Source organism: Taurulus bubalis (assembly GCF_910589615.1).
Source record: "Taurulus bubalis genome assembly, chromosome: 19".
NCBI classification, from domain to species: Eukaryota; Metazoa; Chordata; class Actinopteri; order Perciformes; family Cottidae; genus Taurulus; species Taurulus bubalis.
In genome coordinates, this window is record NC_136607.1 from 8571185 (window position 1) to 8715363 (window position 144179).

The 144179-nt window shown below is 43.6% G+C and overlaps 2 protein-coding genes across 2 annotated transcripts; one reads left to right on the forward strand and one right to left on the reverse strand.

Annotated features, from left to right (window-relative positions):
• Window positions 1-21037: 21037 nt before the first annotated feature.
• efna5a (ephrin-A5a) lies at window positions 21038-83848 on the forward strand (the record flags this gene model as incomplete). The annotated part of the gene is made up of 5 exons (XM_079234823.1): window positions 21038-21162; window positions 75493-75785; window positions 81882-81947; window positions 82049-82129; window positions 82413-83848. The coding sequence occupies 5 exons, from the start codon at window positions 21038-21040 to the stop codon at window positions 82535-82537; spliced, it is 690 nt and encodes a 229-aa protein (XP_079090949.1). The 3' UTR covers window positions 82538-83848.
• Window positions 83849-140999: 57151 nt separating this feature from the next.
• Window positions 141000-141656, reverse strand: LOC306751355 (growth arrest and DNA damage-inducible protein GADD45 gamma-like; the record flags this gene model as incomplete). Its single annotated transcript, XM_079234920.1, has 3 exons — window positions 141000-141116; window positions 141234-141441; window positions 141556-141656. The coding sequence occupies 3 exons, from the start codon at window positions 141654-141656 to the stop codon at window positions 141000-141002; spliced, it is 426 nt and encodes a 141-aa protein (XP_079091046.1).
• Window positions 141657-144179: the final 2523 nt, after the last annotated feature.

Genomic DNA, 144179 nt, shown 5'->3' on the forward strand with positions numbered 1-144179 from the left:
AGCTCTTCGGCCCTAAACAGAGCTGAGTGTTAGGGTCGCGTAAACTCTCAGGGAGAAAAGACTCTTTTGAAATGGGGACGTGGCACAGCTTCGGGTTCAATCACCGGGATATAAAATGTAGCCAGTGTCCTCTCACGGAGCTAACGAGAGCCGAGCCACGACCTCTGACCCGAGCGTGCGAAGGTTCACCACACTCATGTGAAGTAAAGAGCTATTAACAAGGAGGCCATTGCTAATGAGGACCCCCGTCTGGATGTTCGAGGCAAGCTCGGCCTGTGGAATGTGGACCCCTCATGTGCTCGGGGAGAAGTTGGTACCACGCGCTCTCGTGACACTGGATAAGGTGACATTACATTACACAATACGTTGCTTTCTAGGAATTTAGATGGAACTGTGTGGGAGTATTAAAGCAGCTCATTACAGGCATCATTGAGGAGTGTGAGGAGTAATAGTAATATCATGTTGAGACAACTTCTGGTCAGACCTCCATGACAGTTGGTGCTCATGTTTCCCAGCAGATGATTCCTAATGCCAATGGTGACCCACTGTCCTTTCCTGTAGTGATGTCATCAGGTCGTATATTTCTCTTCGACGTGCCTTTTGGCCTATGACAAGGTATGTCAAAAGCGGTTTCCCAGATTTCAATAAAACCTCATGGTCCCCTGAGGTCGACAAATTATTTTGGTGACCCAGAGCACCTTCCTGTAGCACCACGGTCGAGCCAAAATATCAATGTGTTTTGGCAGGTACGCTCAATTCCTACTGACTTACTCCTTGTCCATATTGTCCTTGGGTCGGGTCTGTGCATCTATATGTCTAATAACGAAGTGGATCCAAGTGGGCTCCTCTTCAGTTCCAGTCACAAGGTCACAAAGTAAATCATATTCATTGCAGAAGGCAAACTGTGCAGGAACAATTACTTTTTGCTGCCCTGCTCATTGATTGGGGGGGGAGAGATGAGTGTATTCATGTTGCATTTCTACTGGTCATGGTCTTTGATGTGCACAAGACGTATCAAAATCTAGGGTGACCAGGTGCCCTTGGTGCTCCTCCATTATTTGTCATCTCTCTCCCCTCATTTCTGGTCATCTATCTCTACTGTCATCTCTCTGATGAAAATATAACAACAAGATGAATGCCATGCTCCCCACGGATGGAGGTTGGAGCCTTTGAGTGCATTCACCTTTTACAAAATCTTACTTAAACACAAATTTGACATTTTAAAGATGAAGCTTAAGATATTACATATTCCAACAATTAAATTGCCGTGAGATGTGATGCTTGCATCCATCCTCCCATGTTGATAAACAATTTAGATTTTAATAACCCCACGGTGCCACCCTGTACAAGTAGTACACTTTTGTAACGAACCGGTAGCAGACCTTTTTTTCAGGAGGGGAGCTTGATCAGAGTTGTTACAATAACTATGACAACAACAATATTAACTATTTGCCTGAAGTGCCCTCTATTAATTTATGTCTCTGTGTTGCATGTGTGTGCATTATTTTTTTCCGCATTTGTGTGAGGGTGTGCATGCATGACTAAACACATCCACATGTGCCGCTCCAGGCCTCGCGTGGTTATGATTTAATTTGCCCCATCTGAATGTGGCTTCTGTCTGAGCTGATATGAGCTAACTGGATTCCAAGTATCTCATCGTGGTTATTAGATTACAGTTCATTATCCCGTGAACTCACACCATCCTGTGCTGCTGACATTCAGGCACTAGGCGGCGACGCAGCTCACATGGGGGGAGGGGTGAGGAGGGGGGTTTCGTCCTATTGTGTCTAAAGCAGTGATAATGATGATGTCATCTCCCCTTAGGCCGCCGGACCCCTGTTGATCACGGATACAAAAGTGACAGCAATACTTGTGAGATATAGTGTAGATCCCATCCATCTGAAGTGTTAATTATTATGAGCACATACAAATGACTATTTGCTTCTCCTGGTACCTGGAACCTGAATTACCGGTGACAGAGGAGGACGACAGCAGCACAGTGGCTTCAGAGAGAAAAAGTAAGACGTTGAACTCTTGACAAGCGCGGCTTAGTGCCGATATGTAAACAGCTGCAATGAGCCGCAGAGACGACAACAATACCGCCTTGAGGCAGAAACAAACAGTGACGAGACAATTACTGCACACAGTCAAGCAGGAGGCTCTTGTGCCAGGAGTTTGATCAGGTGGGCCGGACAAACACAGAAAGACAAACAAAGATAGTTGTACTACGTCATTTATTTCAACGTATCCTCATTCAACGGCTCGGATTATATCTAACAAAAAGGGATTTCTCATTTTTCGTGCGTTTTCCTATAAAAAGCAACACGTCTCAATGTCCGCTTGTTACCTGCTAACGATCTTTTTTTTATAAACTTCCGTCTTCACAGCAAACCACTGAGTTAGTTTTAGGCAGGAAAACTACTTGGTTAGGTACAGGAAACATTTGTTAAATATTTAGTTAGTTTTAGATTAGATTAGTTAGTTAGTTAGGTTTAGGAGTAGATCATGAAATGATCGGTGTTTGGCTTAAAATAGCCACGGAACTGGTTCTATATATATCTATGTATATGTATATATATTTCCCTCTCTCTCTCGCTCTCTCTCTCTCTCTCTCTCTCTCTCTCTATATATATATATATATATATATATATATATATATATATATATATATATATATATATATATATATGTTTGTGTATATGTATACATATTTATAATTGTTGTACACACATCAGATACAGAACAGAGCTTCAAAAGGCCAAAATATTCCGTACCCATTCTAAAACGGTGAGTTTTACTTTCTCCATGCACTCTGAACACATGGCACATATGCTGTGTGTTAGCAAGTTAGTGAAATAAAAAGCCATCCAGCTGTCGAAATATTTTATCAATGATGTGCCGACCAACACTCACCATGCACCCCGACCACCACGTTACTAACTGTGTGCTGTACAAGCACTTAGCAGTGTGGACAGGGACAAAATAAAAAGCTGTTGCTGAATTCCACATATCCCGTTTCATTGACACAGGACCTCATTTTTGAGAAAACAGGTTTGCGTCCACGCAACCTTCTGCCCCGTTGTTACACCTTCCAGGATTCAGGTGTATTCAACAGAAAAGCACTCAGCAATTGGCTGAATCAGAGATCTCCGCAGTTCATCTCCACGACCAAAAGCGACTCTGACCAGTGTACCGCCATCAATGTGTCCGCCGCTGTTGTGTCTGACGGTTGCCACATAATGGATGGCCGGGGGCGGCAGAGTAAACAGGGGGCGTGAGCCGTGTGCGGGGGAGGTCAGACACGCTGATTTATGGCCTCTGTGATAAATCACCCCCTCTTTCAGGAAGGAGGTCACCGTCGGATCCTCCTGAGTGAGGAGCATCTGTGGATTCAGCTGTGGCCTCCGTGACCTGCAGGCTGCGCCGGCGACGCAGCCTGGAGCCTCGGTGCCAACCCAACACTCCTTCTACTCCTTCTCACTCATCTCCTCCTCATCCTCCCACTTTCTACCCTCCTTCGCCCCCTCCTCCCTCCTCCTCCTCCTGCTGCTGGAGCACTTTTCTTTTGTCATGCTTCTCCCGCTCTTCACTCTCGTGTTCCTCGTTCTCCCCTCACTCTAACATCTTTGTCCCCCTGCTGTTATTTCTCCTCGAGTTTCACAAAACCCTCTTTCTCCTCTTACACGTTTTATCTTGGCCTCCACCTTCACGTCCTTTTCTTTTTTCACAGACCCGTTTTCCTCCCCCTCCCTCCCTCCCCCGCATAATTTTCTTGCTCTCTCACCTCTTTCTGCTCCTTCACCTTTCATTCCTCATCCTTTCTCACCAGTCACAACTGCTCTCCTCTATCACCTGCCCCCCTCCCCCACTGAATTAGATAACATGCATTAAGGCTCACTTAGTCACCATTTAAGTGTCTGTTGCAAACACCTCAACAGACGGGCCGAGAACATGCAACAAAAGGGGGATATTTTCTAAGGCCGTCCCTAATTGACATTCGAGGAGCAACATTTTCCACATGTGCAATTTTTTTTTAGGAATTGAATATATTTATTAAGACTGTAAATAAATACATAAATGAAAATCAATTAGCCTAGATGCAGTTCATTTTATCCGTTCTTTTGTTTATTTTAGATAAGTGTGCATTCATCCCTCAAGAAGAAGTCTTTGTGCATGGCAAGAAATATCATATCCCGCAGTCTGACGTTGCCACCTCCCCCAAAAACATCGGTGATTGAATTACTTTCTGTGAAACTTTTAAACTTCTTCGATAAGATCCTTTCTAAAATGAATTACAGCGACTTCATGTGTTGAAATCCTGTCGCGTTGGACTGGACCTGCTGTGAGACGTTAAAAGTCAGGAAGGATACAAGCAGGAGGTCACTGCGGCAGCCATGAAACAGAAACTCTTGTGTAGAACAACACCGCTGCAATTTCTGCTGTGCTGAGTGGTGAGCGTCAGTTACGTAACTCAATAATGCGTCTTTTAATTTGCGTTTCTCCGTCGGTCTCCTGCTCACGCTGCGCTTGTCCAATAAAACAGTGGCCGACTGCAGATTTTACACCTGCTTGTCCCAGATGTAACATTTCAGATGCAATTTTGTCTGCCGTGGGGGTCTGTCTGCAGTGATGAATCAGCTGCTGAGGGCATTTGTATGAACTTCATATTTTGCACCTCTGAACAGGAACGCCTGAAGATGCAAACCGAACGAGACCAAAGCATTACGGCGGAGTGCGCGCTACGCTTAAGTACGCCATTACTAACACACGTGACGTCAGGTGACTGCGGTGATGACGACGGTATTGTTTTTGGGCAAATTAAAATGAATACATATTTTAGTGTTGATGGTGCTCAGCAACGTCATGTCAAGAGGCGGCCATTTCTGATGACGAGGGCACAGCTGGACTTTTGTTGGTTTTGATTTGCATTTCTATTATATATTACACCGATTTCCAATACAAGGGGTGTGTCGCTCAAATATCAGTCTTAGTCCTGTTTCCTCGTATTTCTAAATATATATAAAAAATAGATATAGTGTCATAATCTTTTCCTGGACATAAAGTATTTTGGTTTCAGTTTCAGTTCACAATGTGTGCCCGCCGCTGGTATCCAAGGGGTCACGTGAATGTCGATTTGGGAGTCGCTGGCAAACGATGCTGTCGTTTAAGTGTAAGGACAAGACGTCGGATTAAATCTCACTTTATGTTATCTCTCGTTCCGCGATGAGCTGGTTCTGTATCAGAACCAGCTCCCATTGATATTGATATTGTGCGATTTAGACGTTGCTGTTAAAGATAATAGTCACTCTATTCACATTTGTGGAGGCTGATTGGGGTCCAAATCAAGAATTATGGGGGAGGAGTCCGAAAAATCCCTTCGCAAACCTCATGGTGAGTTCAGTCCCAGCCACTCAGCCGCTGACAGATTGAAGGTAGCGTTCTGCGATCAATGTCCCTCATCAGTATGGAGCGGCTGATCCTCTCTGTCCCGTCCTCCACGTCTCCCGTTGTGTCGCTTTCAAAACACATAGGATGGGGCAGTATTCACACGGGAGAGACACATGTTTTGTGTTGTCATGCTGGATGCCACGTTTTCTGACATTCCTGGCATGCGCATGTGATGCTGTGCTACGGAGCAGAAATCCCCTCGCTGGTGTGTGTGTCTGTGTGTGTTTGTTTGTGTGTCACCGGACCCTGTCATTTCATTACAGGTCACACTAATCTAATCATCCAGCTGTGAGCCCAGTGTGCAGGCGTTTATGAAAGGGTCTGCAGTGCTGCAGAGCACAGACCTCAGTCTGTCGCCACGTTACCTTTTGCTCTGTATGACAAACTGTGTCTGGGCCGACTCCGATAGCCTGCAGCCGTTTCCCAGGCTGATTACTGTGGGAGCGCGAGCGGCCTTTGCTTCCATGTGGACACCTCACCAGCTCCGGTTAGACATGCACGTGCAAACAAGGGGTCACGTCGGGTTCTATCTACAATAAAACCCGGGGGATGTCCAGGTGTGATGGAGGACAGAGGCGTCTCAGAGATAAAGCTGTTATCGGTGTGACTTACAGGACTGGACAGCTCTCCTCCCTGAAAATCATATTGACAGGAAATGCGACTCCCTCAGATGAACTGTGCGGCGTCTCGTCTGGCTTATCGTCCCGCTCGGGCAGCTGATACAGGTTTTCTCAGGCTCAATCAGCTGAGCGGCTTGAGGTAAAAGAGATCAATACTTTTCATTTTTAACACAGAGGCAATATCGACCGTCTGAAAGCGGGCTCTTCAGTGGGCACGGAGAGGCTCTCTGCGCCGCGATAAGAGGCGTATTATTTTAATCATCATCATCTTTCATCCGCTCCTCTCTTATCTGTCGCCGTTGCACAGGAAGATGCGGGTGAGGAGCGGGCGGCAAGGCGGTGGCTGCGGAGTCACAGAGGCACGTTGGTTGACTCATCTCTGTTCTTTTTTTCCTTTTTTTATGCTCTTTGTTGAATTAAAGCCGCAGCTAATAGGATGACATGCTATGCCAGGTTGTGAAAACATCCCGGCGTTGGTTCATGAACACAAAGCTACGTCACTGATGTGCACGCAGCAAGAAGTCACGCCTCTGGTGTTTAAAGGGCGGGTCCATGCATGTTCTTTTCTTTCTAATGGACAGATGCACTCAGCAATTAGCAAAGACGGGAGTCACAGAAGGAAGCAAATCAATACGGTTAGGAGTAATGTGAACCCTATCACTAGCTGAGTCAAGGGTTAGTTCAGATTTTTTCAGAAGGGGTTGTATGTATACTCTCATTTTCTGCGAGGTAGAATTGCTGTTTTTGTGAATGGAGTCTTGTGGCTTTGAGGAGAGAGATTTAACATATTCAGCTCATCATGGAAAAGGACTGTCTGAAGGCAAGAGCAGGTGTGGACATGAGCAGCAGCATAACCAAGTTTACAATGGCTTCAAAGCCACCAGACGCCATTTCACGAAAGTAGCCGGGCTACCGGCTACTTTCGGTTAGTTTTCGGTTAGTTTGTTTGCGTTATTGAGGGACTTTTGAATCCAAAAGTAAAATGGCGCCCCACACAGCCATTTTTTTTTTGTAGGTTTTCCTGTCTGTTTCTCCAAACTTGGAGCATGGCGCTGGCCATCTAAGTCCCTGTAGGTATTGATTCACACGGACTATGGGGAAGGATGTATATACAGTATATGTAGAACGTTGTCATGCAGGAATCTATTTCAGGGAAAAGGTTTTGGGGAAAACATCATATACATTGTTCTGCAAAATATGATGTTCAGATTTGATTACAGAAGAAACACCACAGAATTATACAAGAACTTAAAATATACAAATAAAGATATAACAGACCTCCGCAGGAATCCACCCCGCTGCAGTGCCGTTCAGCAAGGCCTTAAATCCCCTCTCCGTGTGGAGCTGCTGACGCGGCGATGTGACCCGCTAGTGGAAGGAGGCGAGTGAAGAATACTTTCAACGTCACCATCAGCTGTATACTGACAGAGAGACGTGTAAACACACAGAGGAGCCACGGGACAATGTAACGGCCTCATTATCATGATAAAAAAAACAATGTATGTAATCAAGACCACGTCCACATCCACACTCGATGAAGCCCTAATGTTGAAGAATAAATTGTGCGATCTTGTACCCTGATGGAGATCAGAACAGCCGCGTTCCATCACAGAGAAAGAAACAAACTGCATATTGTAATTTTATTCATTGACCAAATTGGCAGATGAAATACAAACCATATTCGTAAAGTGGCAATAAGAGGCAGAGGCAATACAAAGCTAATGGCTCTGCTAGCGCAGCAGGGTTTATTATTTCACTGCAGTAATAGACTCTCAAGGACAAACTATTGCTCAGAACTGGCCATAATGTTTGCAGAAAATCACATAATTATTCTGAGAGATGGAATGATGTGAACTCCAGCCGCCTGTATATTTCTGCATTTAAAGTTTTCACGGTCTTACGAGTGCTGGATCAACAGCACAAGCACATAAAACCCTTTTCAAACCATTGAGGACACTCTCAAAAGATGGCAGCTCTAAAACATGAAGTTCTCATTGCAATAAACTGGTACATTGAAAATGTACAGAACCCACATGGCAATACTAACAGTCCTGAAATGTTGAAAAAGGATTGATTGTGTGATGTAGAAGATTCATTTGCTGAACCACTCTCCAGTTCCAGCTTCTAAAATCTAAGGATTTGCCTTTTTTTAATAAGATTGAAAATTTAATATGTTGGGGCTTTGCGCTGTTGTTGTCATTTTGGAATCTATCTATTTCTGTTTTGTTTTTTTCAGAACTATCTTTTGTTTATAAATAAACATTTGATATTGAAATGACAATGATTTGTTCAAAATGCTAGACGGCTGAACGCGTTTCAATTGAAACGAGATTAAAAAGATAGTGTTATTGGGAAAATGTCAATACAAAAAACAAACAAAAAACAGAATTTTGAAAGTGGACACTTTAAAAAGAAATATCTATGACAGTGTGTGTTGTAAAGTAATAATATATAGTATTTGGGGTTTATTTTTCCTTTTTGGCAATGACACACTGGGGTTCCATACATAGTAGGCCAGTTATGGTAATAACGACTTCTCTGATCAGGTTGACAATGCTGCACACAGCGTCTCTCTTTGCAATGTAAAGCCAAATAGTCAGTCAGCCCTCCTGCAGCCTCTTCATTGTGAGAATGGGTGTGATGGAGGAAACAGTCCTCTCGCATAATCGAAAGTCAAAGAAGGAACGACGGCTGCATGGAGAGAAAACAGAGAGAGAGGTGACTCGTTTGCTCCTTTGTTTCCACCAAGGTGACAAGAGAGACTAATGCCATGGGTGTAATTGTCATCATCGTCAGTAGATTGAGCCTTGACCTCGTCCTCATCGCTCAATTAGACAGAGTTTTCACTCTGGAAGAAGAGAGTTTTGAAAATGCTTCACCCCAACCAAGCTTCCTTTGTAGATGAAATAGATTGAGTTCTGTCCTCGGTGACCCGGCGAACTTCAGTCCATTATGGAAGTCTTTTGTTTTCTCCTGACACGGTTACAATAACCAGGCACCTCAACGCTGTGGAGCGCTGATTACCTTGAGCTATCACTACCAGCTCCCATTCAACTTTTCTATGAGTCCTGTCAGCCGCATCCATTGTGTGACACAAACCAGGGCCGGAGAGGAATTTGCTCACTTTGTATATTCCTGCTGTCAGGTAAATGTCAACGTCACCGTGTCATTCTCACATCCACGCTTTCTTGAGCCAAAACGGGGCGACGGTTCCTTTAACGCTTCACTGTAATCTTTCTGTTGAAACACGAAAGATAAAGCGGCAGAGATTTGTACAGAAGAGACCTCTCCTGGCCCCTGCTTCCACTCCAGGCAGCCCCCAGCAGATTTACCCAATAAAACCTCGCCGACTATTCACCAGCGAGGGCTTTCGGGATTCTAAAAGGAGATTAACCAAACAAATACATCACCTCGAGAGGCTAAATCTGTCTTCAAGGAGACTGGTGAGGGACGAGCCTCGGTGCGGAGCAAATAAAAACAACGAATGAGACCGCAGTGTCCGTTTGTGACAGCAGGGTGAAGTGATGCCACTGAAGGCATCATGTGACTTGGAAATCACACATTTCATCTTTACAGCAATCAATGTGTCACTCACTGTTGAAGTGTCCTTGAGCAATAAAGCTGCAAAAGAAACCTGTCGGGAGCCTCCACTCCTTTGGTATGCGTGACCTTCACTGAGTAATAGATCAGAATAAAATCGATATTTTGCTTTGCAAAGAGCCACGTAACTCAAAAACCTCAAATTGTCATCTTTAAACGTTGGTTTAACGTGTTCAGCTAGTAAGAGGTTTTTATTCATTTTTTGGCAGCTTTTTCAGAAACCAATTAGATAGTATGACAAGCCCATCTCTGTCAGTAAAAGAAAAAAATCTGAGATAAAAACTCAAATAGAAAGTCGAAAATTCAAAATTATGATATAGAAAGTCATAATTATGAGATATAATTTCGACTTCCTATCTCATAATTGTGACTTTTTATCTGATAATTTTGTCGTTTACTGGCAGAAATGGGCTTCCATTAGATAGAGACAGAGCTAAATAAAAAAAAAGTAAAGGTCTCCCTTACTGTCAGGAGCTGAGTTCATAATTTGGAGACTGAAGGCAAACACACCAGTTCCCTGGGCTTCCTTCCCTTTCTTGTCCCTCCTTAATTCTTTTCACTTACTTGTATCACATTTTGTCACAGGCGGTTGCTTATTTATGTTTGCAGAGTTCGTTGTCGAGAGAAGATGTTTCCTTTGGGTGTTTCGTGATTTGCTTTGTGATTTGCTCCTCTACATATCTTTTTCTATGCCTTACTCAGATGGATGCATTTCATTTTTGTGTTGCAGAAGCGGTTTTAAGAAGCTCTGCCATCAACTGTCACATTGATCTTTCTTGAATGGTACTTCACTGGTGTATAGTAAGCTGGAATCCTCGGAAATAGAGCAATTAAAAAAAAAATTTGGAGGCTTGTTTGAAGTTATAAACTTCCATGTATACAGAATTATTTTAGTTTTTTTCCAGGGTTCGTTTGGAGGCCCTTGGCCCTTGCCGATGCACCTGGCAGTGACGTATGTCAGCTCCTGCTTTTTTGCCATTTCTGCTTCAGAAAACTATATTTAGCTCGGCAGCTGCATTTGGTGAGCGGGTGACTGCAGGCGAAGACTACAAGAGGGAAAGTCTCATGATACTTGGATTTAATTTCAGCCACTGTTGGAGGCTCAAAAGTCTCCAGTTGTACAAGAACAACGCTGCTATTTAATAATTAATAGCCTTGATCAAAACTCCATCATGCTGGCGTGACACATAAATAGACCTAAGACTTGACTCACAACTCACCCCTTGTTGACTTCAGAGAGCCTTTCAAAGATTGTTAGGCGCTGAACATTTCTGAAGAAAGACGGCCCAAAGAGCAGAAAACGTCTTACTCATGGTTATTTAATGAACTCACAACCGGCTTGCATGATAGCTTTTTGCAACCATGCATATGATGCAATGAAGTTGGTCATGTTATCAACACCCCGTCATGTGGCAAAGAGACAAATCTCACAGTTTTGCCTGTGAAAATACAGCCGCCGTGCTGTTGAGTCTCCAAATGTATTTGCCAGGAAATGTAAATCAGCTCCCTTTGGTGTATTGTTTCGTTTATTTCATGATTATTTTTATTCAGAGGTCCAAGACAATAACAGAGATTCCTTTCCTCACTGGAAGATGGAGTCAGTGGCCAACATGCAGATATTTTTGCCGCTCCCTCTCCACTGAGTCCCGGCTGTGCCGCTCTGCTGGGCTGGCACAGACGCTTGTGATCCATCATTACCAGCCACAGGCAATGCAGAGTCACCTCAGCCCTGCACTTCTCAGCAGGCCGTCTGCTAATTAGGAGAAGCAGAGTGTTGGGAAAGAGCTGCGGTGCAATAACATCGACAAGTTATGCATGCGTGCCCGACATAAAGCGAGGATATTTCAGATTTAGCTCAGTGACGGGGACGGTTACATCTGCCGTTATATCAGAAGTGTTGTCCTTAAATGAGACTGCTGGAAAAAGCAGGAAATGAAATGTTTAATCCAGGAGATAACATTAAGGACATTATGACACAAAATATTCCTTTTTTTGGGGGGGGCTGCATATTCATGGAGCTCTTCATATTCGTGGCAGATCAACACTTGCAGGCTACATTTCTGAAAACCACCTGCCACATAATGTGCTTTTCCTCAGGACAGGGAAACGTCAGTAAATCTTGATGACTGCTTTTAGGTGATCTTCGGAGTGACATTGTCTGTGTCGCCTGCATACCGGTGTTGCCGCTCCTCCCACCAATGCCTGGCAGCCAGTTCCTGTTGGCTGTTTGACAGTTTCACGAGGATCTGGTATGAGTATGGCTGACAACTCATATTTGGTGCTCCTGGGATATGATTTATCCACACTTGTCAGGTCTGAATGTTGTAATTTAATAAAATCCTGGGAGAAAAATACGAGCGCTTCAAGCACTTCTTCATTTACTTGCAGCTGCACTCTGAGGTGTAGTGCAGTGATGTATTTAGCAGCTGAGCAATTGTGCAAAACATTCTAAACATGCAGCGATTGATTTATGAATGATCTAAAGTTGTATAATATATATGAACTACAGGAGCTTTTTCTCTTCTTTTTTTCTCCAAAAAGATTGACCTTGTCCTGAGGCAAGATGCAGTGTGTGTGTGTGTGTGTGTGTGTGTGTGTGTGTGTGTGTGTGTGTGTGTGTGTGTGTGTGTGTGTGTGTGTGTGAATGCACATGATCCGGCCAGCTGACATTCAGGATAAACCTGTTCCTAATTGGCTGGTTTCTGTTTGATGTGAGCTCTCCTGATGTAGGAGACTGGGCTCCTGACATCATCAAGTAGATTGTCTGGCGCTCCAGTATCAGATTGTGTTCTCTCTGTTGAAACAACAGCGACCACTGCTTGAGGGCTGCATTTTATACAACATGTACACATGTATGTGGACGTGTGAGCTTGGTGGCTCATGTGGTGCATTTCAGTTCATGGCAAAAGGTGTTGGATTGGCTGAGGGCCAGTCATGTTCTGTAATCGCCAACCTGGAAAAACAATTTATTCTTTTTGAAAATGTATTAATCTTAGCCGAGTGAGTTTTTCATAAAAGGCATAAATAAAATGTGACTTGACATTCAAACCACAATATGATTTATTCAGAAAAAGTATAGAATAATCTTAGTTGCTGTATGTAAAAAAAGGAAATTCTAAAAGACACAAAATTAAAAACTAAAATATTATTATTGATTCTAGTACTGATAATTATTTCTTATTGGTCTTATGAGTTGGAGCTGAAACAATCAGTTGTCCAGCTTCTCACATGTACATATTTGCTATATATGTATATATATATATATATATATATATATATATATATATATATATATATATATATATATATATATATATATATATATATATTTGCATATTTGCTCTAAGTCATGACTTGCTTTATATTTTTGAACTCATATCTCAGTTTGCGATTTTGGACTGAACAAAAAAAGCTGTTATATTATTTCAGCTTGAGCTCGAGGAAATTGTTATGGGCACTTTATCACATTTTTCTGATTATAGACAAAACTAATACTCATTAGCCAAAACGATAATGAAAATAATCATTAGTTTTGAGTCTCATTGGGACAACCAGTTTGTTTCCAAATTGCTGCTCTGGTTATGTTTGAATCGAGAGTCCCTCATGAAAAGTATCACATACCTACCTCAACACTCCGGATGGAAATAGTTTATTTGTGCTGCTGAGTGTCTTTGCATGCTCTACCCCTATATTGCTGAGCAATAGATGTTTCCATTATGATTTTGGGGGCCCTTCCTCAGGCCGACCGCAGCACAAGTCATTTATTTGCAAAAGGCCACCAGCTTTATTGAAAAGGGTCTGTTTCATTTTCACACAGATCTTCCCAGAGGGGGATCAGATATCTGTCGGAAGCAGAGCCAGACAATGTACTCCCTCCTGTCCCTCTCGCTTCCATGACCATGCCGGGTCATGATCATAGCCCACCAACGCATTCATCCGGCAGAGACACGCGAGCTGATGAGTCCTTTCGATCATCGCCGTCCGATCAATTTCCCCATGCGCGGCGTCATTTTGTTTTGCCAGGCTGATTTTTTTATTTCATTATTATATATAATGAATGAAAGGCTAAGCTTATTTCCAGACCTTTTCATTCGAAGAACCAAAATGTGTAAGTGCTGCGAGTATAATTAATCACTTTGATGGAGATTTACTCAATGAGCAACTTCAAAGGGTCGTTTCCTGCTTTTGTTTACAAGTCCCTAATACTGTGCAGCATGTTCTCCAAGTGGGGCTAAAATACTCAATATATGTAAATATCTTTCGTGATTTTCCATTCTGCCTTTTATTACTCTCCCCAAATCTAATCTCGACTCCTACGGTTTTAGAAATAATCTAATTTTAGGGTGACACAATTTTGTTATGAGAATGGGAGAGAGTGGATTGATTGAAAGGGCAATAAGGGGCCGATCAATGAGCAGATGAGCGCCGGACATTCAGCTCCATGGCGTGTGACTTCCCGAGGCAGGTTCAGCTTCGATTGGGATAACACCCTCTCATTTAGTCCCCTAGAGCAGGGACTCTTCCTGGTTCTCGAGGTCTGCTCTGGGCCGAGGGCAGAATGAAAGCGAGGCACCTCTTGGCCTTAGCAGAGGACATTTGTTGAATTGTAGAAATGTTGGTCAACCAGATGACCACTTGAACTGGAACTGGGTTGACCAGCGGTTCACCATTGCGGACTAGAAGGGCGAATTAATTTGCGCACTGTGAAACCGAACCAGACTAAATGGAAAACAAACCAAAAAGTATCAATCCCACTCTGTGTGGGACTATAGCCAAATGAGAGCATGGCTTGGGAAAGCACCGCTTGTTGGCCGAAGGAACGGCGCTGCTAGAGATGAGTCTCTCCAGGGACGAGGCACAACAAGCTGCTAACGACCGAGACAGGTCCGGGAACATTATTGATGCTTTGTGCTCCAAAGGGGGCGAAGGGCATAAGAAAGTAAGTATGTATAAAAGGGTACTTGGGGGCACTTAAATGAACTACAAAGACACTGTGGTTGACCAGAGGGGGCACACTTTGTGTTTTTGGTGTGTCATTTCGACAAAGACATACACATGTATACGAATGCTACAAATAAAGTGGGCAGTTCTCCCCACCGCCGCCCTCTGCACACACGCCACTGGTATAAAATGTACAAATCTGGTAGGCACCCCTACCTCCCCCTCCACCACCAGCATAGCAAGCATTCCAGTGTCAGCAGCCCTCTGTCTGAATGACTTTAAGCAGGGCAGGCTCCACGGGTCACAGGCGTTACTTACCTACATGCAGGGAAACATCACAATGAAAACACTGATGAGGAGAAGTTTTTCCTCCATAAAAACACACAAGGTGTGTGTGTGTGTGTCTTTGTCAGAACTTACACACGCTCTTTGGCTTTTGTGTGCCAAGTGTGAGTTTGTGTATTTGTACTTGCAGAGGTCATGTATACAAAAAGAGTTCAACCAGGTGCCACACACAGACCTGCAAGTGCAGATCGGACAGGAATAACTCAGACCTCCCACGTCTTTGTGGCCTTAAGTCAGCCTGTCATCGTGCATCTTCTTCACATCGCTCTTCTCTCAACCTCGGGTTCACCTTAATTTGTATATTTTTCACCATGGGCCAAATCTTTTATAGGAGAAGGCTGTTCTTCTCTCGACCCTCAACGTCTACGCTCTGCACGGGGCTGCATGCAAAGGCCAGCTGGGAAGGTTCACACCGGTGTTTTAGACAGAGCGATGGAGACGGTGAGAAGGAAGAATAAACCGCTCCCTTGGGGGAGAGATAAACATTTACTTTTTCATGAGGAGATGTCGATAGCATTATGAGCAGGAGGGAAAGGGAGAAAAAAAAGAAGGTGAAAGTAAAAGTAAGTCGAATGGACAGTAATAGTAGAAAGGATGGATAGAAAGGGACAATGTATTCCAATAACAATGGCTGACCTGAGATTCTTATTTTTCTCAAACACAGCAGAGTAGGGCCTGTAGAAAGTTAAGTGGTCATAACCACTACCAGACATTCATCTGCAGGAGGAAGAAGCACAGCAAGATTTAATTTGTTTTAAATGGAAAAATTGAAAGTGCAGCACAGTCCGATCTCCCAGAAATTACTTTTGTAGGAAAAATGATGTTTGCAATGTTTGCAACTGATATATAGTAACAATTCTAGCCTGTAGAAAGGCAGTTGTGACCTTAACTTTATCATCAACGAGGATAAGAGCATAAACCATACAGCGTTAACAGGCTTTCACTATTATTGTCCAATTATAGGTCAATTATTAATGTCTGAAGTATAAATTAAGGCAGTATACTACAATGTGTCAATGTATTACATGTGAATAGTGCATGTACAGGAGTGGAAGGAGGTGATAATGAATGAACACATTGCTACACATTAGGTGTTTGAAACTTCTGCACAAAAGAAAAAAAACAAGAGGTGAACAAAATCACACATTTGTGTTTCCGGCATGTTTGGTGTACCGAATAAAGCGCCGGACACCAGGCGTTGTAGTTTTGACACCTGATTTGGATTGAGTTTTCGTCTTATTTTGAAAAGAAATCTTCAGTTGAATTTGTTGGTCTCATGTTTAGGTCTTCTATAGCATTTTGAAGCTACAGCTTTAGCAATCTCTGTTGTGCGCAGTCAACAGTGTCGTTGTTGTCTACCGCGTGGTTACTTCCCCTCTGTTTGTGTCTGCATCCAGTTGGCATCCGTATTCAGTGTTCTATCCCACCAAGTCCTCATATATATGTATATATACATATACACGTCCAAAACAAAAACAACCCACGAAAGCCCCCAAAACATATACACTAGAGGGGCACTCAGACCTCCACCTAGGCTGTTTCCAAAAGTGGAAACAAAAATGATGTGTGTAAAATGTAATGGGCTCTTCCTTGGCCCGTGCTACACCCAGTCGGCCGGTAGGTTTCCTGTAATTCTGTAGACAGACAAAAAAAAGGAAAAAAAGCAAAAACATGACCTCATTGGCGAGTGAAACACCTGAACGGATGCTGTGGAAATATTATAAGCCATTTAAAAAAAGGGAAGCAAACAAGACAATAATCCTAAATCACAATTTAGAGGAAAGAGATGTCCTCTGAGTGCAATGTGTTAAGAAATCTTTCTTCTTTTTTTGCCAAATCAACCTCCGTGCAGATCTTCATACAACAGTGATAAAATATCTCTGCTGAAAACTCAAAGTAATCAACAACAAAATATAAACAACTCAAGTGATTACAGAAGATCTTAACTGGTGTTAAGATAAAGAAAACAACATACTGAAACCGATTTTTCTTTGCAGAGCCGGGGCGAGATTACAGCGTGTTTGCCGGCTGCTAATGGAAGAGGACTGAGGGGCTGTGATGGCCGTGTCACAACGTAAACACTCAGTGGCACTTTGATGCCGCTGGTTTATTACAGATTGCATTCATAAACAAAAGCACAAAAATATATATTTAAAAAAAAGCCAGCTCTCGTTGTCGATGCCCCCACTCTGCTCGCCTCGCAGCACATCTGTGACGCAGTGTTCTGTGACAAATATAAATCTGTGGTGATATACACTTCAGGTGGGGATCTGGTTCCTCCGTGCATGCGACAATCCACTCATAAGGCCACGAGGAGCATTAGGATGCACCGCCGTGCGCGCAGCCCCACTGACCCTAATTTATAATGCCTTCATTGTCTTGGCCAACACAGACGTATATCAGGCGTAAATGAAGTAGGACAGGCACTTTAGCTGGGGAGATGAGGTGATTATAGCTCATGGATTAGTCTGCCTGGGTGAGGTGGATGATCAGCCTGACACGCGTGCGCACACACACACACACACACACACACACACACACACACGTGCACACTCACGAAAAAAAACCTCAGACCTGCAGGTTTGTGTATACACACACATTCATGCATTTACAGGACACACACGTGCATGCAGGCACACACAGACACACACACACACACACACACACACACACACACACAGACACAGACACACACACATGACTTCACTTCACTGTAGCACCCAAACAAACGCAGTGTGACGTGGATTTACTGTAAACAAAGCCCACGGGGAGATGATCATGCTGCCAGCCAGTTTGGGTTCAGTTGGCTCAGTGATGTGATGCTTCGTGGCGTACAGCAGGTGCATGTCTCTGGGATGTTCATGCTTTTTATTTTAGGTAGTGTTTTTTTTAGGTTTTCTTTGTGGATATAGATACAGTTGAGTGTTTCGTGAAGCCAGACTAGCAGCAAAGCCAGGCTTATTTCAGTAGTTTAGCCTTATTTTTTTAGGAAATGGTTTCATAAAGGCGGTTTTAGTTAGTCTGGCCTAAGATACTTAGGCCAGACTTACCCTCCAGAAGTGTCACATTTTGATATTAACTGGACAAAGGCTTTTATTTATATATATATATATATATATATATATATATATATATATATATATATATATATATATATATATATATATATATATATATATATATATATATATATAATATTCACAGAATTAGAATAGCAGCAAACTACTATTAGCCATATAAAGAAATGGAGTAAAGTCTACCTGAGCAGAGAATGTAGTCTCTCTCTCTCTTATTTTCTGCATAATAAAAACACAAAATATCACCTGACTGTGGTGCTTTATAATATGCTGATATATTGTATCTAAAAGTTAACTTTAACGTTGTTAATATTAGTATTATGGTTAGTTTTTGCAGTAATATACCACTGTTTACATTATGGAAGATGAATAAAAAGCCACGTACACGAAAATAACATCCACCTTCTCAGTATAAAAGGTAATTGTTGCATACCAACCCACTGAAGAGGCAGTGTGAACTTTAGCCACTGTGCCAATAAAACATATACAGATCAAATTAAACCATGTAAAGCATTGGATGTGATATGCCCTTTCTATTTCATTTCATTTTGCAGGTGATCACCTCAGAGCTTGCGTACTGGTTAAATAAAAAACCTCATGATTTGAAAAAGTATTTCCACCCATCCATCTTTAGTGATGCTTCTGTAGAAGCAATTTCATTTAGGTGCCCTGAGAAGCCCAGTAGTTTTGAAATAACTGTACACACCGTAGCATTCTGGGGCTCAACAGACAGAGAGGAATCGTGAACCAGCCGAGATGGAGTTCAACGAGCCTGTTCAGGTGGAATAAATCAGGCTGTTTGTGAACAGAAGGAGTGAGGAGACTGTTTAGTGTCTCTGTAAAGTTTACAATCCTCCTTGTTGAGCCCAGCGGCCCTGAGACCGGCTCCCTCAGTGGCTCCGTTGTTATGAGGAGGATTAGGCTGAAGTCGGTCTGTATCTGCTCCGACTCACTAATGGACTTTCTCCAAACTCAACCTAAATACTTATTATTTTTTTAATGGTTTAAATGTTCTCTTCTTCAGTGTGTTGAATCCTTGCTAAAGAGATCCGAAGGCGATTCCTGATGGTTTCCCCATGACCACCACTACGTGGCGCACTGAGCCACTGCACACGGCTCACTGTGGCTCTACAGCCCTGCAGCCTGAGGGAGGCCAAGTCGGAAATGTCTGTGAAACAAATGTGTGGCTGAGGGGGAAAAAAATAACTTTAAATATTATTTAGAGGCAAAATAGAGGAAATGAAAGCATTGTGCTTCTTTGCCGATAATGAGATGTGTGGCTTGTGAGGTAATTTGGTGCAGAATGGAAATTTTGTTTCCCCCCACACACAAACAACTGGAAATTCATGCCAGCTGAGATACATAACTGGTTTCAAGGCAATGTTAAAGGACCGTCTGGAAACCAGAAGGAACCCATTTCTTGTGTCAGGGAGCACTGCGTTTACTGAAAACACAATTAATTGTCAGACAATTCCTTAAAAAAAACAAAAAAAAAGGAGTTAAATTGCATTGAAAACAGCTGAACTTTGGTTCTGACTCATTTTAATGAAATCAAAGTTATGGGCAAACGTTACACTGATTGAGATCAAGTTAAATTAAGTTCAACCAGGGAAAGAAAAGAGCTCGTTGTGCAGCATGTTTGTGAAATGATCTGGGATCTGTCCGCCGGCCTGGGAAGCAGATACACCCCCCCCCCCCCCCCCTACCCCTCCAGCATCACCCTCCCACCCCCCTGGGAGGAGGGATGTTGTTTTTATAAACGAAACGCCCGTCATTCAAAACCCAAGCCAATGAGCCTCTGAGCAACCGTGAAACTGTACTCTGCAAGAAATGTCAGAGGCAACAAACAGCCCCCACAAGGATGGAGTTTATGACAACTGAGAACTAATGTATCAATTTCAAAAAACAGAATGGTGAGATTGCCTCCTGCCGCTCTGCTTTTGGGAGGAATGTCTGCAACTTGAGAAAACGTGAAGCTGCATCTCAAAAGTGGGAACGGAGCAGATATATTATTTATTTTTTTGCATAATTATTTAATTTATCCCCAGAAGATTCAACAGTCTCCGAGATTAAACGCCACAACTGCAAAAGACGAGCATTTTTTGCAGTGTGCCCCGGCTGGCACAGTAGGAGAGAGAGAGAGAGAGAGAGAGAGAGAGAGAGAGAGCGAGGGGGGAGAGAGGGGGTGGAGGAAGGGGGGTTGGTCCGGGAGAGCATGGCAGCAGCAGCAGCAGCAGCAGCAGCAGCGCTGCAGACTCGGTTGGCTTCCTCCACGTTGACAACACCGCTTCTCGCGCGCTCTCGGTGATGTCGCGGAGCCGCTCGCCAGGGGACGTTTAACCCGGAGGTTCGTGCGTGTTTACGCAGAGAGGTTTGATTTTTGATAAAACATTTTTGACCCTCCTCTGTGCGTGCGCTTGTTGTTTCGGCAGAGGGGGCAGACAGACGCGCTCGGGCTGCTGCGGGTTCAGCCGGAGCCGAGGAAGCTGCTGGTTCGAGTCTCCTTCTTTCGGGGTGATTCACACACGAGAGAGAGAGAGCCGGAGAGCGCGACGCCACAAGGACTGCGTTCCTGCGCTGTTTATCTGTTACATTCATTATTTGTTTTTTAAATATATATACATATATATCTCCCCCCTCACTGCGCACCTCGTCTCCGGGAAATTGGAGGCGAGTTGGAGAAACAGTTCGCGGAGTTGCGCCGGCGGAAGATTGTTCAGGCAGAAAGAAGCACTATTTCTCCTGAAGTAGAACTGGTTTGGTGCAAAGTCATTCTGACTGTCAGAACGCAGAGTGAGCAGGACATCGCCGTTTTTTTCTTATTTTTGTGTTTTTTTTTAAAAGGAGAGAAAGACATTTCATTGAGTCCCCAAACATCCGACCAGGGGTCTACACCTGTAAAGCGGACCAAGCGTTTCGCCGCCACATCCGCCAGAACACCTTACAACCTGATCCACAGGACGGGGACCGTACTCGACTTGGCTTCCGCGGAGTTCCAGAGCCAGAATGCCGCAGGTGGCAATGCTCCTCTTCCTCTTCCTCGTCGTAGTGGTGTGCGTGTACGGCCAGGACCCGGCTTCCAAGGTGGTGTCCGACCGCTACGCCGTCTACTGGAACCGGACCAACCCCAAGTAAGTACCCCGCTCCCCGAGTACAGGAACACCGGCACACACACACACACACACACACCGGCTCGACCCCTCGCCGTTATCCGGTTGAAGCTGCGCTCTCACCGGGTTACAGTAGTTTGAACGTTGAGTGACTGGAGGTACAGTGTGTGCCGTGTGCAGCATCACAAGAAGCCCCCCACGGTTGGAGAAGCTCAACAGAACGTCACTTTATATATTTACAATTTAAAAGCCAACCTGCCATTACATGCATTTGCAACAATGCATATGGTGGGAGCACATCTGCTTTGCATTACCACCGTGATGAACTCGTCTGCGGCACACACAACGTTGATCAAATGTGTGTGTGTGTGTGTGTGTGTGTGTGTGTGTGTGTGTGTGTGTGTGTGTGTGTGTGTGTGTGTGTGTGTGTGTGTGTGTGTGTCAGGTCCACTGCAACATGTATATGTGCCGTATTCACAGGTCGTTATTGTGATGATACAGTTTAATAATCCTCCGCGTCGGAATCAGTTTGGGAATTTCCCGAGCGGCATGAATCAGACACGACAAAGGGACACAAGCGTTATTACGCGCTATTACGCGCTTATGTTCAGTGTGTGCCGCACGTTCAGGTCGAGAATGAAACACACGAGGAGCGCAGGCACAGATGCATTCGGCTGTCTCTTCCAGTCTGCCGCCGTGGATTAGAATTGACATGATTGTTTTTGTGGTGCCAAAGGGGGGATGCATCCAGTAGCACTATGGATCATATTTGTCTTTGTAAAGTTCGAGTTTATGTGGAGCGCTGCTTCGCTCAGAAAGTTTATTTGCTGACTCAAAACATGCAGTTAAAAACTTCAAATCGCTTCCTGTTTTTTTTTTTATAAAAGTTTGTTCATACAGTCCAGATCCTTCAGTTGAAATACCAAAGTCACATTTCTGTCCTGAGTGTGTCAGGGCACCTCCCTGGGTGACTCAGTGCCTCACTCTTGGCACTTGAGCACATGGTGATATAATGAGTGTGTGTCACTTTGAATCAGTTGGAATATTTTTGCTGTTGGCTGCAGTTTTGGCATGAGTCAAAAACAAAAAACAAAAAGAATAGAATGGTTCATCGACATTTGCTCAGGGACAAGAAACTGGTCTGTTGAGCTGCAGGGGAGTTGCACTTTTAATGATGCAAATGCAAATGTTGTGGTGGCTTCAAAGGCTGGTGGAGTTCCTGCTCTGCTAACAGACAGATATCTGAGTCTGATAACAGCTTTCTGTCCCACTCAGAGGCTGCAGGTTGTTCTTTTTTCTCTCTCTCTCCTTCTCTCTTGGCCTTCCAACAGTTCCCAGTTCCCAAGTCTGGTTTCTTGGTTGCCATGCTCCCCCATCCAAGTGTCCCCTCCTCCTCCTCCTCCTCCTCCTCCTCCTCCTTGTCCTCCATCTCTTCCAGCCCCTCCCGGCCCACGCTGGGGCAGACAATAAGGGGGTACACAGGGGCATTTCAGCAGCGGCCAAGGCTCAGCGTGGCGCTCGGTCTTGTGAGAGATCCACACATGCTGAGGTCACACACTTGGTAGTAACCAGGCAAGTTGCGGGTTAAGCAGCACAGAGGGGACCCGTTGTCAGGGTCAAAACCGGGGCAGTACCGCCGGCCATGGGGCCCGGTGGCGGCCCCGGCGCGGCACCCCGCCTGGGCTTTGTCTCTGCAGAATGGGGGCTAAATAAATGAGTAACTCTAAATGACTGTCTCCTTTTCTCATTCATGACTTTAATCTAAACCTGACCCCGGCTGTATAATGTAGAAGCCCCCTCCCCGTCCCCCTCCTGACCTGCAGCAGAACCTAGCAGTATTCCGTGCGAGCTCGCGGGCCCTCGGCCCCCTGCTGTTTAATGTAACCATACTCAGCATCGGAGCCCCAGGAACCTGCTGCGGTTCAGTCCCAACTTCCAGATGAGCTTTCGTACCCCCCTCTCCTGCCTTCTCCGCTGCATATTCGACCAAAGTGGGGAGAAATGGCATCCGGAGCAGCAGTCCATACTCAGCCATTCATGAAATCCCCTACAGGAGCTCTGGAATTGAAATGGGAAGTGAATCGTGAAAAATGGAAATGCAATGACATTTTCATGCTTTTCTATTGTTTCAAAGGGGCTGAAAAGAGCCTCTATTTTTTGTGGGTAATTTAGATAAACATGCATACATGTTTGCTGCACTTTCATCTGGGGGGGCGGGGGGGCATCTTCTTGCGCTGATGCTTGTTGCTGATTAGGCTCAGACCAGCAGGAGGAAGAGAGGAGGAGGAGGAGGAGGAGGAGGGAGACTTACAGCCCTGAGGATGGTTCAGCTTCGCCTGGAGTTTGAAAAGCTTCCACTGACAGCGAGTAGCTGTGCTAGTATAAGATACTTAATGAGATTAAGTGAAACTCCAGTATCATGGAGCCTCGTTAGAAAGAAAGTGCGGAGACACGATTGATTGATTGATTGACTGAGAGGGCTTCAGATAATTGTGCCATTTTGGTATTTATTCGTAACTCCCTCGGTGTCAAGGCTGCAGTAAAAGCTTTCGCATTGTTCGCTCTCCTCTGAGTCAGTCCATTAGTCAAAGTGTGCACATGAGTAGCTGTGGCGGTTTGGAAAGTCTTGGCGAGCTCCTAATTTGGATATATTCCTGAAGAAGATGTGTAAAGAGTGTACTTGGCAAACGCCTTTTAGTTGTAGAACCAGAATGATTTCAGATATTGTCAGAATAATGAAGAGCAACGTGTATCTACAAAGTTTATAAGCTGAGGGTACAGTACGTCAACTTTTCTGGGGTGAAAAAGTAGACACCGCCTCCCCCCTCTAGTGGACCGTTCCACCCCCAACCTTCTGAGAAAGGACTGCATTGTGCAACATGTAGAGCAGAACCAGTTTCTTCACAACTTGTTGACATTTCCAACAACAGACTCTTTAATGATAAACTAAAAACACCTGATGGCTCATTAGAAAGTGAGAAACAGATTTTTGTTTTAAATGCAATGAAGGAACAGCAAACTGTGGTACGTGGCACCATACAAGCTGAGCCGTAGACACTGTGGTTTTATTGTGACAGTGAAGGATAATGTGGAGCTGCTGTTATGCTGCGTGGGCCTTGTGCCATTGACAAGGACAGAGTTAAGTTGTAACAAATGATTATTGAATAATTTATAGAAAGATCAGAGGCTGTGGTGTCAGTAGCTAGTTGCTGTTGTCTGATCTATGTAGTATTAATAATGTATCTATTAAATATTAGTTACAAGTTTCTAACACCTTCTATAGTTTGCCTATTAGAAAGTTGTAAATGTTAAAAAAAAGTTCTCAATACAGCCTATTAAAGACCTTTGGAGTATGAACAAAGGATATAACAATAATAAAGCCATTAGTTGCAATTGATAAACCTTTTATTGTGTGCCTTATCATAAGTTTATAGCATTTATCCTTTTTTTGGTGATTCATAAAATGCTATTAACCATCAATAAAGCCATTAGTTATGGCTTATAAAGCCAGCATTAAGTATGCCATATAAGAAAGTGGCAACGAGACAAGAAAACAAAACCCGTAAAATAATTTGAAAAAACTGTAGCGTTTCGTGGTGGAAAAGCTCATGTAGGAAAAAATGAGTCACAGATGTTCCTTGTCAGCTTCGCCGTCTGTGGCGGCAACCAAATGATGGCATAAAGTGTATGAGCGGGGTATTTACTGCTGCTCTGACAAGGAGCTATTAGTGAATTCCCTGCTCACCAGCTATTTAGCTGCTTCATTAAAACCCACCCTGGTCCATATGGTCCGCACGCAGGCGTTGCCGAGGCCCAAGGTGTTTATTTGCTGCTGATAGGTGGGATCAACGGAGAATCGGGGCCGAGTTCCGTCCCTAATCTCCCAAGCTGTTTGTGTCTCCGACGCCATGGAAACTGATACCCCCTCGTCATCAAAGAAGCTCATTGGGTGGGACTAAGGACCTGACAGCTGGGGGAGAGGGATTCCAGCATTCAGCGAGAGCACCGTCACCCCAGGGGTTTCCTTTAATCCCTGATAATGCCCATCCAAAGCTTCCCCCAGCAGATGCAACATATTTCTCCATTAGACAATCAAAGAGTTGCTTCAGAGGCCAGTTTGCATGTGTGATAGAAGGGTGGTTATTGACTTTAAAAGGCCTCTGATGTTCTTCACCGGATGTACTTGATTGCCTTTTTTTTGGTTAAGTTCTACCTCAGAAAATGGGAGCCAGCTCCTCGACTTGACACTTGGCCCACATTTCTTTAAATAGCGACCTCCGCTATTTGCTTTTCCTCCTCTGCTCTCTTTTTAATCTCCACTTAAAGAAACAATACTTCATTTCTCCCCCTCGGTGGCGAGCCGATGTTGTGATAGTTTCCCAGTGGCATTGTGAGTTGCCCCGTTCGCATTGTTCCCACTGTTTACCCTCGCTTTCCCCTCTCAGCCTTCTCCCGGGCTCCCTGCCGCTCGGTTCCGCTTGGATAAAAAAAAAAACGGACAAAAAAAAAGAAAGGGAAACCACGTCCAAATATTGACTGGGTCTCAGGACCGCGGCCCTCTCCCAGGCGCTGGCACCGAGCGCCTGAAAGGCCGCCATTGTTCCGCTCGTACTCAGTGGCCCGTAGCTGGCTTTTCGCTGTGCAGGGAGACACACTGGGAGGAGGAGGCGACGGGAGAGGTGGCTGTGGAGAGCGTGCATATGTTATCCGAGGTGGGGAAGGGGGATTAGAGCAGGAGGGACAATACAGTCGCGGGGGTGAGAGAAACTTCCTCATAAGAGGCCAGAGGCTACGACGGGGGGGTGGGGGACAGTGTTCAGGGCCGCGGAGTCCCGGGGAGGGGTCAGAAATGTTTCCACTCTGAGGAAGTGTCAATCACGAAAAGGCATCAAAGACAGAGAGAGCTGACTGAATGTGATTTCCTTCAGAGAGGGTTCAGAAACTATCAATAAACTGAAGATGAGAGGCTTCTTATCTGAGGTTTACCTTCCATTTTATTACAAAGTGCAGGAGCATTAAGCCTCCCCGCATGCACTCCAGTCTCTCAGCGCCCGAAATGAAAGAGCAGATAGGACGTCTCCTTCGTATCGCGAAGGTTTGAGACCACTCGCTGGACTTTAATCAGTCGTACCTTCCAGAATGCACTTAATAAGGACTCGGCTTTCTGCAGAGGGGGAGGTGGGGAGGTGGGGTGGAGGTCCTGCGGCGACGACCCCGTCATTCCCCGCGCTCTCTCCGACCCCGCCTGCAGAGAGAAGCGGCCCCGGCCCTCCCCCTACGCCCTGACTAACAAGGCGAGGGCCCTCAGGCTGCCGGGCGTGATTGACAGGAAGTAGTGACGAGAGGTTACTAATACGTGTGGCCGCTTTATTGGTCCTCGGCGACGTTCCTCTCAGGCTCCGGCACAGCAACTGGGGTTACGATCACTGCGTTGCGAGTTGGTGCTTGTTCTTGTTACGACGAGAGTTTCCATCTTGAAAACGTATTTTATTATCATCGTCGCCAAAGTCTCTTTTTCCATTAGGGCCAGCACATCCGCCGGTACAGCACGATTACGTCAACCAAACTCTAAGAGAAGTCAACTTGTTTCTAGAATTTTCTAGAATTTAGTGTCAGTTGGTTGCCAGAATAAAGTAAATCACTGAACTCTGCCCATGCAGCATCATTCCCTACGGTTCTGATGCCATTTTTCTTTTACTTCAATCATTTTCTCGAGCGAAGTCTCGCTCTCTCGAAAGAAGACTGAATAAGGTAAAGCACTGAATTGAAATAAAGAAAAACATTACTTCCTATTGAATTAAAGGAAAAACGTAATAATGTTTCAGATACAAATATATATATTTTTTTAGATACAGACAGTATCTTGAAAGAAGAAAGAAAGCAGATCACAGCAGTAGAATCAACGGATCACATAGATTTTTTTACTGTAAAATATATGAAACAAATCACTGTTACACTGTTACTCAGAATTTTGGAGAATTGATTGTCAGTATCTTGAAAAGGAGAGAGGTGGAGGTAAATTGCTGCACCAGAATCACTTAAATATCTATTTAGAAATAAACCTATCAATGCAGCACAAAGTCACTTCTTCTGTCAACATCTTGATATTCTTGATCTAAAAAACCTGAAGTAAATCTGTCAGCAATATGGTTATTTCAACTGGTTTTCAATACATTTATAAACCTCTTTCAAGAAATCATCATCTTGAGAGAAAAAAAAAATGTCCTGAAAAAAATCATTGAATTCAAATTCACTGAAAATGTGAAATGGAAAACCGGTTGAAATGATTTTCAGATTCTTTTCAAGTATTTGAGACATTTGCTACTTTCCTAACCCATCGTGTCCGCACCAGATACGGTGAGAGTTTGGCATCCTGTGTTTGATATGCGCGACACTCAATGGATTAGCGGGGGAAGAACTCTTCAGGCCTAATCTCAGTCTCACTCCGCTGCACAGAGGTTCACTTTTCTGCCGTTTTAATCTTGGCGGGGGCTTTCTTTTCTGTGTACGCTGTTTAAATGTGAGTGGTGAAATGGCATCCCCTGTGTCTTTGTAGGCACCGGTGAGGGTATTAGCAAAGAGGCTCTAAGGGGCTTAAGAGGTCAGCCCTCCCTTTGTGCGGAGACACAAAACACTTCCTGTGGGACCCTTCACCCCTCTCTGTTCTCCCCTCAGAAAGCCAGGCCCTGCCTGACCATTCACATTAATCAGCCTTAGCGCCTAATGACTGCAGTAAAGCTTCTAAAAACTGCCTCTAAAAAGATCCGAAAGAGCCACTAAGCTGCTAACAGACACACAGAATCAAAGACCGCAGGGTGGGTGCTCGGCCGTGCTAGAGGCCCTTTATAGTCTCATGGACCGCAAGGAAATAACCAAACGGGAGTTTTTTGAGAGTTTGTCGAGAGTAGAGTCCAAGGAGCGCTGTGCGATGCGCTCGTACTGTAAAATATACAATTGTACCAAGAAATCTTCTCTTCTAGTCGCTCTGGAAGTCTTCCAAGCTATTTTGCATTGATTATAGTGCAACTATTGGCCATATATGATGTGTTTTTCTCTTTTTTTAATTATTATTATTTGTTGTGAAACATGTTGAACTAATACACTCGACTGGTTCCAGCTCTAAAACTGTGACAAAAGCGGTCGTACTTAACAAATAAAGTGATGTATTAACCGGAAAAGTCAGAATAAGTCCGCAATGATGCCTGCATGTTGTGTTGTGTTTAAAAATGAGTAAAAGAACCCCAAATCCCCAACACAGACATATATGCAAGTGTGTGTGTGTGTGTGTATGTGTGTGTGTGTGTTACGCCGTGCCCAGGTGTGTCCAATGCTGCTGAATCAGGTCTGTAGCCCTGTAGAAGGAACCAAACAGAGGCAAGTGAGTTGATAAAAAGGAGATTTCTTTTTCTTTTTTTGTTGCAGCGTAGAAGTTAAAAGGTGCATTCCCATACTTCGTAGAGTGCATATGAAGGGTGACTGGCTTCAACATGGCTGTTGGGTGAACCAGCAGTGTTTTCTCTCTCACGTTAGAAGCGAGTGGCTGTTAGCGGTTGTTAAGCTTCACGTTGGACTCAAGGCTCTTGTGCGCCTGTGGTCCTGACTTGTTCGCCGCGATGTCTCCTCTGCTTTAAGACAAATGGAGGCAATGAGAGAATTGGCACGTCGGTCGACTTGAAATCAAATACAATTACGGCCGAAATGTCTATTGGCTCGAGCGTGATCATTTTGACGGCGAGGGCCAAAACCTCCAAGTAAATGTTTTGGGAAGTACATGTGGGTCACCGCGGCTTTTGGAGGGAGGCCTGGAACCAAAAGTTGCGTTTGTACCTCCTCGTCAGGGCGACGTTTCCTACATTTTAAACGGCTGCTGACTCGTAGCTTTTTTCTGTGTGTGTATCTTGGAAGAAATTTCGCTCTTCCAGTCAAGGTTTGGTGACTCGCGCGTGATTCACGTTGTCGGCACGTACGGACCAAAACCTCTCCGGATGAGGCAACAATCTGCTTTTCTGGGAGATGCCGCCACTGCCTAATTGCTTTTGTCCCCCCCCCCCCCCCAGTTCAAATGTCTGGTGTAATCATTGGGGTATGAGGCTTTATCGGCTCACGGTTTAGGAGCCGGACCACAACAGACGAGCAGCCCCGTTCTCGCTGGTTTCAGCCTCCCCGCCGTGCACGACTATTGGAAAAGGCAATTGTTGTGCGTCTGTGTGCGTGCGAGGATCAGTCGTTGTCGTCGCGTGAACTTGGTGTGACTTTGCGGGACCTTTCGTGTGGCCCCCTGGTCCGCCGGGACTCAAAGTGTTTCCTCCTGCTGGATTTCAGCACGCTCGGTGCTTTGCGACTCATGAAATATTAAAAAAGCTTGTTTGTGATCTCACGATACAGACAAACCTTCACACGCAACCAGAAGAAATCCAGGTCAGGACTTTAATGGAGAGGTCGACATCATGTCGGGTTTCCTTTTTTTTTTTAAGTTCTTTTTTTTTCTGGCCCGCGTTCCTTTTAGTGATGAATGGCTGCGATTAAATAGCTTTTTGGTATTTTATCGTCGCACAACTTTGAGTTGCGGGGTCATTAATTGAAATCTCAGACTGCCAGGATGTTGCACGCTTTCCACACACGTGGCTGACTTCTCCTCCTCTTCGCCTTTTCAATGCGCTGTGTGGCGGAGCGGGGAGCACACGGGCAGCCATTTTCCAAATTCGACTCCATTTTGTTTCAGGGGGGTGGAAAAAAAGTAGGTTACGAATCCTGGGACGTCACTTGAGCGTTTTCTGATCTTTTCTGATCCCACACTCCTACTCCTGCAAATAAATCTCATTCTTTTCCAGACACAAAGGACTTCTCGGAAGTCTTTTATGCCTTCTACCAAGTTCTTGAAGTCAGATTTTCAAAAAAATTAGAAACATATCAGAATGAAGTTAAAATGTGTTTTCGGATATCATGTCTTTCTTGATTTTTTTTTCTTTTTTCTTTCTTTCTTGATTCTATTGCAATGACCTGCTAAATTATTTTCAAAATATAGATTTAAAAAACTATTTATATTGATTTCTTTTGGACACGAGATGAATATTCTCTCATGAACGGACAGCATTAACCTTTTAGAAGAGCATTTAGATTTTAAGCTAGAATTTATATGATTCTGCAAATTGCTGACTAAAGAGATCCCCTGACTTGTGTTGCGTTGCCACTTAGCCTTATTTCATCAATTACTATTATCTCTGAAGGTAGACCAATAAAGATACAATTCGGGGCAAAACGAGGAGCAGCACTGAAAAAAAAAAAAAAAAAAAAATATCCACCTCTACAAACAAACAAAATTCAGTTTTGTTGTTGTTGTTTTTTCTCCAGAAATTGGCTGATAAACAATTTGATCTGATTTGAAATCTGGTCCAAAAGACGTGATTCAGATCCGTTCAGATGTTGGCGAGACGACTGCTGTGTTGTTTCTGGTCTCTTTCAAAGAACCAAACATCTAGTTTTCTTGAGATGTGCGTGAAGCACTTTTCACACTCGTATCTTGAGAGCAAATCATTTCACAAATCGATTACCTCGAAACAAGTTGAATAATGCGGTTTCACATTTTTTGCGTGTCGAGATTGTTCGTCTTCGATGGAGAATCTGATAATCCGTAAATTAGGTGAAATTAATTTTCACGACTGCTGAGTCGGCAAATTTTCTGCAACAACGTCTGCCACTGATTGACCTACTAACACAATGAATGAGGCCGTGATGTGTTTGTTTGTGGAGTGTGTCCCTGCCGTCCTGTTCGAGCTGGCACCGTGGCCCGCTCATATCGGCGGCGCGGCGCGGCGGGGAGCACGCTGGGCAGACGCTGCGAGCGCTAGCGCTGATGATCCCCTTTTATGTCTTGGCTCCATCAGGGCCCGGAGTTATTCTAGTGCATAATTGATGGAGGAGTTAGAATAGCAGAAGTAATGCGATGAGAGGGTGCAGCCAAGCGGAGCGAGGGATCGCGTGCGTGGGGCTGCAAACATTGCAGGGGACGAGAGGAGGGCATCTGGCGTAACAGGTCCCAGCGCTGAGCCGACACAGAATGTGCCGCCGGCTCAGCCAATCACAGCGCTCCTCTTCCCCGCCAATCAGGCGTCTCCACTCGAGTGGAGTACTACGTTCTCATGAATCGGGGCGAGAGGCTCCTTCGTTGTTGGTGCTTCTCTGGCGGCCTTCTCCTTCTTATTTGCGGGATTAAAGCCGATTCTGATGTATAATTGAAATAATGACATTTTACCGTGACCGGGAAAGGAATGTTGTAAATTACCGTCGGGGTGTTTTGGGCCTCAGAAGGCTTCCTTTGTCCCCGTTAGTGGGTTTCTGACGACGGCTTTGCGCTATGAGCAGTGACAGGGTGGATATCACACCTAGACGAGCACCTACAAAGAGAAACTAATGGCCCGACAAGCCGGTATTGTCTGTTGAACAAAAGGGACGAGGTCACCTGTCCCGTCCGGCTTCAAAGAGACGACGGACTCCGAGGGAACAAATAAAAGAACAGGAGTAGCGACGGGTTTACGCTAGCCCAAAGTTTCACTGTGATTTAGTGTCAGGAAGTTAGTTTTCTTTAAAGCAAAGAATTTGTCTGAAATTATCAATATAATCTGAAAAAATACAACATTTATTCACTTCAACAAATATACATTATGTGAATGATTTCCCCCAATAAGAAGATAAGTTAAGAGTTAAACAAAAATGATGAATAAACATTTTAAAAGAAACGAAAATGCTCACTAGTTAGTACTTAATGTACATATTTTTAGACTTGATGCACTTTTCAGAATTTTGTTGTTTCAACTTAACAAAAAAATCAAAAAACACTTCAGATCAGTCTTTAAGACCTAAGAATAAAAAACTAAAAACAAGAAGAAAATCTGGAGTTGAGATAAAAACACTTCTTTTTTAGTTCAAGCTCATTCATTTAAGAAAAGAGAGAATCAATTTTGTGAAATAACACACAATTAAAATCACGAAAATGACTTTTCAATCTGTAAAAAGAAAGATTCAAACTGGAAAATGTCCATTTGGAATAACTTGCATTGGAAAATAAGAAGTTTTTTTGCACCGTAATCACCGGAAAAATCTGGTCTCCTATTACCCCGACCAGACGACTCCTACGTACATGCAGCGTTTGTTGTGTGGCCATTTGTTTCATATTCGTTGTCTTAATATGCACAGCGTACATTAGACCCAGCTAATGGGAATTTATTGTAATTTCACAGGCAGTGAAAGTGTTCTTTTAATTATCCAGCAGCCAGCGTAATGAAAACAGTGAGTTGTGCAGAGTTTTGTGTGTGGCGGTGCAGACGGTAGCCGGTGGTGTCTGAAGTCGGCTCCGAAACATAGACCTGTCCAGCGGAGCACTTAGAGGCCACTGGACCGGGACTCTGCCTATTAAGATCATAAAATCCAGCTCATAAAGATGTTTTATTTGTTTCCTGAGTGTGCCGGCTGCTTAGGTTTCCATCAGAAGTCTTTATGGCTCACTGCTCATATTTCTGTCTCTGGATGGAGGTTACTATTAAGTTTTAGTGGTTTAGTTTACTTTTGTAAGTAGCAAAAGCGTGGTCACCAAAAGTTCACTAATTGTTTTTTGTTTTTGTTAATGGACTTTTTTATTTATTTATCCGCCAACTTTTGACATTTTTCACATTTTTCTGGTATGGTCATAATATCTACATTACAGGGAGAACCAATTAAAATGCAAGAATAATGTGTTCAACTTTTTAGATAAATATTAAAATCATTAGTGTGAAGAAAAGTTCCCCAAAGTATGTAAAACAAAATTATATGTGAATGTGTTTTATCAGATTATTTGCCTGCAACTACGTAGATATTCTATGTTACTCATAAATCATGGTTTATACACAATTTCTAAAAATGTTATTTATATTCTAAGTGACTTCAAAATATATTTTTAAATGTAAATCATTTTAAAATATGGTTTTCCTTTTTTATTGTAGCCTAAACAATATCATTTTCCATTAAATTTTCTTTAGAATGAAAATACAACAAATGCATAGGCCCTATTCATTACATTGTGATATGCTTTGTGTATGCATTTGCTTGCATTTGTAATATTGTATGTTTTCCAGTTTGTAATATTATGTTACAGTTACACTTACTTCAACCTATAATTAATTAATATTGTGTTTAAATGTACAGATTGTATTAATTTAATAGCATTTTAACAGTGAGACAAAAAATTTAATAAAAATCTGTCAATCTAGAAAATTTCAAATTTGTCGTAATCTATTCATTTATTATTTTTTTTTTTTACATTTGTAATAAAATTAAAATTTTGCATAGTTGTAGCCATGATTTAGGAAAATGAAGTCGGGATTGAACCTCGCTCTGATGTCGTTGGCTCTGGGTTTCACGTCAGCTTCATAATGGGCCCCTCTGAATATAGGCTGAAATAAAGCGGAAGTGTTGATCGAAGAAGAAGGGGAAAAAAAAGCGTTGAAGTCCTGTGACTGCTCATCTGGGTCACATGGTTCTTCCAGAAGTAATGCTGGTGAGGTCTAGACACGCGATACACGGGGGGGTTAGAGAAACACGCCGGCTAAGACGTCACACGCGTTCACCATCCACTCCTGCATGGAGGCAGGCCCGTTCTACATTTTGCCCAGCAACCCAGCAGGCTAGTGATATGTGGTGCTGTGGTGCAGCACCACCGCTTGACACACTTCTTCACTTTTCCAATCAGATATCGCATTGTTTTCTGATTGTTTCAAAGTACCATGAAGACTGCCCGACTATGAGGTTTGTGTTGAGATGATTAAAACCGTTTGAATAATTAGTCCCATCTTGAATTAAGAGTTTATTTGTATTTTTTACGAAGCAACTGTGACGACTGAAGCAGCAGCTGAGATGCCTTTTATTTATATTTGGTGATATTTTGTCGTTCTGAGACACAAAATGCTCCAAAATTAGGTTAGAAATTCTCCACACAACAGTAAAACTGGATAAATATGCAAATTTGTTCCAAACCCCCCTACCATCCCAAAAAAAAAGAAGAAGAAAAAAAAGAGATGGAAAACCAGGGAGGTGTGTCCTCTCAGAAAGTCACCAATCAGGATTAACCCATAACCCCGCGGCAGCCAATGAGGCGTGGAGCAGCTGTGCTCTCATTGGCTCGTTGAGCACAGATAACCAAAACCGTGCCACATACACCAGGGCAGAAATAACCCAGAATTCCTGTTGCCTGAAGGGAGCAGAGCTCTTAATGCAGCATGTTGAAGCCGCGCTTCAACATGCTGCTTTCTGGGGGATGTAAAGTGAAATGCCAACAACTATCTGAATTAATCACTATCTGTATGATGCCTATTCATCAAGGCAAGGACACACACACACACACACACACACACACACACACACATACACACACACACACACACACACACACACACACACACACACACACTCACGCACACACACACACTTGCAGAGTCCGCCACAGTGTAAACGTTAGAAGGTTAAAGGGAGCTGAGTTAGCTTTCTCTCGTTGGTGCTCCACTGCTTGCTCATTATCTCTTGCAGTGCTTCTCACATCTGTCTCTGTGTCATAGAACTCACAAATCGCCCGAATGTGGAGTAATGCTCCGGAAGTCTTTCGCTCGGGAATCTCCTAAAACGTGTAGAAGCACCAGACTTTGTATAAACCTGGTGAAATGACCAATTGATGCGTTACAGGGCCCTTAAAATGTTCTTGGCATAATCCAAAATGATGTTTACAGTGCTTTCAAATCACCCACATTTGCTACAGTATCAAATTGTGTTATGTGAGATCATCACACAATTTGTTGCAGTTTCAGAATTTACCGAAACGGCCTCAAAATTGTATGCTGGCCTTGTAAAATATCAGTTCATTTAATTTCCTTTAAAAAAAAAAAAGTATGCTCAAGCCGAAAGTTTGTTGGATGCGCCCAATTTTTTGGGGACAAATACGTTTTGACTGTGCCAAATTTAAGGATCTCCATGAAACAAGTGTATGTGTCATGAACTCAACATTTGTTACAGGGCTTGAACAATTCTCCCACAGTATACTATGGTGCACGCGGATCCTAAAATATGATGTAGTGTTCCTGAAATGTGTTGTGTGTGTGGTACTCCCGTAATTTTTTTTACAGCGTCGAAATCCACGGCAAAACAAAAATATATTCGTTCTATTAAAATCTCAATTTATAATATATACATTATCACATTTTTTATAAAACACAATTTTGTTATAGGAACAAAGAATCTCATTTACTGGGTTGAACAAAAATGCAGTTGTAATAATTGTATCCAGAAAATCCTAAAATGAAGGAGAGCGCCCTCAAAATGCATCAAGCTAGCACGCTTTAGCTTTCGTATTATCTTAAGACATTTTATCAGTGACGAACAAAGAAACGGTCTCTCTACACATCCAGTGCCCCCTCGGTGCCCTGAGCTGCCTCTCGCGTTAGCTCCTCTAACCCCGGCGTCCAGATGTTTTTCCTCCAGCTGCTGACTCCTGCTACTCCGCTATCAGATATGAGAAGCGATTAAAGCGTCTCAGACTTCACAGCTTTGTTCTTCTCCCTCCAAAAAAAAAAAAAATCCACGTCAGCTGACTCCTTCACCCTCGGCCAGGGTTGAGTCAAAGTCACCTCCTCCATGTGTGCGACATGCGAGCAGCGGCCATGCGGCCTCCTCACAACACTAGCGTCTCCAGTCTTTTCTCAGAATGCGAACCCGTTTTGAGAGTGAGGACCATTTCTTCTTTTTCTTCTTCTTCTTTAGAGAAAAACAAGTTTTGGTTGTGGTCCCGTACACGGAAAAGGTTCACACTCTGCACAGATGAATGTTGGTGGTGGTTTTAACGTGGCGGCGGGTTCTGTCGGCGCAGACACACATTTAATCTGCTGTGGAAAATGAGTCTGGAGACTTCGGGGAGACAGCGTGATTGCACACACACAGACACACACACACACACACACACACACACACACACCAACTCACAGGCCATGCATGTCTGTACACACACTGGCAAGCGCACACAGATGCAGACGCACACTTGTGAGCAAAGGGTGTCATATGCTTATCCTGTAAGTCAGCTGTTTGATCATAATTTGTGATTAATCAGCCATGAGAGCTTTTGAATTAAGAGCAGCTTTTCATGTCAGAGTAACTGCAGCCTAATCCGTCTGGCCTTTCCCAAACGCTTTATAGTTTAGCAGAGCAGATGACACAGAGCGGGGCGGCTCGGTGCCGGTGCTGGTTTGAGGGTGTCTTAGAACTGGAAAGTCGCCGGATTTAGTCCCAGCCGTGTCTGGAGCGCGATGAATTCCATCGATTTTAAAGGTGCATCGAGGTGGATATTTTATTACTCGGAAGCATCTGCTACACGCAATCCGAGTAGGTGAGGAATCTGCACTCTCCTTTGTCTGTAATGAACGTCTCAGGTATGCAGGTTGTAAGATTTACAGCAGGAAAGACAAGACGAAAAGGAACCAAACCCCAAAAGGAAGCGGTTCCATAAAGAGGTTAACGTCTGGAAGTGAGTGGGGAATGTAGAATAGCAGCGTTACTCCATGAACCGGCATAAGACCATCATCTAGGCCATGTAACAACAGCTAATATCCGGTCAGTGTCGTCAATTTACGATATCACTCATAAGACCTCTATGTAGACGGCAGCAGTCAATATGCTAACGTAGCTAACGTGGCTAGCAGTTTGTCCTGCCGGTTAAAGAAATCTGGTCAGTTTCCAGTCCAAACAAGGTGCCGCAGTCCGGGTACCTCTCAGGTAAAGCTTTTGTATTTTTTGCCCTTTTTAGTTTTGAAGAATACAGGAAATGTATTGATGGATTTTACGACATGAAGCATTTTTGGGAATCTCGTTTGCTGCAAGAGGATGTTGTTCATTGTGAACGGGGCTCTATTAAACAAAAAAGACGTACACATTTGGGTGCGTTTAAGATCAGAGGTGAAAATCAGTTTAACCCGATCTGTTTCCGATTAAAAGTCTGTGTATTCTAAAAACACAGATGCAAGCGAGACTTTCTTCCAATATTAGATCGCCTGACAGAGCGTCCAGTGTGGATACAGATACTCGGACAAACGCCTCTAGCTTGTGCAACCTTGCTTGTGTCGTTCCGCTGCAGGTCCAACAACACCTCTACGTGTACCCGCATGTCGGCCTGGTAGCCTTCACCGAGCCCGTTTCTCTCTGTATGTCTGAACGAAACAATTCCCCACTAATCTCATGAGTATCGCCGCCATTAAAACGCTTGAAACTCACCCAGCATGGCATGCCCTGGGCAGCGCGGTTCCCTCCCCGCCAATGTTTCTCCCACTGCCCTTTTGTTCCGCTCCAGAATGGAGTTGACGCGTGTGAAACCGAACGTGATACCAGGGGCCCGAGAGTTCATTATTCGCCGCCGTTCTCACGGGGCGAGTGAAAAATCAGTCCTTTGTGCCTGGGAAGAAAGAGCCTTCCTCTGACCTCATGGTTGCGCAGTGTAATGTCAAAAGGCCCCGAGGTTTGTGCGGTGTAGCCACACCCACTCTGTTGTGGAGCCGCCGTGGACTCCGACCAGGGTCTCCCCATCCCGGAGAGAGAAGAAAAAAAAACAGCCTCTTGTAAACAAATGTTTGGATCCCACATCGTATACCGCACTAATTGGACTTTGGCTGCTCAGAGGATCGTTTTTTCTTCTTCTTCCCCCTCCCAAATCCAAATAGTGCATTTTCTACATTCTCTGTCTACTGTCCACTTTGGAACCACACTCCAATTAGGCGCTCTCTTTTAACGGATATGTTAAAGATTTCTTTCCGTGCAGAATCAAACTGAGTCTGAATCAGGCGCCCTCCTCTGCTCGTCACGTCTCTCAAAGAGTTGATCGACTTCAAACACGTTTCAAAGCAACGGGGAGCCGGCCCTCACGTTCACTGCGGATCATGCACTGGTGGTGGATCTGAGGAGGCGTTCTCAAAGGTGACATAATGTCCCAGAGAAGGCTGCTTCCTTTATATATAGAATATCTTATTTTGCTAAAAATTCAACCCTACACACGGAGATCCATGAACATTTGATCAAGGGATTTTTGTCTGTTGTTAAGATCTAGACATCTTTAATTTGTCATATGTAAAAGACTGGTACAAATCATCCATACACGTATTTATTCTCCTTTTATTCTAGTGCAGCAATCTACCTCCACCTGTCTTCTTTTGAGATATTGATGTTCTAGAAACGTGTTTCTTTTCGTCTGATTTAACAAAACCAGACGTTTAGGGCTTAAACTCGTTTTTTTTTGCAGTTGCGGCACAATCCTTCTGTCCTGCATTCTTATTTCGTCTCGTTTCAAGATACGGAAAATATTCGCACTTATTTTAAGAACAAAACTCCGATAATAAACCAAAATGGCGAGCACAGAGTGCGATTTTGCTTTTGCAGCAGCTGCTAAACCCTTTGGTTTCCCCCCCCCCCCCCCACTGCTGACGTATCCAGACCCAACTCGAACCACAGGCACTATTGCAGTTTTCACAGCAAATCCCCGGTAACTGTGTGATATACGATAGTCCGCTTTAATCACTCATAATTATGACAAGACTCTGCCGAGCCGGCGCTCTCATGAGGTTGATTTTGGATGCAGCTCTGATGTTCCGTCCAGCGCCTCCGTCTTCCCGTCGTCTCCCACATCCCCCAGATAGCGCCGCCTTGTTAGCCAGGAATGTGGAAACGGCACATTTTCTGCTAAACTAAACCTTCATGGGAAAACGTTGCTTCTTCTGTGGACTAAGGACTGTTAATGGATTAAGTGGCTGCTGTTTTCCAAGCCTCCATGGTACCCTGGTTTATTCAAGCTAGGTGACCCCCCCCCCTTCTCCATCTGCGTGCAGGCTAATAGGCATGGCTAGCGTAGCTCAGCTTTAGACCCTGGTCCTCCGCCATGAACTTGGCTTTCCTGCCCCTCTTCACCCCATTCATGTCAGCAGGTCCTGGCAGTCTTGTTGGGCTTTTTGAGTGTGTTCACTTTGGACGGCGATGAAAGGAGTCGGGGGGAACACGGGATCTTAAATCATTTAATGAGGGGAGACAGGCAATGCTTTTGTCCAGCTTGTTCTGGGGCTGTGTCCAGCCAAAGGCCTCTAACGGGCTCTGACACCTCGCTCTGCTGCAGACCCCAGTGTGTGAGTGTGTGTGAGTGTGTGTGTGAGTGTGTTGGTGCTCCGCCAGCATTTCTCCGGCCTGCCTTGCTTCGGCGTTCAGACAATTTTTGTCCTACGTCTCAGCATTTCATTCACATTTCCTCACCAGCTCGGCATGTTTATTTGGTCTCAGCATATGTCGTGTCTTTGGGCAGCGGGAAGCATATTTATGTGTGTGTGTGTGTGGTTAGGGTTAAGTGGGAGGCAGAAAGAAGCCGTGTGATGTGTTAGGCAGCAGTGTGGAGGACGGGGTCGCTCCCTGCGGGTGTTTGGCCTCGGCCTGCAGTTAGCGTGTGCTGACTGAGCCGGAGCATGAAGGAAAAACCCAGAGAAGGAAATAAATAAACAAGTGGCGGCTGAGGTTTGTGTTTGGCCTTGAAGATTCTCACACACACTCCTGCTGATCCCATGAACTAAACAGACAATGGTGTTAACAATGGGTGTGTACGATCATCAGACTTTCCTAATGAGCCCCAAAATTACCTGAATCGGTTCTTCAGGATTCTCTTCAGAGTTTGGGTGGTTTCCACTACTCTGCACAGTCAAATTGTTAAAATAGCATCACGATATTATGAGCTGGGAACTTTCACACATTGTTCTAAGATGCTGTGCTGCACTTAACGTATTATAGTATCTGATTTATATATCTATTTTGGCCACCGGCTTGTTGACATCGTTTTTGGCGATGGAAGTGGAAAGTACCACAACTCAATATCAGTGTTTTTAATATATTTTTTAACCACTCAGCTGCTCATATTTCTGTACAAAATATCGTGCGTGATAATAACACTATGAGCTTCCCCTTGTTTTTCTTCCTTTTAGCCTAGTTTTGATTCATGAGGGTTATCTCCAACTGGTTTGGTTAGAAAAACATATTCCCCACAATAAAGCCTCTGTCAATATACCAGCTCAGCTCCAACTGTATGAGAGGCTGTCTGGATCAGAGTGTAGTAGCACCACTTGCCTGATAAAGATCACGAAGTCCGGGGCAATCAGGGGTCGGCTTTGTAGTCGAGGCCTCCGCCCTGTGACATCACAATCCAGGAAATCCCCCCCATCCCCAACCCCCTGCTTCCTCCATCTTCACATCAGCCCACTGCCCTCCACTCCACTCCAGCCTGGAGAAGAGCTGCTCTCCTTCTCTGCCGTCTACCTCCACTGCGACTTAAATCTGTTCACCCCACTCGGTCCATTTCCACCTCTGCGCTGCTCTTAACACTCTTCACCCTTCACCCGTGCGCCTTCCTCCCCCACCGTCTTCCTCTGACATTTCAAGGTGCGCATCAGCGCCGGGCTGGCGGTTTGGACTTGACACTTGCTCTCTCTCTCTCTCTCTCTCTCTCTCTCTCACTCGCGTGTTCATTGTCTACCACCACCTCCCTCTTACTCTCTCTTTCGCACATGCCACGCACACACACATTTCACACATGCTCGCACACAGACATACACCTATCTGGCAGGCTAGTGTTCAATTACAGGACACCCTTCACTGTTTCTCCTCCGTCCGAAATGAGTTTCGTGAACTCGTCTTCATTAGAACCGGTGCTTTCTTCGGAGGCCGGTGCGAGCGCCCTGGCACCAAGATGGACTCGGTTGAAACATTAACATATCGTCTGTAAACAGCCGTCGCTGCAGAGCTGCTGTGCACACATGTAGCTGTGCGTGTGTGTGTGTGTGTGTGTGTGTGTGTGATTGTGTGTCGCTTGCTGAAAAGCCAAGATTTATATGGCGTTCTCAATTTAGCTTCAGTGCAGCCGCTCCTTGGCTGTTAGACCTCACTGTTCCTTTCAGCTGGCTCAAGTCCGATTCTTTTCACAGGCCTCCAAAACAAGAAGAATGCTATGAAGTTCCCATGGTAAATCACGTCCACATTTACATTTTAGGCCTCATCCAGGGTGCAACGAGTACTGTGGGAGAGGCTGTGTTCAGACCCACTAATGGCACTGCATTAAAAAACCATAAGGGCTTGCACTGGTGTTACAAACACACAGCAGAAAGTACAGTTTGAAGGTAGATCAAACACTGACACATTTCACAGCAACTCTTACGAGACAAGGTTTTATGACTCTGGAAAGAAACAGTCAGTCATTTGCTCAGCTCTCTCTGTGTTTATGAGATAAAGAGCAGAGCTAGGTGATGAGCTAGCTCAAGAGAGCTTAATGAAATAAGACATTCAAATCCAGTCAGTTCGGAGATAAGACAGCACCAAGTAGAAGAAAAAATTAAATAACAGTAATTATTATAGTAAGAAAGGAGCGATACCCTACAAGGTATTCTACCTAGAATTAAATACGTTATTAAATTATGCAGATGAGCTTGGACCGCACTGCAGCCAAAGTTAAGCCAGGTTCTACTTTTTGCGGACGATGACGCCGTGTTCTTTGCTGTGGCAGCGCTCTGCTGCACCAACACAGCTCCAGATCCCTCAAAGTGAAGCCCGAGGCCCCGATGCTGACCTTTTGAACAAAGAGTACAAAGACTAGACACACACTTAAGTTTTACCCTATGAATTATAGATGTTCAAATGTAAAGTATTGATGGGGGGCCAATCGAAGATGTCTAGACACCCAAGTTAATTACAGCCTGCTTTCCTTTGAAAACTTTATTTAAATATCCAGTTGACATGTGACATCCGTGATTAAGTGTCACCATAAAGGAGATTTAATAAACTATATTAGTCCCAAAATTGTTATGTTTTTCACTTTCTATCTTTCTAAACATCCAATTCCCACAATACACATCAAAATACAGTGGACATTAGCTGGCCCATTAATCCAGGGAACTGGAAATTTACTGCAAACCAACCCTAATAATTGTTTATTTCACATTATTAACTTTCAGAATACAGAATACTTTTGATTAGAGATTCCAAACAAACATATTTGGGATTTAATATGAGTAATTTTTTTTCATTTGCTAAATCTTCATTATTTTAGTTTTATTATTTGTATATCCCAACTTCTGGCCCTTCTATGCCTCTATTTTATATCTCGCATCAAAAGCTGGACATTAAGAATCATAGTGGCTAAGGTTATCCTTAATAGGGACACATGTTTAGAGCTATAACCATTATTGATAATCCTGGAGCTAGTGCCATACAGTACGTATGTTTAACCCAATAAATTCAATTTTTTCAAATTTCAGATAAAAAAAAAAATCACCCCAAAAAATCGTAGACGCTTTTGTTCTTTTATTTGTTATAAAACACACTGCAAACATATTTCTTGATCTCGTTAAATAATACACTTTTTATCTCAAGTGCAAGTGGAGGCTATGAGGAGACTGAGCCCAGCTTGTTGAGCCACTGGTCTTTTGAGGATGTTTACTGCATTAAATGACAAGTTTATGTCAAAAAGAAAGTACATACCGAACCTAACCACAGTCCAAGTGGTGGCTGAGGAACACATCCCATTGCCAAGCGGCACACTGCCAGTCCTGCCACATCTGTGCCTCCGCAGCGTTTTTTTCTTCTACATTCCTCTCCCCAAAATATGTATGTTTCCAATCAGAGGGTCTTAAGCTCAAAGACAATAAGATCATGATTTTATCAGTTTTCTCTCCAATCAATTCAAGCTGAGCTTTTCTCAGGCTTTTCTCAAGTTATACAACTACTGTATGGAATGAATACTTTTTTTTCTCTTCAGTTTTGACTCAGATACTACACTATAAGACACTTTAATTTGTGAAAAGAAAGAAATAAAAGAAACACCAGACTGTGCAGGAGTGCCCTGTCAATGCGCTCAGATAAATATGGATTCCCGCCTCTGTGACCAGACTACAAACAGACATTGTGTACTTAGCTTTGCCGCCGTTTTGCATGGCGGTTGAATGGGTCGGCTCGACAGGCCGCTGGCCCATGAGAAACCCCCGACATGAAAGCCGTCGCCTGCACACCAAGGAAATTCTGCTGACACCTAATCACAAAAAGAGAGGGGCGAAGAAAAATCAGCCGGAGCCCACGGCGATCTCCGCGGGTTATCTTGAGGGAGCGTAACCTTTGTGACATTGATAGGATTGTGCACAAAAGAAGGCGCTTTGCTTGTGCGCACAACCAACACACACAACTTCACCAACGTCCTTTCATCCGCTTTCTTTTGGGTGCGTTGCGTTGCCGGGCTCCGGAGCAGCGGAGGTGATGGATGTCAGGTTGCCCTCTGTCGCTGTTCTACTCGACTCGCCTTAATGGACCTTTTTACAGACTAGAGTGAAATTGATGGGAAAACTAATCCCAAAAATAAAACCGAGGCCCTTTTCTTTGTCGCTCTTTTCTTAGGCTCTCAACCGCACGGCGCCTTATCAACACCCAATATTTTACACTCTGTAAAACCTCTCGTAAAAGATCTGGTTCTCTTTACCTCGCCCAGCCGGTCGCAGCTCGCGGAGCTGGGAGTTGAAGTCGTGCTGGAGGGCAACCAGTGCCTCACTTATTTCTCAATGTCTTTCTTTCTCCTCATCTGACGGAGCTTTCTCATGTCAGGCCAAACATGTGATTCCCTTTAACCGCTGCCCCGGAGCAGCTGATAGCCCAGAAATCTTCTCTCGGGCCTCGGCGGCCGTGGAAGCAGACGGAGACGCAACTGTTTATTTTATTTACTAGATATGGAAAGCGGCTATTTCTGGAGGAGGTGTAAGGCTGGCTTGATGAGGTGTTTAAATAGGGGGAGGGGATAAAGGCCAAGCTTAGGGCTCGGTGATGGCTGCACCCTTGATGGACTTGGTTTAACTTTTCTCCCTCTGGAGTCACATTTCTACTGGGAAAGAGATGGGCTTTTTACGTGTGGGACAAAGGCTCCAGACAGCGACAGAACCACACTAATAATTGAAATACGGCTACAGCTAATATTCATTTTTATTAACTGTTAGTTTGGCGATGATTTTTTCAGGAAATTGTGCAAAATGCACATCATAATTTACTTTTTCCGTCCGTCCAACAGTCCCAAATTCCATGTTAGGAAGGAGGGGGTTTAGCTGGTGACCACGTTACAAGCACCTCTGATGGCGCCTAATAATGCCATCGCATTGGAACGAAGAGTGGCAAGGGGAAGGAGAAGGAGAAGGATGGTGGGGGGGAGGAAGAGGAAGAGGAAGGAGCTGCACCTGAAGACCGCAGACCGAGGGAATCCATCAGATCTTCTTCTCTGTGTCAATATCTCCGCTGCGAGTCCGAGGTCCCGCCATGTGCACCGAATCAAGACCTAATCTCTCCGCCACCACTTCACCCACACTGCTCAGCCTCTGTGTGTGTGTGTGTGCGCGCGTGTGTGTGTGTGTGTGTGTGTGTGTGTGTGTGTGTGTGTGTGTGTGTGTGTGTGTGTGTGTGTGTGTGCGTGTGCACTGGATGATTTGACTCTGAAGTGCATTTGTTGATATCAGCGGCACTCCTACCCGAGTCATCACCTGTGGTGAATAACTGCGACACAACACAATTGGAGTAACTTGAATGTTTGTGTGTGTGTGTGTGTGTGTGTGTGTGTGTGTGTGTGTGTGTGTGTGTGTGTGTGTGTGTGTGTGTGCGTGTGTGTAATGACCCTGTGTGTCTTTATCACAGTGATCAGCATCTGGTTGAGAGATAACAGGACAAACAGGCAGCTGGAAGTCACTCAACACACACAGCCAGAGACGGACTCCTGTGCACACACAAGGGTTTGACTCTCAGCGTGAATGGATGATGTGATGTGTGTTGTTGTCTTTTCTGTTTCTGTTTTTTTTACAAAAGATGTAAGGTTCTCAATCACAATGTCGCCACTTAAAGTTGAGATTCATTTTTTTTCACTATTCTGTTTGTGTAATCCGCTTTCTCGCCGAGGGTTAGAAGAGAAGAGGCTTTTCCTCAAAGGTAAAACATAATAAAATGTATATGTGGGGTTATTTGTTGACTCTTAGCTTCGTGTTTACTGCATAGACAAAATATTATCTCTGAACTTCTCATTTAACTCTCTACAAGAAAGCAAAAAAAAATATTTTTCCTAAATGTAGAGCTATTCCTTTAAACCAGATCATTGAAAAATGAAAAAGCCACAACCACTCAACATTTTTGCTTTGACATGGTGCAACGTATCCTCATACAACGGTCTACAGAAAAATGTTCATATTTTTTCCTATACGAATGTCCACCAATGCGTATCAATGTCTGCTTGTTACATGCATTACAGCCTTGTAAAAATAAACTTTAGACACAACTCGGTTCGGTTTAGGGAAACCCCAAATGTTTCAATCCCATTTGGGTCTTTATCAAGTAATTATTCTGTGTAAATGTGCTCCTTTCCCTGTAAAGTTTCCAACACAATCACAGTTGTTCACATTTGAGGCATGGAGCTCATGCTAAACAGACTTACAGTCAAGGAAAAGTAAGTACTGACACCAGCGAGGGTCAGAGCAGCGGTGACAGAACGATGTGGCCCGTTGATGTAATGCAAGGTAAAGTTAAAAACCAACATCAAGGCGTTCATCGGTTTCCTCTCTCTGAATGCCATTCTGTGCCCTGATTTCAGTAGAGGTCACCCGGTCTTGACCCGCTGACCCTCCGTTCTTCAGCTGCGCACAAAAGCGTCGGACGTCACTCATACGGTCGCCTCCGACAACACACACACACACACACAGACCCTCTCCTCCCTCCCGTCCTGCAGCCATTGTCTAAATGTCATCTGGCAAACAAAACGTCCGTTCATACGGAGCCGGAACAAAACACAGCATCCTCCTTTCACACTGCGACCGGCAACCGCTTCCACCTTCTCCAAAACCCGGCTGTCTCGTTTCAGAGAACTCCTCACCCCAGATCAAAGAGGGTATCATCGCAAACATGGCAGAGATCCCAACCCTGATACCCATCCCGTGTGTGTGTGTGTGTGAGAGAGAGAGAGAGAGTGTGATTCGTGCATGCATGGTATGAAAACGCTCATTGTGGTCGTGCTAGTGTGCCTAATTAGTGTGTACACAACTATGTCAGTCGTCCTGTGATCTCCTCTTGTTCGACTGTTTGTGGGGCTCCATTGTGAGCCCAGTGGGAACGTCGAGGGAAATGCAGAGATCTGTGTGTACGTGTGTGTGTGTGTGAGTGTGTGTGTGCGTTATCAGAGACACACATCAGCATTCCTGTCTGTCTGGTTGCGGTCTCGTCTTCGTGTCACCCGCGAGCTCAGCGTCTCGGACGCCTCTTGATTTACGGCGGCTCCAGGATCGGGTGGCGCTGCTGCCCAGTGTGCCAGCCGGGGAGCCGGAGGAGTCGAGTTCAGCCCGGTTGTTTACTTTATGCCCTTTAATAACTTTAAACTTCACGTCCTCATCAGCTGGTCCAGTGCCAGGGCCTTTATCATCCAGCTCAGGGTCCGGTTTCCCCAAAGGCACCTGAAGGTCCCTTTTATTCAAGAAAGCACTTGAGTCACTCAGATGACGCTTGTGTCACCCAAAGAAATGCCATATTCTTTAAAAATGTATTTCTCACTGATTCTGATTTTGTCTTTCTCCATCAAAGTGGCTTAAAGATGATCATTTCTCCGTTAAGGGCGACGTGTACAGTATGTATGGAGCCTCGCACTTATGTGTCACATGTGTACCACAAAAAACATCTTGCTCTCCTTTGTGTCTTTTTTTTATATAAATGATGAATTAAGAATTTCACATTCACAGACATTGGCAAGTGCCAGATAGAGGAAAGAAAATGATGAGACTTTGATATGAAACTGCACAAAAATGCACAAATAACAGCCGGGGACCTCAGAGAGAAGACGTGTGTCTTTTGGTGCGACTTGGTGAGGGTCCCATTGTAACAAAGCTCGGTGAGTTCAAACTGTTGGAAGATTAACTTTGACTTGATCAAATGTTTTCTGTCCCCCCCTCCTCCCTCCATGCCTGCACTGTTTGCACAGATGAAAGAGCTTACTGAATGGGCTTTGTACTGGATGAGGGATAAGACTATTGTCTGGATTGAGCTTTTGCAGGAATGCCCAAGGATTTTCAGTTTACCTTGTCGCTGGTTCAGTTGCCGCGGAGGCAAACTGTTTGACTCTTTCTTTTTAACTTCTACAGCTTCTGATGAATGGATGCATTTAAAGAGGTCATTTGTGAACAAAATGTTCAATATGGGGTCAGAAAATAAATCCTTATTTCCAAGACATAGAGGCTCCACACCGCATCGCATTAGCAAGCATTGCTACCATGTGCTTTTTTTTAATAGTGTCTGATAAATTAATGCATTACGTGCTAAAAAAAACTCACTTGTTGGTGTTATATATACGAGAGCAGCCAAGGAGTGAAATGAGAGGCGGAGTTGCAATTCTTTGAAAGGAATCTTTATTTTCTGCTATTGATAGTGATCCAGATAATTCTGCTTTTTTTCCAGTTGATTAAAATCAGTTTTCTCAGCAAAACCTTTCATCAAAGCAAAGCTTGATCTCCCGTAAACACTTTATGTTGGCTGTGCCCTGTCGAAGCCCCACGCTGCCCTGTCCTGGTATTAAACCCCCCCCCCCAAAAAAAGCAGAGTATGTGTGCTGTATCCGGAGACAAAGCCACAGGAAGATAATGCAGAGGTGTGTTATCAGTCTTTGATGCTTTGGTATGGCCGTCTGAGTGTGTGTGAGTGTGTGCCCTCGCTTTATCAGCCCACAGAGATGTGAGAGGGGCCCGACCTTATCACAGTGTCCTCCCCTCTGGCTCTTGAGATCGTCAATAAAAAACACACACACACACCCCTAAACAAATCAGATCAGAGGAAATGCTCCAAAACAGTTCAATACATCCGTCAGTGACACTCTTTGATAGGACAGTGTGTGGTGACCCATCCAGACAGCCGATGTCGATGAGACGCTGGACGTCAATATGGTGGAGGGCGTGGCATTGTCCCCTCGTTGACCCGCGGTCGGTCAGGAGATGAGAGCCCACATGGGATTGTTCTCTGCTTGTTTACAGGTCAGTACTGTACGGCAAATATTCCACGTACTGAACGTATTTTACATCATGTCAGGAACAATAATAGCGAGCATTACCAAGCACTTTTTTTCCGCCGTCAGTATGATTTTAAATCAATATTGGATTGAAATGATATCAAATATTTGATTGAATCAAAATTGTGAGATAGGATGTTAGATCTCAGATGTGACTCAGCATGTGTTGCATGGCTGTGGATGATGGTGCACGCTTTGCACATCGATGTCTCTGTCTGCTTTGCACTGGAAAGCTAAATGTAGGAATCAATTGTCTGGGCAATAGATGGTATTTGTGGGCGTAGAGGAAACATTTTAATACTTCCTCCCACAAACTGAACTGTTGTCATAAGACATCATTAGTCGTTTTAAATGTTCTTCAATGAACCAGTTCAACATTTGTAGATCCGTTCCACATTTTATACAAATATTAAAGTCAATATTGTATCAAATTAAACTGAATTACAGCCTAAAGTTCCATTGGATATTTGCCGAGAGACTTAACATGAAATCACTGTGTGCTTAACTGGTTCGAGAGAATAATTACAACTGTCTGCTCACTGAGCAAACAAAGGGGTCTGTGCCCTAAAGCGCACTGCAAACATCTGAAGATTTCTGCCTAATTATATTAAACACATCAGATGTACAGGAGTCAGAGCACATGTCAGCGTTGCCGTTTCTCCTCTGAAGCCCTCGTAAAAAGGGTCGGGCTCTCATCATCGCCATGCCGGGATGTGTTGCTTCCCAGAGCTGGACGAAGTCTGCTATAGCGTTTGATTCAAGGCCGCTATTTTCTCCCAACACTTCTCAACCAGAGGAGTAGGCTTTAATTTAAGTGCTGTGTTTCTTAGCGACTGCAGTCATCTGTTTTGGAAGCGCAGCATGGAAGTCGTTCTGTAAACCCTGTGCACGTGTGACTTGTTAGCTACCATGGCTATTAGCCACGGTTAATTCCTCTCCGTCTCTTCGCCGAAGGCCCACTCGAGAGACACATAAAATACCCTGAGTGGAAAACTAAAAGCGATCGCACGTGACTCGGGTCGCTTCCTGACCGCCAGCTGCCCAGCGAAGCACATTTTGGTCATGACAAAGTCCTTGACATGCCTCACGGCCGCTGACACTGCGTTGCCGTGGAGAAAAAGGGACGTTCCTGGCTGTCACTCGGTCTTGATCAGCCTGAGATTTACAGTGACCTGACCCAGGGAAGACCATCACGGGGTGTCTGGAATTATCCCAGGTTGACTCCTCCAGGGAAGACTGCTGGAGGTCAGGGTGAGGGATGTAGATTTATATAGCCGGAGCTACATGCTGCACATGCTCTTTCTCCATTTAGCTAATGGGTCTGCTGTCATAATAACCGCACTTTCGGGGAGGAAGAGTTATTGCCTCATTGTCTTCCTACTGAAGTGGTTTGGGCTTTCTCTTGTTGGAAAGTAGCGGGAGCTGCGAGTCTGGTGCTTATGTAATGAGTGGAGGGATGGCCCGATGGCCCGTGGCTCCAGTGTCACATCATGCTGTTTGATTCCTGCACCGACACTGAAGACTTCGGGGCCGACTGACTGGCTGTAACATAATCATGTGGCGGAAACATGTCTGTTTTGGAAGGATATGCATCAAACAAAGGCCGCTACTTCCATATACAGAGTCCCATCTCTCCCGGCACGCCTTTGTTTAACTGTAAATCTGTAACGCGAATGCATTTTCTCCTATCGCTTTCCCGTCGTCAGTCTTTCAGCTGAAACATGTTCCTGGGGGTTTTTGTTGAAAATTTGTCTACTGCTGTTCCGGAAAGAAGAAGAAAAAAAATACACATGTCCTTTAGCCATGAACAAAAGCAATAATTTAGTTAGCAGCCAACAAGTACAGCTCCCATAGGGTACTTCACAATGCGCCAGTAGCTGAAGGGCAACACACACCAGCCGTGTCATTTGACGCCTGTAGCGCACACCAAATGTGCCGTGAAGACAGAAGATGTAGTCAAGGTTCAGCTGCATGCGCCCAATGTGATAGAGTTGTTGTTTTTTCAAGATTTCTGTCTGGACCCAGGATAATATAGTGAGTGGGCTAACATAGAAAACAACAGCCCCTGGTGTTTCTGATTCATGTCACACACGGCTGGTGTGCGTCGGCCTTAAAGGTTCTCTGTGGGACATTCAGAGCATTAATATAGCGACAAACAGTTATTAGCTACGTGGAGATATAGAGAGGTAATGTCTGCCTGGGCAGAGCATGGAGTCACTCTCCCTCTGTGTGTGTGTGTGTTGTAATCTGAGCTCCTCTGTGCTTTGTTCACATGGCCTGGTCGGCCACGTGTGCCTTTTAGTGCATGTTAGTGCATGTGAGCGTGCCCCACCTGTTAGCTGGCCGCTGACCCGTCGGCACAGTCGTGGAAGCGCAGCACTCAAACTCCGGTTCCCCCTCGGACGAACACTGTTAGCTCGGGCAGCACTGTTAGCGCCGTTTGCGCTGTTTGCTGCAAGCCAGCAGCTCGCCGTGTGGAGGCAATGGACGTGCTCGGAATTTCCGAGCACAAAAACAGACACAAAACTCCTAGTTTTATCTTAGTTGGGACGAGTGCTTATGTTTCCCTCAAACATTTCACTTCTGTTTTCACAAAAAAATCCTGACCCGCAACCATCACGGACATAATGTCTTCAGAGACAGCACAAATGGGCAGTATAACAACAACGCCATGCTCATTACCGTTTAATACGATCACACAGGTTAGTACACTGACAGTCCATGTCGGAGCCAAGGGCACATGCGGCCCGACAGCCAGGTCCGTGCAGCGAACATCTGTGCCACATTCCTCTCCCATTCACACAAATGTAAAGACAGCCTCCCGCTAAACCCCGAACACCACGGATTAGCAACGCCACGCTGGCTAACGGCACAATACAAAGTGTTGAGAGGAGCTAACAGGCGGTGTGCGCTGGTTGCACGGGGAGCAGGTGTGCGGGGGAAAAAACATTAAACACACATGCACACACACACACACATTCATTCATGCACTCCTCGTGTTCACCTTCAGATTCATAGGCGCATCGCAAACGGCACGTATGCCAGATGGGTGGTTACGGATCGACATGGGCCATGTGCCAGCAAGCGGCACGGTCATTAGAGGGAAGAGGGTGAGGGGAAGAGACGAGGAAGGGAGGGAGGAAGGAAGGAGGAAGTATAACTGCGAGGGGAAACCTAAACCTCCTGGGAGCCATTCGTCTCTCCGGCTCTGTGTATCACATTAGGAGGAAGATAAAACTTTATATTGTCTTAGATGAGATTTTAACTTTGTTTCAGACCGGGTCTCGCCCCCAGAATTAATGTTGGCCTCTGGACAAGCATCGAGCTGATGCGCCACTAAAAATCTCCACTGAGACCGATGCTAATTAAATTCTTTCAGGCAGTGTGACATCTCAGGTGCAGACTGCTGAGCGCCGAGGGATGCTGGAGTGAATGCAGTTTTCTGCCAACAGCTATTTCATCTGTAAGAATAGTGTATTAAGATAGTATTAAGCCTCTGTACTTTTTGTTATGGTAAAATGCGTCACAGATTATCCAAAAAGTGTTGAGTACAAAAAAATGGCAGTGATTGTCAGATCCGTAATCTGGGTTATGTATTGCTTTGGAGGATTGGAGTTTATTGGTGTCTGCATTCATCAAATCCAATATCAATTTCTACCCATTGAATCCAAATCCTTGTTTTACAAATCTAATTTGGTTAAGCCGTTAGCATTTGCAAGGAAAGTGTAAACCACTTGACAATCTGTTGTCATCTTTTGTCGGCACAGAATGCACAAACACTGCGGTTTTCAGTGGGAGCACAATTTATGTTACAACCTGAATGTGAGAAGATACAGAAGAAGATGAAGATGCTACTTCTTTCAGATATTGGATATCTAATTACCTTAATTAATTAAGAATGAATTAGGATGACCAACTCTAAATAGTGATATGATACACGTAAAAGTTTAAGATTCTCCTAAAATTTGACATCATCATCATCATCATCATCATCATCATCATCATCGCTGTCTACTTTCTGTGACATTTGTTAGCATCAGTTTGAGCAATTTAGCCAATTCTGGTATCCAGAGAACATTTACACAGCATTGGTAGTCTGGCTCCTTTAAGAAGAAAAAATAATTGTTTTGTTGAAGTAAGGAAATTACAAAAAAGTATAACTAATTCTCAGGTGTCACATTGGCGGCATAATCTTTTTCTAAATCAAGTTTCCAACGACATACGCAGCCCTAGCAACAGATGACAGTGTGAATTTATTGCTTCAATTTATTTTTTTATGGGCGTGTGTTTCTCTGTGTGTGTGTGAGTGTGCGTGTGGAGTGTTTATTTAGGTAGTAAATCCCCAGCGGCAGGGCCGAGGCTGGCAATGCGGCTGTGTGTCAGGACTTACTCATCGGTGTTTGGGGAAGGGATTATGAGGGATGAGAGACCCACATCCACACAGAAAAGGATGAAGGAAAACACAAGGAGAGTGAGAGAGTCCATTTACTCACTGCAGGCGTGTTCCCCTCCCGTCTCCTCTTCTCTATTGTTCTCCTGCGACACTTAGCGAGTGCTTTTTATCTGAAATCCCTCACCGTACCAGGCGTGCATGCATTTTTAGCACTGGTGGCTCCGCTGGGAATGCACCGCCAGCCCCAACCTCCCCTCTCAGCGCTGCCACCCTGGCGGAGGCGGTGCCAAGCTCTGCCAGTTGAGCTATGCAGGACCACACACACTTCTTTCCCCCTCGTTAGGCTTTCTTCTCCGCAGAAAGTTCTGTGAATTATTAGAGTAACGACTTGCTTTTTGTGGCAGCTGCCTGGGTCACGGTTGCACCACATGTCTCTAGTGTGTGTGTGTGTGTGTGTAGACTGTACGCGCCGCAGAGGGCTGCTGTGTGGTGAACAACTGTAGATTCATTTTTTTCTGAGTTTTAGACTTTAATCTGTCTCTAATAACAAATGGATCAAGTCACTGTGTGTAATTATGCTGGCATTGTTATCACCTTGTTAGTCTGTGTGTGTCATCAGGGCTAAATGTGGTCCTCGAGACGCCTACTGGAGCGGGAACTACCACAGAAGCAGATTTGAGTAATTTGACAGGTGTTTATATGTCTATCTGTGGAAAGACAGACATATAAATATAATCATTTTGTCACAACTGTCCAAGATGCAGTCTTTACTGGTTGTAGCTGAGATCAAAACGAAGGCTGAAATCAAGTAAGGACACCATAAGTAGAAGAGGCAGGAAGTAGCGCCATTGGCCCCACTGTACGCCCCTCTGCAGTTCCCTTTGTAGCCGTTTCAGCTCATTGTTTTGGTTTTGGAGCTCCTAACTTCACTGGTTTAGTTCCCCCTCACAGCATTTGTAGTATTTAGCTTAAAAAAAGCCAACATCAAGTGATATTTCCTTCATTCGCTCAGTGGCCAGAAACCTGCATCCCTCCAAAGGAATGCTAACGCTGCTTGGTGACTGCTAATGAGCTACCGCTTGCTAACAACGTAAAAAGTGATAATATATGCCACTGTTCACGGCCTGTTTTTTTCAAGCAAGTGTTAATACAAAATAAGTGTAAGTGGGGTGTAATATTTTTTTTGTTATACCTTTCACACTGAAGTCACACGATGAAATGATCAGCTTCTTGTAAGTGATGAAGTGAGGTGCAGTTAAAAACCTCCAACAAAGCTAATAAGTGGATCTGGATTATATTATTTTTGACTCAAAATCCACTCCTTAGGATGCACTTGTACTCCCATCAAGGCCCTGCCAGTAGTGTCTGCCAGGGCCAACTTGCCAAACAACAAGATATGGCAAATGAAAGGCGTGCTCTCCTCCATCACTCTATCACAGGTCCTCCACAGCTCGCCCCGAGCTGTCAGGCCCGAATCAAGGGAACAGATGAGAAACAAATGGGTTTTGTCAGAAACACATGGGGGAGTAAGATACGCTTATCAGGGCTTCAGTGGTGGGCTTCACCCAACGCACCTCCGCTGCCCCGAGCCACAGCTGCCCCCTCAACTCTCCCTTCCCTCCTGTTCGACTCTACCTGCCAGTTTATCTGAGGAATGTGGGAATGCGGCACGGAGGGGAAAGAGAAGAAGGGATGAAGGGAGGGGAAGGGATAAAGGGGAGAGGATGGAGTCCCTGGGTGCTGACAGGCCCGCTCTCCACGCCGACACCTTCTCTTGAGCCCAGGCGGATTAGAAGCCTCAGTGAAGGGCCAGGAGGCCCCTCCTCCATGACTCCCAGCCTCACACCATCCTCCACCAGTCCTCCCTCCTCTCCTGCCTTAAACCAGCCACCGTTTCCTATACTCTACGGGGTACTTAGGACGTGTAGCAGCTGTCACACGAAAGGAATAAAAACCTGGCATTCTTACGTTTTTTTTGCTGATGTAAACTGAAGCTGGCCCATCACGGCTTAAATTAAACATGGTTCAGCACCTTTGGCTGGCCAAAAGGGCCCAAAGTAGGTCATAGAAAATGTTTTGCCATACTTCCTGAGCTTTGTCTTTTGGGCAAACCCAAACATGTTAGTGGCATCATACTGGAGGCCATTTCAGCCAACCAGCTTGATCAAATGGTGCAATGCAACATCCAAGAGTTGATGTAACCAGCTTCATGCTTGAGAAACTCAAAACGCACCACGCGGTTCATGTTCCCATTACCTCCTCTTGTAGTTTTTCCTCGACACTTCTCAGAACGTCTAAATGTCTTTGATTCAACACTGACATCCAAAATCCTTTTGTGCCGAGTCATTGGTTCCCCCCCCCCCCCCCCCCTCAGGCCGCTTCTACCCCTCTGGCACATGTGTGTTCTTCTCCCACCGCTTGGACAAACACCGACTGCTCTTGTGCGGAGAAATCCACTCGGGGCCATTTAAAAGCTCATCGACTGTAACACCATCTCCTATTGTGCAGCGTTCGCTGTCAACGCCGTCCACTTAGCGCCGCCACAGATGCTCACACGGGCCCGCTGCTGGCACCGAACCTGTGACCTGTCACTTTGCGGGCCAGGGGGTCCCGCTGACCGCCGGGCCACCCCGATGTTCTCATCCGTTTGCGACGAGGCAGTGAGTGTTTCCGTCACGAGGAGAGGCCCAGAGGCGGCGCTGGCAGAGCCCGGGAGTGTTTGTGAGAGCGTGCTCGTGAGTGATTGAACGCAGCCCTCCGTGTTGTGCGTGTCAGAAGCAAAAGAATTGTGTCAAATATCAGCGATGTGCGCGCTGACTGAGTCCGATGAAAGACGCCTCGTTTGCGAGCTTTCAGTGTGTGTGCATCCAAATCTCTGGAGATGTGCTTGTGTGTGTGTGTACGTGTCTTTGTATGCATGCATCTGTGAGCTTCACTGCAGTGTTAATGAGAAGCAGAACAGCCTGGAGGTGTGTGTGTGTGTGTGTGTGTGTGTGTGTGTGTGTGTGTGTGTGTGTGTGTGTGTGTGTGTGTGTGTGTGTGTGTGTGTGCTCCCATCTCCGGTGTCAGATCATTGCCTCAAAGAGAGGAAGCAGAGAGGTGAATATTTATTCCAAAGAGGGGGATTTCCTCTTTATGAAGACAAATACAGGATGAGACAACGCCGGAGAGGATTTCACAATTAAAGACCCTCTGAAAGATTCATTAGCCGTTATTAAGATGTACTAGTTTCCCCGTTTTAATCATCTGCGCCGCGATCGTCCATCTTGTTTGTTCGCCGTTGCGTCCGAGAACAACAAACGCACGCTGACAAGCGAGCGTCTCGTGATTTAAGCATCGACTCATCACCAGGAAGCATTAAGTAGGAACGCATTCGTCTTAACGACAACCGCCGCGGGGACTTCCTGACAACAGTTTATGCGGGAACATGTGGTAAAATATAAACAGGAGCCCACATGCGATATACAAAGGCATGGCAAGACATACTGTACCATGCAGGGTAGACTATACATACACATATACATACACTGCTGCACATAAATATTCAATATTCTGGAACAGCGTGCTTATTATAGGCTGTATAAACATTACAGTTGACGGCGGCTGGGCGCTTAAACAACCGAAAAGTCAATTCTCTCCGCTCCTTCGTCTACCCTCTTCCTCAGCGATGAAGCCAAGTGAGCACAGCTGGTTTGTGACCCTTCAGTGGAGTCTCCCTCCCAGAATCCCCCTCTGTTTCCTCTGAGCAAGTACTTGGATTTTTAGCCAGATACTCGTGTGCAGGTGCAAGAATTTTGACTTTGGTTTCCAGAGATTCAGCGCTGATACGATGACTATATTGACACCGTTTTTATTTTTAACAGAAAAATTATGCACCATTTAAAAAAAAAAAAAAAAAAAAAAAAAAGAGAGAGGAGAGTGAGATTTGACAGGTGAGAAAGGTCAGAAAGCTCATTTGCATTCCCCTCATCTGCGTCTGAAACCTGCTCCACATCTGCTGCTAAGCTGAAAAGAGCAACGTTGTTCCTTCCAATTAAGACCCTCCAACACATCGCACTGTCCGTCTGCCGGCCGACGGCTTTGTCCGCCCGGACATCACTGTTTTCTGTCTGAGTGAAATGTGGCAGTCGTACAAATCTATTCGCACCGTTTAATAACGGCACAAACAATCAGAACAATCATTCGGCCGATTGCAGGCTGTGTAATCACCGTACAGGCCTCACATATTTCAATGGTACTTCTTTGTGAGCACTTTTCAGTATTTTGTTTCTAAAGGTACACTAGTCTACAATACACTATTCTACAAATCTAGAATTTGAAACTCTCCGACGTTGGGCCCCAGTTCGTAATATAAAACAAAACATTTTCAAATATCGATATCAGTTTTGGCCTCAAAGATCCAGGATAGAGCAGAGAACAGTTACTTTATGAATAGTTTTGAGTCGTTTAATCGTCACGCCCCATCGTGTTCAGGCCTCAATGCCTTTGTCGTCTAATTTACAACAATTAGAAATCCAGACCTGGACTCTTGACGTCACAGGTTTGCGCTGAAGCGACTTTGTTTCCCCCTCAAGACGCAGCATTTTGGAAATAAACTCTGGAGCGTTCCGGCTGCAACAGCCACCGGCCTCCGTCCAGCCCCGGCTCTTGTCACCTGACACCATCTGCATGCTAACAGGCCTGTGAGAGCCTCTTCAGGCCGGCACACACTGCAGAGCCCTGCTGCGCTGCCCGGTGACAAGCGTGGGGGGACGAGAGCCAGAAGGCACACAGGAATGCAGCAGACACTCTCTGTATGCATGTTAGTGTGTGTGTGTGCGTGCGTGCATGAGCGTGTGTGTGCGCGTGTTTCTCCCATTCCCTTCACTCGCTCGTTGAGAGCTATTCTTGTTGTTTTCTTAGTTTGTTTGCCTCTAGCTAACCAGCGTCTCTCCGAGAATGTCAACCAGCCTGCTGAAAAAGCCTTTCACTTCCTTTTTTATCTCACACCAGTTGCCCTTTTGCCTCTTCCTCCTTAAGGATCTTAATTATTATTTATTACGGGAGGATTTTATGACTGACTAAGTAGTGTAGTTGTCACCCAAGTTCATGTCAAGAACACTCGACGTTTAGGTAAGGAAACATAATGAAAACAGAATTAAATGGACAGTTCTTGGCTACTAGTTTGGTATTTAGTTACGTGAATGTGATTACAGTGGAGCCCAAGTTATACTTTGAGCGTCCATTAGCTGTCAAAACCAAATGATTGGCCCTGATATAGCCCTTCTGCTGCTGTAATTATAGATTATAATAATAATACAACACATCATACTTGTTGGGGATCAAATACTAAAGTCTTGGACTTATTTCGATTGTAATCTTGCAGCAACAGACAATGATAGAAGCAGAAAATCAATACTTTTTCAAAAAGCAGATACAATAGACGGTATCATTCCACCATGATTTAGAACAATAATGAAACTATTGATTAACAGGCCTGTACAATTTAATGGATTGATCAGAAACAGTGACACTAATCTAAAAGCTCATTTGAATGATATTTCAATCTCTATTACCAACTACATCAATGAGCTGTCAAGCCTACGTAGAAAGTTTATTGTTTTTACCTGTGTGTGCGTGTGTGTGTGTGTGTGTGCGTGTGTGTGTGTGTGTGTACTGTCACTCCTGACCTGAGCTCAATCATTCGAGGAGGCTTATGGGGCTTTGAGGCTTTACCTTTCTGTGAGAAAAGGCCAATCAGTCAGCCCGCCCTTGTCGGCCGCGGCCTCGGACCGTCTCATGCCGTCGGAAACCCAACAGGTCCGGGCACGTCACGCTCTCCGAAATAAACCACCTCACAAACACGCTGTCGAGCACGGGACACACTGTTTATCCAATGCGTTTCCTGCGACCTCGTACCACCCCGACGCACAAATACACACCTACTCAAACACAGAGCGGTCAGCGGAGCCACCTGTGTGTGTATAGTGGTCAGGCCGGAGCAGTTTGCTTTACCTGACTGATGATCGCTCGAGCTGTCGGAGCCGCGGCGAGGCTTTGTGGAGGTGGATTAGCCGGCCTGCAGTGCGGGGCTCGGGTTACTCCCTGGGTTAGGCTCGGCTATAGCGCCTAATGACAGAGGGAAAAGGTGCACACGGTGACCTGTAGGTGTTAAACTGAGACCTCCTCTCAACTGTGATGACCCGGCTCTGCCACCGGACAGGTCGAATGTGAGAGACGACGTCTCAACTCTCAGCACGTAACCGCTTTCCCCCTCGCCACCTCAAACAGCCGCAGTACCGCTACAGAATGGCGCCTCTTGGCTCATATATATATATATATATATATATATATATATATATAGTTTATATATAAGTTAATTTAAACTGAAGTCAATGGCAGCTGCCTCTTGGTCCATTACTCAGCTAATTGGTCATTAGGGTCTTCACTCTTTTTTTATGCTCATTTTTAGAGGGAACGGGATGTTAGTCAATAGCCATTACAGGAAAACTAGATTTTAAGGGATTGATCTGTGAAATGGGCCGCGACGTTACACTTTTTACGTTGGGTTGGTTTCCTGTCATTTCCTGCAAGGGGAGCAGGTGTAGTGCTGTTAGTTGTGAGGACGGCGCGGTTACGATTGAGACGCCGTTCAGGGCGGTACGCGCCAAAATAATTAAATATGATTACCTTCTATCGTAACCTAGAGAGTCATAAGTCAGTGCACAGCGGGTCGGCTGAACAAGCAATGATGTGGAATTAGTCTACAGGGAAGCATGCAATTCATTCATATGAAGTTTAAAGGAATAAATGAATAATGAATGTTTATCTAGATTTGAATGGAGCTTCAGAAGCATTCACATGGAGCTGACCTCACCGAAACGGTCTCAACTGTCCCTATTTGACCTATAATTAGCACCAAATTACACACAGTTGTTTAGGAATATGCATCCACCAAAGCACAGTGTCAACGGACATGGCATTGAAAATTTGCACACACACACACACACACACACACACATGCACAGACACACACAGACAGAAAGTGGGAGGGACGGGAAGGGGGGGAGGGGTTAGTGGGGTCCCAGCAGCTCATTTTCGTCCCACAGCTCCCCAACATTCTCTCCGTCTTGTTTGCGTGACAGCTTTCACCAGACGGCCTCCAAATAGTGGAACAACATTTGAGAAAATAGTAGATTTGATAAATGGTAATACTGACAGAGTTCAGGCATAGTGTACGTAAGCCTCAGTGTATATGCATGTGTCCACAGTGAGTTATGTTCTCTTTGATATTATTTAGTTTAACCCAGACAGTATTGTGTAGAATAACATCCAAATATTTTTGTCTCTGGGACTATAATGGCTCTGGTTAAACCGCTCAAAGCCTCCCTGTGCATGTAATTGGCCGTTGTGTGGAAGGTAAACACTATCTGAGAAGTGTTGAGCCTGTGAAGTGTTCCGTGTGTGTGTTTGTGATATTGTGGTGAGTGCTGTGAGTTCTACTGTGTGTGTGTGTGTGTGTGTGTGTGTGTGTGTGTAGGTGTGTGTGTGTGTTTGCGTTCTGAGTGATTTTAAACTCTGGCCCAGTTACCTAAACCATCTCTGTCACCCACACAGACGTTTTCCTTCAGTGGTCGCAGTTCACTTGGCGGTTAATGTCAACCGACTTTACAGGATTACTGCTAACCATATGTTTGACTTTTCTGGGTATTTCCTGATCAAGGATAATCTCTCAATTTTCCCATTTTCATTATACACTCGTGTTGATTTTACTCCACGCTGATGTTTGAGGATATTTTGGAGCTTTTGCTTTTGCCGTTTTATTATTTGTGCCTTATTTTGAAAAGCCTCAGCCTCACAAATACAGCCACAATCTCAATTGAAGCTGAAAAAAAATGAAAGCTTCACAAAGGCTTCAAGGATCTGAGCTATGTTTGGGCACCATGAACACAAAAGACATTTGAGATTCTCTGCATACATAAATTTGCCAATATCTGCGAGACTTCCCGATGTAATCAAAGTCACGTCAAAGTCAAGTTTGAATAGTCCTTGGAGGTTTTACGCCGTTCAAACGGGAGGAATACGTTTGTGTTCAGGGCACGAGGAGTCAAGTCATGACTTGCATCACGACACGGGCACTACACCATGATTGGATTCCACTGAAACGCGATCACCCGTTTATTGAATTGCCGCCACGCCCCGGTCATATAACGGACGCGTGGATTCAGCTCAAAAAGCCGAGCTCCGCTAATTGGTGCAGCGATCGAACCTGTGGCTGTTTTAATAACCGAGTGGTCTCTCCCCACCGCTAATCTGCACCGCCCTTCGGGTTCCGACACTGAAGGACAGGAAGGATGTGCATTAAGGGCCGGAGCACTCGCAGTCGTAAAAAGTAATGACAGCGTCTGCTGATGCTGGCGAGCAGCTCCAGTCCAACTGTGGGCCTCCGCTCCATTATGCGAAGACGGCCTGCGTGAGTGGTCGTATCTTTTTACAACGTTCCTAATGGTTATGGATGAAAATGATGGCGCACATGATGACGCCGCTCTTTCCACGAGGCGATAATGGCGGCCACATGCCATTTAGGAGAGAGTTTAGTAATGGCAGGGAAAGGGCAGAGAGGGAGGGAGGCAGAGGGTAAAGGGGTTGTATTAAAGCGATTAGAGATGCCGGGTTAAGATGGCAGCCCTGAGCGCGGGTGGAAGAAGAGCAGGCGGGGAGATGAAGAAGAGGGATAGTGGTGTAAAATGAGCGGAGAGGACGGGTTAAGATGGCAGGTCCGGCCCGGCTCTGCTCTCTCTCTCCCCAGGGGGCAGATGAGAGATGGGAATGCCTGTCATTCAGTGAAGGGGAGGGTGTTTATCCAATCCTCGACTCCCACTGAATATGTTCCTATCTCTCTTTGTGCTCTTTCCTGTCCCCTCTTTCCTCTTTTAAATCTTCCATTTTCAATTATTTCCCCTCCATTTTTCACATGCGTATCTCCCCCTCTCTCTTTCTCTTTGAAACTCGCCCTTTATCACCCGCGGAGCACTGATTTGGTGTTTTGCAAGTGTAATGAAACCAATACTAGGCTATCAAAGGGGACAAATTATGAAAAACACACTTTTTCAGTGAACACACATTTTCGGTTTCATACAATCCGTGAAATAGGACAAGCAGTTTGTTTTAGTTTCGTGAGCTGCTTGAATCAGAAAACACGAGATTCAACGAGCCTTTCAGATTTGACTTCCGCTCCTGTGTCACATGCAGGTTCATTAGAATATATACTCCCCCCCAACACACACACACACACACTCATGGCTTCTGAACTGCCTTTGCAAACATACACCACATTTTTCTGGCAAGCCAATCAGAGCAGACTGGGCTTTTTTCGGGAGGGGGGCTTAAAGAGACATGCGCTGAAACGGAGTGTTTCCGACAGGGAGAACAGACAGACGGGATGAGAAAAATATGGTTGGATTTTGCTGTTTAAAGGTCACTGTGACCTTAACAAATAAAACATCATGTGTGTAAGTCAAGAATTCATGAGCCAATTATGATAATTTTACACAAACGCCATGACATTTTGAGCAGACATAGATGTAAACTGCAACTCGATTTGTTGGTGGAGGCATAAAAGCATGAAGCGGTAGTTGAAGTTTGAACATTAAAGCGTGTAAAGATGTTCCAGTCGAAACCAAAAATACATTAGAAGTATGAACCTGAAAATGAGGATCGTATGTCCCCTTTAATACAGAAATCTTTCTGATAGCAGCTTAATATATGTCACAACATGGCAAAAATATGTGTGCACTTGATATAAAAAGTAGTCAATGCATTTTAAATAATAGCGTTTTAAATAATAGTATTTTTTTGGCCTCCATTTAGAGCTCCGCTGCCAAATCGTTCTCTCTTTTTTTCTCTTCCTCTGTCTAATCTTCTGACTCACAAACAAGGGCAGGGGGCGGCGGTGTCGCCAGCAACTGTCAAGAGTGAGAAAGAGAGGAGAGAAGTGTCGGAGTTTGAACAGCAGGCTAGTATCTCCACTCCAATAACAATTACATCAAGTGGTGTGTTAAATGAGGTGGCCCACGGTTCAGCGGCTGGGGCTAATCGCTGCAGTCTGCTCCCTAAAACACAGCGGTAATGGCGGGGGGAGGGGAGGATCCGGTTGCCTCGAAATGCCTAATTTAACACAGGTGCTTACTGTACATTTCAAAACAAACACGCGCACACAGTGGCGGACAGCGGATGGAAGGAAGATGGTAGAGAGTCAGAAAAGAGACACTCACACATCTGACTCCAGTGTGCGAGGTGTGGAAGCGAAGACTCCGTCTGCTTGTGTTCTCGGGGATGGAAACCGGCCGGCGGTGAGGTGATCTATCAACAGCGGCTCTATCTCTCCTTTATGGCCCCCTCCATCATCACATCGGAGCAGTAAATCCTTCCTCAAACCGACATGCAGCTGCTGACATGTGGTTCCCATCTAGCGATTTCACAACTGGCCTGGATTCAGCCGAGGTGACGCTCATCCGCGGCGGGGAACGCGTCCGATAGGCGATCCGGGGTCAGTCGTGAAGTTCAGAGAGGCTGGATCTGTGTCAGGTGTAGGCCGAAACACATGCGCTTTTTCTCCTGCATGTGATGCGGATGTGAGTTCATGCAATCATTCGACAGCCGTGTTTCTGCGTGCGAGTGGGTTCGGTGCTGATCAGCTGCTGGATAGCAGCTGGTCGTATTTTGTGTTTGGGCCCGTCCGCTCTGTCGGACCGGTCAAGGTTTTTTCTCTCGCCTGGGCTAGATTACTGCTGCTCTCTGCGGCTTTTGCTCAGAATAATATGAGCTGTGTCGGCAAAGTGTGTGTGTGTGTGTGTGTGTGTGTGTGTGTGTGTGTGTGTGTGTGTGTGTGTGTGTGTGTGGGCGGATGAATCTGTGTGCGCGCCTTTTTTCTTAACTTTTATTTATCCAGGGAGGATTTTATTTTGTTTTTGTTGGCAACGCCCTGCTTTAGGCTCACAGAGTTAGACTGTTGTGAAGACGATGGTAATGTTGGTGGATTTTTTGGGGATCTTTTTTTCCTTGAAAGGGCCTGTCTAACAAGTATAAATATGTATTTTGTCTATTATCTCTCATCTTAAATGCATTATATGTATCTAGGAACAATGTTACGGTTACTTTAAAACAAAATTCCCTGCAACATAATTTGGGTGAAATTACCGCTTTAAGGTACGGAAAAACCTTTCAGCATAACTTAATTAATAATAACTTCTGCTACTTTGAAGATTTGACAAATTAAATCCTTTCATATTGGGAAAGGGATTCAAGAGGATCACGATTTGATGACTAGATTTAATACTGGATTTACATGCAACGCAACAAATTAACTGTCAGACTGAAGGCCCCAGTTTTCCGAAGGAGTGAGTCTGAGAGTTTGCTGGTTTGAATCCAATATGGAGGAAGAACAAAAGTCGTAAACTTTACCGCTCCTGCTACCTCCGTCTGTCTGTCTGTGTGAGTGTCTGTATGCCGGCGGTGTGTATATATATATATATATATATATTCACTGTATATATTCACATTTGCCTGAAATTTTGGAGCATCCCTCAGCTCCGTTTATGCTCTGTAGCAGTGGGGAACCGTTTTATATGCATTGAAATGTGCCCAATGGAGTTCCCAAAAGACGGGCCATTACCCCCCCGACTGAACGCCTCGCGCTGCGCTGAATATGTGAATGAGGAACACGGCCTCCGCCGGGCGCTGACACTGGAATGCTGCAGCCAGCGTGAATATGAAATGCAGCATCTTAAAGGTGGAGCGCGTGAATCTGAGCCCCCGGGCTTCTAAAGGTGGCGCGTGTGAATCCGAGCCGGGCCTCTCTTAAGGCGGTATGTGCAGATCTGAGATCTCCGGTTTGCGGGCTGATGGACGAGACTTTGACAGACATTCTGTGTCAAGGGGAAGGGTCTGGGTCGGGGGTGCTGATGAGGCCCTGCGGGGGCAGATTGAGCGGACCAGGTGGTGCGGCTCGGAACTGGCATGCGGGGCACTCGGAGGCCGCCTCTATGTTTAGCCCTTACATGATATTACATGTGCTGTTTTTTCTGGGCCTGCCGTGGGATGTGAAGGCGACAGAGCTGGGCTCCTAAGTGGTTCACCCTCTGTAGCCTTTTAACAATGCACACTTCAGACATCTTTTATTAGATGTATAACATTGGTATTAGTCTACACTAACACTGTGAAACAGAGGTGTATAATTCACTTCATAAAATTAAAACTTTTTGTTAATTTCAAGCTAACCGAACTTACTTGTTAAAAAAAAACCACACTATGCAAACATGCGGTGTGCCTCTATACATTCATATTGAACCTATTACCTATTGCTCATCCAAACAACCCCACACTAGACACGGCTCTTCCTTCGGTCCAGAGCAACACACCTGCCAAGTTTGAAGTCGTTCGGTTGAAAAGATAAATATGTCCCTTGGATCTGCGGCCTCTCTTCATCTGTTCTTGAATGTACCGTAGCGGTTTAACAGTTATAATGCACTTCTGATAAATATGTCCCGTAGATCTCAAGAGCTCCCACTTGTCACTGGGTCCGCAGCAAAACAACCACCAAGTGTGGAGAGAATCGAAGGACAGACGGAGTCCATTTTAACTAGAATAAGCGTGATAAGTCTTGGCCGTTTCCTCTGGTAGTAATAAAACAAAAACAAAATGTAGGAATATAGTTTTCTCTGATCTCTTGTGAGGACAACTACGTCTCTAAAAAAGTGTTCTCACCGGGACAATCTCGAGGGACCACCATGACGTGGGAGTAACAGTAAAAACTGTAATCATGGAAAAAGCATAAAAAAAGAATTAAAGTGTGTGACGAGTCGTCACTTTTTTCTCCATTTTCCTGTGAAATGTAGCTCGTGTTTTAGTAAACGTTGGATGTCCTCTTCCGACTGTCTTCATGAACAGTATTACAAGTGCTGTTGGTTACGTGACCCCCATCCTGCATACCGTAGGAGACCCTTAAGAGACTCCATGTTGTAAAACCGTCATGTTAAGAGTGACATTTTCCCATTGAAACGCATAAAAACGCTCTTTGGACACATAGCTTTCCTTTCTTTTTTGGAAGAGTTTGTCTTCTTTAAGAGCTCCTGCTGGATGTTTTGACCCAATAGAAGCCTCTGAGACTTAGTATGTGATAGTATACTGGGCCATAGAAGTAAACTCAAATACCTCGCAAACACACACACACACACACACACACACACACACACACACAGAGACCTCCTGGCTCTTATACAAGACCTTTGAGAGTTTTAAATCAAGGATGGGCTCTTTCCCACTCCCCTCTTTCACATCCCTCAAATTTTCTCACATAATTTGGGCTTCTTCTTTCACGTCTCTCTCACTAGTCAATCTTTCACTCTATCTCACCCCCTCTCTCTCTCTCCTTTTCAAACCTTGAATATAATCCTCTCTCACCCTCTCCTCTCAGGGCCTTCAACACAACACATTTTCCGAGCCTGAGTTTTTTTGCATTTCACCATCTCCCCACAGAACGCCTATTACTCAACCAAGTCAGCTCCACCGCACTTTGATGTGTGTGAGACCTCACTGGTGGATAAGTGCTGGTGTTGGTGTGTGTGCATATGTGTATGTGTGTGTGCACATGCAGCGGTGGTGTGTGAGAGCTTTGCAGGCTTGTCATGGGCGGGTGATTGAGTCCAGACGTTGTGGGTTCCTCTCTTCACCGCCGTCCCCCCGCCCCCACCCAATTCCCCCGCCTGGTTGTGGGTTCAGAGTGTGTTGGGCCGGGGGGAGGGGGGGTGCCACAGCTCCCTGGGGTGCAGTAAAGTGATAGGGCAGTGCAAGGGGACTCGGATCGCCCCCGGGGCAAGAGGTCAGGGGTCGGAGTCTCGGCCCTGCCGAGTGAGGATCAGGGCCGTGTTAGTCAAGCCCGCTTCAGGTGGGCCGTCCTGGAGGATTCTCTGTGTGTTCCCTCTGTGAGCCATTTGGAAAAGAACACATGTTATTTATAGACTATTAAATGTTAAGATTAGTTATCGACAAAAAGAAAATCAGTTGGAAGAAAATATCAGGTTGCGCATTTTTTTTAATTGCCTGCAGCTGTTTTGCTGTTTCTTAAATATTATGTCTCTTTATTGTCTACTGTATATGCCTTTAACAGTCTCCTGCAATAGGAGTCGGAACTGATACATGGGAATGTAGCTTTGGGCAATACGATGATGCAATATTTCATAACCTCTGGTTGTATCGGAATATTACACGAAATGTGACTGATCACTTGCATCAATATGATGACGTGTCTTTGTCAGGAATTTAAATTGCTGCATTATTTGACTTTTTTTTATAAATTATTCTAAACGAGAACATAAGGAACTCCATTGTATCACAATATTTATTCATATTGTGAAATGGTATTACCTGTGTTAAAAGGTTCTATCTGTATCATCCATTCCAATGGGAAAGTAAACATTCAAACTAATTCGCTTAATGAGAGCAAATTAAAAAATAAAAATAAAAAGCACAAAACCAGTGCTGGACTTTATTGATACCGTACAGCCAGCAAACAAGAGGAGGACGATGAGATGCCTGCTGAGCAAAAACAGAAGACACAAGGATCAAGTTTGTTGGAAGACAGACGATGAATGAAGCATCAAGCATCTTCATTTTCTTTGGGTTTTTGTTTTTTTTACTTTTTAAACTTCACCTTCCATCCCTCAGCAGCTCCTAAGATAGACGACAGCGAGGTCAGGCCATCACCTGGGCTCAGACGCTGGCCAAACACTGGCTCTCGGGCTGAATAATGGGGCTGTCACTACCCCCTGACCTCAGCTCAGAGTCTAAAGTGTCAGATCGATATCAGCCGAGCGCGGCGAGCAGCTCGTGTGACGGGAGGCATCCTGGGATGCTCGGCCTCTCCCTGAGGTTATGCCGTCTGTGTGCTCCGCAGGAGCGTCCACATTAAGTGAAATGAATAAAATAATAATCATTATCGTCATCCCTATGCGTGTAGGCAGAGATCTGCAGCATCCTGCAGAATGTTCCCCCGGTGTCCAGGTCCGGCAGGTGCTGAAGGGAAATATTTCAGAGGAGGTTATTTTTTAACAGGAGCCGCTCTGGGCCCCCTGGAGTTATGTGGCGTTAGCGTCGGTGGAGGAGTGCGTGTTCCGTGTGCGCTTGCGCCTGCGTGCAAACACCTGCAGGTACAGACGCTGCGTTTGTCAAAGCCACAGATTTGGTGGTGGGAACATTGTGTTGCTGTAAACAGCCGTCATGGCAACGCTAAAAAGCAGCCATCTTTGGCACAGAGGGGGTGTATGACTCGCTCTGTCAGCCCCTCTGGGTTTTACACTGACTGAATGGCGGAGCCCCGCTGTGTGTGTGTGTGTGTGTGTGTGTGTGTGTGTGTGTGTGTGTGTGTGTGTTGACTGACACTCACCCCATGCTGCTGTTGCTGCTTTGACCTTTTTGACACCAGAATAGCATTGTCAGTAATTAACCTGCCTCATCCGTACGAGACAGAAGGACAGTCTCTTGTCACAATCGGTCTGGAACGAGTCAGGAATATTCACCCTAAAAAGGGGCCATGTCACATAAATGAAGTAACTCACAGTCTCATTTCCTGCTATGTTTTTGTGGAAATAGACAATATAATAACCAACTGATGGTATTAGTCCAGAGGGAATCAATGGCGTAATTAAGTGTGTTTGCTTTTTTTAAATATAAATGGCGATTAACTTGTCATGGTTAGTAACTCTCAGTGAAAACCCTTTCCAAAGCATGGGAAAATAACCCAGAGGATGTCATAGTGATGTCATCAGGGTAATCTTAAACTGGCCATTAACTGGGAGCATCGCGTTTGAATGAAATGGGCACATACCAGGCAAATGGGCTCTGATGAAAGAAGGTATTTGGTTGCGTTATGGGAAATGTCGGCTCCAGTGTTCGTGGAACTTTACCCATGCGAGGGGCTAAAGAGTCAGGATGCCTCGGCCCCTGCTGCCTCAGTTTTGACCCTTCCTGTTTAAGCTCTTCCTCTTGAATCCGCCAACGTCATGAAATAGGCTCCTGAACCTCTGGGCTGGACTTCTTTACATGCAGCTTTTCTCTCAAGGAAATTCTTTAATAACAATGCAATTAAATTACAGTTCCTTCCAGAAAAACTTCTCCTCAGAAGCTAAATTATGGACCCCAAAAACAAAAACCTGAAATAGAGTGCCTGTGTTTAGGCAACATTTTACTGATGAGAACTCTGCAAAAAGTATCGTTTTTTTCTCAAAGCGACGGCCTGAACACAGCAGGGCCTATAGTTTTCAAGCGATTAGAATATACATGAAGCTTTACATAACACGGCCTCTGTCTGCGTGGACCAGCCTGGCACACAGTGTGGCTGCAGCTGCATTGAAGGACGAGTTAGCGATTGGCACAGTCGGGACCACCAGGATCCATAAACAAGACCATCCGCTCTCATTCTTCCTCTCTCTTTCTCTCTACCTCTCCAGCCTCTGTTTTATTTTTTAACTACCGAAGGTGCCTTCCCACAAGCAGCAATGTGTTTTCAATCTGAGGCCAATTATTCACCTCCCTGGTTGTGTTCCCAGCTGGAAAAAAACACACAGAAACAGAACTGTCTATACCTATACTTTACAGACCCCCCCCTCCCCCCTCATCTCTCTGCTGTCAACGCCCAGTCGGACCGAGCCCCCTGGCAGACGCATGATGTGTTCAAATACATTCTGCGTGTATCTGTGCGTCCACCGACAGATGTGTGTATATAATTAGCCTAACTAAGTAATAATGGCCTTTAGCTTCCCAGCGGCGAACCGGCTATGAATGATAGGACAGGTGGAGGAAGGGAGATCGAGACCCCCACCAACCCCGAGGGCAACGGCACGGGCGGAGCCCATCTGGTGACATCACGTCACATGACCGGGGGGCACGATTACCCCTTCTTGGCCCCATAAAGAGTTCCCCCTAGAGGCTATAATCAGGAACTACAGACGGTTCTGGGTTTTGTGGAGGAGTAAATTGAGGGACTGGATATAGAAGCAGCGTGACGTCTGCGGCTTGTGTGCTCTCGTGTCTTTCAGTGCAGACATTAGTGTGTTTGTGTGTGTGAGGACAGGAGCTTCATGTGTTTCTGTGGGCTGAAAGCATCTCCTCTTCTCTCTCTTTGTGGAATCACCCTGGGAAGCTGCCCCTCGTCTGACCCAAGTGTGTTCATAAGGAAAACAACAGGAGGGCTTTATCTTCTTCTCCTCCTCCCTTTTACTTTCTCTCCACATTCTTTTTCTTCCTCATCACTTTCTTTGCTCCCTTCCTCCCTGCCCTCTTCTTTCCTTCCTTCCTTCCTTCCTTCCCTCCACTTTGGTTTCCTCTTCTCCTCTCCTTCTCGCTTCTCATTTTCTCCATCCTTCTCTTCCCTGGCTTCTCTCCTATTTGCGCACTTTTCTATTTTCTCTAACTTTCCCCTCTACTCCTCATTCCTGTCATTTATTTTCCCCTCCTACTGTTTTCCACCATCTTGTCACCACCTACAATCTTCCTTTTTTCCTCTATTCTACCACACAAGGAGGTAGAGCTGCCATTCTTTTCCAGTCTGCTGTATTTTTTGGGGAAGGCGGGATTTGGGTATTTCAGCACATCTGTGGGAATCTACAGTTTTGCCTAATATATTTTTGGGCTGAATCCACTATTTTTAGACTCTTAGATTCAAATATGACCACTCTAATGGCAACCAAATAATAATAATAATAATAGATGTTTGCCTAAATATATCAGTTGTAATGTAGACGGTGTGAATTATGAGAAAAAGTACAACTCCCACACAAACAAAATTAAGAAAATAAATACATAAAGAGTTCTAACCAGATTTTTTATTGTCTGGGCAACATGGAGATGAATTTTTAATCTCTGTAATTTGGTACTAAATAGAGAGCAAATAGAGACAAAGTTCATGAAGGTTTAAGGCCTTGAATTAAGTTTTTCTGAACGCTACAGCCATGCGTTCTTTCTTCTTCCACTTTTCCTCAATACTTCTCTCCTTCTCCTGCCTTTTACTTTCCCTCTTGTCCACTACATCCTTCTCTTCCACTCCCCCTCCCCTTGCTCTCCACAGTGGCTCTGCCCATACCTTACCTGTGCCAGGCCACAGAGACAATAACACAACAGAAGGGGATGAAGAAAGCAAACAAGCTGGGGGAGCGCTCTGAAAAGAGGGATTATCTATCGGTGTGTGCTTTGTTAAGAGCTCCAGTTACTGATTCATTGATAAGCCCCTCCAACTGGCCGCGAGTAATGCAACCAATCAGGGATCATTAATCCCCGAGACGAATGGATTGAGGTGCTTTTATTTTGTTAATGGCTCATTATGACACATTTCGAACTGCTGAACCGTGCTCTTGTTTGTTGGCCTGATCGTTCTTCCTGCCTCCTGCCATCAACCCCCCCGAACCCTCGACCGGCTTTCAGCGCGTCCTGCTGCTCAGAGCGCCGCCAAAAGGAAAACACAACTGTTGAAATTGCCTCGATCAGCCCCGTGAAGGCTTAATGACTCACTAAATAGCCTGTAACAACAAAGGCATTTTTCGAGAAAAACAGACGAATAAACCTCGCTGGTAATGGAAGTGAAGAAACCCTGTTGCTGAGGCCTGCGAACACTGCCGACAGTTTACGGCTCGGTAAATGAAATAAAAGGTTTCTCACGGCTGCGGGCCAGCCCACGGCCGGGGAGAGACGGGGGTTAACAGATGCTCTCCGAGTCTCAGGGTACAGATAGCAGAGATCACAGTCCAGATCAGCAAGAGAAAGTCTCTGGTTTAGGCCGCTCAAAAGAAGAAACCAGAAGACATTGAGAGATGAAATGTCATCTTATCCGACCACATCTTGAGCCGGGCTGTGTGTTTATGGCTCCGTGTCTTATCAATATTTCATTGCCGCTACTCAAAAACATCTATACAGCAAACATCTGGCACACATCTGTCTCATGTGTTGGCACCCTCGCTGCTCTCACTGTGCGTTTTTATAGTCTTTTGTAACAAACACCTTGGGCCCATATTTCTAGATTTAGGTTGTACATGTGTTTGGCCACATTTGAGCCTCTTCAGAAGTGCCATCCAAATGCCTCTCTGGTGAAGCGATCATAAATGGATGGGGGATATAAATATGCCTTCAAGGCAAGAATGAGAAAGTGATCGCCCCAACTACATGTGCAAAGTGGGATGCACTGATTCTACACAGAGACGTCGCCCTCAGCCAAAGCTGCAACCCCTGACCCCGGTCGGCTGAGACATACTCGTGTTCTGTTTTTGTTTTGTTATTCTTTCCCTTAAACACCACTTACGCATCCTCTTCCCCTGGCTGCGGTCCACAAAGGCTTTTTCTCATCACTCCATATTGTTTCTATATTTTGTATCCCGTAGGAATGTGTACGTCTTGGTCTTTTGTGGCAGGGAGGTTCAGATAAAGCAGTCAACCAACTGTTTGGTCATGAGTGGTGACTCAGTGCTGTCCATTCAGGTGTCTGGATGACTGTTATAATGTCACTTGGGGCTGTCGATATTTGATTTATAATGTTGCATTATGAAAGTGTAGCTGTAACTATTGTTTTTCCATCATAAACGCTGCATGCGCAAATTAGTTTGAGAAATGATTTTGATTGTTGGATAAGCATCATAGTGCAACAGGTGTAGCGGCCTCAACAGAATTATAAAGAACTGATTCACCCCACCAATTCCATCCAGCAATGTTGTTAAACTATAAACTGGAAATACCAACAATTTATTGTTAAATAATAATACTTTTTTACTGATTTTATCATTTTTTTTCCTATTTCCTCATTTCCCGAGTAATAAAGGGCTCAGTCCTCTAAGCACAGGGGACTGAGAATTACAATTACAATTCAAGAGCAACTTTCAGAACGTCTCTGGAAAGTCCCCATAGGTCACCGTCAATAATTTTATGAGAACTTTTCTTTGGATGAAAGTTCTTTCAATGAGCTTCAGAATTATGAAACGTCGAACTAAATCACTGCTCTGAAGCGTAGAATGAAATCCAATCCGAAGTGGTCAGTGATGAGATGCGTGTTGAAGCCAGGAGTAAACGCTGTCCTAACTCCACATCTGAAGTATCCAGGGTTCAACATCACTTTTTTCCCCACCTCTCTCTCTCTCTCTCTTTCACAAAGACTTTAGTTACAAACTCTTCGTAATCCTGTCTAATCTTAACTGCTACTTCTGGGTCAGATTTGATTGACAGCCAATGACACTTGTGAGGTTGAAACTAACATTTAAGGCTTAGTAAAAACACCGGGGGGACAAAGCAGGCTACCCCACAGTGCTTCTGGCTGAGGACATGATACCGTGGAGCCGGTTGACCCCTGGTAGTCATAATATCAGCGAGCGGCTCTGAAACTGGAGGCTGAGGGAGGCCATGCTGTGCCTGCCTGGAGCCAGAGCGCCCAGCTGGTGCTGAAGGGGAAAAAGGGGAAAAAACTGGAAGGGAAAACAAGGGCTTTGGTTTCACGTTTGACCAGACTATAATTAGAGAGCGAAAAAGATTAGAATACGGCTGCTGATGCCATGAGACACCCACACGCCCCGCTATCCGGCATGCACGCACGCCATCCGCTCGTTTGTGGCAAACCCAGTAGGACGACCACTAATCCCGCGGCACATTTACAATCTGTGTAACGACAACATGATACCCCCAGCAGGCCGCGACGAGCACACCTCCCTTCACGCCGCTCATACACCCCTCCCCCGAAAACCCCAGCATGTACATACGTGTCAGCAGCAACAGCTGAATCTCCATCCTACCCTCCCTTCCCGTCTCACCTGGCCTCAGATCAGCTGACGGGTGCTGCCATTTCCTTTTGGCGAGGAGCAGGGAGTATGCGTAATGTCTGATCCAGTTGCCTGCGAGGCCCGGTGTGACCGCGGAGGTAAAAACAAGTTCACCCCGTATCTGATCGTCAGCCGCGCTGCGTGCTCCAACACGGTATCTGGCCCGTCACCCCCTCCCCCCCCCGACGGCCCTCACTGTGTCAATGAACAGAGGTGGAGCATTGAAGACATTCGCAGTATGTCAGTGATACTGAACCGCAGCCATTAGCAGCTATAGAGACACAACCAGTCGGCCGTCCAAGCGTTATCCGTCTCCGCTAAAAGCCTCAGAAATGCAACCTTATACGGCGCCTATGGGAATATATGTTTCCAATCACTCTCCTCAGGAATGAATACCTGGCATATCTCGCCGCTGCACTTTTCTCACCCCCCCCCCCCCCCCAACTTGTGCGTCCACTCGGTTTACAGTAAACACCCGGCGAAAAATCTTGGGGCCCGTTTCTAGGCGAGGCTTGAGAACAGGCCTCATTTTCCCAGACCCCAGAGATTCCACGAGGGGCTCCTACATCAAGCTGTCATATCAGGCTAATGAAAATCTCATTCTGCAGGGGGATCCTCTTAACGCTGCTAAAAGCACATGCTAACCAGGGGATTAGCCCTGTAACGCTAGGGGACTTTAATTTCAGCACCAGCATAAGTCATCACTGCCGAGCACCAACATTGATATATGGCTTAGAGCTGACTGGCTTGAGGTTTCTGCCGGGGCGGGTGTGTGTAGCACGGGGAGAGGGATTCAGTTGAGTCTCACAAGAGGCTCGAGTAGATTGAGTCTGACGTGATGAGATCTTGTAAACAGAACCAGAGCCGGTGAATGTCTTATTCACAGTCCAGCCTGAATTTCCGAGCACCTGTGGGAAGGTTTTCTTCAGCTGCGGCCTCGCTAAGATACCCGAAGTATCGGCTCTTGACGTTTTGCGTTGGAGCACTCGGAAACCCTTTTGAGGACGTGTCATCAAGGAGCGAGATGGGCAGAGACTCCCCAAACAAATCAATGAGCAACCATCCTCCCACTTGAGCAGCTGCTGCCAATGTACCCTTGAGCAAATTCCCTGCTTCGTTGGAGGGGTGGCGGGGTCTTGAATGTTAGCCGTGTACAAAACACAAAGCAGGCTGCAGCAGAGAGAACATGCACGCTCAGCATGTTTTCATTGGGTTAATAAATCATTACAAAGGTCAAGTTCATAGATCGCATGGGAATTATCATTGCATACATAAACATACAGAACGATCACCTCACCAATAACCGATTAATCATGGTATTATTATTGCTGATGTACAGAAAAGTGCCCTCACTGTGGATTAGAAACAATTAAATCCAGTCATGTAGGCTCACATGCTTCTTTGAAAGGCCCATTAATAAGATCATGTTTGCGTTTACTGAGCTGCGGACACAACGGGCCTCAAGCTAGAAACACATTTATTCGTAAGTGGCGCACACTCGTACGAGCTCGAGGAAGCCGAGATAAGAATGTTTACGTCCACATCGTCTTTGCTTGCAGTCTTTTTTTTTTACTGTCTTTTGCTTGTGCATTGCTGCGTTTCTTCGGCCACCTGTCAATCAGTGGAACAGCGTCCTCGACGCACACATAAAAACTAATGGTGAAAAACTTAATAGGGTACCTTCAAGTGACCAAAGTAAAGACTTAAGAATCGACTTACCTGAGACTCCCTGAAGATTTTACTTGAGACTGGAACACATTGATTGACCCCGATAAGTAGAAGTGTAAGAGTCCCAACTTTCTTTTATTTATGTGAAAAAAAAGAAAACTTTAAAGGCAAAATGTTCAAATGTCTTTTTAACAGTCGGTAATCACACTCTTGAAGGACTGTGAATTCCTTCTAAAGACTTTACCCTAAAATACTGTTCACGCAGATTTGATGTTTTTTCTTTACAAACCCCATATTCACATTTGCCTCTTTTCCTTCTCTCCGTCCTCCAGGTTTTACCGAGGCGATTACCACATCGACGTCTGCATCAACGACTACCTCGACGTCTACTGTCCGCACTACGTCGGCCCGGTCTCTGATGACCGGGCCGAGCGCTACATCCTCTACATGGTGAACTACGATGGCTACAGCTCCTGCGACCACACCGCCAAGGGCTTCAAGCGCTGGGAGTGCAACAGGCCGCTGTCGCCCAACGGGCCGCTGAAGTTCTCCGAGAAGTTCCAGCTCTTTACTCCCTTCTCCTTGGGCTTTGAGTTCCGCCCTGGCAGGGAATATTATTACATCTGTGAGTATGCTTATCTTTAAAAAAAACAAATACTACAGAGTAAGAGGTCAGTTTGCCAATTTTGCACCTTTTTCTTGTACGGCTGCTTGTTTTAAAAACTTTGGCTTCTCCTGTTAACGAAACAATGTTATATTACTCAAAAGGAATTACCCAAAAATGTATGTTCTGGTATCACTACTGAAACTCTGGTATCAGCAGTAAGTCATATTTATGATACCCAACTTTAACTGGAAGTTAAATCCGAATATCAATATCGATTTCATTTTGGAACCTTGCAAAGAGACAGCAGCTATGTTGGGGTTGTGTTGTTGCAAGTCCTTGGAATGAGCGCCAAGACAAAACACAAGCCAGAGGGAGCAAAACATCTCTACTGTCGAGGTCTTGTCTGAAGTGTCTTTTGTTGAGGACTGGCAGAGCTCAGTTTCCCCTCCTCGTGAGAAGACTCGGGGAAAACAAACAGCTGGGAAGTCTTGTGTTTTCATAAGTGAAGTCAGAGCCCTACAGGGGCAGAAGAGAGGGACTAAAGGAGAAACGGGGATGTTTTGCTATTTACAAACAATACGGGGATTTTTGCTATTTAGCAGACTGTGGTCAGAGGAACTTTATTGTAAGAATTGCAAAAGTCAATGAAAAGACAACCTTGGCATTACAAACAGAGTAAAAATAGAAAGATATCAAATCCAAAAGGGACTAGGTAGAGGAAGTATGGAGAAAGTGTTTCTAGGTGCAGTCATTGCAGTATCAGTGGAACTTTTTGGCCTTGCTTCTTGACCCAGAACAGTTTTTTTTTTTTTTTTTTTAAGGTTCCTGAAACTTTGAGACCGGTCAGATGAGCCTTTTTTATGTTTTATAGGAATCCAGAGGCTGATTATTTTGTGTTGAAATGCATATCCCTGATTCAAACCTTTTGTAGCAGTGAAATTGATGATAAAATATCAGTCGCTGGAGAATTTGCTCTCCTCATGTCCTTCAACACTTTCTGGTCTTGGCCGGTGTTACGAGCATGCTCCTGGGATCACACAATCATCAAGATACGCCTCGTGCGATTTAAAGCACATCTAAAGCTGTATTTCTGTTGCAGTATTTTGTATTGTGATGTATTGCCCTTCCCTAGATGTTTCCGTTGGATTTCCGCACCCGTTGGCTAGTCTACTTGACTCCATCGCATAAACATGACTGTACTGTTTAGTGTTGAGGGGGAGTGTGGTCTGCTAGCCTTGCCGCAGAATTGTTTGCAATTTCTTGGACGGCGATAAGAAAAATCCTAGATTGCCGAATTGTGCTTAATTAGTTCAGTTGGCTCTGGTTGATGTGAAACTAAGTGACGATGTTCTCGTAATATTTGATGATGATTGATCTTTCAGAGAGAAAAAGAGGGAGAGAGGCAGAGAGAGCAGTCCTTCTGGATGTTTCAGGCCATATGGACCATCTTTGCGCTGACTCAGATTAATGACTCATCCATCAGATCCTTGTTCACTAAAGACACTTGTCTCCCTTCTGGGAACTCATGATCTGAGCATGGGAAGAAATAACAAAAGACAGAGACACCCTATCATCCTAAGGCTTCATACCTAACCTTATAGTCAGAACATTTCACATAATACTCAGAAAGAAGAGCTTTTTCCCTTTTGGGAGTTTTGTTTTAATAGTAACGTCTTATTCCCTCCACATAGAATGCAGCTTCACCTGGATCATGTAACAATACCATTGATTGATGCTGTGGCCAATAGCTATATTTATATTTCAATTTCATTTTGGGAGAAATCCTATTTTCTTGTCCAACTACTACAACAATACCCATGAGCCTTAGCTGCTCTTTCACATCACATGTCGTAATTTGATCCATTGTTAGTGTAGAAATATCGATGAGTGCAGCTTTGAGTTGCCGAATGTGTGTAATCGTTAGCCTTAGCAAGCAGTCAGCGGTGGATCGACAGACTTGTTTTGTACCAAAACACTTTTAACGTCCACAGATGGGATTGTACCTTTGACTTTAACAAAGAACAAGATAGATTTTCCAAAACAGTTTCCCTTGACTTTCTTACTCGTCCTTCGGAGCATTGAAGCTTATATTGGGTTTGTGAGAAAATAAGTATTGCTGTCACACATGAAAATCATATTTTACCAGATTGTTGTTGTTGTTTTTTCTTCATCCTCCACTGCGTGGCACTAAACGGTGTTTTATCAGCTGCCGGTGTTGCTGTCAAATCACATGTTGACTGTGTCTTGCTCTAACAAAGCCTAACAATAGCTGATAGTTAATACCAGTATTGTATATATAATATGGTTTTGGAATCTCTAAGTGGGCATGTAAATAACACATTGAAGGGGAGATTCATGTCTGCTCGTCTCAATGGAGACAGACACCCCTTTGTCCTCCTCCGTGGTGATCATCATCCGCCTCAGGCAAGGGGGAGGAGACACGTCAAATAGACACCTGCAGTTGGCTAAGGGCCTGCCCGTCTGGCAGACAGACGAACACCCAGAGGGAAAGCCGCCCCGGTGTGGGATCAGTATTGCGGCTGGTCCGAGGAGGTCAAAGGTCACCGAGATGACGACCAGGTCTGTGCCGCGAGCTTCTCGTGGCCTCAGAGGGCGGCATGTTTTTCTAACAGAGCCTCGGCGGAGCGGGGAAAGCCTGATCCTAATCTCAGGGGATAGAAATCCAATTTTCAGAGGAGACAGTTGAGAGTCTGGCTCTCCCTGTGCGAGAGAGATGACTGTCTCCCTGTAAAGCCCTCGCGCTTCAAACGCCCGGGTCCCGCTCTGTACAGCCAGTGCAGATCTACATCGATAATGACATGAACCCCCCCCTCAGCACAGGGCCCCAACAGTTTCCCTGTAGCTTCTCGGGGCTGAAGCAAAGACAAAAGGGCTTTGTTCCCCAAGATAAACCAATCATCACAAGAAAAACATCTGATCCCTCAGTATTTATATCAGGATCCGTCTAATTCACCTCACAGTCACACCGAAGCTGGGCCTTACACAGGCATCCCGGCCTGTTTATGGATCTACGATGTGCGTCGCCAGGCCTGAATGCGCGATCGCGACGATCACGCGCCCATGTGGCACATGACGGAACGTGTAAACATGTGTCTGAGCGTGTGAACGAGAGGTCTACCGTCGTCATGGTGAGGCGGCGGCGGCGGCCGGGTGACCTGACTAACGCTGGGTCTAGAGTTGCAGTCGGAGCTGGAGTTACAATCACGGCGAAGCACGGCTGTGTTGCTCGAGGACAGAAAAGCCAGACTCTGACCTCAGTGGCAGACATGAGAGAAAGGAAGAGAGACAGTCGGGTAATTGTGTGCGAGTTGGAATTTGCAAGGGGATTGTGGTATGGGAGGAGAGAGGGAGAGGGTGAGAAAGTGAGATGAGAGGAAGACGGTGTGACACAATGTCAGAGAAAGATTAAAAACGAGAGTGAGTTACAGAAAAACAAAGAAGGAAGAAAAGATCTTCCACAGCTGGGAATCGGACGTTTTGGAGATGAAGGATCTTCCACGGGCTCTTTAAACGGATCAGATCTTTAAAAGTCACCTGACAAATAATCCAAATCACTGAAACGCTAACCAATTTCACACCCAATTTCACACCCGATCAGTGCCTCTCTGCATCTGATACCGATGCACCAAGCTTTCAACTCACTCCAATGTAAGGTGTGAGAAAGTCTGCTTGGGGTGGACAGGTTGGGTCAAACTAACACAGGACTTGTGAGCGTTGGATATGTATAATGACCACACGCCTGAACAAATGATTGGCCAAAAGTTTGAAAACGCAGAAAAATGTGCTACTGCCTCCACATTAAAAACCATCAATGCACTAACAAGCTGGCCACGGCACACCAGAGATAACGCATGACGAGGTCTCCACATATACGACACCTCGGGGTGCATTATCCTGCTTATAGCACGGTGAATTACCAAAATAAAACAAGAGTTGTTGTGTTTTATGGAAAATCTGTTTGTTTTTTTTACACTTTTAATTTGGCCTTTTTACCATCTGAAAAGCGACTGCAGCTACTGTTACCGCTGATGCGTGACGTCTTTATTGCAGCACAGACGGTTTCCTTCTAACATATGTAGACCGTCTGTTTCATTGCACTGTAGTGGGAGACATATGGATGGTTGCTCTGCTTACTTGCAGTTTAATACATCTCGTATTTGGACATATTGATCTGCGTTAGTGCTCAAATGATCAACTGATTCGGAAAATTACAATTTTTCCCATTTTATAAACTCAAAAGATCAATCATTTAAATGGCACATCATCAAGAGATTATCTGACAACCAATATGATTGTGAGTTTAAACCCTATATTGAAGAAAAAAAAGAAAACTATCAGAGCTTTCTTCTGTCCTACAATGGGTCTTGATATATCTGTCCCCCAAGACGTCCGTGCAAAACTGCAGAAGTAGACTTTTTATAGCGAGTGAGAGATAGATAACGGCAGCCAAGCGAGCAGAAGCACGAGAGGCATAAAGAGAGACAAAGACGGGGGCTTTTTGGCCAGTCGAGTTCAGAGACAGAATCTGAGACGGTGAATTCTCCCCGTCTGTTGCAGCCACCGCCGGAGCGTGAGGTAAGTTACTCGATACCCGCTGACACAGACAGAAGCGGCCGTGATTGACACCGACTCTGTCTCTCCTTTATTTCCTCCCTCTGCTGCTTCACTTCCAATATTCCCCTCATAGTGAAGTTATAAAAGATGATTTTTTTTTTATCTCCTCTCGCAGCCGCGCCGCATCTGATAAAGTGCCTTTTGAAATGAGAGCCGGAGTCATCTGCGACAGTGGAAACACTGACACGGTTTGCTTTTATCAGGGATTCAACGCACGCGGCCAGAATCCATCACACCAAGCGTCTGGGTGAAGGATAGAGGAGTGTCTGAGGACAAACTACGGACATGCCACACGGCCTCCCTCCAGGTTGTGTGTGTGTGTGTGTGGTCAGATTAAAAGCAGTTTGAGAGACTCTGCAATGGCCGCCGGAGGATCCCAGAGGTCAGAGTATCGAGACCCGTGGGGAGAAGTACAAAAAAAGTAAAAGGAGAAAATCTGAAGTGGGATGAACTTAAGGTCAGACAAGACATAAAAATGTTCTTGACAAAAGCGCACACAGGAGTCGCAGTCATCGGTCACAGCTGGAGACTCTATCAGCGACGTGGTCCTCTGCACTACTTGAAACTAATTTGTTTTGTTAGCGCTGCAAAACAATCGTAGCAACCCGGAGAGAGAAAAAAAAGAGTTTTTAATCTTTTTAATCTCTGCCTTTCACAATCAGGAAGCGGAGGAAATTAGATTTTGCAGGTGGGCATAACAGCACGTCACTCATCTGCAGAAATGACTGCCTCTGGACAAATTAGACTTGGAAATACGAGGGTGACATTGAGTTGTTTCATATCATGAAATATGGAACAGAAAGGCTCTCGCATCACGATGAGAGGGGAGTACAGAAGGAGAGATGAAGCTCTTCAGACTGTATTTAAAGGGGATAAGTGTGGAATACCACTGATGGAGCAAAGAAATTAAACAAAATAAAATACAATCAAATCGACCTTGTCAGATTGTTCAACACAGTTTCGCCGATGTTTATGAATGAAGGTAGATTGAAGAGAGTGAAGGGGTGAAGTTGTGAAGTGAATGGAGAATATTGAGTGGTTTTGCAGAAATGTATAGGATCACAAAAGTCCGGCTGGAATATTGTTGCCTTTCGAGATGCTGATCGGGTGATCTTGTCTTAGCCTGGAGACACGGCGATCAAAGGCCGGTCGAGGTCCAACATGTAGTGTGCCTCCTTTTGAGACCTTCATTATAAACACTGTAGTTAATGCAAATATGCCAGAATGGTCAACGCAAGCAGCTGTACAAAAAAAGGTGTAATTCTGACCATGAAAGAGATTTTCCTTTATTCTGTATGTTTAGTAGAATATGAAAGTGAAGGCGTTGTTGTCAAATAATAAACTGCTCTATTTTCATTTGTTCTAACAAAACTGTTTTGTTTCTGTAAAATGAATCCGCATAATCACACAACCCCAGATCAGACAAAGGGAGGTGTTGCGCAACATGCTGAAGGTGTTTTTTGTGCGATGTCTCCACAGCCTCCATCACTGACGACAAGGGGAGGAGGAGCTGCCTTCGACTCAAAGTCTTCGTCAGGCCTCAAAGTGAGTCGCACGTTGTTGAGTCTCGGCCTGCGATCGGCACCGTGTACGAGTGACGTTGGAGTTCCCTAATCTCCATATCCTCTCTCCTCTTTGTTTTTCAGACAATTGTGTGAAAAGCCCGGGCACCGTGCAGGAAGGGGTCGATTTTGACGACAACAGTCAAAACTCCCTAGAACCAAGAGGTCGGTGGGAATGCACAGTACATGATGTTAGCGAGCGTGTGTGTGTGTGTGTGTGTGTGTGTGTGTGTGTGTGTGTGTGTGTGTGTGTTCTTTCTATTCTTTTCTCTTCCTTGAATTTTATCCATCACCATTCGTGACTTGACACGCACACACTCTCTACTGTTAGCATCACGTCACTATTCATTTATAAAAATGACAGATTTTTTATTGCAAATATATGATCCGCAGATGTATGGCAGACTGTTATTAAAACGGCTTTCGATTTCCAATTCTTTCCCTTCAGACGGCATCGGCCCCGAGTCACCAGAGCCGGCTCGGAGGGACGTGAACTCCGCCGGGCGGCGCCACACCTCGGCCCTCCTGCTCAGCTCCGCCCTCACACTCTTGGCTGCCATCTTGTCTTTATAGCGCCACAGTCTGAGGAATCCCCCAGGAACGGACTGTCCTGATTGGACCAGAGGCCACCTTACCCTGCAACCCCTCCCCCCTCAAGGAGCACTTTTTGAAATAATAATACAAAAAAAAATACAAAAAACACACTGACAATCTCTCTCGGTGAAAAGAGAGAGGGAGGGACTTCGACGCCGAAGCCCTCGTTGTTTTTGGGACTCGACAACTAGAGTGATTCTTGACTTTTTGATGGGTGCCGACGGCCGAGGCGCCCCGAGGTGAAAGAGGCGCAGTCTCTCACCCGTTGGCCTCGCTACTGTTCACAGTACGCCGATATCAAAGACAAGCACACGTACATGCTTTCAGACATATACACGCGCAGAACACAAACTACACAGCCAGTGAGTTCTCTCTTCAGCTTGAATGGCAAAGAAGCACAGCAGGATCCCTCAAAAGTTTACAGACTTTTAACATTTTTTGTGTTGTTTTAGTTTAGGAAGACATCACGTAACCCCCCGACATGCAACAATAAGATAAAAAAAATATCTCACGTCGAAGTGAAAGAAGGTTTGGAAGAATATCCGGGAGCGACGCGTCACGTGCAGGCCAACGGAAAGACAAAAAAAGGAGACGGATGTTGTCACTTAGAGACGGTTGCCGAGGGCGTGGGCCTTTGATGACTTAACCTTCCTCTCAGGTTATAAAGGAGTCGGATGTTGAGCGTAAAGAAGTTTAAAGAAGCACTCATCTTTTAGTGTTTTGGATAGGGCCGAATTAATGATCGATTAATAGTGTTTGTTTCTGTTTTTGTTTTTTTAACAATTCACCTAATTCAATTGTAGCAGCCAACACGGGTGTACAGTAAAATATTTGAAGTGGATTTGGTATTTTGCCAGGCAAAATGTATTTTCCTATTTATTGTGAAGTCCTCGTGCTTTTTTTCTGTTCTGGTTTAGTCTGTAAGTACAGTAGAAAGGCAATAAAAAAAACAAAAAAAACAACCACACTTACCCATTACGTTAGTTCATATTACGCCGTTGTTTTGATACAATCATACAAAAAACACTGAGAACGGTCTATGTATCTGTTTGGCTTGATCGCTGATATGTTCTTTTAATTGTTTTTAACAAAGTCCAGGAAGAAAAAGAAAAAAGGAAAAAAAAAGAGTCTGATGTGCTATCAGGGTGTAGTAACCGTAGAATACTTCTGTTTCGATTATGTCATTAAAAATGTCACAAATGTAGTTTTACTCTTCACACTATTGCTTTTGTGAATCACTGTCATAACACAACTATTGTACATAGAGACAAATGTCCTACAAAGTTCAGGGATGTGTCCATGCCTAACATGAGGTCTTCTTCTCTTCTTTTCTTTTCTTTTTAAATCAGGAGAGTTACTCTTCCTCCCTCGGCTCAAGCAGCGCACGTTTTCTGACTTAAAGATGTTTCGGTGAGACAGTGACCGAGTTACAGAGCAGGTGGTAGTGAGTGTGTGTGTGTGTGTCTGTGTGTGTCTGTGTGTGTGTGTGTGTGTTGGGCGGGGATTCAGTTGCCCTCTTTGATGTCGTGTAAAGTGGCGTCCGCACAGAAAATACACCGGGGGCGCCCTCGTACCGGTTATTTCTGGACGGAGAAAAAAATTAAAAATACAAAACTGGACCACCGGCAGAGACGGCATGAGCAGAGCGAGGTGTCCGGTTCTCTTCGGGCGAACTGAAACTCTGCTCTTGTGGACCTGCGAGAGATGTGAAGCGTTTGAAGTGCTCCCGTTGAGATCAATGGTCATGTCGTAAACATGTATTCCACATCAGCTCCACTGTCGATTAAATTACTACATGTTGCTCTTCTCCTTAATTTTAAGCAACCTGGTCGTGATCCGTTTTCCAAAATCGACCAATCCTGACAATACAATCTGAAAAAACAGCCTTCCATCCTCCTGCTCACTAAAGCTATTTGCTCTGCGCTCTTTTCCTCTTTTTCCAGACCGGCTCACGCCTCTGAAGCATCAACTTCACTAGTGAATGTATATACAGTAAATGCCTGTAATTACAGACTTCAAATTCCTTTTTGAATTATGCATTTCCTTTGTTTCGGTGTATAGAGCTACGCTACTTTTTCGTACTTGCAATTTTGGAAAAAAGACGGGGAGAAGCGATCATAAGCGAACAAGTGCACCGTGTTTTAATGCAGACAAATGTAGTCCCAATAGTCTCCTTCTCATTCACAAATGTGACGTTTCTGCTGACCGACAGCACCAGCGGGACATTTGATCACAGCTCTTAAATGCTAGGGCCACTCTTAGGAGTAAGTCAAAACAAAGCCTCAGACTAACCTCAGTCATGTTGAGGGTAAAAGTCATAATGAGTTTAAAAAATGTCATAGTTCTAGAGCACAAATCAATTTTATGAAAGAAAAGTAATGATAGAAGGAGAATAAAAGGTTGAACGCTGCATTCACATGGAATCAGACGGAAAACCAGACATGCTGTTGGAAGAGAGCGGGACAGTAACATTACACTGCTGTCCAAAGTTAAAACATTTGAACTTCTTTTACAAGATATTACTCAGCTCGCTCACACAAAGCAAACATTTATTCAAGTTTGCGTTAGAATGAATATTGAGAGAAAGCTGCATTTCACAGCTACATGCATTACTACACTTGTATAAAGCAATAGAGATAAAAACATTTTGGATTCATGCCAGATTTTGATCGCCTGATTCCATGTGAATTCAGCACAAAGTATGATCCTAATAGAACAATAATGATATTAAACTATTTAGAGGCCGAGATGTGCTGGCTTTTAGCTTCACGCACAGGCTTTAGACTGCTGCTGCCTGTCCGTGTCTTTCAGGTTTTCTTTTAATCACACAAACAACTTGTTCACAGGCGCAGCATCCTCTCCGCGATGAGTAAACTGAGGTTGATTTGTAAAATCAGTGCTCTGCCCCTTTAAAAAAAAAAAAAGAAGGTAATTTATGCTCTCAAATGTAGATATAATTCCATCTAATTCTGTATTGATATTTATTTATTTAAATGTTTTAGGTCTTGTCTCTTCTGTTTTACGGACAACAACCCAAAGAACATTCACGTTCCCTCAGTGGCCGGGAGGATTTGGAGGATTTGTACGCTTTTAAAAAGTCCATAATTAGTGTAGCATTAAGAGATTTATTAGCAGAAATGTTTTTGTTAGATAAGCATGAACCCTTCAAATCTAGCTAGTCCTTTTCACATAGTCCACCATGTTGATGCCACCAAATCCTATACACTGCTCCTTTAAGGAAATAAATGATGTATTTTGAAGGTAAGAATAACTTTAAAATTTAATTTGAGGGCACAAATTACCACAGTATTAAACATCTTGTCCTCCTCACACTATCAGCCTCCATGCCTTTTACTTCACCATTAAGAGTCCACTGTCACCGTAAGCATCGCCTCCAGCCACGCCACCACGACAAAAAACTATTTGCTAGTTTTGTGGATACTGTGTATCCAACAATGTTGTAACATACAGCGTTAGATACTTTCTCTTTTTTCACACCTCTTTTGAAGGGCACATTAATGTTCTTAGCTAGAAAAAAAATTCAATGTTTGATATACAAAAAACTAAAAGAAGCTTTGTTTCATTTTATATGTCTTTTATACAAACAAAACTGTCTCAACAGTGCACCCCCCTGTCTGTGAATGTGTTTGTGCAAAGATGGCACATATAATGCAGTGTGGTCGGGTCACAATCATGGATCAAAGGGCCTGAAGTAAGGAACAGATGGCGCAGGAATATTGTTTTTTTCCCCCTCATCCCCTCCTCCTCGGAGAAAGACACTCTTGTTTATCGTAGTTGCATCAAAAGTGTCTTTAAGGTGCAGGATGTTCTTTATGTCTGCTCGTGGTCTTTTCGCTAATCTTCACCTCCAACTGTTTCCGACTCGGGAGACGCGATTGGCTTTTATTGGTGTGGAAAGCTCGATGTGTTTGTCTGTGGCAGCGGCAGGATGTCCGTTTCCCGCCTCCCATGTTGGCGTCTCATGATCTCCTGAGCTAACTGCGCTACCAGGAGGGCGAGCGATATGTTCCAAGGACTTCTTCTTCTTCTTCACCTTACTTTGGTACCATGTAGCCTGAAGCTAACACCACTGTGTCTCTAGTTTGCGGCTTCTGTTTTCCATCCTCTGTATCTTAAAAAAAAAAAAAAAAAAGGATGTGTGTTTTTGTCAGTGCATCTAGCATTGGGAAGGTGTATTTGCTACTTCAGCCACAACACTTTTTCTTCTCCCAAACTAGACTTGGATGTGCCACAAAACTGCACATTTCTTTTGCCATTGTAGTAAGTGTAACTCGTGCCTCTATGACCCCCAATCCTCTCCTGTACTCATCTAAACTATTCTAATGTCTGTTTCCTGCTCAAATCCCTCACTAGAATTTTCTACAAAAAGGCCATTTCTTTGTAAATACACGTGTTGGAGCAGCTATGACTAACTAAAACAAACAAAAAAAAGATTTAATAAACATTTCTTTGTCGTTGTAATTGTCGTGTCTGATTTGTGTCATTAAATCGCCATGCAAACGAGTGACACGTTTGCTAAATGGAGAGGGGAAAAAGGGGCGGGAAGGCTCCGTCGAAGCGGCTGGATGTTTATCGTGGTTGTCACTCGATGCATAATCACATAGGCAGAGTCCGGGGGAAGTGGAGGAACAGCTGTTTCTCTGGAATCGGGAGGCAATTCACTGACTGAAAAAACACAAAAAACAGCTTCAATTAATCTTGCAGGAACGTGCAGCGCTTCAGGAAACTCCGCCAAGAAATATCTCTCTCTCTATATATATATATATATATATATATATATATATATATATATATATATATATATATATATACAAATTATATATATATAATTGATGAAACAGAGGCCCAGGGCCAGAGGTAACATTCCAAAACACTTGATCCTGCATTTCCCAGAATGCAACTTGTAAATGTCTCTCACTAAATCGTTCCTGACTGGACTTTTTTTTAAACGTCACGCCTTTGTATCGCAGACTTCCTGTCATACATTTGTAGTCGCAAATCCCAAGCAAAGATTACTCTGATGACATCACTATGACATCACGAGGGCTATTTTGCCACAGGATACACTATACGGGTCTCACAAGCAGAGTATCTCATGATGAGAAAGCTCATCTTTAAAATATGAGCACAAAAGTGCACTCACGTTTTTAAAAGTGACGACGGGTTTCACAGTTGGGTGAAAAAGAAAATGTATGAAAAAAAAAGACAATTCATGAAAGAATGCATACAATGCAGATGGAGCAGAACAGCAGAACAAAAAAAGAAGAGGAAATAAAAATACCCAAACTAAACTAAAACTGGAGTCCAATCCCACTTTAGAGTAAAACTATTTAAGTTAATTTCTACCTCTGCAGCTCTTGGATATTTTCATGATCCTGCAGTCAGGAACATGGAGTATTCTCTGAACAATGAAACGTCCAGCTGTTGGAAAGAGATGCCTCTGGTGGGCCGGTTCTCTCCTCCTCCATAACCGCTGGTGACACCCAAGTCCACCGCCGGCCTCCTCCCCGGTCCTCGGGAGGCCGCGTCTATTCTCAGGCGGCCCTGCGGTCAGCTGCTGACTGAGGGACACGCTGCAGTTCACTCTCAGGCCGTGGAGTTCCACCAGTGGTGAAAGGCAGAAGAGAGGCCTTCGTGGTGAGAGAGGCTTCAGTGCACAAGGGCCCACTTCAGTCCTGAACTCTAAAGGGTCCACTCTGCTGAAGTGCCCCTGAGCAATATAATCGAGTCATAAAACCCTGTCTTGTTTCAAGACTCTGACACTCGTAGCTTTTTCTTGATGCAACTCAATTTCGCTCCGCAAACAGACTGAAATCTTCTCACTGCTCCGGCAGATTTCATTAAATTCTTTGAAGAAAAACTATTTTCGGGCCATTACCACGGCAACCACTGAGGACACAGAGATCGGTTTACATTTTGTACACACAAAATAGAGTTTTATATGCAGACACTGATGTGGTTTATCAACCCCGTCTCATGTACTACTGACTTGCAATAGTAAGTACATTTTGCGAGGAACATGATACTGTCCGGATTACATTTTCATCAGGAAAATATGGACGTGTCAATTATCGCATCTGGCAAGTCACAAAATGTTGCTACTGAATGTGTCAGTAAATGTTTAATGATGACATATTTCACTTGTTTTCCTCTCACAGCAACTTCAGCCATGTTGTACCTCTTTATGGTGCAGCATTGGCTGAGTTTAAAGGAAGATCATGGTCTTAGTTTGATAAATAAAAGTCTGCAGTGACATGAAGGGACAGAAGTTATTCATATTATTTGACCAAAATCAATATTTCTCGCACCTCATGTGGGGACTCGGGCAGCGATTACACTTTCATTCAAAAGTGCAGGAGTGTTTTGGTCCAGGTTAGGTTCACATGAATGTTAATAAACACGTCTTGTCTCATGCTTCAAGGCACTGCTGCAGACTTTTTCTGGAGTAAAACTAGTACATTTTTTCAATGTTGATTCTTTTTTTTGCAGAGATAACGCAATCATCATCTGTAGGCCTACTATGCACTGGGGGAAAAAATAAAAACGTGAACACTTTATTCACCAGGGCTTTAATCAGTGAGGCAAACACTTGAGACGATTAGTTTCATGCCAATTAGCAGGTAACCACCCCATGCAGCCTTCAAGCTACTCCAAACACAGACGTATTATCCCACAAACAATTAGTCAGAGGCACGTCGAAATGTGCAAAAACAAAAATCATATGAAGTATAGAATGAAAAAAAGTAGGAACACAAACTTAAACTTTACTTTCATTTCATATAAAGTGAAAACATAAAAACCAAATGAAACATTCCCTCTGATATTTTCAGCTTTTTAGAATGTGTTTGACTGATTTACCTGCAATTCGTGGACATGGATGCTTTGCCCTTGTTTAGCTCTGGTCTCCTGTTGTGAAGGAAACAATACATATCACTGAGTCAGTCAATATACAGATTCATGCTGCTAGTCTTTATTCAAAACAACTTATCTGTATGCACTGGTTCGTAATTGGTCCCTTCACCCTGAGCCGTTTCCATTATTGTGGCTACCTCCATGTTGACAGACGTTGGCTGGTGGGAATGTCTGAAACTGGACTTCCCACTGATAACCGGTCTCCTGCTATCTGTGTTTTGGGTCTGAGGGAAACATATCTGTCAGACATTTCCACTTCCTGCACTACTCTTTCATTCAGTGACCTCATCTGTGTTTGTGGGCGTGGCCGGTAAACCTTCAGGAGCACAGTGTAAAGACGTAAACATGTGATCAACGCTACCAGCCGTTTTCTGGAGGACGCAATCAGTGCTTAAGACGGTGGGATTCCTCTTATGTTTAAACTCTTACTGTAAGATTATGGAGGATAAATCCTGTTCACATTGGCAGGATGAGCTCCAGGCAGACTTACTGTATCCGCTCTGCTGTTTGATAGATCAACTTAAGACTGTGAAAGCTGCTGATTATCATGGGGGATGTATTCCTTACAACTCATCCCTGTACCTCCACGACGTCAGCTTTTCAAGGAACTAAGAGAAACAGCAATGTTCTAAGCATGATTTTTGAAGGGTTTTATTAGACAATGAGAGTATTTCTTCACCCACAACATACTTAAGATTTGGAAGCATGGTTTTTCACCGGTCAGCGGCGTGACCTTAATGGGAACGCTTGAGCTCACGCCTGATCGTCTGGGTTTAAGCCTGCATTAGAGCACGTGAGAGATTGAGGGGTCGAGGGGTTGGAAATAGAAATGCTGCTCCCTCATCTTCTTAAAAAGAGTAAAGGTCACTTTCTCCATCTGCAGCACAGGGCACTGCACACCGTTTGGGCTATAGGGCTGTTTTTCATAACTGGAGTTGGATGTTGGTTCCAATTATCGGAAAATATTATTAGTTTTTTTCACAACAGGTCGTTTCGCTCATGTGCTAAATGGCTAAGTAGCGCCTTGAATCCGTCGGGTAGCAACAAGAGCAAAGATAACCTTTGTTGGCGCGGCATGAACTGTGAATTGTAAATGTATATTATTTAAAAATGGATGAAAACGTTATAACAAAGAATGTGGTGCAATCGGCGATTGGCACGAAAGACTCAAAAATAAATAAGACAAATATATTTTAAATTTAAATTAATTATAATAAATAACAAACATGAATTCAATTTCAATTCAATTAAAGGTGAAAAATAAATACTAAAAGGGAGGAAAAAAAGAATGAATAAAAGGGAGCTTTTTCACCGCCAAGGTTCCAGCTTCACTTTCATTCATAACACCATGGATCACATATGGATAATGGCTGCATTTATGTCACGCTTTTATCCAAATTGGCCTGTCACACACACGATGGCAGCGAGCTACCGTGCTGGAACGACCATGAGGAGCAATTTCGCTGTCAACAGTTACAGCCGGAGGTTGAACCTCCAAACTTGTGATTAGTGGACAACACGCTCCGAACTTCAAATTTATCCTTTTTATAATGTGCCTTTTGTGCTAAATTAAACAATTAATACAATGAAAATGAACAGTCATGTAAGGTAATGATAATTTAGGAAATAAAGGACATGGGAGACCATGTGGGCTGGTAGTCAGAGCTAAAGGAGTTTCTGTGAGCCTGGATGATTTAGTTTGATTTAGCATGAATCATTTCAGAGGGCACGGTGGCAGGCGTCAAGAATAACCAGATATAAATAGCCAATAATCTCGGTGATGGGATTGTTTACTTACATTGGTCATTTATAGGCATCAGTATTACATTGAGACTGTTTTATGACCAGTTAACAACTGTGTTGTTTCCTTTATTGGTATTTACCGATTATGATGCCCTCAGCTCTTCTGACAGGCTGTTCAAGAGGCGAGGACCTTCGGTTCTGCCGAGTGTCTTGAACCCTGCATTCTCTCTCCTGGCCAGAAGGGGGCGACTCCTCTGGTTGCGAAAAGAAGTCAGATTGTATGGAAGTATATGAGTAAATGTCCCTACTTCTCACTTTTTATTGCCTTTCATTTATTACCTCAGTAAACATCGTAAACATGAGTTTATGGTCTCAATCTCTAGTTTTAAGTCTTCTTCAACACAGCATGATGTTCATTTTGTAAATGATGTTCCAATTAAGAGTCAAATAGATCATAAAGCAGAGTATGCTTTAGGGCGGGCTTTCTGTGATTGACGGAACTGTATACGCCGTCTCTACGTCAATCCTCCGCCAATCCAAACATAAAACCAATGGGTGACGTCACCTCTTATATACAGTCTATGGCGGGAACATACATGAGGCACTAGTCCACACTAATATAAGGATCTTCAAATATATTCTAAAACTGACAGGCAACCAATGAATGAATGGGACTAGTGAGCTGTGTACAATGCCAACAGAGCAGTGAGGTTGGTCCCTGACAACTTCACCATCACCGCTGTTCATTGCTCAAGTTGTGATACCTGTCTGTCAGCCACACCATAGTAACAAAAACATTCCTCTGTGACTGCCTGATCATCGTGGACGCAAACATTAGTGGAGAAAATGAGCTCATCGATGGGGATTTTCAGGAAGTACTTATGTGCTCAAAAATAAAATAAATCAGAGCTTTAGGGATACACTGACTGCCACCGTGGTCAAAATGAGACGGGAGACTGAGCTGAAATCTCTAAATATCCAGCAGTATTAACAGACTACCAGTTTGACACCTTCCAATTTATAACCCTTCATTTTCTGATTAATTTTCTGTCGTCTTGGTCTTAAGAACGTCTCCTGTGGCTCGTGTTAATTTGATCTCATGGGGAGAGCCCCCCCGTAATATCTCCACTTTAATTCTCAATGCTTCCTCTTCAAACTTATATTCCTGTCCTCTTCAGTTTGGCTGAAGGCTCAGGCAGATGGAGTTGGTTCGACGGGCAGCAGTAAATGAATCGTTTCGGGAGCGAGATGAAATATCAGCAGCCAAACAATGGCGGCCCCTCTTCAGAAGCAGCGACCTTCGATCGCGTGGCAGCGCAGCCAGCAAACCCCCGGGACAAACCCATTTCAGAAATCATCATGGAAAATCATGTTGGCCGTGTGTACGGACAGCGAGGGACAGGCTGTATTACTAAACTCCCCCGTATTCCCATAAAAGAGACCACACAATGCCATGCCGGCCAATTCTCTGCCCCGCTGTTAAAATGAAGCCCTATTCAGTTTTATGTAGGCCATCTGTAAGTCCACTCATTCCTAAAAATAAAGACTGAGTGGAATAGAACATATTCATTGCGCTCTGCTCTCGCTCGGAGCTGAATGGGATCTCTGAAAAGGAGAGAGCTGAGCCAGAGAAAACACCGAGCACGGAAATGTGATTGACTCAAGGCCTGTGAAGTGGGCTAAATCTATTATTCAGACAGCACTGTAGGGTAAAGCGCATACCTTATGGGGGGAAAATAATCAATATTGGCAAAATGGCACAGGTGCAATATAGTGTATGATCATTAGTTATTCTTCTCTACAACCGAGCCACAAAATAATATTGTTTTGTCTGTCATTATTATGCATTATGTCATGTTTGAATAATAACTGTTACACTGAATCATTGAGCCAGTGCTGTGTGGTTCTGCATAAATGAAACGAGCAGGGCTTATTGCTGCAGTAGCTGCGGTATTCAGGAGAAGCAGTTGGTATTGGCAGTTGGTATTGTCCCAACGCTGTTAGTGGACGTTAAGGTCTCGAGCTTTAGGGCACATAACATTGCTCAACAAAAAGAAGTTAGTCAGACAAACTCAAAAACAAACGCATGGAAATCTTATCTAAAACCTCAGCGTTTAAAAACCCTTTGGACTTTGCACTGATGAGTCCTGAGCCTGCGTGAGACTGTTTATGCAGAAGCATAAATAAAGGTTTTTGAGAAGAAGTGAGCAGACGGTTGAATGCATGAGACTTGGATTGTATCCAACACAAATTATGCGAGAGATTTTAAATCTCTTTTGATGTACTTTTGATGTTGTTAAATTCAGCCCAGACTTACAATAAATACATCAAGACTTTTCTCCATTTTTTAATTTGCATTGCGAGGCATGCGAGAAAAACAGTCTCCTTAAGAAATGTAGGTAATACAGGGTGAGTAATCAAATTCACCAACAATAATGTTATGGGTGAAGTATTCCTTTAATGGAATGCCCGGGAAAATATGCTATCTAAACAAAATATCTTAATTTAGCCATCTTCACCATTTGAACGAATGAACTCGTAATTTTTCTATAATTACATATTTTGTATTATATACGTTATAAAGGTAAACCACCGCACCAAATACTGTGAATTTACAGAGAGGCTGAGATGGGAAGTACTGGGCCTCAGCTAAGCAAGGCTCGTTACCTTTAAGCAGGATTAGTTTAGCTGCTTATTTAGGATCACGCTGCCTTGTTTATGTGATTTATTTATGTTTAAATATCTCTGAACTGTTATTTATCAGGTGAAATGTATTCACCGCCAATCAGGGCTGATAGAAACCTCAGTAAAATATGAAAAGGCCCTTTGATACTCGCTTTAGCGTCGCTCTAGTAGGCAAATATCAGTTAGTGGTCGGCAGCACTAGCAGGGTGGATGAAGTGTATACAGTATCGTGTTGATTGACGCCGATGCTTCCATGATACAGTAACTGTTACACAACAACAACATGAAGCTGAAACACAAGGGACAATGCGGAGCTGCAGGCGCTGCAGAGGCAGGTGTTCTCCCAGCCCGGGGCCTCGGAGGGCCACCTGGCACCGAGGTACGCACACAGTTACTGTATGAAGACACACACTGCAACATTGGAACCGCTTTGAGATCCCAGGAGCCAGCTCACAGACAGGGCATCTCTACAACACACAGCTCAACATACACAAACACAGGTACACACAACCAGTCGCCACGGAGATGACCTCTGCCGAGGTAGCATTAGTAGCGACAAAGTAACTGGAACAGGCACCGGAGATCTGGGAATCAAATCTAGAGCAGCTGGTGGCACATTGTTGATACACTGAGAACTTTGACAAACATGAAATAGGTTTAGGTGAGTAATCTGCTGCCATCCAACTAAAGTCACAAGACAATATTTTTGGAAAGCAGCAGTTAAGACCTTGGTTTCGTTGGCATTAAATTGGTTTTAAATTGAAACAAGTGGGGAAAAATGTAATAAATGGGACATAGGAAATAAAAGTTAGCGATTCACAAATCATAAGCTTGGAGCTTTCAGAAGCTTTGCATGTACAACCGCATTGCTGGCTCGTAGAAACACCACCCAAGAAACACTACCCAACTCGGAGGCACCAATAAAATGCACGACACGATTTATGGGAATAACAAACGGATGCAGAGGACACATGCCACAGCATGGAGCCCAGTCTGTTATTTCCTACTGCAGGAAACTTAGTGCATTATGGGTCGTGTTCCACGGCCGTTAACCAACTGACTATTTCTGTTTGTAGCCATTTTTTTCAAAGGCCTCGTCACATCAGGGAGAGGAAATCAAGGGGGAAACGTCATGTGTTTTACATTGGAAGCTTCTAATGAGTTTATAAAATTAAGTTAAGAATGATTTAAACATTTAAATAGAACATAAACTCCAATTTGAATGAAGTGATTCATCTGATTAGATGAGTTAGTCTTTTGTATTAAATATGTTTTCTTGAATGAATACAACTCTTCAGCGCTCAACCCTTCCTTTCTGTGCGGCAAGTGGGAGCAAGCAGTTTTTTGAAGAGTACTCAAAGACTGAATGCAAACAAATATGTAAGCAGGGTATTGCATTAGATAAAAACATGATTTTGATTTTTGAAATGAGTTAAATTTTTTTTTCTTGAGCGATTGGAGGGATTTTTATTTTTGCACAAATCGTGTTCGCTCAATGTGAACATTTTCACTAAAAGCATTCCTTATTGCTTCCATGATGATCTTGAATGTAATACTCTATACAAGCTCCAAACAGCTTTACATAGAAAGATTATGAGTGAACTGTTGACTTATTACTACATACCACATGTTCCTTCTTCTGTGGCAACGTGTAAACATTACTGTGCAAAGTCTTTCAGTCCGAAAGTCTGGGGCGATTTATTCTGAAATACGGTTATTGTTGAACAGTGAAAGTAAGGTATGCCAACGGCCTGAAGTACCGACCTCTCAAAGAAATCAGCCTGAATAGAAACTGTTGTGGAGAGCTTGTGTTTTCATATTTGGAACCATGGCTGCTGGTGAGGGGTCTGCAAATGTCACGGAAAAGGACCAAAGTACTAAAAAGCTACTGAACTGCTGATGTAGTGCCTCCTTCAGGGTGTTCTTAGCAGTTGGTAAATACTAATTAAAGTTATGAAATATGTAAACATTAATTTTAATCATGCACTTCTAATTGGCAAACTCAGTTGGCTGCGTGAGCAGAAATGATGCTGTTGCACTGCATAAAAGGACAAAATCTCCTTTTTAAAAATAGGTTTAAAAACAATCTGAATCACTGCAACATTTTCTCATAATTAATGTAATTTTCCTTATTTCTAGTGCATCTATCTATATATGTTTTAGGACTCTACAAACATTGTTGGTAAGATAAATAGTTTTGCAGGCGTAGAGTCAACATAATAATAATACAAAGAGGACACCACAGCTGTCTGGTGTCTTCTCTGTGTGAATAAAAGGGCTGATAATTAGGGAAGGCATTGAAGAAGCCATCTTTATATTTAGGAAAAGAGCATAAACCCTGCACAGCTGACAGGCCCATGCTGCTGCTGCTTTTGAACTGGCAATTACATCACTGCAACCCCAGCTCCATTTTCAACCGTTGCGTTTGTTCTGTCTCTAACTGTTAACTGCCTCATTAGGGGCAATGTTTGTTTGTATTTTTAATTCGTTTATCTTCACTAAAATAAATAAAAAGACAAAACACCAAGAGCACTTTGGGATCTTTAACAACTCCACAGGTCCCCCTGGGCTGGAGTGTAGTGGATAAAGTCAACATGAAAAGAGGGGGTGGTGTTCAGAGTGAAAGGTTCTGCAGCAGTTTATCCGAGTTGAACGACCATGTTCAATGTTTCAAAACTTGAAAGAAAATGATTTCCTATATTTTTGCGCTCAACATAGCTCTGGCTTTTTAGAGTATATAACTCTAACACCAGCCAGATGTGCGAGTTTATGAGAGAGCTCAACAACAAAATAAAATATAAAAAAAACGCCAACACGCTGGTTTACAGAGCAGGAAACACAGAGGTCCTTAAAAAGGCCACACCTGTAGGCAAGCCAGCGCAATCATGGCAACTGACCACAGGTGTGTCTGCTGAGTTTAACGGTTCACAGTTCATCATGAGCAAAGTGTTTCTCTTTGTCCGGTTAAATAATCAGGTTCAACGCCGGCTCCAATATAACTAAGTAAGTGTGAGGGATGAGATAAAGACAAGACAAACAAAAGAGTCAGCGATTTTTTTATTTTTTTTTGTTTCAATTCCAAGTTTCAAAGTCAGTGTGTTTTTGGAATGGGTGTTTGATGACATGCCTGAAATAAGGCTGTAGATATTTTAACGTTTTGTTCTACGGCATAGAATATGTCTTTTGTGTGAAAAGAAAAGGCGGTTGCTAACAAGTAGCTTAGTGAGACGACAAAATGTCAGCATGACAATCACTATAGTCCGCTTTTGGCTTAGTGTCGCCCTGGGGATTGCATTTATGTTTCAAATTTTAAAAAAGTGGTGTTCATTTATGAAAATGATCTTTAGAAAGACCGTATTTCCTGCTAACTTCTGGGGTGACCTCCGAAAACACATCATCCCCGTAGCACTCTTTAGGCCGCTAAGCTAGCTGGCTTGAACCGCCAGTTGTCAAGCCAGCTTTGCTAGCTTGGGAATGTAACAGATCTTGGTCCGCGTATCAAGAGTGAAATTAAAATTAAAGAATGTGAAAAAATCCCCTGGATTTATCTCGCCACATGACCGAAGAATTTCCCTTGAAATGGATTCACTGTGTTAAATGTTGGCGTGACGAGCTTTAAAGGGTTTCGATTGGGATATTTTTTTCCTTCTCCACTTAGTTGGTTTTCTTGTTAGTGCTTTCATCTGATACTGTTAATCACTGGTTCATAAATCTAAGGGTTTGTAGCTGTTCACCAAATAAAACTGAGCGGTTGCGATTACCAAAAAGATGCATCTGTGCAATCTCTCTTTTTTTCGTGAAACACTTGGGTTGGCTTCTACTGCCGCTCAGATCAGACACGCCTTTAATCAGTTGCCGCTTGAGTGGGTGCTATGAGACCCTGTTGGTCTCGTGCTCCATAACACTCTGACGACGACTTTCAGCAAGAACATGCTGGTGCATTTACCTCGCTCTCATAAAAAAAAACATGTGCCACACACAGATGTCATGGAATCCAGAAGTTCTTCCTGTTTTTTTGTTTGACTTTTCTTACAGTCCACTTCACTGCTTCACATTATTGCAGCTTCTATAACAGAAACACATGGTTTTATAATCTACTATAGGGTAGAAATTGTCCTTTTGAGAACTCCTGTTGAGGGACATAAAACTGAAGACCCAGCTCGTTCTGGTAAGCAGAAATAAAATGTTTTAAAGTCCTTGTTATCGTTTAAATGTCTGCTCCTGGTTTACATTGCAAAATACTTTATTACCAATATTTTCAGATAGCTGTATGACAGTTTTTATTTATTTTTTTATGTCAGAGGGTAAAGTGATCCCCCTGATTTTTCAAACGGCACCAGCAGATCAAATTTTGCAGTTATCCAGGACAATATATTTTAAAATGTTCCAGATGGATTGCTGTGAAATTTTGGTTTTAAGACGATGAGTCATAATAAATTTATATTAAATGTTCTTCTAGCAAAGACAGGGTCATAATTTCTAATCGTCATAACGTGGTGTGTATACTGATAATGGGGTCGGTTCTTTTCCTTTTAGTCCAAGGTAAATCGTATCGCAGCAAGAGTAGCATTGTTCTGGATAGAAATGGCTGAAAGGATTTGTCTGGTTGTCCTTCTAAATTAATTTAATCCAATAGGCAAAAAAAAAAGAATCTACAAAAACAATTTGCAAGGCGCTCTGGGGCAGGTTGGTTTTTAAGATTTTAAGTTTTAAGTTGTTTTTGTTTTTGCTTAACGTCGTAGGACTATGTGGAAATAAGTGTTTTAACTTTCACATGTTATCCCTTGGAATCAGTGTCTTGTAGATTACTAAATAAATAATATTGAGGGGCGGCGGGGGGAGGGGCCTGACATTGGCAGAGGCTGAAAACCGACCCCAGAGATCATGTCAAAGGGCTGGATATTCTCAGAGGTCATGACCTCTGTCTACACACACACACACACACGCACACACACACACACACACACACACACACACACACACACACACACACACACACACACACACACAAATAAAACCCAGCAGACAGACAGGAGCATGCTCAGCACACCCTCAGCTGGTGTTTGTTCTCCGACATTCCTTCCCTTTTGTGAGCCGCAGTTTGAGTCCGCCGCCCTCCCCTCGCTCCCCCACCCTTCTTCTGTTTGACATTCCTTCCTTTTATAGGCCTTTTCTGTGTTAATTAGCCTGAATGTTTTTATTGCCTAGCTAATTAACATAGCTCTACAGTGAGGTGACACCTGGTTCTGTTTCCCATGCCTGCTACAGTACGGTGCCATGAAGCAGCCTCGGGATCAGGGCGTACGGTGGCCCACAGACGCCTGCTCACATGGTTTGATGGATGAGTAACTTTGGTCCATTAGTCATGCAGTGCCACTAACTCCCTGGGCTAAACAGGTCGAGACGGCCGATTATCACCAATGAAAAATGAAACTGTAATTACATTTTCCTTTTTATCTTAGTTTGGAGCTTTGCCAGGGCCTTGTTCTCTTTCTTTCACTCATACATCGCATGTCTAATTATATGTAATTGTGACTGTTCCGTATTATGATTATTCTGTTTGCAATATTGATTGCAATGTGAACGTCTGTTTATAGTCGACTCCTGTTCCTTTTTTAGCAACTGTGTTTATGAAATGTCACACACACACACACACACACACACACACACACACACACACACACACATAGATATATACACACAAATGAAAATATAAAAAAATATATCAGAGATCCACAAAAAAATATATCAGAGATCCACACTACTTAATAACTGACTGTAAATGAATTACTAAAAACTAAAAAACTAAAACATCCACTGTAACAGAAATGTTCTAAAATATATATGCATATGCTGCTCATTACGTTTTGAAGGGAAACTGGATTATGTCACCTGTCAGAGTTGGATGGGATAGGTGATGGGTGCTCGGTGTGCAAAGCACAAGATGAAGATGTATGGAAAAACTTAATACAAATTCAAACATTACTCAAACAGGAATGATTGTATTTGTTGGTATATTTTCAGAGGTGGATTAACACATATTTGGTGCAGTGATGTGTATTTCTTCCAACAGGACAGTGTATGTGGCTTTGAGACAAGATAAACGTGTGTTTGTGTGTGTGTTTTTGATTGAGGTTTTGGAAAACTATACAATTAATAATGCAAATAAGAACTGGAGGGATGCCACTAAAAGAAAGGGCTGCAAGAAGAAAAACTTCAGTAGCAGGGATCCACAGGTTTTTAATATTTTAAATAGGCATCAATAGACCAAAAGCATTTCTTTAGCCTACAAAATTAATGATTTAAGTATCATTATAATAACTCTAAAACATATAATAATCTAAAGTTGGTTACATGAGATCCATTTATTTTTTAATGTTGTTTAAATGTTGTGTTTTCTTTTTGGACAAACCATTTGTGAAAACAAGATGTTTTGGTCTTTTCATGGTAAGAGTGCTCCTGGTCAGTCAAACAATGTTCTCTTACCGAAGAGAAGAGTAAAAAGAAAGAGAAAACATGACATCAATGGGTGCAAACAACACAAGAACAAATCGTGGATAGAAACAAAAATAAGAGGACTTTTCTTTTCTTACAGCGCTTTTTTGTCGGAACAATTCATTTTCCATTTTGGTCATTAATGACAGAAAAGCCTAGAATAACCCCCAACTCATCTGTTGATCTGAGTCTACTATATTATCTATGGAACACGTTAAAGCCCCTGTAGTGTAATACTTATTACACATAGGGATTTGTGTTATAGTGTTGTACCACAAATGCAGAACGCTACTACACATTTCACACATACCAGCTAACGTCAGCTAAAGTGGACCATATCGCAAGTGCAGTTGTCATGTAGAAGGAACATGTTGAAAAGCCTCCGGGAGTGATGCTTTCTACGTGTCAGATATCAGCTGTGAGGCTGGTCGTCGAAATATGATTGAAGGAGATTGATAGACCACAGACTGAAGTGTGTTTGTGTGTGTGTGTGTGTGTGTATGTGTGTGTGTGTGTGTGTGTGTGTGTGTGTGTGTGTGTATTTCTCTCTCTCTCGCTCATACATTTGAGGAGGGAACCCTTACAAGTAAAATGAAATAGGAAAAGACGATTCATAGGAAATGATCCAGGATCCCACTTCTCTCTCTGCCTCTCTATAAATCCATGAATCACACACAGTTAATGTGATAAAATAAGCACATTTCATAGCATTTGGCATAGCAGCTAAATGCTCAAATTCTAGCGTGCATACTTAGACTAGCAAGAAATTTGGCCGTGATCTGGTGGTCAAAAGTTGAACCAGGAGGGGTGTGGGGTGTGCAGATGTTATAGGGCTTGATTCTCACAGGGCCGGAATGTTCTCGAAATGTTCATCGTGTTTACTCTACATCAAGCTGTCTGAAGACGCGGACACATCCATGTCCCTCGCGTCACATGAAAGTGGACTTAATGTCCCAAATAGTGATGTTTGGTGTTTTTTCTGATGAGTCTCGGCAGTCCACCGCAGTGGCAAAATGTTCCAGTCTGCTGTTTCCATACTGTGCTGTCAAACCTCCGGTCTATAATCCAAGCGCACACAGCAGAGCGAAAGTGAATATTTTTCTTGGCTTCGAATGTGTCGGGGAGAAAATTAGCCATGTGTTAGAAAAACAGCGTCCGTCAAAGCCTTGCAGTAACGTACAGGCCGAGCTCTTCTGACGGAGGGAGCAGAGGTGTGTTTGAAGGGAAGCTGTCAACCCTCTAGCAGTTAGGAAGCATTTATATAGGGTCAAAGGTCAACCATTTCCTCAAACCAATGATTCCCCCTGCTGAACAGAGACTCTCCATCTGTACTGGTGCTCTGTACTGTACCATAATTCATACAAAATAAGAGATTAAAAACAGTGTTAAATCATTGTACATGAAGTAAAAATAAAAGTGAAAACGTTTGGAGAAAAAATGTTTTTGAAGTCTATGCTTTTGCTTTTGAGTCAAGTGTATATGAAAGGGAAGTAAAGAGGGTAGAATACATGTAGGAAAAAGGGAAGGGAGGAAAGGAATGTAGGAAGAAAGGAGAAATTGAAGCATGGGGGAAAACAAGAAAGGGTAAAGACCTGAAGAAGAACACACTATGAGAGCAGAAAAGAAAGGAGAGGGAAAGGACAGATGGAAGAAAAAGAAAAGGACCAAAAGGGGAAAACAGAGTTGTTTTAAAAAGAAAAATGGAGATACAAGGAAGTGAAGGAAGTGAAGGAGCACAGAAACCGAAGTGCACAAGAGTGACATTTCATTAACAGTCCATGGGGAGAACAGCACATTCTCCTGGAAGCTCAAGATTAAACATTTTTCTTTCCAAAAGCTCTGAATCACGGCAGTATAACTTTTTTTTTCCTCGCCCAAAACACAATGACGTAAGAGAGTACATGAATGTGATATGCAGGAGAAACTGCTGGTTGCTAGTCTAGATTACAGTCCTCTCCTCTGACTAATCATTGATCTGTTCAGTGAGGTATAGGCAATACTCCCTGCCACCAGCATCAGAAACTCATTGCCAGATTTGGTGTCCGTCTCTCGTTGCTTTTACCCGGCCACAAAGAACAGAGGCAATGTGTGTGTATGAAAGCAGGTCTCCCCGACAGTATCAAAGATGCTGCTGGCTCTTTGTCAAGACAAAGACGTAATGAGATCTTAGCTGTTCCGAGCCGGCCCCGGAGAGTTTCCCCCGCCAAACGTCCGGGGCCAGCAGCAGGTCAAGCCTCTCCTTGTGATTTATGTTCTTCTTTATCATACATAATGAGTGTTCTCACAATTAGCTGGAGACACGCTATCAAAGTCCAGCTCTGACCCTCGTAGACGCAGCTGCCTCGTAACGACGAACCCGGGGTTTCAGATTTTTAATGGGCGGAAATCGCAGCTCGGCGCGCCGCGGCCGCGGCTCGTTACGCCGCCTCATGAGCACGGCTCTCACCTCGTCACCACAGAGGATCAGCTAGGCTTTCTTTTTCTTTCGGCCCACATCCTGCTGCGACCTTTTGAGGTTTAGTGGGCTAGTAAATCGCCTTCATCAGTACCTGCTCACTGCTCGTAGGTGTCAATGGTGGTGATTAAGAAAAAGTGGGAGACGTATTACAGGTGTCCTACACCAGTCTGAATCATAAAATGGCAGCAGAACGCATGAAAGAGGTGTCATGACCTCCATCTGTAATGTTTGAAATGCAATGGACTGGCTAATATGCTAACAAAAGTAGGATTTTTTTTTTGCCATCGTAGTTCTTGGGAAATTAACAAACGGAAAAAAAACAGAAAAACTAGTGATGAGTAATGTGACCAAACGGGACAGCCCCTGTGTTGGTAAATAAGAGTTTTGATGACAATAGTAATTATATATATTTTTTAAAGCACATACATTGTATTTACCTAAAAGTGTGGCAGCCAGAATACCCTGGACATTGTTTATAAGCTGTTAGCAAGTGCACTAACGTACAATTTGACATCCTGATATTGGCATCTCCGTTGTAAATAACAATTATAAAACACTTTAGTTGGAGAGGCTATAGGAACCAGCAAAGGGGGAATCAGATCTGAACAAAGAAGATGACACACAGTTTACCCTCTGCGTGATCAGTTTGAATTGCTGCCCTGAGGGAGGAAGGGGCAATCCAAGTAATGCGGGGCCAGAATCACTGATGTAAATACCAATACAGACATTGATACTCCACCATTGAGGCTTCAGCAGTCTGAGTCAGACAGATGGAGTGGGTATCTTTCAAAGGTATAGTCTGTTTAGTCTCAAATTTCCTGTTTGCGTCTCTCCAGACACCGTTTCCTTTCTGACCTGTGATCGTGAAGTAAAGATGGAATGTTATACTAAAGAGACAATAAGTGCTCATGTTTGCATGGACTTATTATTTTCAATGAAATATTCCCGTTGATTTTTTTGTCTCCCCATTACTTACATTTAAATTGCTTTCAGTTATTTTAGTTCTAACTCCACCAGCTGTGCTCCATGGGTAAAACTGTCCCCTAGCGATGCCCAAGATTCAACCGCAACAGCGATGGGATCACTTCTGACACGCCAGCGCTTCGCTGCAACCAGAGTGTGCCGTCGCTCACGATTGACGCCGCCAAGGTTCCCTGGCCGACAACGCTACGATGCTACGCCCCCGCAGAAGTCCCGAAACGAACGAAATACGGCGCTTCGTGGTTGTCCGGTGTCAAAGGACCTCTGCCTTACCTCCAGTAAAGGAGTCAGTTGGCCGGGTCGATCTTGCACGGACTATTGGAAAGGGTGGGATGTGCGTTGGTTGTCTTACACCTGAACCGCCTACTTCTCTCCTAGGTTATGAAGAGGTATGAAGGCCGTGGCTACTAGCCGCTAGCCGGTCAGGATCGGTGTGCTTGGGACATTGTGATGTCGTTGCAGGGCGTGCGTTCATTGGGCTCCGACCTCTTTACCAACCAAGTCCAGTAGAGGGATCCGCTTATGCTTCGCGAACTAAGGTTACAATATGGTTACCTTCATTATGTTTTTCAATTAATATACGAGTTCCAGAGGAGCAGAAACAAAGAGAATGTGTCCCTTTTCTCTACCTTTCTCCAAAAAAAACAGGCCCTGATGGGACCTTTCATTTGAATAGCATTCATACATTATTAATTGATATGCGTATTTAATAAAGTCACAAATAATTGGGAACATTTGTTATAATCACCCTTGTTCCTTATTGCCGTAAAACCATAATTTATGAGAAAGTAAAAACGATCTCATTCAGTAATACTTCTGTGTCATAATGTCCTCATTTCAAACCAAATCCCTGACGGTGTAAATTAAATATTAATGTTACAAAAGAAAGATAAATTTAATACGCCACAGCAGATGAAGACATGATGATGTGTTTGAATTCACTGCTCAAAGAATTTCAATTAATGTTTACTGCCTGATGGGAAACCTGATGTTGAGCGGCACCACCCACTCTTGGAAAACAATTAAGGAGCTTGTAATGAAGACTTTTACTCAGAGTCACATTGTGGCACTTCTGTCTTTTTAATACTTTGCAAACAAGCTGGTTTATTTGTTCAGGGATCTCTTCACAGAGTGGCATTTCCATCGTAAATGTATTATGAGCTTTTCATGCTCTGCCACCATAAAAATGTCAGGTGGTGGAATATGTTTTCCATCACCATAGACAAAATAAACTACTCTGTTTTCGGTATGTATATACAATATTTAATTTAGTTCAAATGAAAATGACCCTGTTTTAAAGCCTACACTGTGCTCTGCACTCTGTTAGCCAGTCATCTATTGTTTCCTCTGAGCTAATTAATATCTCCATGCCTCAGGCTCCCAGCATGCATCACTGCATGTTGCCCACAGAGCCAGACTTCCTGGCATATTGGGAAAACACAGGGACACACGTATTCACAAATATGCACAAACAACAAAAGCCACACACACACACACACACACACACACACACACACACACACACACACACACACACACACACACACACACACACACACACCAAGTTTCCAAAGACATACATTTCCCTGTGAGTCCTCTGCAGGTCTGCCAAGAGCCACGGACATCAAACAGTGAGAGGAGGTATTAATATTTCACATTTATGTTCGACGTTCAGATGCACTGCTTGTCATCACTCACAGCTGTTTCATGGTAACACAGATCCCTCCTTAAAGAAGCAATCCTCGTAGAAAATCCTCATAACTCTTATATTGCTATTTTTGAGCAGGTGTTGATCCATCAAGCACACTAGAATGTCTTTAAATTAGCTGAAGACAGTCATGGTTCCCAGAGGATGACCCCCTTATGTTCATAGTGGCATCCTGACCTTTCTTCTAGCACCATCATCACCACGGAACTTGTCTCAAAGTCGTATCCAAATGTGTTAGGGCCCATAAAGCTCCCATTAAAATTTTCTGAACACATTCATGCTCCCCAGTGGATGAGCAACAGTATTTCCATATTGTCAGACGAAAGCGTTTTATTATTCTGCTTATTATCCAGAATTACAGCAGAAGAGCAATCTGAGCCAAACAAACAAAATGTTTTATTACAGAAGTCTAATTTAATAATACACAAGATAGTTTTTCCACAACAATATCAAGACTAATAGCACCAATATAACCTCTATAGTGGCAGATGCATTAAGTTAAGCGTGGTTGCTTCACAATGGAAGTCACCCAGTGTTTCACCAGGTTAACACTTTAAAGAGCGATAGGTATTTTTTTGCATTAGCAGTAACTTAATATATAGATGACATTAATGTGTACAGTACATTCACCCTTTAGCTTCTGTGAGCATCACCAGGCTTTCAACTGACTGCAATGTAAATGCATTCAGCATTATTGGATGGTCAGAGCAACTGATGCAGTAAAAAAAAGCAAGAAAGATAGATGGATGGATGGATGTATATTTTATTCATCCACAAGGGGAAATTCGTTAAGTCTGCTTTGGTGTAGTTAGTGGTGGTTCGACTGGTCCAACAAACAAGGAGACGTTCAGCCTGGAGATCGGGTCCTGTTAGAAACCAAGTCAACATTGACTTAACTAACGTAAGCAACTAACGGCAGTGAAGCAACAAACATATTTGAACACAAACCACAATCTTTTCCTTGAGAACATCCCGCCAAAAATAATGAAAATGACTAGATTGGTAATTATAGAAAGAGTGTGCTGAAAGGATTATAACTTTAATCTGAGCACTACAACAGTAAGTGGCTGTGTCTAAAGCCCGTAAAAAAGTAGGGGTTCAAAGGGTTAACATTTTTTCTAATAAATGTTAAGTGCTGCACAATAATAAAAAATGCCGCCATAAAAAAAGATCTTAGGAGACCTGCTCCTACTTTCTCTCTTATTAATCTCCTGAAAAGTAATACTCGGTGTGTTCAGGGTGGACATGAGCAACATTACATTAAATGGATCGATGTAATGCCTGCTCTGGCTTTCATGTGGGGACTTTCTGTGTCCTCCTGTGACTCACTGCCCCCTCTATCTCATATTTCCTCATGTTTCCAGGCCCGGCATTACCCACAGTGCAGAAACTGCTCTTTATAGATCGGCCCAAGCTTAACCAGAGCCATCAATTATAGGACAGTCTGACACCGCCGATATTTGGCCATAACTCAGTGAACCGGCCCGCGCAGGCAGCGAGCCCCCTCCTGCAGCATTTAGACGGCTAATAATGATTTAATGGACGGGGCTGTGACAAAGATAAACAGGAGCCTCCTTCTTGACAAGAGAGGCTACTAATTACATCACGGAGTACAGGCAGAGAGTCACTCTGTCTCTACATGAGCAAATAAGCGGGTGCATATGTCTTCCATATGGAGGAGCCGAGCCCCCGGGCTGCAGCTCTGACTCTGGAAACAAGAAGCAGAACTTCCCAGGGAGACGAGTTTCAGCCGACTTTGATCATTATGAGATGGAGAAGACACACACACACACACACACACACACACAAAATAAAAAAGGGGCCGGCTGATAATCAACAAACTCGTCATAATGAGCTCTGATTTCATTTATGATCATCAAAGGCAGCTCATCACAGCACGCCCATTGTGCACTTGACAATAAACTCAATGTCGCCGGGGAGAGGCGCAGACAAAACATGCCAAGTTTCATTATTTGGATACCCTTCTCCGCTCTTTTGGTAATGAAGCATTTCATTTTCGTAGCAGGGGCAAACGCTTTGGTGTCAAGTGTAGATATCTGGTCTAATTTCACTCTTGAAATGTAATGATTATACTTCTGCAGTGATGACTGTATTATGCAGTTTTGGCATCTCTGGAGAAGTAATCCTTTCCATCTCGCGATGCCCTGGGAGAAATAATTTCAATTTGCACAGATGATGATGATGATGATGATGATGATGATGATGATGCAGTTTATTGAAGTGCAGTTTGAATGTGGATCAGACAGTTCATCATTCTCTGCTTCGCTCTCGTTTTAGGGGTCAGCCAAAGGGTCACAAGATAAAAGCTTTTCTTTCGTCTTTTACGTGCTTTTGTCTTGTAAAACACCAGAGGGTTTTACCTCAGGAGATTATTAAACAATCTTTGAAGAGAACGTCACACTTTGGTTAAACTATACTCACAGCTCAACAGGTCCGCCCTGTGACAAGGGGAGTAGAGGCCTCGCATGCCAGTAAAAGGTTGGGAACCAGTTCCCTGTAGCGGGGGAATCTCATAGAAAGCTAATGCAGTGTTAAAGTTATCTTAAAGCGGTTATTGTGGTTAAATCAATTTAGAATATGACTCAACCAACTAAATGTTCTCTCTGCGGCCATAATAAGGTGCTTCCTGTAAAAATACAACTGAACAAATGTTGCAGTAAGTGTTCCCTTTCATTTAATTTCTCTGGTCAGAGATCGGCGCTGCGCGGGCTTGAAGACGTGAACCTCAGTGCTGTGGTTTGGAGCTCCAGCCGGTCATTTTCTCTTCTTATTTGTCTGGGCTGCAGTGTTTTTGACATTCGTACCACCCGCGCTGAAGTGTTGTTTTATTTTTTTTAAAGCAGGGAACATGTACTGTTGCGTTAGATATATTCAGTGTTGTGGCTGGACATTATTTGTTGGGAATTTATATTTTTGCACTGGCTTTGTAAACATGTCATTTCACACGACGTTCTGTTTTGTGTCTTGTGTTTGGTTGTGCGTGAGAGAAAGAGAGAGAGTTGTTTTGTACCCGGCAGCCGTCTTGAGCAAATTTTATTTAAATTTATACTCATGTTTTGGTTCTTGCCCTGAAATTAAGAAATGTAACCCCCAAATGAATCACTTGCTGGACTCTTTTTTTCTATTTGATTTATTTGTTTTTGTGGTTTTGCTTTTCACCTTAAAGCCACCACAGTCTAAAATAATCAAATGTAACTCAACTCAAGTTTAAATGTTGATGATGTTGATTACATGTTGATTAGATAAACAGCACAGTCAGTGGCACAACATATTTTCCCAAAACTACGTCACTCCGTCCAAACAGCCCCTTGGAGAGACGCGTTCAAAACAAGTGGCGTATATGTATTTCTCGATGTGGCCAACATAACTTGCTGGTTTTTGTCATAATTACAAGACAAAATACGGTGAGCGGAGGCCGGTCTCTGCCGGCTGCCGTCTCTCACATTCCTGGTTAATCCCGCCATGTTGCAGTGTTTGCCTAACTAACACGATTTAGCCCGTGTGCACTGGGCCAGAGCCCTCACTCCGCGCTGCAGGAGCCTGAGTGGCATATTAAGTTATAAACAGACCAACACATGGAATTTGCCATTTTCCTTTGCCCTTGTGCCTCCCTGGAAGTCGTCCCAGACAGTGATGTGTTTCAGCGGGATAACCAAGGACTAAAAAACACCCTTAGAAACCAGAGCCTGTGCTTGCCAATCAGACGTGCTCTATTAGAGAAGTGCAAGGGATATTTATTACAACTCTAAGCAGCCGCAGTGGAAAAAAAAGAAGAGACAGGGATGTAGGGGATAACACTTTTTGAAATATTACTCTAAGTGGAATTAATTCCTGCCTGCTGAGCGCCTGGACATCCCAGGTGTTACTGTGAAAATACCATCTGGCTCATTAATTGGAAGTTATTCCAGACGATTACTGATACACCCGAGGGCCACAGTCCGCTCTCGCCGCACGCATATTGGATTGCATAAATAAGACACCCCCACGCCGCGCCGCGGGAAGCGGCTCAACCGGGTTTTTATGGGTGAACATTGATTATCAACAGTTCAAGGTAGTTTGTGCACATTGAGCAGAATTCACAGGTGGAGGAGAAAATGAAACCTCCGAGTGAAAATGTGAAAGAGAAACAAATTCCGGCTTTTGGAGTGAAACTATTATTCTAATTACGTTTACCGCCACAAAAGGTTCTTTTTTTTCTTCTGCTCTCACTGGAAAAGAGTTTCACTGCAACGTGAAACGAGGCACAGCAAATGAGTTGGCTATTTTTAGAACATAAAATGATCATTTAGCAGAGATAATTGAAAAAGAACAGATTCAGACAGATATGGCCTTGCTAGTCTTCCGACCTCTCGAAGCGCTTTAACATAACATCACGTCATTCACACCCGTTCACACACTGATGGGAGGGGCTTACCACGGAAAGGTGCAACCTGTCCGTCAGGGTCGTACCCCACACATCCAGCCAAGGGACTGCCTAATTTGGGGTTAAGTGTCTTGCCCAAGGACACATCGACACGGACTGGAGGAGTCAGGGATCAAACCGCCGATCTTCTGGTTTGTGTAATGTCGCTCAAAATCTTTACAATTTGTAAATTCAAAAGAATGTTCAAAGTAATGTCAAAACATATGTTTAGTTGTTATAGTTGACAATGTATCATGTGTGCATGCATCTACATGTTAGTATTTTGACTGAAACAATTAAAAAAAAGTTTATATCTGTGGTTTGCTGCTTCTGGAAATAAGGTTGCTGAGACTGCTGAGAGTCAATCAGCACAGCAACATTGTGTGCTGTGATATCAAAACAATGTAATAGACTAAATTGTCCCCTAATGAGGGGAACTGCAGAGTTATTCTCTTTCCATAATATACATACTAATTTGATCCATTGTTAAGAGAAAAAGATTAAAGCAGCTTTAAATAAAAGGAGAACAACAATGCTTATTATAAAACTGATTGTAATAATAATAATATTGACATAAACCAAAAGGTTTTTGGAATGCCTTTTATGAGTCCATGATTGTTAACAGCGCGATGATAGTTTTTCCTTTCATGCGTCTCAGTGTTTTGATATTGTTTTGCTTTAATATTATTTTATTTGCAACTACTCACAAAGTGTGAATCTGACCATGTTTGAAGTAATTGGAGTTTGCCGAATCAAGGCAAGTGATTCATTTGCAAACATAAACACTTGAAGCCCGCATAATGAACTCCATGTGAAGTTAGGGGGAGGGGTCATTAGTGTCAGCTTCATCCTCATCTCAGTGGATCTAATGTGTTTGTGGTCTAAACTTTCATCCGAAAAGCTCGTCCCCATTGATTGGAAGGAGTCCTGCCCTCGGCCCCTGACTCTCGGGGCAGGGCGTCAGTTCTGTGCACCTCTAACCTCACCACTTAACTGTGACCCCGAGAAACAGACCCGCACTGTTGTGATTCTGCTTAGTTCACAAGATGGATCCTTGTTTTTCTTCGTTCTGCAGCCAAATAGGCTGGGAACAATCTTTTGTGTTCCTCCCACAATAGGATCTTCACTGTGTTCGACTTTAGAGATTTAAAAACCTGAGCAGTCTGATAAACCACAGGATATCTAATCAAAAGGCAAATGTTGTCGATGCGGTGGCCAACCCAAGTGTTTTGCTCGGTTTCCTTTGTTTTCTCCCCAATTTCACAGCAATTACTTACAATGAAGCCGCAATTTGAAAGAACAACTGACACCTGATGGCTGCTGCTATAACGCTCTATTCTGCCATCAGGGTGTCACAACAAGTGACGGATAGAAGTAAATACATTAAATAGACAATTAAAATGTGTGTTGGGAACATAATGGGTGTGAGGAAGGCAATAAAACAGGGATAGATGAGTAAAATAAAAAATACAAATGTAGCCTTAGTTTGTGAAAGGCTATACAGTACATCTGTCTTTTTCAGGCTGAGGCTCATATTAGCACGAATAATAACTTCAACTGATGCAATTGAAACAAGATGCATTGGAACAGAATGTAAAAGAAGAAGAAAAGAAAAGCCATTTTGGCTAATGGATGAATTGAGCAACATTCAGAGTATACACATTAAATCATTTTTGTTTTATGATTTCCATGGCATTGATCTTGCCAACAATAACTTTGAATGTTAGGTACAAAATATGTGGTTTCATGCTCTAAGTTCTCATGTAAGCCGTCGGTCTTCCGCACAGCGTGTAGAGATTGAAATGTCCTCAATGATGGTGGACTTATGGTTGATTTTCGGGTCATGGGCAGTGAATTACATGATCCCTCAATGGCTTCCCATCCGCAAACACAACCAATTGTGTTTGTTGGTACACGCAGGGTCAAGTATCACTCACTAAGTATGTTCATTGATTGTGCCAGTTGGTCAGTATTTCCTTAAAAACCTTTTACCCTTTTTTCTGACGTCCGTTTGCTTTGAATCCTTTGGCTCTGCAAATGTTGATCCAGCCTCAAAATCATGACGACAGGTCATCAAGAAGCTACGAGTCATCTTTTTTTTATGAAAAAGCCCTATTTTGGGGAAAATGACAAAATCCCTTCTCACATTGGTTGATGTGTGTGGTTTGTATGGTTGTTATCAAACCCCACAATGAACCTGAAGACACATATCTTGGGTCCACTGTTAGCTCATAGATACAGTCTCACTTCCCCCCTCAGTTTAAGCTCTTCGGAGCCTGATTTGGGAGTGAGTGATAGAGACTGACGGTCGAAGTGTTTCACGGTTAATCGATGCGATCACCCCGCAAACAACCAATCAATCGTCCAGATCCCCGCATCATCTGCTCCATCCACCAACGTGAGTGATGGCGACACCTGTAATTGGATTCACTCTGTGAAACAACGGAACCGAGGGACAATCTGGAAAGAAATGAGACAATTATACACAACGGTAGTGTGGATTTAGACAAACTCATATTTATTCTGAGGGGCGAAGTGAAGCAGAAGGCGCGGCGATCTCCTCAAAAGGTGTTTTATTGAATTTGTCAGGCCGTTTCCTTCTCCGCGGCCCAATCCTTTCCCCTATCTGTTCTATCCATCACACACATACACACACACACACACACACACACACACACACACACAAACAAACTCAAAATGATGGGTTTCTCCCTGCACCCCAGGGCTCGGTCGACCCCTGCAAGAGATTAAATCTGACACTCGTGACCAACTCTGACAGGGGGAGAAAATACTGCGGGCGAGGAGGGGGATGGACGAGAGGTTAGGGTCGGGGAGCTGAACGGTAAGTTTAGAGTGACACACTAATTAGGGCTTTCCTGCGTGAAGCTTTATTTTCATATTTACTCCAGAGTATCAGAAGGCCAAACAGCTCTCTGACCGGACCAGCTTGGATTACATAGCACACACACACAAACACACCTACACACACACACACACACACACACACACACACACACACACACACACACACACACACACACACACACACACACACACACAGACAGTGACATTTGTTTTACCATAGCTGTTGCACAGAGCTGACAAAAAGCTGGCAAAGATAAGATTGACACTTGTGTTCAAGCCCAGAGAAGAAACTTGATACATCAAACTGAAGAATGGCTCCCTCTGCTGGTGGAGAGAAAAACAAGCACATCTTGACTGTGGCATCATATCATAAAACTTCCCCCCCAAAAAAATGCTGTTTCCTAGAATAAAGGAAAATTATAATGGGTCCCTACCTAGCAGGGTTTGGATGAATATTTCTCTGAAAGGTAGCCTGCGAACACCAGTGTGGCCTGACTGTGGTGTGTTGCAATGTATAAAGTTTATATTGATTCTTTATATATAAACAACTATAATAATGTCATTCAAACATTACTTTTACACTAGCAACATTTGGATTTCCTGTGCTAGGTGATGTTCATGTAATTGAGAATCACGACTCATAAGTATGTCAATTTAAGAATACAAACAATAAATACATCTTGAACATAAACTTAAAGTTTTCATAAGTGACCATATGCAAATTGTCAGAACAGCACACAATGCTTGCAGGTGTCATTTTGAAAAGTTTGGAAAATAGTGTTCAAACTACTTAATTAACCACCTTAACTTGACTTATAGTCTGTGGCACTCAGGTCAAATCTTTTCAAAGTTTATCAGTTGTTTTTTTTTGCTAAATTTTTTTGGAGCTCCAGTGAATATTTTGGGCAGCAGGACGGTGTATGTGGGATTGGGCTGAAATAAACTGCATGTCACCCGGTGCAACAGCGTGGCTCATTGATGCTTTTGGTCTTTTCATTGCTTTATAGAATAGTACCAACCTTAACCTTTAAACACAATGTTGATCTTCAAACAGCTACTGGAGCATAACACCTTTGATGCTGCGGACCTCATTTAGTTCATACAACTGAGCTTCAAGCACCATAATATTGCGAAGGTACCAATACTTCATTAAAGGGACAAAATGTAGGTTATTCAAGAGCATAAATTACCAAACGGAGGCAAGGTAGTATATTTAGGGCACACATTTCAGAATACAAATGAGGAACTTGAAGAACTATGTATATTTACAATTTGTTTTAAGTCATCCATCAAATCAGGCTCTGCAGGAGCTCCATAGAGTATTTGAAATAATGCACATGTCACAGCATGAAGCACGTAGAAGAAAAATAACCTGTAAAGATAGATATGTTGCAAGATGCAAAAGCCTGTAAGCTTGATGTGAGAACTTGAAGAGAACAATGTGAGAAGCTGGACAACTTTTACAAAATGCTCACACGTGTGAGCTGACCACGACCACTTGCCCTGGCCGCTCCCTTCTAACAAACACAAGTCAGTTCTGCAACACATTTATCGTAAGAAGTGTTGCATAAGTCCAGGCGGAGCAGATTCGTCACTTTGGGGCGTGAGAGAGAACATCTGTGAGTTTACAGATGACCGATTGGAGGGGCTGTAATCACTGAGCTGTGGCTGAACAGGAAAATGGACTCGAAAAATTCCCCCAAATAAATGCTGGATTACAAGTTTGCAGCTGTCATTGTATTTATGTAAGTATCAATCTACACATTTGTGAATGTTCTTTCTGTGACTTGGAGAATGTCCCACATCTCACATCGTTTACTAAAAGTTCTCGTATCAAGTCTACCAAGCTCGCAGGTTGCAACATATTTATCTTCAGAATCTCACACTGTGCAAAACAACAACATACTTCAAGCAAAAGGACATATCGCCCCACAAACGCTGTTTACATATGACATCATACATGCACGTGCATCATACAGTGAAGCTGCAGCCGCGGAGGAAACGGTGGTGACTGACCAACAGAGTGCAGCCCAGTGTCTGCTGAGAAGAGGAATGGGATGAAGTCATTTGAACAGAGTACATCACCTACAAAACAACAGAACTAAAAATCCCCCTGAGAAAGCACATAACGGGGCACACACGCATGTGACGGTGGCATCACAGTGGAAGATTGAATGTAACTTTACCATGAATCATGATACCTCCACTTCCTGTGTTGGAGTTCATGACTGATCTCTCCCCGGGGATAATTGCAGCCTCTACAGTTTAGCTTTTCTCCAGTGATTTCCTGCCCTGTGAAATTAGGCCTTGCTGAGTCCATTTATCATCCCATTACCACAGTCCTGTTCTCTAAATATAGATCCAGGTTTGGAAGAAGTGGACCCAGCGGTGCCAGCAACGACAACAACAACACCAGCAATCACACAATCGGTCACCGCCGCTTGATTACTGCACTTTAGATAACCCACATCTTTGAAAACGAGCTTGACCTTTATCTTAACTTTGACTAATTGTGCTGAGCTTGAGCACAATTTAAGTACACATTTCGTGACAAGGGTGGAACAAGAAGCAAAGTGTGGCATTAAAAATCAGATGGTTCATCCTCTGGGCAGCATGATGATTTCATGAAACATTTTCCGAAAGAATACAATTTTTGTTAAGCACAAGAGAAAAGATCACGTCTCTAAAACCAAAAGGAATCGTTCACTGGGGAGCATGAATATTAAAGATTTAATGGAAATCCATAATGGTCAAGAAGAAAAAGGTGGAATTCAAAAAGGGTTCATCTTCATTACAATCTCCCTCATTAAAAATGTTATATTTATTGAGCAGAATGTCAAATCAACAAATTATTCCTAGGCCTAATGGTGGTGTGGTGGAGTGGTGAGGATAAAGTGTTGGATTAGCAATATGTCCTCTGGGGTTCATGACTATTCACAGCAATCTTTAATGGAAATTCAACCAGTAGACTCCATGTCTTGGGACAGTGTGTTGGTCAAGGTAAAATGTGTCCTGACCCAGAAAAGTCAGGGGATTGACAAAGTTGTATTCATTCATTAATTTATTCTAGGAGACTATAGATATATGAGCCACATTGCATTGCATCCCATCCAATAATACCAAAGCGGTGGACTAACCACCATCGCCATGCAGAGCCGTGCTAAGAATGGAGCGAGATGTCCTTTAAAGTTGAACCTTGAGCCATGACATTACATGTATTATTATACAGAACAAGAGCACATACGATCGACAAGGTCTACATTTCTTATTTATTTCAGTAGTAGCATAAAATATGACCGGCATGTTTGACTTTAGCGGGGAAATGGGGGAACAAGCGCTAACACTTAGCGTGATGTTTATTTGAAAAGGTTGTCACTCCAGAAGGGACCTCTGGACTGACCTATAAACACTCTTCACCTGCAATTTAAACAATGCCTTAGCTTTAACACTTCATTTTTATCTGAGAACAAGCCTTCCTTTTTATTCTCCACATTTTATCACTAAAACAGCAGGAGAGGAGTTTATTTTGAAAAGGACAAGTAGGCAAAACATCTTTGAAACGACTTTGACCTATGGCTCTCCGTTGAGTTTAGATTAAATAAGGTGGCGGGGGTCGTATCAAAAAGGCCTCCGAGGCCATCGGGAGTGCGTCATTATGTCGGTGGGAAAATGCGGAGCGGGAAGTGAGAAGTGATGAGGGTCACAGCGGGGTCGTGACATGAGGAGCGGGGGCCGATTGAGTGAGAGGGCCCCGGGGTCTTCCGCCCATGCATGAACCTCCTTCAACCAAACAAAATATCTCATCCGAGCACCCCAAGACCTCTGTTCCAAAACACATACATATATCCAATATGTGGACATCCAAGTCAAATCACTCAGCACACAATCGAGTCCGTGAAAGGCGTTTTCCTCTTGAAAACCAAACGTCTGCAGGTCTCCTGGAAACTGAGGAAAATACATTTTTCAGCAACAAAATAATTACACAACTGAACTAAGATAGTAGTAGAGTGGTGGATGGTCACTTACCTTTTTCTCTAAAAAGATGGTTTGAAGTCCCAAAAAGCAAGTTTTTTTGAAGTTATAACCTATGACTGAATATTCTGCCTTCTTTTTGATCATCTGTATTACTAAATTGAAAATTAAACATGTTATATATGGACTTTCTATGAACTCACTATTGACAGACTGCGCCGTGGCTCTTGGGATGGCAATCAGCAAGATAGTCTGTACATCACTGTTGGTTGAGCCTGAAATTGCTCAACTATTTGATGGATTGCCATGACGTTTTCTATCAACATTCATGGTTCCCAGAAGATCTACCCAAATGGCTTTGATGATCCCCAGACTATTTCTCTATAGCGCCACCTGACAGTCAAGACCTTCAACTATACCCTGGAATATCCCAACATTTACAAGATGGATGAGCACAAAATTTGGTACGGACATTCACCATAAAGCCATAAAGGCGTCAAAGAGTTTTGATAAAAATATATATTTTGAAATCGAATTGATCAAATTTGGAGATACACGGTTGACCAATAAGATGAATTCTTTTCAGGTGCTTTTCTGTGCATGGGGCAGTATATTCTGAATAACTGTAAGTCATCAGTCCGTCTCCCCACCATTGACCACTTCCTGCACAGTTATCGTCCATTTCAAACTGATCCCAGACCTCTCAGCGTGATTCCACTTCAAATACACACCCTTCAACCTTTGTCCTGATGTGAGCGAGGGCTCGACCAAATACTACGACGCTCTCTTGCCCGTAAATGTTATTCCTGCTCTCATCGGATTTCCCCCGGCAGTATCCGTGTCACCTCTTCCTGCCGAGAACTAACTCAAAACATGTTTTGCCTGTGATCCGCCATACCGCACCGAACCGCTATTTATTCATTAAACAGAGCGTTCGTTTTGGCTCGGAAGAAGATCTCGGAGGTTCCTGGACGGGATCAGGTATCGGTCATCCCCTGAGCACGGAGGAGACTCTCCGGGTCCTCGGGAGGGGAGAATTCCTGAGAGGAAAATAATGTGTCCATGTGAATGCCAGTCAAGTGTGTCAGCTGATGAGAAAGCATGTTTTCAGTTAAGTCTTGACATAATAAGCAATGATTAAAGGCCTATAAACAGTCTGAGTATGGTGGTTAAAACGGAACGAGAAAAATATTATACTCTTGGTAGATTTGAACTTTTAATAGGATATATAGGGGAAAAAGACAACATTTATTCCAAACTGACCCTGCAGTAAAACCTATTGAGGGCACTATATCTGTCATTACCACCATACTTTAAATAACCCAACTCTTACAGAACAGTAAACGGAGTGAACAAAAAAGGAAGGATGGAAGAGTAGAAAGCCAGTAGCTGGACCTTTTTCACAGACAACCTTTTATCATGTCACAGTAGGAAAAGCGCAAGTGTAAATAATAAAATGAAAGCCGCACAGCAAAAAAACAACTTGGTGTTAAATCAACTGGGATGGAGTTTAAATTGGCTCCACAGTCGTCATTGTTAGTGCGACCCTGGGAAGGTGTTTACGTTTTCAACACTTGAATAGTGTCATTTCACAACACCAGACAGGGTATGTGTTATTGTTTTTTTAGCGCGACATGGACACATTCCTTTCCACATTGTCATTATAGTTCAACAATCTTAATAACGTTGTGACAACACCTGACAATGGACCTCATGCAGGAAACACTGGTATGAACACATTTGTTCTTGGGTGGCACATACACGTGGTTTAATGAAATGTGTGGAATGGTTTTACCGGTCCATTTTCAGTGAGTTTCACTGTGATGAGCTATAGGGCCATTTGATGTCGTTTTGTTTTTTATGACGGATTCATTTTTCCCCCACCCCATTTATATCAATGAGGGCCTAATAAAATAAACAAATACAGTTCGACAGCACCACAACCAAAATCATAATTATATTGAATCAACACACAATTTGAACAAAAGCTGAACATCATAACATTTGCACATTGAAGGATGTATTGCAGGACTGTTGTATTAGACTAGAAACTGGCAAAGGAGTGTGTTATGCTGCTACTTGCAGGATCGTGTATCATGTAGTGATGTTTTGACTGAATTCTATTGGCTGCTTCAGATGCAGGCTCCTTCTATTGTGTTTTCTGGCTCAGTCACGTCGGACTTGGACACTTGAATGGAGCAAAGCCATTGTTAATGTTCTTAGTAACACCTGTGCTTTTACTGCTGGGAGGTATGAAAAAGCCTTCTGTGAAAAAAATGATTTATTCCCAACGGACGTCGAAGAAGTTATCAAAGAATAAGTAACAAACAAATGGGGAATGAGGTCTCAAGGGAACAATTCCTGAAAGACTTAAAGAAATAGTAATATAGATTAGATATAAAAGAGAGGTAATTATTATAGTATTTAAAAACACACATCAGCTAGATTTTAATAAACCAAAGTCTGAGTGATCAACAGGTATCTGTAAGGAACTGGGGACAGAAAGAAAAGCAATGTTTATTAATGTGCACAGTCCCACTTAAATAACCTAATAAATAAATGTGTGTAGGTAGTTTATCATTAATTTGTGATTTATCTTACCATTATTTCCAATTATTTAGTCCCAGCAAGTGGAGCAGCTCACTTAACCCACCAGGTGACTCATAACCTGATATACATTGTGAGTAATACTCAAAAACTCAAAATGTCAACTTTTCAGTAGCTAAGAGAAACACGCTTTATAATAGCACACATTTTGCCACTCTCATCCAAATGGTCTCATGATCCTGAATGCGTAAGAATGCGTATTCATGAATTAATAACTGCCCATAGACATAAACTAAAGGTTCATTTCCAGTAAACTTCTTTTTCTTTTGGACTAAACCCTCTTTAGTTCAGGTCTGTTCTTTGGTGAAGTAATGAAATGATTAAAAAAGAATAATCAAAGTTGTAGTAGCAGAGGTCGAGAGACTTTTAGTCCCATATGTTAAGTACCAGAAATACTGGCTCCTACATTTCCCATAATGCAACACAATAACATCTTTCCTTATCCCCTCCCTGCCTGGTTTACCACTCATCTTTCAAACACACTTCCAGTTTGCTACGCCGGCTTTGTTATAAATGTGTAGCCTCAAGCCCAAGCCGAGACAACCCTGATGACGTCACAATGACATCATCAGGGTTATTGTATAAAACTTTGTAGTGCTGAATGTTACCCCTTTCTCCATCAAACATTAATATGGCGACCAAACAAAGCTCAGAGATGATGATGATGATGATAAGTTTAAATCAAATCAGGTGTGAATGCTGATGATAAAGATTCAAATTAAGGTGTCTATCGTGATGACAACAGTGCTGACTCAGCAGCAATCAGCACTATTACATTAGTGATGAGGAGAGCGAAACTGTGAAACTAAATATGAAGTGAGGGACAGAGGTGCATGCATGGCAGAGGAAGGAGAACAGTGAAAGTTGAGCGGCCTTGAAGCCACACTGGAGGCCTGAGGTTGTCCTGGTAGAGATATGCAATCAGTTGTTTTATCAAAACTTTTACTGTGTGTTAACCAAAACTGCTGAAATGCAGTGTCTCGTTAAAAAAAAAAACTGGCAGCGTATGTACCGAGACTTTCCTGTTGAAATTGTAATGTGATTCGTTCATTCTAAAAAAACTCTCTCTTGCATTCACCAAATCGGGCAATGCGGCGATTCGGGGTGCCGGCCAGGTGGGAGTGACCCTTAAATAGTGTGTTTGTGTGACATCATGTTTAACCCTCAGTGTAGCCCAAATAGACTTTATATTTCACAGCAATTGATCTCTGTCGGAGTGTTTTCTGTGACCGTGACATTTTCCAACTGCACTTGAAGGCAGCTTCATTCATTTCCCAGCAGCTGGACCAGAAAAAGACAGACAGATTGTGACTGGCGAGCTTGTTGCAGGAAACATGCCACGTTACCAGATCCACCACAGAATTGCTCCAACAAGCATCCATGTTGTCAGATGCAAGACTAACCCCTGGGCAGAGGATGTTAACTGTACTCTTTCTCAAGGACTCATACCAGCATTATTAGAAGTAGAAAAAGCACTAAAACATACTGAACTGAAGGGGAAAAACCATTACAAAGCTTTAGACCAGTGACAGATGACGTGTTGGTCCGTCTTACCCCAATTTATGTTGGCTCTGGACGTCTAATCCTCGTTAACAGAATGATGAGCAGCTTCCACAAATCCATTTACTGACCTGAACTAAAGGACCACATGTGGAGTTGTTTATCCAACTCACCGCTCACTGAGATATGCAAACTGGTCAAGGTCTCTGCTGCAGCTGCAGCTCTTATATTTGATTCTGCATGTTTAGTCTGTCTCGCAGGGTGTCGGCATTGATGTGATTTGTGTGTCCGTTGATGTTGAATGAGGAAATGTTATCTCTTCAAGAAATTCTTCACATACCAACCAAGCTGTACTCGGCGACCTCTACTTCCTTCTCACGTTGCTGCGATCTCAATGAAGAAATCAACTTTCTCCCAGACTCTTACCTCCTTATGAATATGGCAAAAATACTTTGCTATTATATGAGTTCTGTGGCTTTGGCTTTCAGCTGGTTCTAGTTGTTATCATCACACAGCATTCAGTCCTCAGAGACCGAGACTCTGGAAACGTGCTGGTATTTCACACTGTTGACCGTTTATTTTATTGTACATTGGTTGTAAATTTGTATATTAAAACACTATCATTATAACACAACCACAGAAAATACTTTCTTCAGCTTGGCTAGTGAAGTGTATGGCAAATTTAAGGATTGTTTAATGGCCTGAAATATGAACAAAAATACATATTTCTTTCCTGTTAATCCCAGTCTGATCTGTGCCATTATGAACAATGAAACTAAAGTGGTATTATTACATTATTTGTGTCATGCCTTTAAATCACAGGGTTGCGTACATTATTATAAATCGTAACATTTTGACTCATTTAGACGCATTAAATAAGAGAGGAGTTCCCGGATATTCATTTCCAAATTTTCCTCACATTAAAGCTGCAATATGTACTCTTTTAAACCATGCTGATGGCAATGTAGGCCAGTTAGTCGGTCCATCCATTAGGTCCAGACTGAAACTGGAAGAATTTCAATGAAACCAGAAGAAGCATCCTCATACTGTACATTCATGCCCCCCACTGGATTAATTAATTATCAGATACAGTTTTAAAACGGTTCAATACTTTTCTTTACGACCAAATACCTGCTGATCATTCCCATCAGCCTCAGCTGTACTTTGTATTTGGTGATAATTAATAACTGCTAGGACGCTAACACACTAAACTAAAGCCTTTTTTTCACACAGGAACTCAGTCGGATGTCGTCAGGAGTTTGTTTACCTTCCACACATGCAACACACAACAGGAGATTGTCCGTGTCAGACGCATTCTCACCTACTGGAAATACTCCCTTTGGTTGCGGTGAGGGATGGCGCCTCGGTAAAGCGTGCAGCAGGCAAGACCTTACGCAAAAAAACAGCTGACTTGGACACACGCAGCTCCCTTTGGGTGATATTTAAATACATTTAGGGTTGCAGTGCATATGTGAATGAGACATAAGATGGTCATGGTAAACATTAAACATCTGCACGTTAGCATTGCGATTTGTTAGCATGTTAGCATGCATATTGTATGCTGGCATATAGTAAGTACCCTGAATATATATAACTGACTGACATGTTTCTGTACCTGGTGCCCCTTCTTCTTGCGAGACTCTGAGGTCCAAATATTAGTATTAAGTCAGTTCAAATATTCTACAAATAATAGAAACCTCGGCTCTATTTAGCTTCTTTTTACCCAAAAGCAACAAGCACTTTCAAGTTCTTTCAAAAACCAGAGGCCGACATGCAGAACCACCTCAGGGGAAGGAAGTGCCGGCGCCTCGGGGCTCGGCGCTCCCAGTCCTGATTGATTCTCTAATAAGGAATGAACAGCAGCGCCTGGTACTTTGGGTAATTGTCATATTTGTCACCCTCAGCGGCGGGCCGAGGCGGTGAGTGTGAGCAGCTTCTGTGATCTAATTGGACAGAGTTATCAGACGGTGAACAGCGGCAGCGGAGCAGCGAGCAGTGGTGATCCATATCCTGCTCCGAACGAGAATGAGGAGTCGTTAAGAGAGATGGAGAGACATTAGAAGCATCACACACATGCATCAATTCACACACATCCTTGTAAACACACACACACACACACACACACACACACACACACACACACACACACACTCGGTGTATCATTTTTGATTTCAGTGCCAATATGTCTGCTCAGATTTATCGCCAAGACTGGTTTACAAATCTGCACATGGATAATCATCCTCACCTGAAATTCACACCCGAAGCAACACATCAGTGTGCGCTACAAGAGCCTCCCTCTTCGCCAAATGTCTACGGCACAGAGACAAAACATTTCACAGTTTCAAGACTTTTGTTTCTTGCTCACAAGAAAAGTCAAGGAAATATATTTCTTCTCAATTTTGCAGGATAATTAGTCTGAGCACATTCAATACAAATGAAAAAAATGGCTGAATTTGATTCAGCTGCTTCAGCTTCAAGGTCCGGCTCACTGTCCCACTGTGAAGGCTTAATACAGCAGAGCAGAGCCACTGGGTCTTCTCAAAAACAATACATATGAGTGTGAAACCGCTGTTTCCCCAGTGGAGTTCAGGGCACATGCCTTGAAGCTGCCATTGTTTATGTTTTTGGCCACTTGGGTTGTGAACACACACACTGACATATTCAACACATCAACCTTTTATGTTGATATGTTGAACTTGTGGGCAAACAGTTCCTTATCTACACATCCAGGAGTTCCAGAGCAACATACAGCTGTATCCACCTGATGAATGTGAGTTTTTTGGTCTTTTGCCACCCCGTATCTCTCTCTCTTCAGCTGCAAAATGAACCACTATATTCATTCACCCGCTAACTGTGGCAGTCTGCTGTTATAAGAGGCAATCGAAACAGTAAATGTGTGGGTCGGGTAAAATAATGAGCTAAAAACTCTCAATAAAGCTCTTCAAAGCCGAGGAGAGACGGTTCATCACTGCACCTATCACCTTTCTACATTGTTATTTAAAAAATATCAGTTCTAGCCACTTTAAGAAGAGAATGCGGGTTAGGTCATGGTGATGCAACAAGTTTGTTTTTTGCCCATGCCCTCTCGAGTGGCATGTATATATATGGAATACATAATATTGCTGGCTTCATCTTCATGTTAAATTTGATGGCTTTGCATCATTGAGACAGACGCACCTTTTTTTCTGTTTGTGTTCCTTTCGGGTTCATTCAGATGTGACGGGACATTTACAGGACGCATTTGGCTGATATTCATTTATTCGCCCTCCAGAAACGCTACAAAACACACTGCGGGTGGTGATTAGCCTCAACACTGTAAGCCTCGCATAGTGTAACGCTAGAAGATTGCACATACTCTGTAATAAATCAAGAGATGCTTGCAGACCGAGGGAGAAGGCCTAGAGAGCCTCCTCGACGACATGCGGAGAAGGAAGAGGCTACCTTGTTTGAGAACTCGCGATGAAAGAGTTGCGCTAATGTGTGCGTGTCTTTCTTCAATAATTTATGACCCCCCTGCAGCTGTGCAAATATCAATGTTGAGCAACATTCCTCACCGCAAATGACGGCCTGAGTTTCGGTATTATAATGACGTATCGGCGCTGGGTAATTCATCTGAGCGCCTTTTTTAAAATATGCAATTACTCTGCAGGTGCTGCGGGTCCATCCGTCACGGCGCTCAGCGAGCCGCCGAGAAAAGGTTGCGCTCGCATCCGCGCAACAGCAAGTGATGGCAAGTTGCGGACCCGCGTGTTTTGCCGTTTGTTCTCGCTGAGCAGGACAGAGATTCGACACACAACATGAAAACTACACCGAGGGAGGAAAACATCACAGTTCTCCTCCCGCAGCCAAGCGTTCGGTTTTGACCTCTGACCCCGGCGGCAAGGAGGAGTGAGTGAACATTTTCCAAAACACTATCAATCCGTCCTGAAACAAAGAGGAATTGTTCCCTGAAGAAATCTAATGTCCGGGTCTTTTAATGTCTCATTATTCTGTCAACACAAACTCTTGGCCCCTGCAATCCTTTGGAAAACTATAGCGGGATTTGATTCCATTTTCCTTTTTTTATTGCCGTCTGTCAGGAGTCCAACGGTGGGTTTTTTAGATGCCAAAATTCCAAGGCTTTGAAAAAGAGACGAGTCTATCTGTAATAAGCCGAGGTATCAATCATCACGTTTGGCAGAAATACTGTTTCTTCCTCCCCTCTTTTCCTGGAATTAAGACCAGAGCCTGTGATTGAGATGTCTTTTGTATCTCAGCGGGACCTTACGGAAGGAAGCAAAGTCTTGTTAGTGGAGCCAACCAGCTGGTTCTAGGTCAGTGAAAAGAAATGGCATCCGACTGACAGGTGACAGGTGGGAATAAGGGGGGGGGCGGGACAAAATCTAAAAGGTTGTGGTGGCAGTTGAAACAGCCATGGTCTCCTAAAAAGGTCTCTCGTACAACAAAGCTACATTTTCAATTACATTTCAAGGGAAACATATTTTCTCCCTGATGTTCTTGGTTTATTACAAATACGTTTCTAACCACATTCTGTACACAATTCAAGTTGCATAAAAAAAAGTTCATATTTTAAGCCAAACCGCGATCTTTTGTTAAACCTTAAATATTAGTTGTGTTGCGTTTTTGTTTGCTTTCAACTTACAACATCAATCACGTTGTTGTAAACTATATTTGCTCGAAATATATAATGGAATACAGTTAAGTTACTTGTTAATGTATTTTCATATAGGACACATGGTTGACTTGACCCCTTACAGACCACAAATCTACAAAAGAACATGTTTTACACACATAGATGCTGTTCCTTATGTACAATTGTTTACAAGCAGATCTACTTGTGACATGTACTCTGTTGAAATGTTTAGGGTCCTAGTTCAGTGCTCCCGTCCCCCTGCAGTAAAAGTCCCTGAGCTGGCAAAACAGGAGTTTGTTTGTTTTTCAGAGGCTGCCATAGATCCATAAAGTATTTGTAATTACCCCATGTTTTGGCACTGAGCCTTTCCAGTGGAAACCTCTTGCCAAATGCTCTTAAGATCTGTAAATAATAAGCTTTTTTCTTGTTGAGAAAAGGAGGTTAAAATGTCCTTGGCAGCATGAGTAAAAACTTCAGAATTGCATTGATGTCTTTGCTTATTCATGACCGAAATATATCGATTTACAACTCCACAAGTTCCAGCTGTCAGTCCGCGTGAAAAGGGCAATAGCAGCAGATCTACCCTTTATAGACTCACAGTATAAACTAGTGTGCACAATACAGTGAGACGTGATAATGGTTACTAATAAATAAGAATGACAGCGCACACTTTCTGGAAACTCACTCCTTAACTGTGGAAAGTAACAGGAAAAAGGAAGAAAAGTTCAAACCGTAACAACTTTAATACCTCTGCTCAGCTGCGTGTTTGTCAGATGATACGTTTCAGTAATTTACAGAAATTTACAGAAATTACGCAGACTGCATATAGTGAAGCCTATATGAGTGGTGCTTTGTGCTGCAAAGAAATTAATTGTTTCAATATCCAATGCAGCTATTGCAGCAAGCTATTATAAAAAAATAAAGGAATGAAACCTTCAATTTATCAATGTGAAATTAATTATAAGTGAATTATCCAATTAGAGAATGGCAAGGCAAGAGGTCAGTTGGTGAGTAAAGCACCTTGAAAAACCGAACACATGGCCATGAGGTAAAACACCAGAGAGAGAGAGAGAGAGAGAGAGACAAAAGGCCAACAAGGGCACGCACAAGGGAATCAAATCTGTTGAAATGACTGGGTTTCTTTCCGTGTGTGTGTGTGTGTGCGTGTGTGTGTGTGTGTGTGTGTGTGTGTGTGTTGTGACCTCCGTTGCGTCTCAGCAGCGCTGTAGGACAAAAGCAGCTCATCAGCAAACACATCACAGTTTATTTACTCGCGCTAACCCACTCAGCGGCGTCTTCATACGGAGGATGAAGCCCGCTCCTTTGATATCCATTACCGTATTATTCGCCGGTAATATCTCTGCCGGCATTATGACTGTAATTATGACTGTCATTCAAGCCGGGCTTTCAACATAATTGAGTCATAAGAAATTAGCATAAAGGCTAATTTGTTTGATTATGCATGAATTTGGGGGATTATGGGGGCCAAATGATGACGGCTGTGTGGCAGGTTAAAAAAAAAAAGAACTGTGGGGAAATCGTAACGTGTCCGTCATGCCTGCACACCGCCGCCGCCCTGCTACACCTGCGTGCATCCAGTCTTTGACTTTCATGGTTTTAATATCAGCTGAAGGATCACACGCTCCTCTTTAAGTCCAGCTGCTGGTCATGTGAATGACTGTCAAAGGTCGTCAGCTGACATTCTGTTGACAAACACACCCACGTATAGGGTAACTACATCGAAATGATATGAGCCTCTACAAAACAGGATAATTCATCTTAAGGCGGTTTCTCCCTCTACACTGGTTGTGGGTGAGGATCCAAACAGACTCTGAGGCCTTTCAAAGCCTTCTATTATAATTCTTACCTGTAGTGCTATGCATCAACCGCGATTGTTTTGGTGTGAAAAGGCCAAGTGTTGCCGATATTGATATCCTCCATAGAGATGTCGGCCTGAAAGTCTCTTTCATGACCCGGTTCAAATAATCCATAGACCTTGCTGTGAGCAGTTTCTACCCAACTGCATCCCCTTTAAACCATCAATGAATTATTGTTATTTAAATGACGCAATATCAACGTTGGTTTTAGTTCGGCCAAAGACACAACGTGAAAAAGAAAGTGTTTGATTCAAAGAGGGCAGTGATGAGCTCTGTTGCTACTGAGGACCATTTCACTGGTGTGTGGAGGTGCTCTTTCTTTAAAGTACAAGTGTGTTTGTATAGATCACTAAAGCATGATGTATATGTTGCTTTTGTAAACCATGGAAACACGTTAGCTTTTTCTATATTGGGAAGTAAGACACTTTAAATTAAATGACTTTGCTTAGTGTGGGTTAAAGGCAATTTGAAGAAGCTACAATGTTGGTAGTTCAGAAAGTCTGTAACAGCTTATTAAATCCATTACGTAAGCTGTATTACTGCTCACATACATGCACTAAATCTATAAATGGAAAGCAACCTTATGGATTGGACTTGATTTGATTAAGATGGATAGATAGACCTGCCTCTGTTCACACAGAGGTTTTATAACAAACGTAATTAACATTTGGGCTGCAGGGCCACAAAGTAATGGAACATATTACAACATTACAGCAATATGAGGCGGGAAAATGAGGAATGAGCTGCTGAGGTTTAGATGGAACAGGATTATTTTCCCTCAAGGGAGAATTTCTGTTAGACTGTTTTATACTCAAGTTAGTTGGTGTTCGGGTCGTCCATGTTGTTTTGTTTTTGGTTCTTTTCTATGAAATACTTTATTTTCTGATACATATGACACAGAGTGGACATTTTGTGTCATAAATGCATTCTAATGTTTTTATTTTACTTTTTTGTTGAAATCATTATTATAAAGAACAGCCAAGACAAAAACTATTAACTGATAATTAAATAACAAATATTTCACCATTAACCCCCTGATTTTCATGTGTTGGGCTCCAATCAATGTAAAGCTAAAAGCTCCAGCATACATTTAGAAAATAATGTGTTTTCCAACGCTGGGGCAGCAGGAAGGGTCTTTGCTGTTTCAACATTCCAAAAGTTCCCCCGGTTTGGTGTGGAAAGTCTGTACGCTCCCCCTAACCTCAACCCCATCCAACACCTTTGGGATGAACTGGAACACCATCTGGAAAGTCCTCCCACAGCAGCAGCAGACTAATGCATGTGGTTTTATACTCAGGTGTCCACATACTTGCGGCCATGAAGTGAACTGAAAGTAACACTCCTTCTTGTTCACAGTTTAGCTGCGTCGGAGCACCGCCGTCTCTCCCCTGACTCCGTGCTTCTCACTTGCTGCAGGAGGCTTTGTGTCCTGCAACACACTGATACTCCGAGTCAGTGAAGCGCACAAATCCAATTTGCTGTGTGGGAGCATTAGAGTATTAGACTCCTGTGTTAATTTCTTCCTGAAATGACTTCCAGTCTGTTCTGTGTTCACCCTGGGATGGATAGAGAGAGAGAGAGAAAGAGAGGGAGAAGACTGAGATGGAGACATAATCAGAGAGAAAAGAAAAAGAAGACGTTGTGGGGAGGAATGTGCAAAATAACTCAAATGGTTTGCTTAAGAAATACATCTAAAGTACTAATTAAATTATCAATACAAAGACAAGAGGAGAGTTTGGAGAGTAGGTGGTTTAAGAAGTGTGTGTGTGTGTGTGTGTGTGTGTGTGTGTGTGTGTGTGTGTGTGTGTGTGTGTGTGTGTGTGTGTGTGTGTGTGTGTGTGTGTGTGTGTATACAGTAGCTTGACTGATATTCATTAACATCAATCAAGCCAACAGCACATTATGAAGACATCTTTTACTGCTTTTTCATAATTGTAAATTAAATAAAAAACAATGATGAGGAGGAGGTTGCATTGGGTGTGTTCAGCCCTGACCGGTGTCTGCAGATCTCTGGATGCTGAGCATGAAAAAAACTCAATGGAAAGCTGGAAATTCATAAAGTTTCAATATTGCCAAATGTATTCTCGCTTTTTTGAGGATTAAAAATTGCTATATAAGTGAAATTTAAGCATGCCTATAAGTAATGATTTACCTTAAGCTTCCACTTTAGAGAGAAAACAATCTCTGTGATGAGGAGACTGCAACCCTCAGATAAAAAAACTCAAAAGAAACATATTTTCCACAAGGATTTTTATTTGTTTGAGGTTTGATTGGCACTCTTTCAACGCTGTCACCTAGTGTCCTCGTCTCCTCTGTGTGTGTGTGTTTCCTTGTGTTATTCAGCTTTTGAGACAGGGTCTCAAAAGACAGGCCCATGAAGTGACCTGCCATGTTTCGCATTTTTCTGGGTACTGAGAATCTATTAGAAGAAAAGCTGCTGGGGGAAAAAAAGGGAAAGTCCACAGCACTTCAGTCTGAACTGTGTTTCTCAAGTCGAGCAAAGCGTGGCTGTAAGTCAGCAGCGTGTCATGGTGCTTTACGCTCACTCATCCGCCTGTCCTCGGTTTAATGGACTGTATGTGAACTGAAGTGCTTAAGCATGGTAAGGACTTTGTTTGTCGCCAGACGCCGCTCTGAACAGCAGATCTATGAGGGAGACGTGGATGGTCTCTCACACGGCCTTCAGACCGCACACACAGATCTTCTATTGACTCAGTCAACACAAAGCTGGAAGAGAGCGGGCCGACTGATGCTTCCTCGCCTCAGCCTCGTGTGTGGGTGGTCTGCCTGTTGGAACACAGTTAGAGGCTTTGATAGGCACTTCCTGCAACAGCTGACATCAGCAGAAACAAAAACTAAGCTAAACTGACGTAAAAAATACAAAAATTGTAAAGTAACTCATAGTTGATGCTAAGACTCTGGCTCAAAGAATAGTGGGGACGTCAATTATGTACCATATTGGTCCCGAATGCAACCCCACGAATCCAGGATGATCGGACTAGAGGCGCACCATTTGACAATTGCAAGGAGGAAAGATTACAGAGAAGCCCAGGATGCCTGTCATCCCTCTGAGGAGGGGTACGGATGAGAATAAAGCTCTGGTGGAGCGTCCATCCTCTCATAGTAAGGATCTTTCTGCTGGGCCAGAGGATGGAGAGCCAGGAAGAAAACTCGCTTTGGAATGCAGCTGAGCCAGCAGACCCTTCACAGAGGTCCTCATTCCGGGAAGTTGCTGTCCCTGCCACCCTCAACGCCAAGGGCAGTGAAGGCAAGCAGCCCGCGGGGTAAGCGCTATCCCAGCGTCGACAGCGCCGAATAAGATTTCACAACTGGGATGTAGGTCTGACGGGAGGATGTAACCGACGCTGAAGAAAAGAATGGGAGCAGAACTATGGTTGCACGGCGAGGATGAGGCCATGCAGGGCAGAGGGAACTGCAACCCTTAAAGGGAGAAGCCTCCATGATATATAACTGTTTGTGTTACTGTGCTTGTTAACAGCTGGGAAACATCTGGGGAGAGGGATGTGTAAGGAAGAGGAGACTATCTAAATGTGTTTGAAGACAATATTCTTGAGGAAGTAGTGTCCAAACATTTACTTTATATCGACTTCAGTGGCTGTGGAGGGGCTCTTTCTGAGATAATAACCCTTCTGATGTCATCACGATTGCTACGGTTTAGCTAGGCTGGGACATGGGCTTTGATCCCATAGGAGCTATGGGGTGTGACACGTGTGTAGCAACTGCTGGAGGGTTACAGCAGACGGCACCTGAATGTACGCTCAGGTGCTCTTTGGGTGGGCTTGGCCTGGGAGAACTTTTTGGCTACATGTTCTTTTATCAAAGATCTTGTCAATCATTTTCTGAATTGTATTTCTCACCCATAAAGAAGGTTACCGTAAATCATCGTCCTTGTGGAGGCCTCAGTGAAACAAAACAATCATGATCAAGATTTGACTTATTGTGTTACAACACAATTATTGTGTTGTAACACAATAAGTTTGATTTGATGTGGCACCGTCACATATATACATCAGCAGGATGTAACAGCAGCTCCTAGCCACTAGGTGGAGCTGTTGATCCACACCAAACCAGCAACACGGTATATATCTCTTGCAAAAGCAAACAATTCTTGCAAAACTCTTCAAACTCTTTGAAAAACATTTGTTTTTGCGTCAATACAGTACACACAAACCATCATTAGAATAAGCACACAAAGCACCAACTACGCATTAATAGTATAAATGAAAAACATTTGTGGCGTTTGCTTTTTCTGTGTAGTAAACACACATACACACACACACACACACACAGGTATGCAAATGCGTACAAATAAGAAAAGTTTAATTTTTGTTCCTAACACTCAAACAACAAACAAAAGCGCAGTAGAAGAAAACAATAATATTTGTGTTAGAAAAAAAAAAGAGCAGAAAGAAATTAGGCAAAATCTGGCCTTCTTTGTGGGTCTGGCCATAAGACTTCATCTACATCACATGCGATGTTGTCTTGAGCTAGGCAACGTGGAAAGTATCGCCTGGAGTGCCGTATCCAGCCCTGGCATGACCCCTGATCGATGTCGCCACAAGCCTCCTCCATTGCCTGTAGAAGGGGTATGCGTTGATGGGGCTGGCGATCATACACCTTCCAACGCCATGAAGAGAAGAATTCCTCAATAGGATTCAAGAAGGGAGAGTATGGGGGGAGTGCCATGAAAAGTGGGTGACCTGTGAACCAATTGCAGACCGGAGCATCCCGGTGGAAACTAACATTGTCCCAGATGATAACGTACCTGAGCTGCTCTGGCCCCTGGTCATTGGGAATTAGTCTATTGTGTAGGGTGTCCAGAGAAGTGTTAATCTGTGCAGTGTTGTATGGGCCTAGGATTGCATGATGGTGAAGGACGCCGTTTTTACTAATAGCCGCACACATTGTTATGTTGCCACCACCTTGTCCCGGGACGTTGATGATGTCACGGTGTCCGATGATATTTCTGCCGCGGCCCCTTGTTTTTGCAAGGTTGAAACCTGCCTCATCCACATATATTAGCTCATGATTTACTGCATCTGCATCTAGCTCCATGACTCTGAAAGAGACAAGACAAAACAATGTAGCACAGTACAAAAAGACAGGGATCAGTCAATATGATGTAGCACCATTCACTTCCAGATCCAGTACCAATGATAGGATAGTATAGCATACCTGCACATATTCATATCTCAGTTGTTTTACAGTTGTCTGTGTTTCTTTCAAAAGGGACTCTGTACAGCTGCTTCATCCTAATCTTATTGCGTTTCAGTAGACGAGACAGTGCAGAGAGACTCACTCTGTTGACGTTTTGGAATATGGTGTTGTCTGCTAGTATGTGGGCCTGCAGTTCTCGGAGTCTGATGCAGTTATTTGCAATGACCACATTTACAATGTGGGTCTCCTGCTCTGGGGTGAACAGTCGACCTTTTCCACCAGATATTGGTTTTCTTGCAGTTCTGTAAAAACATTTAGGTAAATGGTTTTAGTGATAGATCCTTCTCATTATGAAAGTACAGTACATATAACTGTACCAGTAAGTCTACAGCACTTACAGTTACTTACCGGTTCTCATTTTGAAAAATCCGGCTGATACCTGCAACAGTATAGCGGCTCAGATTTGGTTGAACCCGTTGCCCAGCCTCCCTCATGGTCATCCCATGGTTGACAACATGGTCAACCACAGTCGCTCTGATCTCATCAGTTATTGTGTTCCTGGCTCCCCTTCCTCTTCCCCGTCCTCTTCTTATCCCCCAGCCTACTTCACCTCTTCCTTCTCCTCCTCCTCCTCCTCTTACTTCTTCACGTCCTCGTCCTCCTCTAATTCTCACCAATATTGGCCTCCATTGTTGTCCAAACCAAATGTTTACCTGTGGCCTATTTATAGTGCTCAAGCTCTGATTTGTAAGTGAACTCATTATCTAAAAGTGTTTTCACATGTGTCAATGTGGAAAAGCAATTGGCAAAATAGTGTAGCAATGTAGAGACCAATGTTTACAGTTTTGCTAGAAGTGTGTTAATGAATTGCAAACTGAGTGTAAAGCAGTGGTTTGTGTTTACAGTTTTGCAAAAAGTGTGTTATAAACTTATAAACTGAGTGTAAAGCAGAGAACGTGCATTCAGTTTGGCACACTTGGTAAATGCATTGGCTAAACGTGTTAATGGTTTCAGAAATCCTGCTTCAAGAATCACTGTTAGTGTTTAAGCATTCAGAAAAAACTGTAAAGCGTTGCTGCCTCTTGTACCACTGTTACACCACTAGGTGTCACACCAACTACACAAACAAGATATATTCATATTTCAAACAAAATCGATTCACATCTGACTCATTTACACCAGTAGTTCTCAACCTGATCATGAGATATTTATCTGGTAAGTGTATAAACAAGTATTTCAGAATATTTTGCTAATAATACCTCTATACTTTTACGATTTTGGATGCAGGACTTTTATTTGTAGAGTAACTGCATATGTAGTTGTGTTGGTACTTTAACTTAATGATGTAAAAAGTTAGTTCACCACTGCTGAGATGTGTAAAAAATAGAAAACGCTTAATGGGCCACGAAGCAAATGCATATACATTGACTCATATTTGTTATTGTTGGTTTGTCTTAGCAGTTAACGAAAGATACAGAAATGAAACCTCTCTTCCCCATCTGATAAAAAGTTGATATAGAAACATTATTATCGTAGTTACATTCTATTATGTTTTTATTGCTGTTTAGCCTTAATGGACTAACTGTTGTATAGTCCGTGAATCATTTGAGTGTCTAAAGACAGAGTGTGTCGTATGATGATTTCAAAGTCCCTTGAGGCACATTTGCTATATGGGTCGACTTTGCATGAATTTCCTCCTTGCGGATCAGTGAAGTCGTGTCTGTCCCTGAGGGGCGCTGCAGCAGTGTTGTCTCCGCTGGTGTCGGCCTCACACTGACACTTCCCTGTGAGGAGACAGACAGCTGTGAAGTTGAGAGGCATTCATGTGCTTCAGGTAGATCATAAAACATGTTCTTCCTTGAAATAACGCATGATGAAAAATATCAGCTGTGTAGTGAAGATGAGTGCAGTAAATGTCTCAATTAGTATTCAGACATTTAATAGTAAGCTGCATTACATTTTGAAATGAAGACATGATATGTTTCTTATTAATCTTGGAGTTTTATATACATTTTACAAGATGCATTTCTTAACTGGTTTATTACATTTTTTCATTTCTTCACAAAAAAGAAGCTTAAATAGTTTAAAGGACATTTTGGAGAACCACATGTAAAAGTGACCCGGAGAGGAGATCTAAACAGACAGAGCATCCTGAAACACTAAAACAACAAAGTGCCCACCCACCTATCTGGCTAATTGACAACACTTCTACAACCAATCACAAACCAGAGATGTGTCACTGGGTAGAGAAAGGTGCAAAAGCTCACACTCCTATTGGCTCTGGCTGGATTTCTTTTGAGCGACTCCTGACCAGATGATGTGCCTGTTCCATATGGCAGGCCTCTGGGACTCCTTTGTGCTGTGACTGATGTGACTCACGTCAACTTTAAAAGGTTTCCTCCTTCACTTTAAGACCCCCCCTAAACCCCCACCGCCTCTCCCTGCCGATCTGCAGGATGAATGGGGAGTCATCTATGCGTTGATCAGGCAAAGTGTGCCTTTCGTTTTGTATACAGCCTCCCTCCTCCCCTTCAGCCCTGCAGCCCTGCAGCCTGCACGCTCACAGCTCCAGACTTTGTTTTGGGTGAAAAGGGCCGTCTCAAATGTCCCGTGCAGCCAACAGCAGCTGCTCCGGGACCTTTCCATTCTCCAGCACAAAAGAGGAGAGAGAGCCGGGGTCTCGGTGCACCTTTGTGCAGGGCCCCTCCTGTCGTTTTTCTGCTCTTTGTGCCCATTGATCAGAGTGTAGAAGTGTTGGCTTTTGTTTGAGTTTTGTTTGGGGGGGGTGGGCAGTACACGCACATTTAGCCACCTGATCTAGTTCTGCAGCACACACGTTATGTGTATGCTCACTAAAACATATCAGTGACTCAGTACAGGCTGCTCTACTTTATTGTGAATCTCCCATCTTGCATGCACAGCGACCTCCAAAGTCAAATATGATATCTGTTTATGTTTTCCAGGTTGAAAGTTCTGCAAAAAGCTAGTGAGTGAAGATTGTTGTTCTTTTTTTTGCCAAACTGCTATTTCAGAGAAGAAAATTGTACATGCAAGATTCATACTCTGCAAAACACCACACACACTCACACACACACACACACAGTGTTGCTGCTGTGTCTGAACAAGGCACTTGAGGCCCCACCATTGAAAGGAAGAAGCAGGCCAGTGTTTTGGCAACAGCTGGCAGTGTGTGTGTGTGTGTGTGTGTGTGTGTGTGTGTTTGTGTGTGTGTGTGTGTGTGTGTGTGTGTGTGTGTGTGTGTGTGTGTGTGTGTGTGTGTGTGTGTGTGTGAGAGAGAGAGAGCCCACTTTGTGTTTACAAGCAGCAGCTGTGGACGTAAACAGATGAAAATAGTGTATTCTCATTTATTTACACTCTGGTTGCCTTTTCAAGATAAAATCTAACACAAACAAATGTACTTTCACTTCCAACGAACCAGCTTAGATTACAATAATGCAGTATTTGGTGTACAAAATATGCAACTTTTATTTGGAACTCTTTGAACTTATTTAGAACTAGAAATGTGACTTTACTACCAAAATGATGATTTGTCTGAATCATTTATTGAATGTTGAAAAGAAGACGTATTAGAATGAAAGCTTCACTTGCAGTAAGAGAGGAGCAGCCTGGGGGGCTGCAGGTTCATATAATTAGTGATTAGATTCATCATGAGCTGACCCAGGCTGATGGATATCAACAGAGATCAGCATCAGCAGCTGATGACTGAGGGAATAGGCGCGTGTGTGTGTGTGTGTGTGTGTGTGTGTGTGTGTGTGTGTGTGTGTGTGTGTGTGTGTGTGTGTGTGTGTGTGTGTGTGTGTGTGTGTGTTGTTTGACCCCGTCCCTGCTGTGACTTGCAGTAGCAGGCTTATGGTAATGACGGTGGGCGATATTAGCATAGTTAAAAGCTATATTAGCATAGTTAAAAACCACATTAGCATAGCCATCAGACAAGGCGAGTCAGCAGATACTAAAACTCTTCAACGATTGATCCATCTTTCCAAACTTGCCTTGTTAGGAGAAACATTTCCCCCAAAAAATAGTATACTACTCTGAAATAGCCAAATTCCATTTTCTACGTTGTATCATTTATGTCTGTGTGTGTGCCGCTAGAAATAAATAGATACATATAAATTATTTTGAGCAATGGAGAAGGAGACGCTGATGCCAGTATCCTTAACAACCTGTTCAACAAAACACCAACAAACTAAGAGCACAGAAATACACACGTGCACTCACTCACTCTCTCACACACACACACACACACACACACACACACACACACACACACACACACACACACACACACACACACACACTTAGCCTGCAGCCCATCACCATCTGCTGCAGCTCTCCAGCAAAACAGAAAGGATTTTGGGAGGAGGAGGTGGAGGAGGAGGAGGAGGAAGAGGAGGAGGCTTTTATGTTGAAAGGACACTTGAGAAGCAGCATGTGGCTGCAGCAGCAGATCTTTTTATAACCGGGGTTGAGGCAGAGGGCAGGCGAGGTTTCTGAGGGTTAGCAAGTTCAGACAGAGAATCCAGGTAACTTTTCCATTTGTGTCAGTCGGTGAGCTTTAGAGGTGTTGGTAGGCGTATTTTTATTAAACTTGGGCGTGTGCCCCACAAACTGTTTCCCCCCTTTATGCTAAGCTAGGTACCGATGGCCTGACTCCAGATCTGTACTTCACATGGAGACATGAGATTGGTATTGATCTTCTCAACTCACTCTCAGAAGCAAAGCGACAGTGCATTTTTTCCCCTATAGCCTTTCCAGCGAGTGTCACCGTGTGTCATTGTACGTGCAGCTCCCAGCATGCACTCTGTTGTGCTGACACTTCAGACATGTTTCTGCTGACTGTTGGGGGATGTTGGTGGTATAGTCTGGATTTTTGGTCCTGAATGGCTCAATGGCAGCAGGCTTGTGCCAGACACACTGCCTCTTGCTCCTCCTCCTCTTCCTCTCTCGTTTCTCCTCATCATTAAAGTGGACAGCAGATGGAGTGAGTGCTGGGTATGGGTTGCCGTGGAGATTTAAAGATTTAAAGGGGTGATTGCTTTTCAGCTGGTCCTGCTTTTCCTTTCTCTTTTTTGACACGGAGTGTGCGTGCGAGGCTGCAGAACAGTGAATGAAGGCTGCATATGTTGTATCTGAGCAGATTTAGAATCAGTCACTCTTCTTCTTCTTTGGTTCATTTAATTTATTTTATTTTTTCAGTGAAACATTGCAATATATCAAGTTTAGGCCCAATGAGCTAATGAGCTTTAATACAAAGAGAGAGAGAGAGAGAAAGGGAAGTCACAGTGGGTCATGGGGGCTTCAGCAGCTGTTGACTCCACAATAGTTTGCAGTGACAGGCCAAAGAGTGACTTTAGAGTTTGAAACCAAAGTCACAAAAGCCTCTTTTGGATCCTGAATCACAATTGAAAGAAAGAAAAGAAAAACCAACGTGTGCCAGGAGCAAAAGATCACCCTCATTAAGCTGCAGCTACAGTTTTCTCCTCAACTTCACAATGCAAGCGGTACCAGCAAATTAACACACACACGCTCATTGATTATAAATTTAGTCTAATGTTTGGTTGTAGACAAAGTAATTCACTGAGTCAGAAAACATCTCACCGGGTAGGAGTGAGTGTGACATTAACCTTTTGAAAACCCACCTATTTTTAGACCTCTGCTCGAAAATTGCATACCCAAACTAAAAAAAGGTATATCTTTGCAACCACTAAGGCTATTTGAATAATTTTGGTGTAATAATAAAAGAGTATAATGTGAATTGTGTGTTCAGATGTGTAAATATCAGTCTATATGTCATGGTTATGAGTAAATGAAGAAGTGAATTCAGTTATTATAGCAATATATGCCATAGAGCCCATATGGGCTCCACAGTTTTCAAGATCATGACAAAACATCCTGTCAATCACATCTGACTTGGTATATATAACTGACTGAAAATACTACTATATAAAAATAAAAAAGATTTAAAAATAAAAATAAGAAAGTTCTTATGGCAGGAATATATTTTGTTTTCCTGGCGGCGATCAGCAGAATACTCCCAACGCTACAGCACAGTGGGGATTCACCCACACGGTGTGCATACATGTTTTGGGTGAAAATAATCAAGGTTCCACGCTTTGCACCACAACACTCACAGCCGTTTATCAGTATGTTGACATTAGGGAAGCAGACTGGTCGTCGCACGTTCCAGCCCTGTGAGAAAAGATGAGAACATGATTCTCCTCCTCTTAGACAAGTTAGAGCCAATAGAGATGTTAGATGTTCATGACGGAAACCCGTGTATTAAAGAGCCGAACCTCCGGCTGTTCGGGGTGTTTTTGGACGGTCAACCTGCGTGTTGACTGGACGACTCCCTGCTATCACGATTGCAGCTGCTTTGCTACTTTACTTGTGATCAAGGAAAATAAATTCTGAGGACCAGAGAAGTTGTTTGACTAAGTTCTTCCTGACGCTACACCAGGCATCCAATGATTAGTACGCATTAACAAGATGCCGTGGGGAGAGGCGAGGAAGAAGGGGGGAGTTCTGATTAGAGGGCGTTCTTTAATTTCATGGCGTAGACTAATCCCACATGGTGGTCTCTATTGAATCAGCCCTAATCTTGCTGGGCCAATTATGAGACAAAGTAGATGGCATGTTGAGCCATTTTCAACAATGAAAAAAGAAAAAATGTCACCCATAACACCAGCACAGATGTGTTTCATCAAAGTATGTGAGTGAGCTTTAGAAGTGCTGGTGCAGTATTATCTTAGGGTTAGATGCTTTCAGACAAATGGAACCTGAGCTAAACTCTGTCTGCATATTAGGAGACGTGAGAGAGGTCACGATCTTCTCATCTAACTGTCATCAAAACAGAAAATAATCACAATTTTCAAACTATCTCTTGAAACGTTGTGTTGTAAATGTAAAAGGGAGACGGACTTTGCAACTGCGCTGCGTGAACTTGAGCCAAAATCTATTTAGACACCGATGTTGGTGGATTCCAGAACGGTTCCCAGAATCTTTTTTTGGGGGGGGTTAAAAAATGAGAAGAACAATGACCGGACACGGTGCGGTGACGTCATCTTAACAGCTAAAGGAAGGGTTCCTGTTCATGACTGAGTGGAGGACAGAGCTGTCAACCATCCGGTGTTCAGCTTTTACACCTGCCGCAATTCAAGAGAAGGGAACTTTGCGTATCAAGGCCACCTCCATCACCAGTCACCATCCACGTGACTTGCATTGTAATCAGAACATTTACTGATTGAGACTAATAATATTTTCTTCGTTCACAGGCTCTCACATTAAGAGAGAGCAAATACTTCTGAGTTGTCCAAATCAAAAGCCTCTCCAGCGCTGAATTGATGTATTTGTATAAAAAAGACCCCACATGATCACAGCTGTGTTCATGTGCTCAAGTCAACCCAGACTGGTGGAGGTTTGCAGAAAAAGAAGATGGATTTCATTTGGGAGTCAGACAACTTTAAACATCACATGAAAAGGTCAAAAGTAAAGTCAGAAGGCAATACTGAATTCAAACATTTATTTCTGTTTTCATCATACAAAAAAAATCAAATATGCAGTGAACATTATTGCATTTGATGTAAATAGAGCTGAAGTGAAACCCTCAGGAAGGAACACATTTACAGGTTATTGTCTTCATATTTCAGTCATACACCTCAATTATTTTCATTTTAACACATTTTATATTTTTCTTTTACCATTGCATATCTAAAGTGAAACCTTTTAGATATTTTCTTTCAATACTTTGTCAAGGAATACTTTGTCATTGTTACATTTCCAAAGTGAAACCTTCAGAGAATAAACGTTGTTTTTAATTAGTTTTTTTATGTTTTAGAATATCATTTGTCATTGTTAAATTTCTAAAGTGAAACCTTTAGAGAATTAAGACAATTCTGGAAAGTGGGAAACATTTCCGCTGATTGCAACTGTTGTCATGTTGCTCAGCAAAGAGGACGTCGTCAAAAAAGTCTTTTTTCTAACGCCGCCTCCTCCTCAGCACCGCTTCTTCTCCGGCTGCGCGTGCTTCAACGTGCGACGTTCGCTCTGTGGGACCACAGGACGCAGAACTCGCATCTCCTCCCTCTCCAAACCTCATCCGCACAAAGAATGAGGGTCGATGTGTCGCTCTTGTGGCATACCTGACCTCATTCACATAAAGAATGAGAGTCATCTTGGCATGGACGGGACAAGAGGCAACGGTTCACGGGGGGCCCCAGGGGCCGGCGCCGTGCTGCCTGGACGGGAATCCTCCTCAGGAGTATCCAGGGATGAGCAGAAACAGGGTCATCCTGTTCATCAAGGATGAGTATTTCCAAATAAGAAGCTTTACAGCATCTGAGCAAGAGAGGAGCCGAGGCCCAGATCAGCGCTTCTCGGGGAGGCTGATCTCAGGAACCCAGTCGTTCAGACTGCGGCTCTCCTCGCAGAACAGGTGCAGCTTCTGCAGAGCGGGGTCCTCCCAAGACCCATCAGCTGGGTTCTGTTCACAAAGAAAGAGAGAAGAGGCGTTAGCTGCGGTTCTTTTTTTTTTTAAAGCATCACATAGACTTCTGAAATGATTCATATATCACACTCTCGCTCTGTGAGCTCTACATACCGTGATGAGGACGCAGTGAGCATCTTCAAGCTGCTCCGCCTTGTCGCCAACAATCTCAGCCAGACGCTGCATGTCGCTCACTCTGACGATGCTGATGTCGTTGTCGAAGCAGAAGGACTGGATGAGGGTGAAGTGGATCTGCAGAGCGATGTCGCACTGGAAGTCCTCGTCCATGGCCAGGACGCAGAAAGACACACTGTCTGGGTCACTGTGGAGAGAGAAAGGTCACCTGTTAGGTAGCTGCTGACTGTTGGACAGGGATTACGTTGGCTGTTCACAGCGGAGGCCAAAATCACATTTAAGTACTGTTCCATTTACTTACTCAGTCATGATTTTAGCGCTCTCGTAGACGCCGACGGTGAGTCGATCCTCGCTCTGAGCACAGAGCAGAGCTTCCTTCAGAGATTTCCCAGTAGACTGCATGGTGATGCTTTGAGCTGTGAGTTAGGATGATGTAGTCAGAAAGTCCAGAGAGCGAGTATTTGTGCTTCTTCCAAGACTCTGCCAGTATTTATACCGCTGATCCGGCACACGCTGCCTCTCTGATTGGCCGTTTGGGGCACAATGGCTACAACAGGCCTGCAGCCCCCACCCCGCCCTCAGGGACACGTGCCTATAGAAAGGTTTTAGAAAGTCGGGGGAAGTTTTGGTTGAAAGGATCAGATGTAGAAACTCTCTGACCTTCAAAGGATTCTTTCAGCTTACAGGAATAATGAAACCACACAGGGAGAACAGACCAAGGTCGTCAAAGTCCTTGAAGTTCTGGAAGAATTAGAAGATGTACACCAATAACTCACATTCAAACAGCAACCACAGAAGTTTTTTTTTCAGTGTCCACAATCTACAGCCATTTACATCACAGCTGAATATTTAGCAAACTATGCCATTATGGTATGTTCCAATGCCATTTTTTTGATATTACAGGCAGCCATTGATTTCCAACATTTCTGCAGATTTTATGTTCACTATGATGGGTCGCTCCCCTCAAGCGACTTTCACGAGTCTGCTATTTGATTTTCTACTGTACAAACAATGAATGGACTGGAATGGAAATACATCTTCAAATCTGACCTTTAATCTCGAAATATGCAGAAGTAAGAAGAAAACACAAAATGTAACACATTCTGGGGGTTTCACGTCGATATGACAAAATACATATTATTTATTTTTCTTTGTCAATGCATTGTGTCTTTTTCTGCAAAACCTCCAAATTAAAGGTCTGGATTTAACATTGTTCTCTGGCTGTTCAAGACAAGTTAAAGTTTGTCAAATTAATGAGATGTTGCCTCTGAATGTTTCTGTACTGTAATGGAAACTATAAGGAGCTGAAAAAAACATATTCAAAATGTAAAACTATGCATACAAGTACACATGAATTTGCAAACATGTTTTAACTTCACCAGAGTTACTTGAAGCACCATGATAGTGTGTGTGTTTTGCAGAGGACACGTTTCCAGATCACAAGAGCATAAAAATAACATGATGGAAGTTTATAAAATGTGGCACAAACAACTGTTTGGACTTGTTTTCAGTGTCATAATGCAACATACCAACCGTCTACATTGCACTGGATGTCAGGCAGACTTATCATGTCCAGTATAACTGCATGCACTGTGCTGTTGTTGTGTTTTTTCTTCTTCTGTAGATTGGGCAGTGGCACGCGCCGCTGCTTTGCATGCGTAAAGCCAGGCCTCACTTGAGGCGCGTGGCATCTGGAGATGCCTGCGTGCTTCATCTCTCTGTCTGCATCACTCTCCATAGCAACCGATAGATGCCATCTGTCCCCGGGGGGAAGGCGAAGGGGAGAGTGGACAAAGGAAGTCAGACAGCACCTGCTGGGCGTAATGGCCGTTTTTTTATTATTATCCGCTCTAAATATGATTTTAAAGTTTTGAGGTTCAACAGAATTACAGACGTTTCGCTAAATCACACTTTTCGAGTCGTGCTCGTTGAATTGGACACAAAGATTTATTTGATGAATGAAAAACACGTTTTTCTGATCTTTCTTCCAGAGGCTAAACTATTCGCTTATGTTCCATATAATCACAGCTCGTATGTGCACAGACCACACACCTAAACATCTCGTCCTGCAGCTCTAGATACGTTCTATCCTCATAAAAGAGTTCAAAGCGTTAGAGAGTCGCCGCAGGTCCCCATGCAGAAAGGAGCTTTGAGCACCAACACCTGTCGCGCGCTGCCGGGGAGGCCTCCCTCCGTCTGGCAGATGTGCTTGAGCAACAATAGGTCGGTATCGATTTGCACGCGCCTGCCCTGTGGACATGCAAGTTGATCCTTCCTAAACTATCTGTGCTTGAGTGTCTGTCAGCTGGATCCAAAGCCAATTTCTCCCCAAATGTATAAGCCTCGCCACCAGCTGATGCGCTGATGGGGACACAAATCATGCTGTGGCTGCAGCAATGCACAGATAATAATTTTGTTGATTGACAAAACACACTCTCTGCATTCTCTTACGTGTTTACAGCTCAAACTGAAAGTGATTGTATCTGTACTTACACGTCTGGCATGTTTTGGAGATAACACGTAGTCATTGTGAAAGTTTAGACCATAAGCTCTTCTCTTTTTTTGGCATTCAAATTTAATCAAAACTCAGACAACAGGCCGGCGAATGTGGAGACTTGTGTAGACAAAAGCTCGGGGCGCCCTGGGGTCGGGGTTGACCTCGGTTTAGGAGAAAGGGGAGGGTCCCCTCATAGCGACAATTCTCCATCTGCCGCTCTCTGCCTGACGCGGAACAATAGCGCTGAATCAATCACCGCCAACCTGTGTCTCTCCTGCACAGCCTCTCCACTGCGGCCCTCCTCCTCATATTTACAAAGCGGTGGCAGCAGGCCTGACTTGATGTGTTTTTTAATTATTATGCAGCCAAAAAAAGGACCCCAAAAAAAGCACGAGCTGCCGGAGAGCTGCAAATCCTTCGAGCAGAGG